The 112,756-nt window shown below is 48.7% G+C and overlaps 2 protein-coding genes across 3 annotated transcripts; one reads left to right on the top strand and one right to left on the bottom strand.

Moving 5' to 3' along the window:
* The first annotated feature begins 1,114 nt into the window (after positions 1–1,114).
* Positions 1,115–26,343, top strand: NKD2 (NKD inhibitor of WNT signaling pathway 2). Its single transcript, XM_080933544.1, has 10 exons — positions 1,115–1,206; positions 1,301–1,339; positions 1,597–1,700; positions 19,506–19,563; positions 20,854–20,981; positions 21,543–21,638; positions 22,257–22,401; positions 23,297–23,381; positions 23,824–23,951; positions 25,149–26,343. The coding sequence occupies exons 1-10, from the start codon at positions 1,182–1,184 to the stop codon at positions 25,724–25,726; spliced, it is 1,386 nt and encodes a 461-aa protein (XP_080789670.1). The 5' UTR covers positions 1,115–1,181; the 3' UTR covers positions 25,727–26,343.
* Positions 26,344–29,514: 3,171 nt separating this feature from the next.
* On the bottom strand, positions 29,515–107,630 carry SLC12A7 (solute carrier family 12 member 7; the record flags this gene model as incomplete). Of its 2 annotated transcripts, none has more annotated exons than XM_080933710.1 (24): positions 29,515–31,542; positions 31,979–32,112; positions 35,440–35,618; positions 37,510–37,617; positions 39,633–39,764; positions 39,872–40,041; positions 40,462–40,657; positions 44,456–44,624; positions 45,313–45,417; positions 46,091–46,210; positions 46,718–46,816; positions 47,634–47,752; positions 48,519–48,693; positions 49,414–49,471; positions 50,538–50,636; positions 50,936–51,103; positions 52,089–52,300; positions 53,449–53,690; positions 54,982–55,112; positions 55,785–55,839; positions 57,114–57,260; positions 60,342–60,464; positions 60,863–60,957; positions 107,426–107,630. In XM_080933710.1, 24 exons carry the CDS (start codon positions 107,628–107,630, stop codon positions 31,451–31,453), a joined length of 3,333 nt encoding a protein of 1,110 aa, XP_080789836.1. In that variant the 3' UTR covers positions 29,515–31,450. The 2 variants fall into 2 exon arrangements, with proteins under 2 accessions (XP_080789836.1, XP_080789837.1); XM_080933711.1 differs by lacking the exon at positions 107,426–107,630 and adding an exon at positions 80,875–81,018.
* Between the last annotated feature and the right edge of the window lie 5,126 nt (positions 107,631–112,756).

Raw genomic sequence — 112,756 nt, 5'->3', positions numbered from 1 at the left:
ACACTCCTAGGGCTGCAGTTCTTTGCAGAAAGTATGTGCTAAAGTTGAGTCACTCTAGGGGTTGAACGTTCCAGAGCAGACTATGCTGACACATTTATGAACCGACGACAGGCCACTGGGTATTGTGACTCTTGAGAGGGAGAGTTGTAGTGTATATGAACCACATCTCAAGAAAGCTGGGAAAGAAAATTATCCATTTGCTCTTGACCTGTGTGTTACCGAGCTCTGCGGGCAAAGTAGGGAACCGAGCAGAGAAGTATCACCAGAGCAAGCTGGAGTCCAAGGAAGAAGGGAGAATGACATTTCTCCGAAGACAAGCAAGATAAACAAGGGTGGGTGATCCCCTCTAAGGGAGAAGCTGCAGGAGGGGATACTGAGGTTTTCAGAGGTTGGCCAGCCAGCCAAGGAGGAGCTGGTCAGAGCCAGATGTACCAACCTCAGCCCAGCATGAACCCTGCCCTGGCCAAGTCGAAGGGTGCAGGGCCTATCCACCCTGACGGTCCTTCATCAATGTGGGAAGAAGAGAGGAAGATCCACTCCAGCAGGCTAGGACACAGTTTGGTCTACCTGTTCTCCCTCTCTTCCAGTTACCTTCCTGTGGCCCACTCACCTCCAGCCCCCTCACGACGAGCCTGTGACTAACCCCTCTCCCAGTTAAAGAAATCAAGATCCTAAGACCTAGGTAACTCTTTTCCAGGGTTCTCTCTTCCAAAGGAGGACTCTTAACACCGACCTCTAGAATTTGGGAGCTCAAGAAAAAGTTTGGTGAGGGGTGGAGTGCGTCCCCCACAAAACACCTCAGAGAGCCAGAAACCCTGAGTCCACTGCAGGCAGACCCTGTTTGCACTCACAGAAGCCCTGTGCTAGTCGCTGCTCAGAGCAGGTTCAAAAAGTCCTAGGGAAAAGGAGACGCTAGGGTCCAGTGTGCTACGGTCCGCGGCCGCGGGGGGCGCTGCGAGAGCCGCTGTTAAAGCCCCGTCGCGGGCGCGCGCTCTCAGAGGGAGGCCGGCCGCTGCCCGCGCCGGTGTCTCCGGTTGCGGGGCTAAACCTCGCCTGACTGCCCGGCCCCGGATCCAGGCTTCACGAGTCGCTCTCGGTGCGCTGTTCACGCGCCCCGGGCTCGAACCTCGGACGTGCGCCTGAGAGCTCGGCCGGAGGGTGGGTCCAGGTCCAGCGGCGACATGGGGAAATTTCAGTCCAAGCACGGTGAGGAGCGGACGGGGTGGGGGGGGGGGAGGGAACGGGTGGGCGCCGCCACTCACTGTCCCTTCCCTTTTCCTTGTGTCCTCCGACCATGCAGCAGCCACAGCAGCCTGCAAGAGGAGAGAGAGTCCTGAAGGTGAGCCCAGGCGCGGCGGCTAAAGCGCGAGGCCGGCCCCAGGGCCGGATGCGCAGAGCTCCAAGCTTGGGGCGCGCCTTGCCTCGTGCCCTCGGGTGGGACACGCCTTAGGTCTCCGGGAGCTCGTAGCCCGGGGACTCTTGGGACTGGGTGGGAGCCTTGAGGCAGTCTGGGCAGAAGCGCACCCTGTGAGGCTCACAGTCTCCTTCCTTCTTCGTGGGTGCCGTGTTTCCCGCGCGTCTGCGGGCGGGCCGCAGGGGACAGCTTCGTGGTGTCTGCATACTCGAGCGGTCGCAAAGGAGCGGAAGAGACCGACCGGCGCACGGGCAGCGGTGTGGAACATCGCGCACGGGACAAGCAGGTATGCAACGGGAAGGTGGGCGGGGTCGCACAACCACTGGCCTTGCTGTATGGAAGTCGCACCTTTTTATAGTCTGGGAGATGCAGAAGGCTCATGTGGCTGGCGAGGTTCGCCTATCCTTCCCCAGCATCTGGCATAGTATCCTAGAGGGGGCTGGGTGGTACTGGAACCTCCAAGCCCAAGGCTGGACTAGTGGCTCCACCCCTGAGGCAGGAGGAACTGGTGAAGGGATTCTAAGGCAGAGCTGGTACTCAACTGGGAGCCATGATCTCAGAATTCCAGGCTTGAGTTGGAGGACCTTCTCCATCTGTTCATGGATATTATAGGGCTGATTGCTTGCACAACAAAGTTGTCGAGAGGTAAGGGCTGCCCTTGCCTCCCATGTTTTAGAGAGCTTACTACTGGCCTGCAGGAAGGGTCCCTGGACAGATGAGCAGTAGAAAAACGGTGTCCCCAAACCACAAGTAGTTACCCCGTGTACTCAGATAATCCATATGCTGTGTTTAAGAGCAGAAAACTGCCCAGAACCAGAGCCCCAGGGATGAGATGTCGTGGAGCTTGCCAGCAAGAAGAAGTAGACATTGGGTTATTGGTTATAGGGAGAGCAGTGTTTGAAAGGACAACTACACTACACTTGGTCACCTACAACTGGCTCCCCACTAGTCAGGCCCCTCACTGGCTGAGAGCTCTGTGAAGTCAGCAAGTGGACTGGCATCAGTGTTCTTCCTAGAAGGGTCTTCTGATTGATGAATAGAAACTTCTGGGTGTTCATGAATTCCTTGTGTGGCTCTGACCTGAGACCTGGAGCTACATAGGCATAAAATAATATGTGCTAGAGTTTGGACGTGTGCTTCCTGGGAGGATCTACTGTAGCTGTAAAGGTGGGTAAAATGCTGAGGTGTTGTGGGTCTAGTGTGGAGATTCAAACAGTTATGTGCTGTCTGGTTTTGGGAGAAGAGGCCAGGCCAGACATCCACTTCTGCCCAGGTCCATCTTGCTACCTCTTACATTTGCTGAGGAATTCTTGGTGGCTGGTTGATGCCTCTGGGCAGCTTGGTTCTCAGATATGTGTTAGCCAGGGATATAAAATTGAGGCTGGTCTCTGGGAACTTGTTCATGACATGGGGGAACATTTAGACTGGCCCCCACCCCTTAACTGTCAAGCCTAGGGTCTTCTCCCTCCAGCAGCAAGTCTGACCTTGATCCTTGGAATCCCCACTTGAGAGCAGTAGTGTTCAGAATGGGGCACATCTTAGCTGACAAGGAAGTGGGGTGTGAGGGCCAGGGCATCTTTCTGGGGAGCACAGGTGCTCCCTGTGTAGATGCGGAATTACTAAGGTGAAGCTGTGATTTTAGGACCATGAGCACTACACTTTGGTTCATTCTTGTTTCGTTTTAGTTGTGTGGGCTCTGGCTTGCATTGTTCCTTTTAGCTTCATCCTTTTATAATAAGGCTTAGTAGGACCAACTCTGCTTAGGTAGCTATAAGCAACAGCACTCTATTTCCTGGGTTTCCCTTATCTAGCTGTGGATCCTGGCCAGGGAAGACCTTGAGCAGAGGCCCTGGCGCAGGCATTCTTGAAGCCATGTTGCTGCCCTTTGTGCCTAGCAGTTTGGACTGCACTAGGTAGCTCTTGCCCAGATCTGGGAGGGATTTTATCACCATACTCTTTCTTCTATCTGGAAAGCTCAATGGGGACAGTTAGTGTCCTTTCTGAAATCCTTTGCACAGCGTCCAGAGTTCTGCCCAACTTAGCGTCCTCCCACGAGCTGTGGCCTGAGGAAGGGCAGCCCTGACTATACTGCATAACACTCCTTACCACCAACTCCCAGTGACTCATGACAGGTCACTGGGAGACTTGTATCTCCTCTTTTGGCTTCTCCTTTGCTCTCCCCATTCCCTAAAACCAGAAGGGTGAAATTGCTTTTGACTTTGTTACTGAGCTGTACATCTGTGTACATTAAAAGTCTGTACAGGTCTGTGCATCTGTGTACATCCAGAAGTCTCCTGGGTGCCACTTCCTGCCTTGAGTGGCCACCATTACTATTCCCAGAAGCTCTGCTGTGTGTCAGCACCTGTGCCCCTTGCCTGTGGGGATATGAAGGGGGGAAGAGGCATGGGTTTGTTAGCCATAGCCAAGTGCAGATTTGGAGAGAAGCATGTGACTTCAGAACTACTGTGGTCACAGACTTTGAGTACTGATGGGGTTGTAGTTCAAACAGCAGTTGGTGGTGGCTTTCCTCAAAGTGGCTGAGAAGTCAGTCATCCACAGGACAGTCTTCTCATGTGTGTCACTTCTTCCCCTTGACTGTCTTTAATTTCTTCATCTGCCCCCGAGGCAGGCAGGAAATTGCTAAGAAGACAAGAGTCGCTGTTATTTTTGTTGTCTTTGTGAATTAAACACAGATTTCCATCGAACCTGAGAAGGGAACATTCTGCTCATTCTAGTGGTGGGGTTTTAACTTGGACTTTGGGGGATCGGCTTGTCTGTAAGTTGATGAGGCTGCTGAGAACCATGTCCATGGCTGTCTGTGGACATCCTACAGCTGTTTTTATTTGCAAGAAGGAAGGACATGGTTGCTTAGGCTGTTGAGGGATTGTGTGGCTGTCTTGAGCAAACTGGACCTTCACAACGACACTCACCAGCTCCAACCACAACTCTATGGGCATTTTGTGTGGCTGACATGTTATACCTTTCAGAAGCAGATAGATAACCTTGTAAGATATGGGAGTGATCAGCGTAAGACCTTGTGGTACCAGTGGGAACTTGTGCTTCTAACAAAACCTAACAGTCCTCATCATCATGTTGTCGATAGGTTCCTCAGAACTGGAAATCTTGCCTGTTCATCCGTTGGTCCGTCCTGACTGGCTAGAATCCTCTGAAGCTGGCTGTCAAGCCTCAGCCCCTTAACTCTATTGTTCCTGCAGTGGCAGAGCTTGGCTAGTCATTTACCTGACCTGAGCCAGGAGCCACCTCACCCAAAAATTCACAAGCTTCTGTTAGGGAAGGGGAGACTTTAGCCTTTGAGGAATTCCTCGTGTTTCTGTCACAGCCCAAATACCTCCCTATCCCTGGTCTTCACAGAAACATGGCACGTGGGTCATAAGACATCTGTAGGGGATATAGATGGAACTCTAGGGAGGTGATGGGAACATCATGGTTCCCCCTCAGCTGCTAACTTTACGGCCCCCAAGAAGAAGCAGTATTTTCCAGGGACTGCCTACAGAAAGTCTGGAATGGATGCTCTGAAGGCACCTGGGTAGAAGAGGGATGAAGGGATAGCCAGGGTGTCCGAGGCAACCATCACAGCACATCATCATTGCTCCCTGTTATCTCTGTGCCTTCTGTGTTTGGCTTTTGGGACCCAGTCTGAGTCTTGAGATGTTGGCACAGAAGTGCAAAGGGATCCATCCACAGGCTCACTTTGATGCAGGAACATCAAGGACAAGCATGGGGGATTGGCAGCATCAAGAAGCACTGAGTATCTCCATGGTCAAATGGTCAGGTAGCACTAAATGCATGCCTCTTCTATGATTCTGGCTTTGCATATGTCTCACTGAACCCCACAAATGTGTGATAAACTGAGTGGTTCTTACCCAGTGGGGATTTGAATCAGCAGAGGTCTCAGGAACCACCTGGCTGATTTGCAGAAAATACCACAAGGAGGAGTGAGGCAAAACTGGTCTGAGGATGGAACCTGAAGGAGTTTGTAACAATGTTTTTAGGTATGTAGCTGAAATTTACTTCCCAAGATACGGGTTAGGGCTAAATAGAGGAGGGAAAAGAGGCACAGGCCACTGGTCTATCCCTACATTGCAGAAGGTGTTGGAGTCATCTCAGAGACAAAGGCCTCAAGGACTAGGCAAGTGCCATGCAGTCAGTGTCTGACCCAGTCTGGTACTTGGAGGCCCTTAGTCTGCTCTGATGTACTCTGCCTTTGAAGGACAGTATATGGCTGGGCTCTGCCTTTGCTCATTGCCTGGTTCTCTGGTGTCTTATAACAGGAGCTCTGGGAGACTGACCATAAAATGTCATGCTTAGGGTTGTGGCCACAGACTGGAGGGGCAGATTACTGGTGTCTACAGTAAGGTTGGCTGGCACAGTTTTCTCTAGAAAGGTTACTCATTGGAGGAGTGTTCCCCTGGGATTCGAGTGTTTTGAGAGGTTCCTAGGAAGATCAGCAAGTGCTCTCTGGTGGAGCACAGAGGGAATAGATGTGTACAGATGTGCATATTGTGCACCTCTGCATCTGAGAAGCTCCATATAAAGTCCTAGGTCAAGGCTCTCAGAATGTGGAACAGTTTGCCTCAGGGTGCCACCTGCATTTGGGGGGTTGTTCATAAACAGCTAGGACTAAGACTTGTACTGGGTAACTTGTCTAGATTTCTAAAACAGCCTCAAGTTACAGACAATCATTCTGGAGGTAATAAAAGTGGAAAAATGGCTTCATGATGCTGTCAGCAGATTGGCCACTGTGGCCAATGGTGCTACCTCTCTAGAACTCAGGTTACTTCTTACAGCTTTGCTTGTGGCTGAATAATTTATATATAAAAAGTCATGTGCTTTATGTATGTGTGTGCATGTGTGTATGCACGTATGTATGTGCATGTACAGATATATGCAACATGTATGCACATGTATGTAGAGGCCAGAGGTCAACCTTGGCCATTGTTCCTCAGGACCTACCCACCTTGTTTTTTGAGACAATCCAAGAGTTAGTTTGTGATTACCATTCTTGACCAGAAGTCCTGTTCAACCTGGAGCCCCGATGAGGAGTGAAGGGTCTGAGGGGAGCTTGGGGGAAAGGAGAGCAGGAAGCCAGCCAATGGCATGGCTAAGAACCATGGTTTCAACCATACACAGGGGAACGGCTGGCTTCATGAGCGTTCTGTGCTGGCACTGTGGTCCAGCTTCATGTGTAAGAACAGCTGGCCAACTCCCCAATCCCTATAGCTTGTCCAGAGTTAGATAATGCAGGCGACTCGACCTGTCCAGACTCAGTTCTTTCCCAGCATTAGGGACAGGCCCACTTGCTCTGTAGTCTGGGGACAGGGATTGGTGGTTTCTGGTTTTTTTTTTTTTTTTTTTTTTTTGTAAGCAAAAAGCAATTAAGAGCAGTGGCTGCTCTTCCAGAGGTCCTGGAAGTTCAATTCCCAGCAACCACATGATGGCTCACAACCATCTGTAATGCCTTCTTCTTCTCAAAGGTTTACATGCAGATAGTGCACTCAAATACATTAAGTAAATAAATAAATCTTTAAAAAGAATGAGAGTAGGGGAAAACTGTGTCTCCAGTCTCAAGCCTTAGTAGTGAGGTCAGGGGGTAACCCACTGGTCATCTGCACAGAGGTTGTTGAAGTCCTGGTCAGAGCTAATATTGGGAGCCCCCTGCCAGGTCCAGCAAAAACATGACTCTTTTTCCCCTATGGTCAGGAGCCAGCAAACTGGTCCTAGCTAAGATATTTAGCTATGTGTCCAGGTCTTGAGGCCTGCTCTACATGTCTCTGAAACTCAGCTTGGCTTGTTTCCTGTGGCCTTGAGACCACATACTTCTCATAGTTCTACCAGGAGATGTGAGTGGACAGGTGTAAGGGTCTGGAATGGGATGCAAGAGCTTTGCAGAGGCTGTCCCATGTGCTTCACCCTGGCCAGACCTAGGAAGTCAGTGCCAACACACAGTAGGACCACCCACATGTGATTAGGAAACATAGTGGCCAGTCCTGTGCTTAGGAAAGCTAAGTCCTGTGGACCCAGACCACTTCTCCCTACAGGTAAGAGGAGTTCCCAGAATGTTGCCTGTGTTATGAGGACAGGCTTGTGTCACCCCAGGAGACTATGGAGAAGCTGACGTACAGCAGCTCATAAAGGCTGCTGTCCCCAACTGTTTGGTAGTGAAGCCCTACAGAGCTGTGCAGCTCTGAGGGTCACAGGAAAGAGGTGTTCATGAAGAAGCTCCCCTTGTATCAGCCCTGGTATAGCCTGTACTACCAAGAGTGAGGTTAGTATCACATGGTAATCTTGTCTGTTCTTGTCTGTTCACTTGTGAGTGCTCTTGTGGGCTGCCCTGCTCTTACTGTGGACAACACAGAATGGTACAGGCCCCCATGCCATCAAGTTAATCTATACAAATGCTTGACTCTGAGACCAGAGCAGAACCTGTGACGAGAGTAAGGCCTGAGACCCTGTCAAACAGGAAAGCAGCTCAGTACAGTTGTGCCTGGAGGTGCAAATGGGTAGGTTACTGCTGTGTCTGCCTCCCCTTTATAGCCTCCTGGTGGACTTTTCTTCTTACAAGAGGAAGGGTCCTTAGCCCTGGAGATTCCTATCCCTCCCACCCAAGCACTTCTGAGAAATTAGTTCTGTATTTTGTGAGTTTTGTTTTAACTTTATCCATTGGTTGAAGGATCCCTAGAAGGGTGCAGAGAGCAAGCCGGTGGGTCATGTGAGAAACTGAAATACCAGTGTGAAAGAATGGGCTATACCCTCCTGCTACACAGAGTTGTCTGGTCCCAGTGGGGCACTGTTTATGTGTTTGATCTGTCAAGTAGACATGCTGACAAGCAGAGCCAGAAGGCCATAGCTTCAGGAGGGAACTTAGGCTCCTTAGACTACAGGGTCATTAGAACATGTGGCTCAATGTCCTGAAGGTGGCATATGGAGAGGTTATTCACACAGCCCTGACTCCCTTCCCAGCCCTTTGCTTGATTGGCTTTCTGTGGTTATCCTCTGGCTGTCAAAACATTGTTCACTGGGCTCTCTGCCCACTGTGACCCAGCATGGGTCAGAGCAAGTGGCTCCTCTTGGGCCACCCAGTGGTGATTGGGGGAGGGGAGGAGTCATCCTCAGGCTCTATTCTGTTTTATTAACTGAGAGTGGTGCCAGGTAACATTGAAGCCTGGCCTAGAACATCTGTTTTTAAGGAGGACAACATTGCCCTAGGCTGTGAGAGATGAGAGTGATTATCCCATGTGCTGGCTACCTCACCAGTAACAGCTATAGCCTGCTGAATGGAATATACTCTTGGGCTGCACAGAGTCGTCTGGTCCCAGCGGGGCACTGTCTATGTGCTTGATCTCTCAGGTAGTTGGTAGACATGGTTGGCTGCTTAGGACCATCCTGGGCCAAACTCAGCACTGGTGTGGGCAAGACTGGTTTGCCGGAGCTGTTACTTACAGATAAAGCCTGTTAGTGATCAAAAAAACCCTCACTGCCCCCTAACCTGCTTCACAGCAAGCTGCACCTACTGCTGGGCTGGTGTTTGCTGTAATCAGCTTTCACGTTGATGGGAGATTTGGCAGCATCCGACTGGCAGCTCTTCATGCCAACACTGAACAAATTGGGTCTGTTCGATCCTGTTCGCCACGCACAGCTGGAATAGACTGATGACAGTGAAGCCTGGAGGCCCGAAGGGAGGATTTATTTTACTTTTGTTCCTCAGAATCTCCTCAGTTAGCCCTAGCGAGTTTTGAGCCCTGAAATCAGAGAAGCTAAAAAAGCATGTAATATTTTAATACAGAAATTCAGATGGAGATTAGTTTAACATACCACTAGGCATCGTGGTTGGTCGGTGTCTAGAGCACTGTAAAGGATGTTCTGTGTGCTAGGAAGCTCAGCCCTTCCTGCTCTTTGTCTCCAGAATCATAGGTGCAGGGGTGGGGGGCTTCTCTTATGCCTGTGATTCGGAAGTTGTGAGTTGATATATTTATTTACTGAAGGGATATGATTTACTAGTATCTCCTGGAAGAGAAAGCCTGACCTCATCCCGGCTTTGAGGAAGAACCTGCTCAGAAACCTGTGTGATACGGTCAACCTGGTAAACAGTACCTCTTTCTTCTTGCCACAAGGACCTGGCATGCAGCCCCCACTACAGGAACCCCCAGTGTCTTCACAGAGAGATTGAGAGTACAGGTGGGCTGGTTAGTCCTTTCTGCTCACCCTGCTCAGTGGGTTCCCACAGGTTTCCATAACCTCCCCCACTCTGTTTGTGCTCTTGGTAGGGAGGTCCTGGCTGCTCACCCAAAACTGTTGGCTTCATATCTTGTTCAGTGTCTCCTGCCCACTCAGCCTTCCTTTACCATAGCTGACTGGGTGCCTTAGCGAGACTGGTGTTTGGTCTCTGAAGCTCCATCCAACCCTGGCCCTTGCTCTCCTGGGGGTGCTCAGAATCCCCTATATATCTCACCCCAGTTCAGGGTGTACAGACCACAGGTCTCCTGAATGAGTGGGGTGTCTCTGAACCTGGCCTGTTCTTATTCCCTGTATAGATGTCCCTGCTGCTCTCGCCGGTCACCCACAACCCCTTTGCTGGCAAGGTTAGCCTCGGACTCCTGTAGTGACTTATTAGGTGGAAAGCCTAGACTAGAGTGGAGCTACCTTCCTGTTCCATCAGTGCTGGGAATCCTGGAGCCTACTTTTGGGAGAGCCAGCTTTAATCTGAAGAAGACATTGTGTTTCTATAAAGACGGGCAGAGGAAGGGGAACTGCACTGTACTTTGATGGATTCCTTGGAAAGCTGGGATAGGAGCTGGGGTGGGGGGAGGGGTCTACATGCTTTAGAGTAGTGTTACAGGAAGCAGTGGGTTCCAGAAGACCACAGGGATCACTGGCGAGTGGGAAAAGGAGTGGGTGAACCCGGGTGAGCCCTGACGGAGAGCAGAGTCTAAAATGACTGGATGAGGCCACAGGGGTAGACATGGCTCAGCATGAGGCCTAGGAAGAAGATACCAGAACACATCATTAACAGGGTACTAGCCACAGTAGGCAGCATCTAGCAGCCCAACCTGTGCAGGCTGGAGTGGACGTGAGGCAGATGGTTAAGGAAGTATCTGGGATAAAAGCAAAGAGTACCCCAAGCAGGGTGAGAAAAGCCACATCCGGGTGCCTCTGAAGAGAAAAGGATAAAAGAGGAAAAGTCTTAGGAATAAGGTGAGAAGGAGAGTGCTCAGCCCAATACCAGACCCCATGTGCCTGGGCTTCTCCTGCAGGGTTACTTATGGCCCTCTCAAACCCTGACCCAAGCCCTCTTTTGAAAGGAGGTGACTAAGGTACAGCAGAGTTTGGCAGTTTACTGAGTCATGCTGTGTTGAGTCCTGGAGCCTGGACTCTAATCTTTATAAGCTCCTCACCCCACTCACCCCCACCCCACTGAGCTGCTTGCTATTTCTGATTGCCTGCCTGCTACTCTCTCACCTAGGCTGAAGGAGGAGCCAGGCAAGGGTTCCTGGATGGTTCAGAGGCTCAACTAGAGGATGGTCAGGGAATCGCCCTGTCGTGGATATCAGGAAAGGCAGTATTGACAAAGGATGGTTGTCCAGATGTCACAGTGAAAGGTCCCTAGGGAGGAGTAAACAGCACACATTCCAGGAGGAGGGGAAAATGTTTACAGAGAACTAACCGTGACCTATACCAAACTCCTAGTGTCCTAGGAGCTACAGTTAACAAAGACATGTATGCCAACTTTCTGTGGCTCTAGAAGTCTACTGTCTGGGACAAGCATTACAGCTGGAAGGGTACAGGAAGCCCTTGGGGAGAGTCAGCATCTATCTTAGTTTCCCCTCCCCCAATCCCCTCCTTTCCCGTTACTGGCCTTATGGAGAGTCTGGGACCCACTCCATGGTTATGGAGCTAGGAAGTGGGATAATTTCATCTTTACTTCAGACTTGTGATGATCTGGGCTTTCTTGAAAACACAGCTGGTGTTAGCCTTGGGCAAATAGCCTCTTGGCTCTTTATCCTTGGTCCCCCTGGCTGTGTTTTTGATCAGTAGCCAGCTCTGGTGGAGTCGGTTGTGACTGGGCACGCTTGGGATGAGGAACTGACGGCATCTGATGACCTTAGGAGGTATGCCCTTTTCGAGAAGCCCACTGAAGTGGTGGCCCTAGGGACCCCATCCCTTCTAGACATGGCAAGACAGCAGGAGCTGACCACTGGCTTTGCTTTGTGTATCCATGTCCTCTCAGAGAGGGCACTGGCTCATCTGTGGGAGTGGAGAGGTTCTTTGGACTTGGACTTGGGGTTCCTTTGGTTTGTAATGCGCAGAGTATAAGGCAGAGGTTAGCGTGAACCAGAAAGAACAGGAGCCTCTGTGTGTGTGGAAGAGCTCCTCTGGAAGCAGTGAGGGGGTCACTGGGTACCATATCTGCCCATGCAGAGGACCAGAGCCTTGGTGGGTGAAGTAACGAGGTCAGAACTCTCAGGTCTCCCTGGATAGCCCTGGCAGCCAGAATATCTTTGGCCCGATGGTCAGTCCCTTGGATCTCATTCATATCCTAGGAATCCTACTATGCCCAGGCTTCCTTTTGTGTCTAGATGACCATGAGCTTTCTTCCCTTCATTTCTCCCTGGTGCAGCTCTGCAGCTTTCAGCTGCCTGGAGCTGGTTCCATTTCTGAAGCAATATTATTTGTTAAGAGCTGCAATGCAAGTTTGTCACAGGGATCCTACTAACTTTCCTTACAGTGGGTTTGGAGGATATAGGTTTAGCTTTTTTTTTTTTTTTTTTTTTTTTTTTCTCCCTTTAAGGACTTCATGCAGCTGCTAAGAGATAGGGTAGCTATGGGGCCCTCTTTGATCTTCACAGCAGAGCCAGTGAGGGTTTGTTTCCACAGAGCTCTTCGGAGAGCACTTAACAAAAAAAAAAAAAAAAAAAAAAAAAAATGAACAGCATTTATTGCTTTTTTTTTTAGTTGTGAACTCCCCAGGGGCCTGGTGCCAGGTTTTCAGCCTTCTTATCTCTAGTAAGAACACCACATCACATAGTACCTTCTAAGTAAAACAAAAACAGTAACTTAGGGTTCAGTTGTGTTCTATTCAAGCTTTGGAATTAATCTGCCTTTACTAGGAATGAAACAAACAAAGATGGCCGTGGGTTTCCTGAGTAACAGAGGAGGTGGAGGAAACTGTGTGGGGTCTGTATTAAAATCGATAGAGTCTATCTTCATCCAAGCAAGAGGTAGGTGGATCTGAGTCTGGGAGATCTGAGTTTGGGTTCCATTTTGTGATTTTACAACCGTTGTGGCCTTCAAACTGTGCATAGGAACTGTGAATCATCACCATCAGAAAAGGTTGGCCAGCCTCCATCATCATTTTCTGTGAAAGACAATTGTGGTGTCAGGCATGACTGGCAAATGAAGATCAAGGTGTAGACCAGTTGCAAAGTGACTGGAAAGCAATTTCAGTGTGCCAAGAGTGAAAACAAGGGAAAATAGTCAGCATGGCTCATGACTATTTGTCTTTGGACAAATGCATGTATGTATGTGTGTATACGTGCATGCACAAATCTGTGTTCCTGTGTGTAATGTATTTGTGTATGTGTACACATTTGCAAATGTGTATGTGCATGTGTGTATACGTGTGGGCACATGTGTTTGCATACATGTATGTGCATACATTTATAATATGTATGTGGACAAGCACACATGTATGCACATGGGTGCGTATATTTGTACATGTGTGTGCATTGTGTGCATGTTCACATGTGCATGTCCATTCATGTACATTGTGTGTTTGCATGTACAGTGAGTACAGATGTACTTATGTAGAGTCTTCCCACTCACACATAGAGATTCAATGTGTGTGCTGGAAGCAGTTTGTTTTAAGGTGGGTCCCCTGTGGATGTCCTTGTTGAAGATGGACTCTTGGAAGAATGTGGAGTCTTCTTTCTTTGCTGAGGTTTGGGGTTAGTTGTACTCTGCTTCCCATGTGTGCGGGTTAGTGTGGATGATACAAGTCACCGAGTCCATTCTCTGGGTTGGGAATGAAGAATCTTGACTGCCAGACTTTAAAGGGAGGCTGCTGGCCCTTTACAGCCTATGACCTTCCTGGCAGCATCTCTCACTGCACAAGTTTCTCCAGCAAGTGGCCAAGGCTGTAATGCACTCATTCGGGGACTCGTCCACCATCTTCCATCTGTCTGGTACTCTCTGTGAACTGGGCTTCCTTGGTGTCCATTTCCTTGTAGAGAGTAGATGGTCAACTCCCTACAGTAAATGTAGCTGATCAATTCCTACACAAATTGGGGATTAGTGTATTTTTAGATGAATGGGTGTTGGGAATGTGGTCCATGTAGTGTCTTCTATTGTTAATCAAATGACAGAAACAATGGGAAACTGTGGTATGAAGGGGAGGGAGATGATAATGGAAATATTTGTATTTCCTGACCTGGACAGAAATGGAGGAAGGCAGACACTGGTGTGAAGAAGTGTGTGTTTTAGGAAACCCAGCCTTTATAACTTTAATTCTTTTTTGGTTATACAGCCCCTGATGAAATGGTCCTAGCCTCCCCTCCCCCAGTTTAAAAAAAAAAAAGAGAGAGTGCATAGAGCAAAAACATCCTGCAGATCTTAGGGGAAAAAGCAGGATGCTAGCATGCACTTGTGTTCCCTTCCTGTAGTAGCTCTGGATTCACTATCCTTAAACACCGTGATTTAGATTTGTAGGCACTCAGGACTTCATGACTCTCAGCCCCTGCAGGGGACCCGCCAGGCACCACAGGAACTGCTGGGCCCCTACTGCACATGTGTCAGAATTATTAAGCCCATAAAACTAGATTGTCACATCTGAAACTGTTTAGCGGCTGAAACTGAGTCGTGACTTCAAAGCTGGCCAAGCGTTTCCAGACAGACGAGTGGGCCGGCACCTGGAAGTGGAATTCCAGCCCCTGGCAGCAAGCAGACTGGCCTCCTCACCTTTTCCTAAGAAAACACTGTTCCTCCGAGCCTAGAGCTAGATGCCACACCTGGAAGCCTGTGTGAGGGACAAGGTCCCTGCATCTGAGGGATTTGCTACTTCCCTGCTCCAAAGCTCTCTGCAGCCCCCTTTCCGTCCCCTCCTTGTCTCCCTGATTTTTGCTAGTCCTTACTCCACCTGGTACCTTCCCCAGCAGAAGAGGTTGTGGCTTTGCCGTCTCTACCCTGCAGCCTCTTCCTCCATTTCCCTCCTGACCTTGCCTGCTCCAGTATTGTGAAGGTTCTGGCTTCAGTCACCTCCTTCAGGGTAACATAGCTCTTTAGTCTGTCCCATGGGAGGTGTCCTAAATGTGTGAGGGATGCCACATTAATTCCACACCCAGCACATCAACAGCCTCCAAGCAGAAGTCCAAATGTTCTCCTGGCTCCCTGGGCTCTCCTGCATGGCCCTCAGGAAGCTGCAGCCCACACTTCAGAGTACTACTAGCCGCTCCTCCATATGGCTCTGCTTCTGTCTGACTCCACAAACATGCCATGAATCTCGCACAGGTCCTGTAGTTCTATCTTCCCACCAGCAGGTTATTCTTAGCTTGTGCTTGCACCCCAGCACCAGTCTTACAGAGTAGCCAGGACAGATACTGTAGAGCTGTCCCAAAGGTCATCATGGTGGCCTCTATGATATGTTTCTGGAGAGTTCTGCATCTGAGTAGAAATAACTAGGAGTTTAATGTGGGTGATTTTTTTCCCTGCTGATTAGGAGCTAATGTTGGAGTGAGTGATCAGACATACATACCCCAGTACTTGGTAACCATGAGTTCTAGACCCCAGGGGCCCTGTGGTACAAGCTGTCTTGTAGGGAACAGTTCTGAAGAGTGGCTTCAGTCTGTTTGCTCTAGCCTCACTTTCTACTGTCTTCCCTCCCCTAGTGTACCCACTGAAGGCCTAATCCCCACTTCTTTCTGTCTCCATCCCTGCCTGTTTCTGTCTCTGTATTTCTTTATGGGAAATCTGTCTCTCAGTATGTCCTTCCCACAACCTCACCCCATCTCTGAGACATTGACAGGATCTCATCCTCATTGAGGTCTCATGTTTGAGGATGTACAACCCTGACCTTAAAATTGACAGGTGGAGCCAGAGTTTCCACGCGCCTACAGGTTTCACTGAAGATCACACATGTGCCTTGTCACAGAGAATAGGATTTTATGGGATCTGTCATGGCCTGTTCTTCCATCTGAGGCCTGACTTGATTCTCTACCTGAGCCTGGATTCTCCTTACAGAAGTCCTTGGACCTGGCTTCAGGAAGGACACATGATTGTTCTCTGGACAGGAGCAAAGCCCCCTTGCATGAGGCCCAGGTAGAGATAATGGCCTTTGTTTCTGAGTCCAGGGACACCTCAGGCAGGAAACAACTGGCTTGTGGTTGTTCTGAGGTCCATCTGCCCAGTTCTTGTTCTGTTCCTCATTCTTATAGCTGCCTATGGTGGGTGGGCATTTGGAAGATGCTGAGGTGTGGTCTCCCAGGACCTACAGGTTCTAGTAGGTGATATGATTCAGGAACATGACCCTCTTTCAAAGATGGGTGGGGGTGCCACCATCTCTGACTTTAGTAGGACAAATTGTCTTTTTAGGAAACTAGGACTCTGGTTTGTCCCTGCTTCCTACTGCCACCTAGTGGCAATTATGGGGAATGTTTGAAGACTGTGACCTAGGTTGTCCTGGTTCCTTGTGGGGTGATAGAACAGGACAAGAAGTGTGAGGAACTGTGGACCCCTCATTTTGGGTGTGAATACATGGGTATTTCTGGTATTTGGACTTTCCATGTATGTAGCAGCAGGTCAAGGAGCTCTATAGGCCAGCATAAGTTAGTCCCAGACATACCTTAGATGCTTACCAGGTCATTTGTGGGTTACATTTCCCACTGTGGCATGGGTCCCCACAGTCCTAACAGTGGTCCCCAGTGACTAGGGGAACATTCATCAGAGACTGCAAAGTGATGTTGCAAAGGCAGCAAGCAACTTGGGGTAGTGTGTGCACCACAGGGAGGTGCCTATGGGTCAGGCACTGAGGACGTGTACAGAATGCTAAGCTGACCTCGACAGGACATCTGGAATGCAGAGGAGGGAAAGCTTGATCAGAGAGGCCAGAGCAAGAAGGCTCTGGTAGAGGGTGTAGTTCTAGTTCTTTAAAGAGGAGCTGGGGTGAATGAGGAGGTGGGACCCTCAGGAGAATCTGCTAGGGCCTGAGGTCACCAGACTCTGTCACAGCAGGAATGTGTAATGTCTGCCTTTTACAACCTTGCCTGTGAGCCTAAGTCACAGGAGAAGGGACTGCATGTCTGGCCAGTGGCCCTGTACAGGTTTTATATGATGTAATTAAGGCTCTTGGCTCTTCTACTTAACTAAAGCAGTACAGATTAAAGGGCATTCCTTTGTAAGCAGGACAGATTTGACTTAAATCACCAGGCAGAGGCCAGAATTACCCCCAACACACTCATTTTCTCCTTTGATCCGGGGCCTCTCCAGCCATCCCTGGGCTAATGTCTAGAATGTTTCATGTCCTGGGTTCTGGTGTGTGCTAACAGAATCTGCTACAGTGGCCCTGCCCACAGATGGTGTGGCTTTGATCAAATTATAGCAGCCAGCCCTGGCCTATTATTGTAGCCTTGGAAATGTCCCAGGAGACCAACCTAGAGTTTGTGCAGGATCTTCCTTATTTTTCTTTTTTCCTTGCAGTGCTGGGCATTGTACCCAGAGGAGGCATCCTGAGCATGCTCTCTTCCACTAAGCCCAACTCCCAGCTTCCTTTTTTCATTGAATGTCCTCGCTTCCCCTTACCTAAAAGTGCAGCCACAGCACCTGAGGCTCCTCCAGGATGAAGATGAACCCTTAGGGTTCATGTCCTTGAACCTAGCTTTCGTACCTCATAGGATCTGGAACTGAAGCTCTATGAATTACTGTTTTCAAGATGAAAAAAAAAAAAAAAAAAAAAGAGCCCCAAACCAGGTTTTTAGAAATTGCTAAAATTTTATAGCTTATGTTCAGCTGGGACAAACTGGTCCCTGTCTCTCTATGCTCAGGCCTCCAGTCTCAGAAGGACATGTTGCTATGCATTGTAGACAGAAGAGAGCTTTATAGAGTCAGGACAGACTACTTGCACTTCATTAAAATCAGATCCTTTGAGCCTTCATTCAGTCTGTGGATTATTTGATCAGTTAATGGGACCTCCTCCTTAAAAAAAAAAAAAAAAAAAAAAAAAAAAAAAATCCTGGCTCTCCTGAAACTCACTAACTAGGCCAGGCCAGCCTCAAACTCACGGAGATCTCCCAAATGCTAGGATTAAAGACACATGCTACCATATGGAGTTAGAAAGGGGACGTTTTAATAATTAGTTGGTTTCCTCATCAAACGATCTCTAGTATAATCTCTTAAATGATATCCTAAGGACAAGCCATGTATGCATCCTATTCATAATGGTTCCCGTGAATTGGGAGTTCCAGAGAGAGAAAAGCTCTGCGGTGCTTATAAGATGTAGAAATGATCAGGGGTCTCCCCTACTTCCTGTCCCTAGTCATTCAGCCTTGAGCATTTGGTCTTCTGCAGTGAGGGCTCCTCAAATGCTGTGTTTCCTACAACTGCTTTATAGCCAAAACAAAAACAAAAATGACAAAAAAAAACAAACCCTAGAGAGGAGCCCCCCTCTCTCCCTGTGTTGCATTTTGGGGTAGTCCTAAGGAACCTTCAGTCCTATCCTGGATTCTCCTTTGAGACCAACACTGTGTTTATCCTCACCAAACCTCACACAGCGAATACTACCCAGAACACTGCTGTAAACTGTCCCTGTCGCATGCACCTGGGCATTTCTGGCATTCCTCGTCAGCCTGTCCGTTCTGACGTGGGCTTTCATGGTTATTTTCCTGTTTGCTGCTAGAGACAGAATGTTTTCTCCATCCTGTCCCAAAGGCATCAGGTTTTTAAATATGCTCTGTCATTCCATGCTCTGGGTTTGAATGAGACCTATGTCCTTCGAGTTCTACAGATGGGTATGAACCCACAAGGTTGTGCTAGGTCCCCTACCAGCCATCTCATGTTATCGACAGTGAGGAATGATGGGGTAGTGGTTAGTGGCCACCCTGTAGTCACTGACAGGTGAGAATGTGCCAGATGTACCTGGGATACTTAGTTTTCTGGATGAGATATAAAACTGAGGAGCCTTATCTTCCTCCTGTCCCCAGCTACAAGCCAAAGGGATCACTTGGCTCTCGTTATCCCCAGGGACATTACCAGCTAGCCAGATGAATGGGTCTTAGCTCAACTTCCCATCTGCTTGAGGGCTCTCAAAACTTTGAAGCCACCTGGAATCAAACAGAAATGTCAGGAAACTGGTGGGAAATGCTCCCGGAGGCCCTGAGTGCTGGGCTGGGGGCTGCGAGTTCTTCTGTCCCGAAGGGCCCTTTGATTGCAGATGGCTTCCGTGGCACATTTTATATTTCCTTTCTCATAGCCTTTGCTTCTGTGGATTATTTACAAGAACCATGTGAGCTTTTGTTCTGCAAAGTTTCTTGGCTTATACATTGCCTGGATGTGTTTGAAGTCCTTCCCATTTTTCCATAACTGGTCTTAAGATCAGCCGTGAGCTAGGGATGTTTCTTGGCAGCCATCCCTGCTCCTCAGCCCAGCCCTGTAAGAGGCAGTGGCCCCTTTGCCGCTCCAGTGAATGCTACCCTGAGTTCTTCCCATGGGTACCATGGGAGCAGCTTTGATGGAAAGCTTTGCAAGCCAGGAACAGAGTGCCACAGAGGGTTCTTGGATTTGAGGCTTCTTATACTTGTGGGTTGGCAGTGTTGGCTCAGACCAGGGAGATCCCAAGTCTCACTTGAAAGTGGGTTTTGCTTGCAGATAATGAGGCCAAGTCCTGGAAAAGACTCCAGCATGGGGTATTTGTACATTCTGCTGTGTGAAGCTGGAAGGAGCTGGTGTATGTGGGCCCACGACTGAGAGGCCTCTTAGAGGTCTGATGCTGGTTCCTGATCAGGTCTCAGAATCAGGGCATCTATTTACTGTCTTCCTCTGCTCCTCTAAACCTCAGGGTTAGTAATCATATTGCCACATTCTTTTGCAGGATCCCAATGGAGACTCTAAGGAGGGGCCTTTCTGGGAAGACAAGGGTTCCCTAGAAGGTGAGTCTAGCTCCAGAAAATGCTCCCAAGACTTCATCTTGACCCTATGACTCAAACCCTCAAACCTGGCATACAACCCTGGGATCAGCTGATTCCTAGTCTCAAAATAAGTTAGTTAGTTCTTTAGTAAGCAGAGACCCCAATCACCTGTGATTCCTTACCCAGCAGGTCTGTCAATGGAAGAAGCAAACTATCAAGTCACAGAGTCAATAAATACAGTGGTTTATTTTGTGCATGTAGTTCTGGGACTTAGCCGGGAGGTCAGGCTGCCTGGACTGGTGCTCTTGAATTCTGAGTTAATGTCATGGCCACCTGGTTCACCATTGTAGAGTGGCAAAGCAGTCCTGAACATGCCACCCCACTTGAGTCACTTGATGTACATCATATGTGTACATCTTTGGTGGAGTCAGCCCCACCCAGAGACGTGATGAGTTCTTATTCTAGTTAGTAGGTGCACTAGCTTATAGATCAGACATCTGCTGAAGCCCACAAGTACTCCCAGCACTTCTTACTAGAAGTCAGGCACTCTAAGCTCATACCTGGACAGACACCTGACCAACAGCCTGGGCCCCTCTCAAGACACAGCTTAAGACCCTGAAAACACATGAGCCCCAGAAACAGGGCTACTTATCCATCTACACTGGGATTCAGGGGGAGACAAGGCTGCTTGTCCAGGCTGGAGAGAGATCTCAGTGGTTAAGAGAACTGACTGTTCTTCTAGTGGTCCTGAGTCCAAATCCCAGCAACTACACGGTGGCTCACAACCATCTGCAATGAGATCTGATGCCCTCTTTTGGTATATCTGAAGACAGCTACAATGTACTTATATATATAAATAAATAGATCTTTTAAAAATATTTTTTAAAAAGGACTGCTTGGCCAACAGATAGCCCACATGTGGCTTTGTCAGTGGGTTTTGAAGACATTAGAAAATGACCATGAAAATGAAGAACAAGGTTGGGGATACAGGGACTCACTCTCCTGGAGGACTCTGGAGTGGAGATTACTCTGTTTTGACCTTGAAGGTTCTTCTCCCACCCCATCTGTACAATGTCAGCTTAGAGGAGACAGATTGCTCACACTATGGGCTGCATAATGCAGCAAGGTTACCCAGTTGAACTAACCCAAGTGAAGCCTCTCTTCTTTCTACTTTCCTATTCTTCAGGAGCAGGCTTTAGCTCAGGGCTCATGTAAACAGAAGAGAGCAGAGATTAGTCAACCCATTTCCCCTCTGTCCTCACGTTACCCACATGGGACAGGTCCTTGCCTTACCTCCTCTTGCCCCGTCAGTTTTGCTGCCGCCTGAGAAGCCTGAGGGCCATGAGGGCCAGGGCCAGCTCTTCAGCACAGATGATGGTGAGAAGGCAGCAAGCCGAGAGGGTCCACTGAGACTCAGCAAGAAGCACTTGAACATTGACGTAAGTCCTTTCCCGAGTACACACCTACATGAGTGGCACCCTAGGCCCCAGGATAGATAGTGGTGGCCCTAAATGAGAACCATAGATATCCCAGCTCTGTGATTTCCCTCAGCCTCCCTAAAATGTGCTGGCCTGGTGGTTTGCATAGTACTGCTGTGAACCTGGTGATGCTGGGCAGATGGTACTACCATATGCATTACAAATGTAATAGGGTATCTAGCACTGCTGGTCAGGAAATAACAGGGGGATTTCCTACCCCCATAGACAGGGGAGCAGCAGACACATGGTTCTAATTCCTCTAACTCAAATAGATCCTGAGTATTTATGTGAGCAGAGACAGATGCCATGGTGTGGGGGGCGGGGGCTGATTCATGAGGCATGGAGTCAGCTCCTCACTAGGAGGGGGTTAGAGCTGGACAAGGAGCAGGGTTGAGGGATGCAGGCCAACTGCTCTTGAGCCTTCTCCTGGCTGGAAACTAGGAAGAATCACAGTTGGGGCACCCCCAGTGTCAAGCACCAGCTGATTCTTCCTCATCACCTATCCCTGCACACTGCCTACAGGCACTCCAGTGTGATGTCTCGGTGGAAGAAGACAACCGCCAAGAGTGGACGTTCACACTGTATGACTTTGACAACAGTGGGAAAGTCACCAGAGAGGTAATTTGCCGACATCTGTAAGTCCACCCATAGGATGGGGAGTCAAGGTGTGTGGCCTCTTGAGATCTAGAACCAGTCCAGTTCAGCAGATAGATGGATGGACAATGTCTGAATCCTTAGATGGAGAGACAGAGAGAAAGAAGACACTAGAACTTTCTTAAGATAGAAGGGGAGGCTGGGCCCATTTTAACATCCTCTCCTAGTTAGTACCAGTGTCTACTCACCAATTCCAGCACGGTCTCTCTACAGCTCTGACATCTCTAGGCTAAGCCTGGGTTCCTCACAAGACAGCCTGGGTCTGTAGAGTGTCATTGCTCCATTGGACTGTGTCCAAGAGAGTCAGGGAGCCTTTTCATTGGCCATGGCAGTGATGCTGAAAGAAGTGTAGCTAGGTAGAAAGCTTATCTGCTTGCTCATCTGATTTTTTAGAATATAAAAGTCAGAGGTGTGGCTGCAAAAACAGCGGGGCTACCATTAAGCTATGTGTCTAATCTGGATATAAGTCAGTCTCAGATGGGGAATAAGTGGACCCAAGGTGCCTTCTGTGGACAGCGGGTGAATACATGCTTGGTAGGGAAAGGAAAAAACGTCCCTTGAAGTCTGTTGTGTTGACCCCAGGACATGTCCAGCCTGATGCACACCATCTATGAGGTTGTTGACGCCTCCGTCAACCACTCCTCGGGCAGCAGCAAGACCCTCCGAGTGAAGCTAACTGTCAGCCCTGAACCCTCCAGCAAGAAAGAATGTCCTCTCACTGGCCAAGGTGAGGGGTCAATGCCAGGACCTTCCTGTTCAAATGGTGTCATCTCCGTGAGCACTACCCCTCAGCCAGGCCTGCAGGGTCAGGCCATGCCCTCAGCCACCTAATTTATGCTTCACACTTGGCCTTCCCAAAACACTTGTCTCCCACCATTGATCCCTGGATATCAACATTGTTCATGTTCCCCAACCACTTCCAGTGAAAAATTTCTCATTTCCGCAGTGTCCCAAGGGGACAAAACTGTTGGCTTAGTGAGTGGATGGATGAGCAAGTGACATAATTCATTAACAAAGGGCACAGTGGTGTCAGCTTCCAATCCAAGCCCTGGGGAAGCAACTGGGTTATTTAAATTTTCAAGGCCAGCTCTAACTTTTTTTTTTTTTACTGTTCTAATCAGCATGGATTGTCTCCTTTCGCACTTTACCCAGTGCACTGATAAAATTTGACCTTCACCTCTGCAAGCGAAATCACTTTTCTTTGTATCCAACCGTTAATTTATTTTAAGCCGTTAATTCCACACATACTGTGCTTCTAAGATAGTCCAAACTATCAAATCCCCATATCCCTGTCAGTGTACAAGAGGCAACGTCCTGTCATATGATGTATGACATGGAATAAACCCTATGCCTTAACACTGGGAGAAAATAGCTGGTTGTAGCATGCCTGTCTCACGAAGCCAATACAACAGCAAGGAATGAATGGATGGATGTCCAGATTTGTAAAATGAATAGAAGAAATGCATGATGATGATGATGATGATGATGATGATGATGGTGATGATGATGATGGTGATGATGATGATGATGATGCATGGATAAGCAGGTGGGTTGGGGATGAGTAAATACTGAACTGAAAAGGATGAATGAATGAATGAATGAATGGAATGTCTTTCTTTCAGACCGGGAGCCCACTCGTGGCAGAACAGAGAGTGAGCTCACAGATGAGCCCCGAGGGGTTGACAGAAGGCTCTCTGCCTACAGCAGGTAAGATGTGGGACCAGTGGTTGCTTCCTGTTGGCCACCCCAGTCTCCTGTCAGGCAGGGTGCTGAAACAGACACTGTGTGCTATGAAGTGTGAGGGTGTCTCGTGGGGCTAAGCACCATGTCTATCCAAAAGAAGGGAAGAGGGGCCATTGTGGTCCTAGTTAGGTAAACAGAGAACACCTTAAATTTAGGGTCACTCAAGCCCTGTGAGACCTGTGGTAATATCCTGGGGTGCGGATAGGCTGTCATGAGCTGTGGACCTTAATTATCTGGACAGCATCCAACATTGCTGCTGTCACTTCCGCCTTCTCTGGGGAGTGGGTACTAGTCAAAGTCCCTACTTAGCCCTCCTAGACCACCATCCACCTCTGCAGGCAGCCCTGTCATATGGCTGAAAGTCTGGCCCTGAGCAAATTGTCAGGCCTATCTCTGCTTCACACAGGAAGCCCAACGCTGATCCCCAGCCTTGCTCTGTACGAGTGCCCTACTGTGTGGACGAGAACACAGAGCGCAGAAACCACTACCTAGACCTTGCCGGCATCGAGAATTACACGTCTAAGTTTGGCCCTGGTAGGTACTGGAGGACTCCCACCCTATATCTGCCCTGTGGGTATAGATGTCTCCCTGAAGGTGCAAGTAGGCAAGGGGCTCTGAGATTCTCATGATGTTGGGTCCCAGGTGTCCCCACCCCACTTGGGCACCCCATTATCCTCTGCCTAGATGTGAACTCACAGCTTACTCTTCTGACACTGGCAAAGCAAGGAGGGTTCAACATCTAGGTGTATGTATGAGACATACTCTTAGGGAAGGTATAAGACTATTAGATGTATGTTCAGGAGCCTTCCAGCAGGGGGAGCTGGCAGTTTGGCCAGAATTAACCAGCATTGTAGACATTTGTAGTCCTACTCTACTTATAATGTTCCTTTCTGATTTTGTGCCTCCTGTAGCCTTTAGAGAGATATTCATGAACTGCAGCCCGGCAGTCTCTCTGAAAGCTGGAGGCCGAGTCTTCTGCTACTACCCCATTTCCACTAGGCATCCCTAAGGGTCCTCTCAGGCAGTCTATACATCATGACCATATCTCTGATCAGCTAGAAGCCCTTGACTGAAGTTGATCCACATTTGGGAAGGGCTGGCTCCATGTGCTTTGTACTAGAGCTTTGGCCCTCTCTCATAATGGGGGCAGCTGAAGAGGGGCTCCAAAGGGTTTAGTAACTGGCCCCATATACTAAGGCCACTGCACAGGGATGGCCTTAAGGGTTTAAGCATTTCATGAAGCTACAACCAGGGTATTCTGGAAGTCTGTTTGATCTGTCTCTTCCCTGCCTTCTCTCCCACCTCCCCCGCCCCCGTGTGTATGTGGGGGGTATTAATGAATTAATATGTTCCTTCACTGGAGTGCCCCCTAATGTGACACAACTGTTACCCCTCCTTATATCTAAGAAGGGTTCTAACTATCCCAGTAGAGAATCTCCTTAATAAGACCAACAATAGGGACAAAGGGCCAACTGAGCCAAGCAGCAAATTGCCAGGGTGGCCAAACCCCTTTAAGGAATGACATTCAAGGTCTTTAATGAGGTGTCTGACTCCCAGATGGAGTATGAAATATGCTTGGGACTGGGTTTTTACTTCTCTCCCCCACAACAGTTGGGGACATGTGGCCATCTGAGATGTGACCCAGCCAGAAAGCCAGCTCTATTGCAAACCCATAGTACAGATATGACATGTCTCAAACCTTACTCTGGGCCACCTTTGTCTTGTCCCTAGGGTCACCACCTGAGCAGGCCAGGCCAGAACATCATGGCAGGGCCACACACATTCCAAGCAGGTCCAGATCACAGGAGTCGGATGCCCATGCTATCCACCACCGCAGGTCTCAAGTCCTGGCTGAGTACGTTGTACCAGCTAATGAGCCTGCTACTCGGGCGCTGGCTGCACAACCCCGGTTCAAGGGGCAGGAGAAGCAGTTCCTCAGGTCTCCCAAGGGTCCAGGAAAACCTCTTGGGGCAACAAGCAGCAGCAAGCCAGGGAAAGCGCTTGGCTATTGCCTGCAGGCTGTGCCACTGCCGCAGGGCGCTCAGGACGGCCACCACCTTCCTCAGCCCCCACCACAGCCTCCGCCACAGCCCTATGGTCACAAGCGATACCGGCAGAAAGGCAGAGAAGGCCACTCACCACTTAAGGGGCACGGCCAGCCTACCATGGTGGAGCATGAAGTGGTAAGGGACCTTCCTCCTGTGCTGGCACCTGAGGGCTATGTGATGCCTGTGATCCAGAGGCATGAACACCACCATCACCATGAGCACCACCACCATCACCACCACCACCACTTCCACCCATCCTAGCACCCAAATGCCCTTGAGGACACAAAGCAGGTGCTGGCATGTGCCCAGTAGAGAATACAGCATCCCCCTGGCCCAACACCAGCTGCAAATGTCAAGAGGGCACCAGAGAGATGGCTCCAGGCTGGATATTCGTGGACAAAGCTGCTTTTCTCCCTGCCATTTGGATGCAGCTGATGATTTTAATGTGATACAGAAAGCCCATACATGAGGGCACAAAAGTGTCCATTCCCGCTTTTGCTGCAGTGTGGCCATGTTTGAAGGACTGTGCCTAGGCTTTTTTTTTTTTTTTTTTTTTTTTTTTTTTTTTTTGGTATCCTTTGGGCACCTGAATGGAAAGGGCAAGGCTTTTTGTGAAGTGTATACATTATAAAGTCAGTGGGTTGGAATTGGAAAGTGGTTTTCTTAAGCAGAACAAAGAGTCCAGAGTATCAGCAGATGTGGAGGAGGCATGGTTGAGCAGAGGGGCATGGTAATGTTCAGGCAGTGTGAGGCCTGGTGTCTAGAGCTTCTGGCATCCTAGGTAGATGTGGAGAAGACCCAGATAGGTTGGGGTGAGATCATCAGGTACTATGCTGGAGGTCCCCTTCCAGGCTGTGCCTAGCCAAGTGATACTTAGGTGTCCCTCCATAAAGGTTGCAAAGGTATGGAGACCTCAACAAGCCATGATCCTTGTGGTTCCACCAGCAGGACATAGCAAGGGGAACTTTTTACCTCGTGAGTTTGTGCAGCCAGGATTATGCCTTCGTGGCATAATAAAAGGTTGTGGATTCTGTAACATGGCATACCCTTGTATTAAAACCCTTTTCTGAGAACTGTGGTGAGTCTACCGACACGTCATAGCTGCAGGTGAAGGTGACGGGTGCCTGTGGAAGGTGAGTGCTGTAGAACCGTCTTGGTTCATGCCAGTTGGCACACATGACTCCATAGTAATACTTCTTACTAAGGGATTTTTAGACTCAGAAAAATCAGAACTTTAAACCCGGAGCTCAGCTCATGTTAACCTCATGGGCTCCGGGGGCTACAGCTTACGCAGACTGAGAAGCAACAGCACGCTGTGCTTATCCCCTCTCTAAAACCCTGTGCCTATTCTAAGGAATTACTGAAGAATCTAAATGTAAAGTCTCTGTGGCCTGGCCCCACACGCATAGGGAGACCTGGGGATCATCAACCAGTCATTTCACAGCTAGAAATGCTCCTGAAAACCAAAACGTGCCACCCTTTCCTTACGTGACTGACGTATCCACGGCATGGATGTAGAGATGGCACATAGGTGAGGTTCCACCACCCACACCACAGCAGAGGGATTACACAGGAAATCAGCATGGCCACACAGTCTGTTTCTCAGTATGCAGCATTCTTTTTTTTAAGATTTATTTATTTATTATATATAAGTACACTGTAGCTGTCTTCAGACACACCGGAAGAGTGCATCAGATCTCATTACAGATGGTTTTGAGCCACCATGTGGTTGCTGGGATTTGAACTCAGAACCTCTGGAAGAGTAAGCAGTGCTCTTAACCACTGAGCCATCTCTCCAGCCCAATTTACAGCATTCTTATACTGGGCTTGTGTTAAGAGACCCTTTCAGGAGACTGAAGAGATGGATCAGCAGTTAAGAGCACTGGCTGCTCTTCTAAAGGACCTGGGCTCAATTTCTAGGGCACATGGGGCAGTTTACAACTGTCTGTAACCCCAGCTCTAGGGCTTCAGACACCCTCACACAGACATACATGTAGATAAAACACCAATAAAGATAAACTAAAAAGTTTTTTTAAATATCATATAGGATATTCCCAATGACACCTAGGGCCACACTTCAGCTGAGGACCATGGGAAGTGGAGAGATTCAGCCAAGTCTGAGCCCTGGCTTCACCTTTTAAAAATTCAGGCCAGGTGGAAGCACTAACAAGCTCATGGCAGGGGCTGGACATCTGCCACTGCCACTGTGAGTGTTAAGCAGAGGAGCATGCAGCACTCCAGACAGCAGGGTCCTCTCGGTGCCATGCATGAGATCTAAAGAGATGGGGAAGCAAGAGCTTGAACTAAGTGAGAAACAAACACCCATTTAGGTGTGGTAGTGAATGCTTGTCAGGGAGCTAATCAAGAGCTACAACTCAAGATCTGGTTGGATTACCTAGTGACACGGCCTCCCCTGCCCCCAAACTGCTCGTATTCTCCAGCATTTAGCCACTCTGGACATGGTCACTAGTGTCTGCACATGTGGCTGAGAATAGTGGATCTGCTGAAGTGCAGAAACCTAGCCCAGGCTGACTCAGAGACTCCAGGAAGTAAAAGTGCAATGTTGCAAGTGGGAACAGAGGTAAGAAAGCCATGGGTGGTGGTGCTGTGGTGGGTTGGCTACTGTGTGTTCTTAGAACTGAACAACCTGATCTGCGTACATCCCCAAATAAAAACCATCGAGGGAACAAAGGTGTCGCCAAGATGCCTGCCCCTCCCTCAGCAGGTACTCCATCACGTTCAGGGTGAACCTTTTGACCACAGTTTCTACTTAACCTCTCAAGCAGGATCTGGAATCCTGCTGCCCTGAGCTGGCTATGTCACACATGGAAGTTTCCTAGCAAATTCAGGCAAGTGTAGGGTCCTTGTTCTTCAAAACCTTCAGGGCTCACAAACACACTGCTTCTGCCTGTTACCAAGGCCAGTTCTGAGGGCAGAAGACAGTCTCTGCCATCCTCAGCTGGCTTTAGAACCAATAAGGATGTTTTTGGCATCCACTGGACCATCCCATGTGCACCAACACAGCCCAGGACTATGCTGGGCAGCTCCTCAAGGCTATCTGCTGCCTGGTCCTTGTTCTACTCTAGGTCACAGAGAATGCTTTCATTCTTCCTCCCACCTGTAAGACCATTCTGCATTTCCCTTGGGCCTGTTCACAACTGCTTGTTTTTGTGACCTTGGATAAAGTGACCCATGTGCTGTTCCCCAGCCCTGAGGTTCCTCAATATGGTATCATCATGGATGTGACTGTCAGTAAACCAAGTGTCCATTCTTGGGGATTCTGGGGTGGTGCCCTTGCTGTTTCTAGTGTCCTTGCCATAGAGCCTGTGTGGGACTCTCGATATATGTCCGAGCTTGTCTCTATGTCTGCCTGTTCCCTGTGACACCCCCATTCCTGAGCTCCTAATCTTTGCCATGAATGCCAGGCCTATGTGCTCTAAGCCATGCACCCATGGCCAACACACAGCTATTCTGAGTCCTTACTGTGTCCACGGTATTCAAGGCTCACCACAGATAAGGTGACGACTCTATTCAACAGTCATCAGCATGTCAAGCGTCTACATCAGAACATCCTCCAAAAGCAGCTCTGTGCTCACCTGGTAGTCTTTCCTGAACTGTTCTTCCTTCCTTGAACTTGGATTTGCTTCTTCTGGGATGCATCATGAGTGAACTCCCACACTGTGGGAACAGTGTCGACTTCTCTAAGTCTCCCAGGTTTGTGCATGCTGCCACAGGTCAGAGCCTCGTTTCTATTATCAAACACTGCTTTACTGCAGAATGTCTGGGTATGGAAGACACCATGATGAATGCCAGGGAGAAGGTTTGTGGGGATATGTCCTGGGTCACAAGGATAACCTGACTTAACCCCATGGCCACACAGTTCTGTGTTTCAGCGATTCAATACCTCCTTCCTGTCCCACATTTTCTAGATTATAGCCTCCCTTGCACTGTTGTGATTCTGGGGCTCCCAACCTTAGAAAATTCTGAGTTGAGTAGCTACAAAGGCACTATTGAGATGGCAGTTAAGGTTTGAGTTGTCAAATCCGTCATGAGAGTTCCCCTAATATTTTTATAGAGCTCCAATGCAGCAGGGTCATCCCTGCTGTGCCCTGGGCAGTCAGTCCCTCTGGTGGTCAGTCTTGAAGTGGCCTCTGAGAAGCTCTGGGGAGGAATGAGTAAGTTCATCCTCTCCCACCACTGAATTCTATGGAAATGAGACACATGAAGTTCCTTAAACATTTATATTTTATAGAACTTTACTCTTCCACTAACAAAGTCATACAAAGACAAAAGCCTATCAAAAGGAAAACATGAAACTGATCTGAACAGCCACAGTTACCAGGAACACACAGTTTGCAAGATAAAGGAGGCTGGACACTCTTGACAGGCAGCTCATGTAAGCAGTGACCCAGAACCTGAAAGGCCAGCTGCCCAGGGCATTCCTAACAGCTGGGAGAGGCACCCCACCTGCTCTGCTCTAGACATCAAGGGCTCAGGAGTCTGAGCCAAGTTCAGAGTTGAGTCAAAAGCAGGTGTTGAAATCACTACTATGCTGTTGGGGACACACACTGGGCAGCTGTTACTCTGGCAAGCTTACTTCTGGCTGACTAACAAAGTCTGAGGAACTTGTGCAGGTGCAAACTTGGCCTCTACCATAACTGGAACATCGTGAATGTGGACAGGGTTGATTCTCTAGAGGAAGCCAGAGATGCCCAGAGCATGGCAGCATGGAGCATCCACACAGAAACTATCCCCCTCAAGCTTCCCCCGGGAGGGTTAAATAAATAAATATGCCATACAGAATATGAGTAACGGATCGCTGCTGTTGCCTACAGCCTGTGAACAAACCATGACCTACAGAACAGAATGCCCAAGAGTAAAGTGCAAATCATCTGTCAGGTTCTTTAAAAAGTGCAGAAGCGCCTATGGCCCCTACTGAGTAAGGCTCCAGGACAGGAGACAAGAGACTCAGCCAGAAAGACCCAGAGGTGTGGCTGCTGAGGGTGTTGGGCTGGGCCTGGCTTTTCTCTCCAGGAGGATGAGGGATGGTATGGCATGTCATATACAAAGCTGTATGCTGAGACACATCCTGCCGTTTGTCACACCGTATGGCTCTACAGTCACCTGCTTGAGGTTACCAGCTCAGTGCTTATGAAATACAGTGGCTGAGTTCCCACGAGAAGAGAAAGTGGGCTAGCTGCAGATAGCCCTGCAGAACAAAGGTTCTCTGCAGGAGCTCCTAGGGCATCGACTCAGATGGGAACACAGCTGGCAGGCACCACCGGCTCAAACGGTGACCCACTCCTATCCTGTAAACAGTATCTCACTTTCCAGTGGTACCCTGAGAGCCGTGTCTGAGGAGTGTGGGGAGGGAATGAGGAGGTGAGGGTGCACAGTCCTCAGTGTGCTTACTGTACAGAGTGCACAGCAAGGATACTCAAAGGAACAAAGAAGGCAGAAGCCAATGGGGAACAGCTCAGTGATATTCTAGCCCCCAAGGAACTGTGTGCTTGTTCACATGTTCTGGTTCATCTGTCAGAGTTCATAAAAAGTACGGAAGTACCTCAGTACTTTTCTCTGTACAGGGCAGAAGTAAAATGGAACTGCCACAAAATGCTAGACAGTCATCTGCAGAAAGGTAATCCTAGTGTCTGGAGGTGAGGCCCTGCCAGAAGTAGGAAGAGCTGCCCCAGATACTCTGGGTATACCTACCATTGCCCACAACAATGTACAGAGCCATTTCTGTCAGAACAACTCTAGATACTCCCCATGTAGCATCTTCTGCTCTGAGGAAGCTTAGGGAGCATTATGTCTGTGGGAAGCCATGTGTGTCAGGGTGACCAGAATCACTGCAACATCTTGGTAAGCCAGGCAACACGTGCTAGGGCAGTGGTCACCAGTCAGTGGTAGGCTGCTGAGCCCCAGCCTGGTCACAGGCAGCTTGCACAGTCCTGACCCCATCCAGGTGTGTCCAGGCTGCAGGTGTTAAGAGTAGATGGTGATGACTTCCCGGCCACCACCCCTGACCAGGAGGACCCTGTTCAGCCCTTCAGTCAAGACCTCAAGAAACTCCATGTCTGGGTTGATAGTTAAGGCCATACCAATCTCAACTTGCCATATCAGGGACCCCAGTTTATATTACAGACTCAGCCTAAGAAACCAAGGCCTGTGACAGATGGGAAGATTCCAAGAGGCTACGGAGCTCCAAACAGAGGAAATAATTGCTTGGTACCATGAAAAAACAGGAATGAAGCTGCCACCTCCAGAGGGCAGAGAGATATTCTTGGAACCTCTACTTGAAACCAATAGGTAACTGGGTAACAGAAACCCTGGTGATTCTGTGGTCTCTGACCAGGAAACAATGAAACATCTCCCTCATTTGCCATTCCATGGACCCAAGTGGCTCACATGAGTTGAGACTCTGTAAACAAGGAGTCAGGTCTGACAGTGCCATAGCGGTAATACTGTTCACCACCACCACCACCACCACAGGAAACATTGGAAAAAGGATACAGTTCTCGTCCCCCTGCCGACTTTTTGGGGGGCCTGGCATATTCAGCAGGACAAGCTGGGCATCCTGGGACTTGTTGAGAACTACACCATTGAGCTTCACAGCAGTATGCATCCTCCTGACGTTGGACTGGTCCCTGGGAGAAAGGTGGTAGAGTGAGCACAGTAGGCTTGAGGCCTGCCGCCTACCCGCCCTCCCATTTTGTTCATGGGAAGGGCGAGGCTCAGATTATCTGAGCATAGGGTGTGACTTAGCAGCAGAAAGCATTTGGCTCTAGACACTTTAGAACAGAGCATCACTAAACTGCTAAGCTTCTAGAGACCATAAAGTAATGCAGGTAAACTACAAGACACTCAGAAAGCTGCATTTGCAAAGCAACCATTGGTACAGGCAGAAACAGGATGTGAGGGCACAGCAGCTGTCTGGGCAGGCATGGGAACTGGCCTGTGTCTTAGGGCACTGGTACAACTGCTTAATCCCTGGCCTCCTCCTGACATGTCTGGTGCTGCCAAGGAGCAAATCTGTTGAACTGAGTACACAGTACTTAGATGTAGTTGGAACTAGGTGCTCAAGAGCGTCTGGCATTGCACGGTTCAGATTCATGTTTCTAGCTTCTGAACTGAGCAGAAAGAACATCACTGAGCTCTCACACCATGTGTTCTATTGTATGGGGGCCCTGTAGTCTTCATTTTCCCAGGTAGCAGGGACCACACCCACCTATGTTCGAGGAGGACATCACAGGTTTAGCACACATAAGCAGTCAGGTGCCTGTAGGACAGAGGTCAGCCTTCTTATCCACCAAACATCCCCTTCTCTAGAGAACTGGACCAATCGCATGTAGAACCAATGTTTAAAAAAACTACCTTGGAAAATTTTGCCAGAGCACTACCTGTCCTAATGAATTTGTGTTTCTATCCTAATGAATTTATATTTCTATTGGTACTGGGACATCTGGAACATCCTTGGGCTCAGGACACAGGGCAGATTTTTGGTTAGCTTGTTAATCTGCCCATACAGTCTTGATTGCAGCCCTTCTGAGCAAAGACATCTCTGTGCCTCAGAGAGAGGGACAGGCAGATGAAGCTGCCATTTCAGGGTCATAGAGAGGTCCTGAGATGCCCCATAATCACACCCACTGATCAACTCAACTCTAAGCCAAACATAACAGCTTGTAACTGCCATTCTCCGGGAAGAAAACAGTCATGGGCCCTTTATCTTCTCTCTTCGGTTTAATTTGATAAAATTATAGGTGAGCCCCTGTGGTACCAGTGAGGCCTTTCATTACAAGAACCCTGGATTCACCCCACGGAAAGGGCACGATTACTGTGTGTTTGTCCAGCAGCAGTTCTCAAACTGCATGAAATGCAAGAACCTGGGGTGGGAGAGTACAGCAGCCACATGGAACCCGAGTTCTGGGTTTGGCCTGTTATCCATGCCAGTGTGGCATGCCCTGTTGACGCTAGAGAAACACCAGAAGGCCAAGGAAATTGAGTTCTGAAAGCTAACTCAATCCTGCCTCTGTTCCTAGTAACCCAGCAGAGTTAATCAGTAAAATGTCTTGTCTTTCTAGACAGTGTCTACACCTGGGAGTGGGTCTTGGAAGCAGGAAGTGAAGTCACATGTCCTTGGCTGACTGTCAGCAGAACTGCCCCAAGACCATCTAAAGCGGAAAATACATGCACTTAAATGACTGCAAATGCTAACAAGCACATACCAACACACATGCAGGTAGGTACACTAGTGTGTACACAACACAAATGTACTTAGACCAACACACATGCATGTCATCTGACAATACATGCATGAGCTTTACCTGGTACACACATGTACTAGCTAGTTTACATGTTTTCTAACTGCTACACACATGCACTCTAACCAACACACATCCACAGCCATACATGCTCCAGGATAATTGTGAAAGGAAACACATCTCTTGCCAGACTAACCAAGAAACAGGCCTGAACCCTAGAACTTCTTCCTGACCCTGGCTACAGCCTGGGTCCTGACAGATAAGTATCCCACTGATAAGTATCCCATGTGTGTGTCTAGGAATCTGTAGGTTAGGTACAGACACATGTGTATATAGGCACATGTGCACAAGTGGTGTGGGGTCAAAACCTGTTACCATGCCTTTCTGATTATGTGTTTTAATAAACTATGGCAGGGGAGCTTTTAGATTTGCAGACAGCAGGTAGCCTGGGGTGCTCTCAGCTTCCCCAGTTGTCCAAGCTTCTCAAGGCCTCCTTGGTGTCTGAGTAATTCAGCTATGGTCACGTAACCACCTGATCAGCACCTTGCACATTACCTGCCTGTTAGGGACAATGGCACAGAATGGCTACAGGGAGACAGGACAAGCACAACACACATGAAAGGACCACCATAGCATCTCCAGGCAACCTCAGCATATGTCCTCCCAGAATGCTCCTGCTCATGGGCTTGTAGCTAGACCCCCAGACTCTGCATTCCTGGCCCTGACATCCAGCCCCAGAGCTTACACACTATATATAGTCTGACTATATAGAATTGATCCACAAACCCTTCTCATTGGAGAGGAAAAGGATGGCAGCCTCCTGGATGGAGAGCAGAGGAAGCAATTTTATATGGACTGAGTAGACCTGGAGGGGTGTGGGTGAGCCTGTTCATTGATACAGGAGGCACACACCTGCCCCATCTCAGAGTGGCTCAGAATCAGCTCTGCCACACTGCCTTTGATGTCACTTAAGAGAATGACATCTGGGTATGTGCCCTGAGCAACTCTGAGTGGAGGTGGTGAGGTCAGCAGGATGTTCTACACGCACAGGCTGGACACACGCAAGCATGCAAGGCAACTTGGTCTAAGGAAGTCTTAAAAATGAAAGAGCACTTACAGGTTTCCCCACTCTCTACATGGAAGAGAACACAAAGAGCAGGTTACTCCAGCAGAGGACTCCGCACGATTCAACCAATTCAAGAACTGGTGGTGGCCATGCTATGTGGTAAAATGGCTGGCCTTGGCCCTTCAACAGATGCCCACTCCACTCCCTAAGACCCTCTTTCTCTCCCTAAGAACTTAGAGCTTTAGAATAACCCCACCAGAAAGACCCAGTCAAAGGGGACTCTGGCCCTCTTTTGGGCTGTGTCAATAAGACGTAACTAAATCAGTCATGATGGCATCTCCACAGCTCTGTGACAGCCATAAGGACCTCACAGTCTTGGGATTCTCAAGTCAGCCAAGATGGAAGGACCCCAGGTCTAGACTATGAGGATAGGGGTGGGGTCTGGGAAGTCATTAGCATCAAGAGAGTAAGGCTCATAGCCCAGTCTCCTCACAACCTGGCTCATTGGCACTAACAGCATAGCCTTGGGCTGGTCCCAGTTCTTTATAGGCCTATGGGCCAGTGGGCTGCCCTCCAAAACTCCTTAGTGGGCTGGGTGGAAGTTTGTCCTCACTGTGCATTGGGCCAGGCCACATAGACACACTCACGGCTTTAGGCTGAAGAGGTCTTTGAAGCCTGATGTGCTGGTTTCCTTGTTCCTGTGTTTTTCTGCAATGAGTTTCTCTTTAGTCCACGTCATCTGCACTTTGTCGGGTGTTGGTGGGGCTTGGGTTCTAGCAGTTGCCGTGGTATGGGATGCAGTGTTCCTGTCGTGAATCAGCTGAGCCTGGTGAGGGAAGAGCAGGTTGGAACAGATAGTGGCTCTTGAAACCCACACTTGAGAGAACATGTCCAATGAGGCAAGCAGGCTACAGAATAAACCAAGAGGATTCATGTGCAACTGGCTAGGACTCCTCAACTAGTAGATAACAATGCCACAAAGGGCTCTGGCACTGTCCTCACCCCACGAGGATCTCCCCTCCATGGGGGCTTCCCACCATTGCCTCTTCCTATCTCACTTTCCTTCCTTGGACCGACAACTCAGTTGAGCTGTCGGACCACTGGTGCCATAGTCTCCTTACTTGGTGTAGACCTTGGTCAGTCATCAACCCTGACCAGGACACATCATGGTAGCTTCCATCTCAGGGAGGGGCTTGCTTCAACAACCCCTCTGGCTACCAGACTCACAGGGGCTTTAAAGGGTCATAAGTGGGTAGTACCTGCCTACATAGCCCCCTCCAGTGGGTTAGGCACTGGGGGAGCAAAGTGAATGTTTAAAGATCTGGGACCAACCTGCACCCTAGGTCAAGGGTCAAAGGTCTGCTGAGCAGGCCTTCCTCTTGTCTGGGCTGTAAGAGTCATTACTGATACTCTGAATCTGGGCTGTCAACAGTCAGGGACAAAGTGGAATGTGGTATCTGTCTCACAGAGCCACAGCTGAAGCTCAGAGAGAGGGAACTCTGGAGCTCCAGTAAGAACAAAAGACTCTAAGGAAACCCTGCTCCAGTAAGCACACCCACCCACAGGAAGGCTAAGAGAGACAACAATGCAGCTGAAGACACAGAAATTCCCACATGGAAGCCCCTCATAACAAGTCTCATTAATGTCCCCACATGACAAACCGGTGTCCCGAGGGAAGCTGACAGCAAGAGGTAGCCACATGCCTTCTTCACATTTGACAATGTGAGCGAGCCACTGAATGATAAGGGGACATAAGGGTCCAGACAATTGAGTCTGGCTGGCTGAGGACCTGCCAACTGCTTGACCCTCATAGCCTCAGCCTGTGTGGGTAAGGACTTACTGCCTGCTCACCTGCAGAGTTCCAGCCAGGGTGGGCTAAAACCCTTCAAGGAATGCTACTCAATAGCTGAGCCTTGACTTCCTCAGATAGTAGCATGGGTCAAACTCAGCTATATATGAACGTCATGGTCCTTTAGTGTCCTTACCACCAACATGGCCTTAACTTTCCCAGTTTCCAAAGGGAAGAATAGCCTGTTGGTTACCTACCATAGTAGACCCAGCATAGTCTAGCAGTGTAACCAAAGGTTCCCCACCCATCGTGCTGACCAACCCCAAACAAAATAGTGGCCTCTGTCCCATATGGAAGCCCATCTCTGCTGAAGTCAGACTCTTGAATGTCATCCCCCTACCCCAAACCCTTCTTTATCTGAGTTTAGTAATTCTCCAAGTTAAATATGCCACTTAATCTAATATAGGTTTTTTGTCCTGGCTAAGGCTAGGACAGACTGGCTGGCACTAGGGCTCCCTGTAGCACACAGGGACAGTGAGAGAAACAAAACCACTGAGCCTTTCCAGACATGTTGGAGCCGGCTGCCAGGCTTCCATGCTGTATGTCCACAGACATGGATCCTAGGTCTCCTGTACAACAAAAGATCTGAGGGCACAGTCTCAAAGAAAGGTAGGTGTCATGTTATCCACCATCTGTGTCTTTCCTAGGTATGAAGTGACCACAAAGATGCCAGCCCTGAGTCACACTGTACCAATGGGCACAGGTGGCCATGTTTGCTCTTCATTAACAAACAAAGTCCAATGCCATGGGAACTGTGTGAATCTAGAGGCATTTTGTTGCTAGGTTGTTCTGTGCTCCCATCAACACAGATCCCACGTATGGGCCAGATAGCACTGACCCTACCCTACGTTCTCCCCAGTGCACACACCTCTCTCTCCCGCTCATTCTTTGACAACTGCATCTGCTTCAGCATCTGTGACCTCTGCTCCATCATTAGCGTCTTCTCATAGGTGAATGCAGAAATGTCGTTTTCAACCTAAAAAGCATCAAGCCACAGACGTAACAATGTTTACAAAACATGGTGTCACTGCCAACCCACCTCCTACCCAACCCCCGTAGTCAAGTGGACTTGAGCAAGCAGTGGCCATGTACTCCTGGCCTGGAGTGTCAGAGCTCTATCCCAGGGCAGCCTGGGAAGGCATGAGAATGTGTGACAATGAATGCAAATGTGTAGTCTGCAGTAGCAGGTGGACAAACACAACAGCCCACCTACATTCCTGCTGGGGACTCTAACATAGCCACACAGTCAGTGATGCTGCTGCAGTTTACACTAAGCACAGAGCTGTTCAGGGTTCTAGACAGGGCATTCCTGGCTTGTCTGTAGGAGCCGTGATCTCACAGGACACATACTCCTAAATACCTGGTATCACTTCCTATCTCAGACCAGCTCACTCTTCACGGAGTTATTAAACACATACGGAAAAGATTCCAAACCAAGGACAGCAGCATTTAAGCACTAGTGAATCATGATCCTGACTGTTGGCATTCAGAATAACCCTGCCTGTTACACCCAAACACCTAAAATCTTACACTTTGGGTAGCCCCTTGTCAGTTGACCATGTCCCCAGGGTAGGGACAGAGGTCTGTATTCTAGTGGGAACTTACAGGGAGGTTATCTCTAGAAGCCAACCCCCTGGGGCAAGACTGAAGCTGGGAGCTAAAGCAGCTCCTACATTGTACATTAAATAGACACTAGTCCAGGCCAGTGGACTGCTGGTCTCCCTGCCTAACCTGGACTGCCTCACAAGACCTTATCTCCCTCCAGGGCTCCTGTTACTTAGTCTAAAAGGTAGTTTCTAACTACTAATAATGCAGACAGACCTGGAGAGAAACCACAGAGGAGACTACAAACAGAAGCCACAGAGAGCGAGTCTACAACTCCAGATGGCTGGGAAATGTCCAGCTCTGGATAAGCATTTCTGAACAGCACGCTCACAGCATAAAACCCAGTGATACCCAACCTGCACTGACCCAAAACTCTGAGAGGCCTCAAGGACTCACACAAAGTTTCTTCCTATAGAGGGAGAAAACATAGCCCCATACTACAAGGTTCCCTGGGAGCTGACAAGAGAATGCAAGAGGTCGTCAATAATGCAGAGATGCCAGGCCTCATCCATGATTAAAGAGATACAGGCAGAGACAAGCAGTTTGCTAGCTCCAGCTAAGAAGCACCTCTGCAGTTCTAGAGCTGGGACTCCCCCATGAGACCATGGAGGTCCCTTTACCTAATGTGGCACTCCACGTGGCCATGGAGAAGAAATGGGCCCTTCTGGGACATCCTTCAAACATAATCCCTCTGTGAGACTGAAGAAAAGCAGGCCTCTCTGGGACTATTTCTACCAAATGTGACTCCTTGCCAGTTCTATTCCAGGGATGGAGCTGTACAGCCACGCACAGACAGGACAGGCAGGGCGATCACATACTGGGTATCATCCAAGATCAGGGGATGGAGGAATAAGCAAGTCATATAGATGACACATGTGAGAACATGGCATTCTGAGAAAGCAGAAGGCAGTAAAGAACAAAGGATACACCGTTAATCCACGTGGGGCTGCTCAGTCCATAGGAACAATCTTGGGTCCTCAAGGACAGCTAGAGTGAGTATCTCAGAATCAACCTCACTCCTTAGTCATTCAGACACAGTAAACGGTATCTACTGTAACTTTGTTCTGTTAGCCCCAGCATGACTTCACTCCTATATACCCACAGATAGGCAGATAATTTCTAGCTGAGAAACTATGAAGTCACGGACAAAAACAGAGCCCCAGGCTCCAGGCCGCTGGGCAGACCTCATCCCCAAGGCCTTCACCAGAGCTGCTGTCAACTGAGACTTGCTCAGACACAGGATGGGGACAGTAAGACAATACAAGTGTTACCCTAAGAACACGTCAAAATGTACTATCTCTGTGATCTCAGAAGTGTTGCGTGACATCCAGGTCCGTCCGTCTGCTCCCCCTCCCCATCCCCTGCAGCACACAGCTGTGCACGCACCATTTCTACCACCTCCACCTCAGCACTGATCCTGAGATGGTACAGGAACATCTGCAGGTCCTTCTTCATCTGGATGCTGTTATCATCCACCTGGGCTACGGTGAAGATGCGCATCCGGCACTTTCGCCATACCTGGGGAAGAGGGGAGACATTTCTGCAGGAACTCAGGCAAGGCCACACCCTCCACATAGTGGTGTCCCTGTAGCCTAGCTGTTGGCTTATGGCCATACGGCAGACACCTTGTGCTGGCGCAGCAGGAAGGGCAGAAGCATGAGCATTCCCCCATCATGCACAATCCACCACACATCAATGTTCCCATCACTGAAGCGCTCTTGGTTCTGCGGGAACAAGTCGATGTTCTTGGCCACCAACAATGCCTGATGTGCTGCTGTAGTGTCTCGGACAGTGTCTGTGGAGAGAGGTATCCATGGGTAAGTTACCAAGGACCAGCTAGACCATGGGATCTCATGGGGGACGAACAGGGAGCTAGCTTCCCTCCAGACAGTGCGGAGACTGTCACAGGCTAAAGCAGGCAAGGTCCCATAAAGTCATCTACCCAGGAGGGCATCAAAGAACAACTTTCCATATCACCAGTTACTCCAGAGGACTGTGTGTCACATTCTAGGAAAAACCCAAATAGGGACTGGGCTTGGGCATTAGGGGAGAAAGTATTCAAGAATACAAAGCTGCCATTTGCTTTCTCATTAACTAACAACTTGGCCAGCACATTCTGAGGACCCAATTCTATATTTTCTGGCCATACACTTGGTATGACAGTTACACATGGGACTTTCATGGAACCTGGGAGGGAAATGGTTGCCACACCCACCCACAAAGTTCTTCCAGGAGAAAGGGTTATCTGCCTGCTTCCAAGCCTCTGGCCAGGCCATGAGGACAGTGTTGTGTTTCATGCCACCAAGGCCAGCTGACTGGATCAGGTGGGATGCACCATCTCGCAGGTTGGAAGACACCACCAGTTGGCAGAAGCCTTTCGTCTTCTCTGCACTCATCAGAGACCGGATATTCTGTGTGAGTTGTGGAGGTGGGTGTTAGTACATGATGCCAAGATACATGTCAGGGACATCATGCCCTTCATCCTTAGTGAGCCAGCCCAACACATATTCCATAGCCTGACGTTTAGGGATGGAGACTGAGGTGTCACTGGCATGTGTGTTTGAACATATGTGTAAGAGACAAAGTAAACCTGATGTTGTGAGGCACAGCTGTGTGCAGGTGTCAAAGGTTACCACTAGGGTACACCAGACAGTGCTTTAATGTGATCTCTGACTTTACCAACCATCCCTTATCATTTGGATTGGCGGTGGGGGTCAAATCAGACAGTAAGCATCAGATGCTCATGGGTCATGCTTCATGGGTTGACTTAACAACCTTTGAGCAAATGGAAGGCTCCAGCAAGAGCTATCTGACAAGCCACAATGTCAGACAAGCCACAATGTCAGTCTCCATGCCTGTCCACTTCCGTCATTCCATCACTGTTAGCATTTTGTCTAAGCTTCACCCCCACAGTTACCAGGCAACAGCCAGGTATGCCTGACTCACTATAATAGGGGCTACTTACACCCTTCCTCTCTCTTACCTTCTTGGCTCTGTCCCCTCACCCTTCCCCCACCCCATTTTCTCCATGTGCCCCTTCTGTACTTTCTCTGCCTCTACTACCCTCTCAACTCCCTTTCCCATGCCCTAAATAAAATATTCTATACTACATTGTCGTGTGGCTGGTCCTTTAGGGGGAAAGGATGATTTAGCATGGGCCAGCTGAAGCACCCCTTTCCCCCATACCTTACCACATATCCACAAAACATATTCCCCCTCTATCTTCTTATAAACACAACAATCACTGTGTCAGTCATCTACTAGGACAATTCCTCCCTCCCCAGGGTGGCTTAGGGACAATGGAGAGGTTAAACACTATGACTCAGGACACACCATTCATTAGTTAACAGCCCTTAGGGATGCTGTTCTTCTATGGTAGGCAGGCTACTAGGTCCCGTTGGGTGTAGAATGTCTGATGGTACCCAGAGGAGCAGCCCTACTAGACTTCACACTTATGTAGACCACATTTCATGGTTAAGCACAGAGAGGAGTCCATCCCTCTTGGTGTAGTTTGCGATGAGATTCAGGGTTATTGATGCTCAAGACTTTGAAGACTGCAAGCATGGGAGGTAGATATGCTTGGGGAATGAGGACTGTTGAGGAGTTGAATAGTGTTGGGAAAATGTGACCTTATTTGGAAATAATTATCCTTGCAGAAGAATCCTAAGTGTTCAATGGGACCCTGAACCCAGTAACAAGGAACTCTGAGAAGACAGAGAGATTTGAGAAGGAAGGCAGCCACGTGGAGACAGGCTGAGCCTAGGAATGTCTGGAGCCCCCAAAGCCAGAAGAGGCAGAGAGGCCTGCCCACACCTCAAATTTACTTTGCACAGCCTGGGTTTGCTCCACTGGTAACAAGAGACACTTTTATCCCTCCTTGGCCTCCTGTGTCAGCCCCACAATGACACCACCCAGCACTATAGTCCCACAACTAAAGCTGGACTGATAATACACACTGTTCCCAGTCATCCTTACTTCACCATCTCCCTTACTTTATGTTCATCTCCACCAGACACCCAGGGTAGACCAGGCTCCCAGGAACATGTTCCACTTATAGAATTCTGAGTAATTCAGAAACAATCTAAACACACTGTCCTAAAAGGGGAACATGCCAGTGAGTGAGAGGCAGCCCAGGCAGGAGGGACAGTTCCCATGTTGGGGGTTTCATAGGAGAAGTACTAGAGAGGCTGACTCAACACGATGGCATGTGACAGTGCTACTCTGTCCTCCTATGGGCTGAAGCTGACGAAAGGTTACAGCAGAGAACACTGTAGAGTACTGACCAGAAGGATATGTCTACTGTACAGGTCACCTACACACAACTGCCATAGCTTTGTAATGCCTGTGTCCCTAATACTAGTTGCAACACTGCTTTCCCCATGCTAGACCCAAGAAGCTGGATCTGGATCTTAGTTCTTGCCTTACTGCTAGAGAATCTCCTGCCCAGCCTAAAGCTTTAGAGGCCAGAGCCCTGACCAGGCAAGCATCTGGCCCAGACAAGAAGTTAGCACATCTGCCAAAGCCACTGTGGGCAGGGAAACTTCACAGAAGAGGAAGATAGGACCCTTAGTTAAGGAAGAATAGGGTGACTCAAACCCTCGGGCTCTCTCATGCAAATGCTGCATTGGAGGGAAACTAATATTAATCCTGATATAATAAGGAAATGCCCATAATAAGTTTCTTACACAAGCTTAGATTGTATAAAATGACTTTCCCAAACTGTCTTCAGTTATACTACTAATGACAGTCTGACTAAAGGGCAGAGCTCTAGCAGAAAAGTGACAGGTCCCAGATGCTGGCATGAGGGACAAGTGGATCCCTTGGGCAGCTCCTTCTTGCTTTTGCTGATCAATAGAAATGACTAATTCCAAAGCTTAACCTTTCCTAGGTTATCAGGAGAGGCAAATACTTGGCTTCTTCTGCTTTTCAATCTGTTCCTGATTCAGATTCCTTAGAGCTTTCTGCCTAAAACCACCCACCCAGGGCACTAGTCTAGCACATATGGGGTCCTGGGTCCCACCCCAGCACTACAGAATATAAAGGAATCAAACAGACGTACATGAGAAAGCCACAGGTACTCTTCTCATTTCTTATCAGAATGGAGATTAAAACTGGGGTCAGAAAGTTCCCAGCTGCCACTCAAATACCTTTTCCCACATTCTACCAGTGACCTCAGATAATAGGAGTCCATGCACACCCTTAGAATCTGTCCAAGGGGTGGTCTTAGCTCCAGGGAATATCCTCTAAAGTGTGGAGGAGATACTTGGAAAGGACAAGAGCATAGCATTGCTTAAAGCAGACACTGGCCTCTTTGTATCCAAGAAATATCACAGATAAAAAACAAGAGTACCTCCAAGACAGAGCCACCCACTCTCTCTCTCCCATAACAAAATGCCCCTCAGACACCACAGGTCAGACACCAAAGGACAAAACAGAAAATCGCCCACACTATAGCTATGATGCAGCAGCCAGTGTTCAGATCGGAGGCTCTGTGTGCTAATGGACAACTACTGGTCCTTTAGAAGAGGCAAGAAAATGATCCGTCGCTTCTCTTGTCCTCTTTGAACTTGCTGAATCTCACAGCGGACTGACAGGCTGTCTGGGCAAGTGATGACATCACTGGGAATGCCGCAGGATTGTCACTCCAGACCAGAGTCACCAAGTCATTACCATCGATACCCACAGTCACTGTCCAGAATCAGCTCCACAGAATCCACTCCCCAGTCCCTGGCATGGACAGGACTCAGAAACTGGGCTGCAGCTTACAGACACACAGACAGCAGGAAGGATGGATGCACAAGCAAGACCAGATAAGAATAAGGTCGTAAGAAAAAGAAGCTCTCTGACCAGCCCCCTCCAAAGAGGGTGACACCATGGCATGGCAGCCATGGTGGAGCCTTAGGTAAGGAGAGGAGTAAAAAGATTTCTGACAATCTGAGTAGCTGGACACTGAAGATGACAGACCCTGCCTGGCCTTGTGGGGATAACAAAGGCTGGAAGTGGACATGAGGGACTGATGACACTACTTGTTCCTACTTCTGCTTAGGCTAGAGGTTTCCCGTCACAACTGAACGCAGAGAAGTAAAAAAGTCTGTGTCAACAGCATGTGCACAAATTGTGCCCCTAAGCCTCTAGATGCAGGACATGGCTCAGCCCTTCTTAGGTGGTTGCAACCTGGACCTCATTCACCCAGCACTCCACCTGCCTACCTCTTCAGCCCTCTGGGCCTCCACATGCTTGTCTAAGTAGGTGCCCTCCAGCACAGATCCCACGATAGTCAGGCCCTTGCCAGCCTTCAGCTGAGAGGTGAAGGATAGCAGGCGGGGGTGCTTTACACACTGCTCAGAGTCCAGGTTCAGCATCACCAACACCTGGGGCCTATGGTAAGATAGGCAGGGACAGGAGTTACAAAGGCAATACACAGACAGGACTCCCATGCTTATCGAGCCAGACAGGATAGAGATGGGAAAACAAGTAGACAGACAGCACAAGAAGACCAGGTGAGATGGGGAGGACAGGTGGGACAGGTGGGATGAGGAGGACAGGTGGGACAGGTGGGATGAGGAGGACAGGTGGGACAGGTGGGATGGGGAGGACAGGTGGGACAGGTGGGATGGGGAGGACAGGTGGGACAGGTGGGATGGGGAGGACAGGTGGGACAGGTTAGATGGGGAGAACAGGTGGGACAGGTGGAATGGGGAGGACAGGTGGGACAGGTGAGATGGGGAGGACAGGTGGGACCGGTGGGATGGGGAGGTCAGGTGGGACAGGTGGGATGGGGAGAACAGGTGGGACTGGTGGGGCTGGTAGGGCTTCAGGCACCCCAGCTAAGATTGCTTTGCTTGGCCTTAGGACAGAGGAAACTTCCTTAGAGGAGCATGCCTCCAATCCATACTGCTGGTGGCTTGTTAGATATTCAGGACCCATCTCTGGTTATTCTCTCATTGGAATGATGCCCTGTCAGATCTCTCCCCAGAGGGCCAAAAGCAAAAGCTTCTGAGACAGCAGGATAAGGGTCTCCGTTCCATTCTGCTACCTTGGGGTTGTGGCTGTGAGGTGTACTCACCTCCAGTTCTTGGTATGTGGGGGCCCATGTTCCACACGCAGCAGGGCGTAGCGGGCAGCGTTCAGTGACAGGCCCCTGATGCCATCCCCCCATTCTTTCTCAGCCCTGTGTGGGTACAGAAGAAGGCCACCTTGTCACAGTAGCACTCTTAAGAATGTTACCTATCTGGGACATTCACAATGTCTGAAAACCCAACAGAAAGGGGCTTCCCAGAACAAGCAGGGCTACTGGGAAAAATGAAAAGGTTCAAGCATCAAGACTTCCTTTGTGGTACTGGGAACACTAGGGACAGAGAGAAGAATGAAGGTGAGACCATGACTTGAAGCCCTGAACTAGATTGGCCTCAAGGCCTAGAGTGGGGACAGAACTGTCAGGGAAGGACAAAAGTAACTTTGTGGGGATGGAACTCTGAAGTGTAATGTAGCTGGAACATGCCAGTGCTATGGTTGATAGAGTGTCAAATTCCTTAACAGATTGCTAAAAGTGGAAGCCTGTTAATAAATTAGAACACACGTGAAATTAATAAAAACAAACAAACAAAAACAGCTTCTGCGCAATAACTCCCAGGCAGGAACTCAGCACACACCTGATTAAGTCAGCCTGGCTGGGACTACGTGACGACACAAGACACCTAGTACTCTCAGGGTGTCTAACCTCCATGAGACCCCAGCAAGAGCACCCAGACTCATGGCCCAGGCAGGTCAAGCAACTGCTCTGGTTCTGTGTGAGCATGAGGAATGTGGTGAAGCCACGGCTTCCTGGGGCAGCTGCCACTCACCCGCGGTATTCGATGTACTTGTAGATGCAGCCAGCGATGAGCATGGCGAAGAGGGCGTAGTACCAGGAGCAGATGAACATCAGCGCAAGGCAGAGACTCATCCCAAGGAAGGAGAGGGTCCTGATGGACAGGAAGCAAAAGACCAGGCCCATACAGCCCCTAACTGGCACCTGAAAGCTGGCTTCGACAACAGCACTTTCCCCACTATGAAACTCTTCCTTGAAGAGTATCAGCCCATAACTCCTGGCAATCAGTTATCCCTGGAATACAAAATGGCTACCAGGGACCCTGCTGACAGCAGAGCTGCATCCTGGGGAGAGTGCAATTGTCTGTTTCCTTCCTGAGGTGCACAAGACACCCAGCTACAAGCAAAACACTGAATGGGCTCCACAAGACTGGCAGCTCTGGGATCTCAACATTTCCAGCTGGAGAGGACCAGGCTGACATGTGAATCACATATGTACTCAGGAATGCAAGTACATATGTCAAAAAGCCATGGTCTCATGGACTTCACTGGGGCTCCTTCCACCAAAACAGCTTTATGCCCAGCAGCAGGCAGCCTTCAGAACAGATTGCATGTGCTCAGGTCTGTGGGTCCCTTGAGACGTCCACAAAAGAAGACCTTACCAGTGGTAGAACTTGAACCGTGGACGCCAGTTGGGTGTGCGCAGCAGGGTTTGTACAGCGCAGGCCAGATTGACAAACATGTAACACATGAGGAAGAACCTGGAGGGGAAGCTACAGTGAGGCTGCTGGCCACCCACAATGGCACAGTAGTATCCTGCTGATGTTCTACAATACTCTGCTCACTACCTGTCTTAGTCAGGGTTTCTATTCCTGCACAAACATCATGACCAAGAAGCAAGTTGAGGAAGAAAGGGTTTATTCAGCTTACACTTCCACATTGCTGTTTATCACCAAAGGGAAGTCAGGACCAGAACTCAAGCAGGTCAGGAAGCAGGAGCTGATGCAGAGACCATGGAGGGATGTTACTTACTGGCTTGCTTCCTCTGGCTTGCTCAACATGCTTTCTTATAGAACCCAGGTCTACCAGCCCAGGGATGGCACCAACCACAATGGGCTGGGCCCTCCCCCCTTGACCACTAGTTGAGAAAATGCCTTAAAGCTGGATCTCATGGAGGCATTTTCTCAACTGAGGCTCCTTTCTCTGTGATAGCTCTAGCTTGTATCAAGTTGACACAAAACCAGCCAGTACACTAACTTTTAGGGAGACCCTTCCCCGTTTACACAATGGGGCGGCCTCTACGGGACCCCACACAGCAGCTGAGGGGCTCTATGAACAAGCCACATGCCTACTGATCCTGAGCATATACCATAGGAGCAGCCATTGCACCTACCGTAAGCAGCTGTCTGTCCAACCACACTCGCCTCAGCTGGCCCAACAGTGGTGTGCCCACAGCACAACTACCTGGCCTTCTGTGCCTACCCACTATGTATCTTTATCCCTTACCCTATGTTCAGATAGGAAGGAAGAGGAGCCAAATCCTCACACCCTCCACCCATGTCCTTGCAGGCTACTCACATAGACAGGATGGGGGCCACACTGTCCAGGGAGGCAATGAGGATGCCAGTCTCACAGATGAGGGCTGTGAGGAGCAGGGCCCATGTGGGCTCCCCATTGGCCTTTCCATGGCCAAACACCTGCAGTGTGGAGAGAGAGGAGGGCTGCGGTAGGAAAATGCCTGTGTGAACGGAACATTTGCAGGGCAGTGTCATCTGAACATCTTAACAATGTAATCTTAATTTACAAAACCTATAAGCAAAACCAAGCTTTAGTTACATGTCACCATACTGTATGTAGCCAAGTCCAAAAGAAAACCCAATAGCCAGACAGATAGATAAGCTCAGGGGACAGCCCTGTCACACCTGAACCTCCATTTTTTTGTTTGTTGTTTGTTTGTTTGTATCTTCAAATCACTTTTGTGTGGTCAGTATCCAGTCTCCAGAAATTCTGGAAAACAACTTCCTTTGGTTTAAGCCATGAGGGTATGACACTTTGGGAACATCATCCCAGGACTCTCATTACATCCTGTACCTCTAAGTTCATTCCAAGAACCTCAGTCCCAGTTATAAAGGCCAGGTTCAGGGACACCAAGTCCATAATCAACACCAGCAGGACAATCCTTGGCATGGCCTCAATAGGTCAACAGATAAACATGGTCCATTGGAAAAGGACTTTATAGTACAGGGCGACCTGTACCCTGGGCCTGCACCCTCAGCCCAGCAGCTAGTGTGAGAGCTAACCAGAGTAGAGTCCAAAAACAGGACATATATCCCCTGTCTCCATTCTATTAGTCCAGCTCTGCAGGAGAGACTCTTACAGACCTCTACACACCCGGACCTGACGTTACACAGTCTCTCCTCAGGGCAGCCAGCAACACCTGTGCACTCTGAGTGAAGGACTCACCTGTAGGAAGGGGATGATGCCATCACGTGCAATGGCCTGCAGCAGGCGGGGCGCCCCAGTCAGGCTCTGCAGGCCAGCACCACAGGTGGAGAAGAAGGAGCCAATCACAATGACCCAGGGAGATGGCCAGGCCAGCATGCCAATGACCAAGTTCCCTTGCAGGGCCTCCCCAAACCTACAGGTGAGTAGGAAAAGTGGTCAGTAGAGCTTCCAAAAAGTGATCTGAAGGCAGAAAACACACACACACACACACACACACACACACACACACACACACACACACACACTCTGTTCCCTATTTGAGTGTGAAGTCCTGGGCTTGGGGAGAAGGAAGGTAAGAGCCCATCTCAGAGGTCCAACCCAACTAGGACCCAGTCAGCCTGACAGCCCTCCTCAGAAAGGGATCAGGTAGCTTGAAACTGTTCCCCTAGAATCCTCTAAGGAACAGTAAGCCCTGGCTGATGCTGGCCTCTGCCATTTCTGCACAGGCCATATCTCTAGGTCTGGTGGTACTAGACCCTTGAAGCCCTGAGATTCTAACAAGCCGTACCCTAAGAATGAAGGGTCCATGATAGTTCACACTAAGATTCTGCCAACTGAGCAGCAGGACTTGGGTCTCTAGGACCCACGTCTCCCATTCTCACACCTGTATTCATTCCCCGTCCCCAGCTTCACCAGGCCTCCACTTTGTTCTGAGCAGTCTTCAGGCTCTAAGCCCAAGGGGTGACACATCAATGCTTTAGTCAGGCAGAAGGCAGTGTGATCCTCTGATAAGAGCACTTAACTCATATACAACTATAAGGCCCAGAGGTAATTTAATTTCAAAGCTGAGGTCTCCCTCGGGAAAGACAATACCAACTACAGTCATTTTCATGTAAGTAAAAATCCAACATACTTATCTCGAAGTACCACGCCTTCGATGCAGGCCCCAAACAGCACTATGCAGGAAAGATCTGAGTTGAAGTCAAGGAATAGACAATCCTGAGGCAAGAGAGTAACCTGCAAGCTCCAATTAGATGCATAATGGCCAGCGGATTCCATCCCATGGGCATGAAGCAACCCTGTAGCCAGGGCCACCTCGTGCTAAAATATCTCCATATCCTGTCTCCACAGATGTGCCCAACACCTCCACTGTCCTCTGGGTACTATCCTCACATCTGTCTAGCTACAGAGTGCTAGCCACAGGGTACTCAAAAGGAGCTTGGTTGGTGACCCAACCACCCTGCTGGGAGGAAAGGACTCCTGGAACATCAGTTTCCCAAATGCAACTGTGGTCTGCACTTACGCCATGTGATTGATGGTTTCTGTATGCTTGGCCCAGGGAATGCCAATTTGTAGGTGTGGTCTTGTTAGAGTAGGTGTGTCACTGTGGGCATGGACTTTAAGACCCTAGCTGCCCGGAACTCACCTTCTACTAGCAGCCTTCAAAGGAAGATGTAGAACTCTCAGCTCCTCCTGCACCATGCCTGCCTAGATGCTGTCATGCTCCCACCTTGATGCTAATGGACTGAACCTCTGAACCTGTAAGCCAGCCCCAATTAAATGTCATCCTTTATAAGACTTGCCTTGGTCATGGTGTCTATTTACAGCAGTAAAACTCTAACTAAGACATGCCATACCCACACTACACCCAACCAAGGCTGTACACCCTTAGTGTGCACCAATCCAATGATGTGTTATATTTCTTTTTCCTTTAGTATTACTAGAGATTTGAAGCCAGGACCTTGTGCATGCTAGATAAGCACTCTACTGCTGAACTGCAACCCCTGGTTCTCTCTTGGGTTTTTTTTTTTTTTTTTTTTTTTTTAAGGCACATTGTGTCAAATACAGTCATAAGAGAACAGGAATACAGGTGTCATGCTTTAATGTGGCATATCACCTAAGGCTGTACAAGGGCAGGCTGTGGTCGGGACCTGAATCTAGACTGTGCAGCACAGATGGGCAAAATGGGGAGTAAAGCAAAGGCAGCAGTGCTAGAGTTCAAACACCTCTGGCCAGGGCCCCTTAAGAAAAGGATACAAATGAAAGATGTAGTCACGATGGCTAGAATGGTTCCTGTTGGGATGGACTTCTGGGCATCTTTGAGGTCCCCAGAGCGGTTGGATCCTGCCATGATCCCTGCAGAGTAGACAGGGGTAATAGTGACAGAAAACCTAGAGGGTGCTGCTCACAGAAAGATTCATCTGTAGGTCAGAAGATGAGCCAACACCACCACTTCGTTCTGGAAAGGTGGTCTCTGTGAGGACTAAAAGAAACAGAGACATACACACAGAGACCAGAAAATAGAGACAGACCAAGAAACAGAAAGAAACAGTGACAGAGGAATAGAAAGAGGAGTCGGAGAGGGAGAGCCATGGTGGGAACACACAGAGAAATAGACACAAAGACAGAGGGGGAGGGGAGGCTGGGGGCCTTACCAGTTACAGAGGGGAAGTAGATGCCAACTAGCATGGTAAAGTAGGTCATGATGTCTGTGAGGACGTATGGCAATCCACCAGACCGGCTCTCCTCGGACACAGGCACTGAGGACACGCCCTTCTTTTCCACAAATGCCCCCTTGTCCGAATATGTGCTCCACAGGTTATCTGTAATAAGAACAGTCAAGAATTCTCAGCCTTCAGTCAGGATGGCTGTCTACACCCAGCATCACCACTCACAACTGCAGGTAGTTCTTCCATGGCTCTGATTCCAATCAGGTGCACTCAGTTTGTGAGGACCACATGCAAGAAGATACTCTCCCCAAAGCTCAACATGAGGTTTTGGCACTAGGGGATCCTTGCACACTGCACTTGCATGCTCCTAAACAGGTAGCTGCCCACAGTCTTGGTGCTCTCCCTGCTGGGCATCTACCAACAAAGCAGAAACCCAGAACCTGTAACTATTGGTTCCTCCAATGATCCAGGGAGTGTGGCCACCTTCATTCTCTACTGCATTCCAGTCTGGCACAAGTGCAGTCTTACACTAACTGTGAACATCCCCATAGGGACCTCTCCATAGGAGGTTTCCAGCCAGCAATCCATATGCCCTTGAGACCCTTTGAGGGTTGCTTTCTCCAGATATCTTGCCTCAGAAACCCCAACGGGTCCTGAGTATAAGACCCATGTGCTCCTCCCCCATCACCCAGACATAGCCTTTAATTGCCCACTGACATCACACTATACCATGTTGTAGGGGTTGGGGGGTATTTAGAACCCCAACCTCACACAGAATAGACTGTGAAGACTATGTGTTCAGGCTCCCTGGGACTGGTTCCTTCTAAGATGAAGTTGCCCCCTATTTGTTATCCCAGCATGTGAAAGGTGATGACACAGATGAGTTCTGGTCCAATCAGAGCTACCTAGCAATTTCCAGGCCACACTGGGCTGCAAACTGAGTGTTTGTCTCACACAAACAAAACACTGAATGCCTGGTCTTATCCAACTGATTTGCAGCAGATGAAGAAGGCCATTCAAGCCTAGGGTTTGGCTGGCCAGGACCCCAGAAATATGGGTAAGCAAGAGGAACCAGAGCCCTAAGAGCAGCCTCAAACAAACCAGGGAGGTGACCCTAGCTGTCCCCACTAATACTCACCCAGGAAGACACCACTGGCCACACCAGGGATGCCCTGGATCTCAGTGACATTGTTCTGTAGAAAGTACTCATCGCAGGTGGCGCCCAAGCTGGAGCCATTGCAGAAGAGGCGCCAAAGCGCAGTGGTTACTGTACCGTTGCTGACAACCTGCATTTTGGCACAGGTATCAAAGTTGCGATTTGCCAGCGTGCGGTTCCCTAGAAGGCAGACCCTGGAGCAGAGAAAGGACAGAGCTTGTTTTCACCATGCTTGCTCAGCTGACTCACTGTGGGGCTCAATGCTTCCTGAGAAGCTCTAATAAACCTGACCCATGTTACTGTAGGGTGCCATGTTAGGAACAAGCATCAAGTCAACTTGAAGACTGATCTAACATACAAGCCCTCCATTGTTCAGAGCTACCTTCTCCTGCCTGGGGCAACTCACCCTGGAAGAAGGTGACCATACCGTCCACAAAGATGGTGAAACTACAGCTCCGCTGGTTTCATCCCATCCTGGCTCCCACATTCACAACCAAAGACCATGGCTTTACTCAGTCCCAACATGCCCAGACCCCACCTTGGTCCCATGCTCACTCATTTGCTGTGACCCAGCCACCTAAGTTAACATCCTCAATCCCACAGGAGGACAAGAGGCAGCCCATTTGAGGGGTTTCTATGAGAATGAGAAAGCCACATTTCGTGGGATAAGAATGGCCTGAAAAGCTTGGCCATCGGACTGTGGTGGTTTAGATGAGAACCTCGTTTCCCATAGGCTCAGACATTTAACACTTAATACCCAGCTGATGGTGCTTGCGGGGAGGTTCAGGACATAACGGCCTTGTTTCAAGAAGTTATGTTCTGGGGACGAACTTTGTCAGTCTCACTTTCAGTTTTCTCTCTCTCTCTCTCTCTCTCTCTCTCTCTCTCTCTCTCTCTCTCTCTCTCTCTCTCCCCTCCTGCTACCGTGCCTGCTATTTCTCCCCACTACGAGATTCTCGTCCCACCCCCCAGAACCACAGGCCAAGACAAACACTTTCTTCCATAGCCTGTTTCTAATCACGGTGCTTTATCACAACCACCAAAAATAGCAACTAATCCAGACTGAAATACGGGACAACCTTTACCGACCTCCTGACCTCGCAGATGCACCCAGAACCAGCTGCATAGACACTGTGCCCACCTCATACTCCCAAAATTCCTTAAAAACCACACTGGAAACCAGGAATGATTATCAAGGTTACCTCAATGTTCTTCCTGAGAGAAGCGAGGAGGAGAGGGAACCAGGAGACCAGGTCCCAGCCCCTTGAACAACACTGCATGGTGACCCAGCATTGGATCACACCCCACCCCACCCCGAGATGGCCTGGGACTCACGACTCACGGGATGTCAGGTGGGGCGAAGGCTGTTTTGATGACACCGGCATAGATGGCCAGGATAGAAAGCACAACACAGGCTAAGAAGACCAGTGCCAACTTGTTGACATATTTGACACCAACAAAGACCACCACTGCCATGAGTGCCAGCGCGCAGCTGCCATACACGCGCATGTTGTTCAACAGTGCGGCCGCCTCACCCTCTGCTGTCTCTGCCTGGAAGATGGCCGCACTTGGAGAGATGTAGGTCTGAGGGAAGAAGGCAGGTCAGTGAAGAAGGTCCTTTCTAGGAACTCACCCAGCTTTGACCTCACATAGGCTCCCTCCCTGATACTGGCAAAGAAGGCCTGTCAGGCTTGAGGCCCGCTGGGTACACGGAGACGGAATCTTGTGCGCCATCCAAGACAGACCCAGGGCATTGGGCCTGCAGTCATTCCTGTCCAGTTCCCTCAAACTGCCAGAGCCAGACTGCAACCTTGGTCAGGTTACTAACAGGCTGGGGAGAACCCTTGTGGTGAGGGGCCAAGGACTCCTGCCAAAAGCCTCAGCAGAGCCCGGTGTAGCTCCTCCGTCTTTACTAATGCCAGCTGATTGCTGGACACAATCTCCAGAGAGCTACCAAATAGCTAGTGTGTCCATTAAGCTGCTCTATAGGAACAGGACTTTCTTAGAGACCAGCCAGACCCTAGGAATGAGAATGACAATCTAGAGCCTCTCTACTTAGTCTGAGGTCCGGGACCCACAGGGCGACGAGGAACCCTAGGTCCCAGCCCAGACCCCCCAGAATAGAATATGCATTTGCTCTCATGAAACCTTTCTTAGAAAGCATGGAAAGGCTTCCCTGCTGCCTCTGGGATACTTAGGTAGCAGAGGGAAAAAAAGAGCCAACTCCATGGAGATGGTTATAGTAACGGTTAATGTTTATTATCAATTGACAGGATCTAGAATCACTTAGAAGACCTGTGTCAGATTAGCCTCTAGGATTAGCTCACAAGATTAGCCAGAATTAGATTAGCTTGCAAGAGGGAGGGATTATTTTAAATTGACTGAAGATGGAAAGAGCCACCACTTTTTTAGGGTGGGAAGCCCCCATTCCCTAGGTTGGGATTTTGAACTGCATAAAAAGGAAAAGGCTATCTGAGCACCAAAATTCATGTCTTCTTCCTGACTGCTGGCAGGACTAGCTTCTTCAAGCTCCTGCCCCCATGATTTCCTGGCCATGATAAACAGTACCCATGGTGAACAGAAAGCCCACCAGACACTGAGCCCAAGCCCAGCATCAAGTCACAGGGAAGCCCTTCTGCAATGGGAGTTGCGTACCAGACTGTAAGAACCACTGATGAGCAGAACTGCTTTGCCTTCGAGAGCTAGAGTCCTACTTAAGGAGTTATACAAGTCCAGTTCTAGTTAGGCCTCCCGAGACCACACAGACCCTCAGCTCAGACAGCAGCTTTGAGAGCCCTGATGTCCAGAGCGGCAGGGTAGAAGACAGTCTGAGGCAAAATGTCTGGGCAAGGAAGACTTCCACAGATGAACTCACCAGGAAGATTTCGATGGTTCCCAGGATGTACATGGCGCCTGCAAACGTTGTGCCCAAGTAGAAGCAGAGGCCAACAGCCCCTCCAAACTCAGGCCCCAGCGAACGGGAGATCATGTAGTATGAGCCTCCCGCTGTAAAGATAACCCAAGGGAAAATATGGGTCAGGGAGAACCATTCACTATGAACACTGAGCACTAAAAGAAAGAAAGATGTCCTATTAAAGGACAAGCAGCTTTAGTCTGCCTTCAAAACAGAATCACTAGAAAGCCTTGTGCTACCAATTCATGTCTACCCTGCCCACAGGCACAGGCTGGCTCATGTGATGAGAACCATCTGATACAGGCGGGTACTGTACCTCATCTGTCTTCAGATAACCTGCTATGCCCTCAGATGGTTAGAGGAGAGGCACTGGTGCAAGGCTGCCAACTCTTTTATGCAGAGGACAGGCAGTAGTACTTGATGGTATGTCTCTGTTAGCACATAAGAATACATGCTTCAGAAGGACCTGTATTCTACTCAGGTTTGTGTCCAACTCAAGGATGTGGTTCCTGTCCTCATAACAATGGCCAGATAAGCAGTGAGGGTGTGTCTACACCAGAGCCTGTGGGGAGAGAGCCTCTCTCTCTCTCTCTTCTCTCCACAGGCAGCACAATATTCCAGTGCCACTCTGGTGAAAATAGATAATGTCACTGTCACCACATGAGCCTGGGGCAGGAATGGCACCCATCTGCATATAGCTCTTGTCCTGTACTGTCAAAAGAGCAATAAACCAACTCAAGGGCCACAGGCGCTGGCACCCTCACCTGGGACCACACCGTTGGTAGCGATGGCACTCATGGAGATGGCTGTCAGCATTGTCTGCAAAGAGAGGCAGCTCTTTCAGGAAACGTGTGCCCTAAGATGCTTCAACATCCTCAGCCTGAGATTGCAGGCTTTTGACCTCAAAGGAGGTCAACCCTTCTCTATACAACCCACAAATCCATTCCCAAAGGTCACAGAAAACACAGGCTTCTTCAGACCTTGCTTTGCCACAGCCCTGAAAGCCAAACCTCATCTAGGTGCCTGACTCAGTTGTTTCTACCAACCCATGAAGCACAAGAGGGACACTTCATTTAGATGTGCATCCGATAGAGGATAGGGCACTTCTTCTTGTATCCACCTTGCCTCCAGTAAGCACCCTCTGCTCAGGAAAGTTTATTTGTGGGTATCCAGAATGCCAACAGGAATGTGGTAACAAAGAATGGCATTCGGGGATAAATGAAGTGGGTGGCCTAAAGTGCCCACACAGAGTAACCAGAAGACAGCCTGGGGTAACCATATGGAATGACCACTCTGGAAATACAGGCGAATGCTCTAGGGTGGCCATGGTGGGGCAGACCCATGAAGTGACCAGTTGGGAAGCATAGGCTAGAGGCTTGGGATGACAACATAGACTGATTAGTCATGGGACAGGCAAGCAGGTAGCCACGAGGAATGACCAGTCAAAGGACAGTGGGTAGCCTGGGATAAACACACAGATATGAGCTATCAGGGAACAAGTGGTCAGGTAGCCTGGGGTAAGAGCCAAGGAGACTCCCATTCAACCATATTATCTGAATTCCCCACAGAAAGGACCCAATGACACTTGGGTAAATAAAACAAATATATACTCTTCCTCACCAGAGAAAGGAAAGGGAGAGAGTCAGCTGGTAAACAAACAGGCTTTGAGTATAAGGTAAACCAGCATGACAAAAATGTCACACGAAATAAGGAGACATGCTGGAGGCCTGGACTTGAACAAGTTACAGACCTGTGCCCTTTCTTTAGAAGAGAAACCCTGAAAATATCCATGATCCTTCCAAACTAGGGGGTGTCTCATCATAGCCCAGTAAGAGGCATCTGCCCAACTCAGTCCTCAACCCCTCATGTCCCCAGATACAGAAACACCATCCTCAACATAGATACAACTAGATAAGCTCTTCAGACTAGTGGGAAACCTGCCTTTGCCAGGCTGGATGCTGCCGGCCCATCTTTCCTGAGTCCTCTATAGGAGTTGGTTCCTAGAGAGGGACCTAAAACTCAGACCTGGATTTCCCAATAATCGTCTCTCCGGGGGCCCTGCATCAGCTCCAGGACTAGCTGCAAATACTCACGCAGGTGCAGCACATGGACACGATGAGGAAGGACTCCAGAACTCCAGCTGCCCCCACAATCCAGGTCAGGCGCAGGAAAAGGATAACACCCAAGATGTTTTGCAGGCATGGCAGGTAGACTCCAATGAAGGTGCCCATGCGTGGAGCCTGGAACAGAGTATCATATGTCCCGGGAGGCTCACAGCCTGTACCTAGTAACTCAGCCTGGAACCCTACCCCATGCTTTGGTTTGGAGGTCACGGGAAAAGAAAAACTGGGGACAAATGTGGTGGCTATGCAATGACGCTTCAAGGATACCAAAGATGCCTGACAAAAGTCTGTGTCATTGTGCTGGAGGGGAAGAAAACCATACTAGCCAGACACAGGATAAGCCACCTGACTCTGCTTTCCTCCTGGGGGAGAAGAATCAGAGTGGGAAGTTTGGAACAGTAAGATAGGGTCCCTGTGGAACCTATTATATCTCTGGAACAGCCAGGGGCCTGGACCTTGGTGCCAGGAAGCATGAGGCATGAAACAAAGGAAGCTGGAGAGGGGCTGGATACCAGTAAAGCTGCTTATAAAGTTCAAAAGTCTCAGTGTAATAATACAATAGAAAACAGATGAGAGACCTGGGGATAGAAGAGCTGAGAAGTCAGACCCCAACGAAGGAGGCTCGCATCGGTTTAGGTGAACACAGAATGAGCATGGAGGGCTTAAGCACATTCCCTGTGGATGACGACCACAAGGCTAGTACAGAGCAGTGCTCACGCAGAAGCCAGGCTGAGGATGTCATAGAACCTGAGACCAGACAGGGAGAGCCCAGCAGCTGAGGAATGGTACTGGATAGCTGGGGCTGACCAGAGGACAGAGTCCAAGGAGAACAAACTGACCACCTAAACCTGAGAGGATGGGTTGGCAGCTCAAGCCTGCACAGGACCCTGCCACTGTGAGCTACCCAGGGCAGGGCAGCTTAACTTCCTCCGACTTGAGATAAAGGTTTGACAGGTAAAAAGGAGAGGGTGTGGAAAGCTCTGGCTTTGAAAGCCTAGAGGCCTTACCCCTGAGCCCAAGGTCAGTGAGCATCAGGGTTCACACTGAACAAAGAACTATACACAGCAAGAGGAAGGCCTAAACCCTGACCTCATGCCCTCCCTATGAGGTTTGGACACCGCCTTCTGGAGTCAGAAGATAAAGTCTTTATGGGTTTGGATTCTGCAAGCTGGTAATAAAGAAAGGCCTTTGGGGCTTTTTGAGAATTATTTTCATCTTTATTATGTTATGTATACATATCAGTGAGAATGACTTTCATCTTTATTCTGTTATGTGTACATACACTCGTGTTGGTTTAATGCACATGAGTGCAAGTACCAACAGAGGTCAAAAGAGGGCATTGGATCCCTTTGAAATGGAGCCCTAGGTGGTTGTGAGCTGTCCAACAAGGGTCTTCTGGAAGAGCACCAGTCGCCCACACTTCTTGAGCCATCTCTCCAACCTGTCTGTACTGGCTGGTTTTGTGTCAACTTGACATAAGAAAGGAGCCTCAGTTGAGGAAATGCCTCCATGAGATCCAGCTGTAAGGCATTTTCTCAACTAGTGATCAAGGGGGGAGGGCCCAGCCCATTGTGGGTGGAGCCATCCCTGGGCTGGTGGTCCTGGGTTCTATAAGAAAGCAGGCTGAGCAAGCCAGGGGAAGCAAGCCAGTAAGTAACATCCCTCCATGGCCTCTGCATCAGCTCCTACTTCCTGACCTGCTTGAGTTCCAGTCCTGACTTCCTTCGGTGATAAACAGCAATGTGGACAGTGTAAACTGAATAAACCCTTTCCTCCACAACTTGCTTCTGGGTCATGATGTTTGTGCAGGAATAGAAACCCTGACTAAGACACTGTCTTTAAATTTTTCAGTTAAACTCAAAAATGTATGTGTACAAGACCACAGTTCGAGGTGGATACTAGGCAGGCCATTGATGGGCAGCCAGAGGTACACAAGAGGCTGCCAGGTCACATGGCTTAGCTTCAGATCACACTGAGACATGGGCTCAGGAGCTAGCTGTCTGCCCAATAACCTAGTGCCTGGAGTTCTCAGATCCTTCGAAGAGGAGATGGCCACCTCTGAACTCTCAGCTTCATCCAGATGATCCAGGCCTGTTTACAACCCAGAAGTGGCTCAATAGAAAGTGATTCCTGTCTCTAGCTTCTGTGCCATCAAAGGAGACACCAGGGGCAGGCTCTACTTCTCCTGTCCTGCCAACTCAATGGATCCTTAAGTGGGGCATTTTCAACCAAGATATGCAGCTCTGTTGTGGTCCTAACTATTCATCAACTAAAATCCAGTCCAGAAGCCATGTCCTCGAGAGAAACAATGGCCAGAGAATTGCCATACTTTGGGGTTAGGGTAAAATATCCCGTTGTATAATATGCCCTTGTGGGCAGCCAAGCCTGCCAGGCACCACTCTTAGGAAAAAAAAACTAAACTGTGGGATCAACCTGAGCAGGGCCTGGACTAGGCAGAGTTAAGGCTGAGGGTCAGTTCCAAGATGTATTCAGACTAGTGTCTTTTCCCTGGCACAGACCAAGGTTTCCTTGGGCACAAATTACAGCAGACAAAAGAGACAGACAGATGGACAAACAGACATGTGTACTGTGGACAGAGAAGGTCTATGGTTTCTGAGGCCCAAGAGCCTGTTGGACCATGAGGCAGTGCTGGGGCACAAGTAAACCCCACTAATGCATTTGAGTGACAAACCTACCACCACCGAAGCCCCTAAATTTTCCTTTATAGTAAGTCATTCAGCACATCTGGGCAGTTGTGTCTCTGCAGGGTCAGCTAAGGATGCCCAGAGTATCTGGGAAAGGGCAGGAAAAGGCATGGCTCAGGTAACGTTTCTGAAGAAGCCACTGCCCTGCTACCAGAAAGACAACCCATGCCTCTGTTAACCTTAGCCCTGTCCCCAGAGGCCACGTGGCCCCAGATCTAAATCTGTTTCACAGCAGGGGGAAAGATGACAGCCAACACCACTCCACAGACGACCACCCAGAGTGTGCAGGGCAGCTTGCATGGAACCTCTAGGACCTTGTCCCTTCCCAGAAATACAGAACACTGAAGGTGCCCACTGAGACACAGTACCAGAAAAATGAAGGTGGCCAAGCCTCATGAAGGGAAAGGGAACGTGTGATTTGAAAGCCTAGCAAGGGTGTTCTCTGTCTAGAAAGTTCCAAGACTGCTATCCACATAGAGGGCAGCATGTGTACCTTGATCTCCCGCCTCCGGCTGTCCTCATCTTCCTCATGCTCGACCACACCCTGGCTCAGGTTGGTATAGTTGGCCAGCTTGTTCAGCAGTGATGACACCATGGGGTTGCTGTCCATCTCTTCCTATGGGTGCAAAGCATCACACAGGTAAGAACCAGGTTTGTCAACATCCCAGGGCAGCAGGTCACTGGTCCAGCAGATCCATCTGTCCCAGGGCTGTGTAGAACCCAAGAGTCCATAGTCAAGTGACTGGAACCCCCAGGATCTGTATGCTCCAGAACATCGGTCCAGCAGGTCTGGACTCAGAAGTCAGTGGCACTGGAGGGACTGTATCTGCCCAAGTTGCAGCCCACTTATCAGAAATAGACAAGCTCAGTGGATCATAGGCAGAAGCACTCTACTCCTTCCTCATCAGCCCAGGCTGCCCTTGCCTGGGAGACAAGAGATGACTGCTCCTTTACTTCCCTCACAGGTTCTTCACTAACGTACCTTCTTCATGTAGAAATTGAAAACAGAATTACCTCAAAAAGTGCCATGTTCTTCCCCTCGAAGTAGCTCTCTCTTTCCACCTCCACATTATTGATAAATGGGCTGTTCTCCCTGGGGTTTCCATCTCCTGTGGAAGACAGTCAGGTTACTCTCAGGATCCCAGGCTACGCAGACCCCTGACCTAGGGAGTAACCAAGTCAGCAGGTATGGGACCCTGAATTCTAATTCCTTTCCAGTCAGGGTCTTGGCAGAGGTGTGCCTCTGCGGGACTCCTTAGTCCTTGTTACACAGGACATGCCTTATGCTGCCAGGTCCCTAGACCAGTCCTCTCCACCTCAATTTCCACACATGAGATGGTGCCATCCTAGATCTTTTCCCCTCTGGCTAGCCAGGCACGTTGCACACCGGGCTGGACTGGTGAGTATTCAAGTTAAGAACATCCCCCCACACCCCGCGCCTCCCCAGGTACAGCTTTGGAGAACTGGTTCTGTTAATTAGTGGGAGGAAAAAAAAGCTATTTAAAACTTTAGAGGGGTAAGTGCAGGCATCATTGGTTGAGACCAAGGTGCTGAAGATGTTTCATTTGGATGAGGAGGAACTTCAGGTGCTGCTGGACGTGACCTTATAAGGGAAAAGGAAGCTTAACCTGGCTACCGGCTATGTGACCTCCTCCAGTGGTGAGGCATGAGTGGGGAAATGCAGGCCCGAGGCAGAGGGCGTGATCCAACTCCTGCCAATCTCAGGTACAAGGGGCAGTAAGAAGAGGACCCAAAAAAAAAAAAAAAAAATCAAGAACAATCTTGGCAAATGGGGTAAGGGTGGGGGTGGTAGGGGCAAGGAACAGGAGATCTGGCAGTGTGTTCCACACTAGAACCCTCTCCATGTCCAGTCAGCAGAAGTCTTAGACACTCAAGGCCCTTGACAAGCAGATCCAGTAACCAGGGTAATGGTATGATGCCCGGGATGAGAGAAGACCACACCTTGGAGGTTTGGATTCCTGGGTACAGAGTACGCTGTGCTGGTGTCTGAAACCAAGGCCTTGATCCCTGAACATATATATCGTGGGCCAGCAGCACAGGGTAAGAGCAGGGCAATGATTCTATTTGCACTTATTCAAGGTAGATAGTTGGAAGGAGGAACCAGGTAAAAATTCTACCAGTTGAGGAACAGCAAGTTACATTATGTCCCCTTTCAAGTCCTACTAACCAGGCATGTGATACTTCTGGGGATGACTATCCTAAAAGCCAAGAACCTCACAAACAGATTGGCCCCATTAAAGACTAAAGCGCTCTTTGAGGGAGGACACACACACACACACACACACACACACACACAAACCAAGGTTTGTTTTGTTTTGACAGTAGCTTTGAATTTCAAATTCTTCAAATCCCAATAGGATTATGCTAGCCTTCAGGGTGGGGGTGGGGGGAGGCCCACACATACCTCCTACCCTATTAGCTAGTTCAGACCATGGTTTACCACCAATCCTGACTGGTACCTAAACAGAAAAGGCAGGCTGACGCAGGTCCCTGAAGCTCACTAGACCCTTTCTGTCTCAGGATACACCTGACCCAGGTCCTAGTAACAAACTCCAATAATCAAGGTCATCGGGGTCAGGGAACAAAGGAACACAAAGTGCCCTGCCCTGAATTTAAGTAGGCCCCTAGAATGGGGCATCTGATTACATAAGCTAAACCAAAGCAGAGGGAAGAAGCCCTTGTTAGGGCCCACAGCCCAGAAGTGCCTTTGTTCTAGTAAGAAATCCCCCCACCAGTATGCACTCAAATACTGTAAGTCCCCCATGGTGTCCCCCTCCTCTTAATTCATGACCCTTAGCTTTCCCCAAGAACTACAGTAAAGTAGAAACAGAACTGCAAACAGTCTTCTGCAGAGAATCCATTCATGGGGCAGCTCAGACAGCTGAGAGCACAGCCACTGCTTCTCAGCAGTGTGTCTTTGATAAGACCGGAGCTCTGAGGACAACTGAACAAACACAGGCACAGTTCCACCCTGTGTGTTCTCTATACACTATCCTCCCTAGTGGGAACCTCACACCCTTCAAATTCCACTCACATCAGAACCTTGGAGCAAGTAGGTGGGGGCAAGACTGCATGCCACATCGTGGACTGAAGCTGAAAATATGGCTGGCTGGCCCTTTACTGGATGGTCAGAAAGCTGGGGGCAGAGTAAGGTCTGCTGATTTGCCTGTACACACATGCTCGCCCACCCTTGTGAAATCCATGCAGAGCCTTTCATGCAAGTGAAGGCTTACAGGCCAAGGCACAACCTCCCTAGGTTCCCATCAAACCCATAACCACCCCCACACAGAAATACCAGGCCAGCATCCTGCAGAACAACCCCCTTCCATCTGGAGGCAATAGCCTGTATTCGCAACTGTCCCCAGCGTGAGGTCTCCTCATCTCACCAACTTCAGATCTTACATGTGTCAGATGTAAGACAGTCAAGGGACAGATTAAGTCACACCTAAAGAAACGTGAGAGGTGGATCACAGCAAAGCAGAAAATAGGTATAAGAAACCCTGGCCAAGAGACAGGAGAATCCTATGGCTCAAATCTTCCAAGGAAAGAGGTGTAACCTGAAGGGACTCTGGCCAGCTCCAGCATGGCTCTGAAGGCCCTTGCCCTCCTCCCCCATTCCCTCTGCCTTGCTAAAAATCATTAGATTACATTCCTAGAGCTAGTCCCCAAGGCCTATTCCCTTATTTGGCCAATCCTTCCTCCTGAGCCTGACTACCAAAAAGTCCAGTACTGAAGCCTAACAATTAAAGTTCCCTTTGGCTCACGTAATTACTATGCCCAATTAAAATTAAACACTTTATCCTAACACGAGCCTTCCTATTTTACCTTTATAAGCTGCCAATTGGCCATGTCTGTCTCCGCTATCCAGAGATAGTCCTTTGTCCTTGAGGACAAATACAAATATCTATTCCCCCTCCCACCTTTGTTTCCTCTATCTCCTGCCTTTGTTTCTTATTCCCTACCATTTGTCTCTGTGGGGCAAATAAATCTCCTTTGTGCTGAGAACTTGGTCTTGGGGACTCTGAGCCTATACTTTTTCTTACATAACCTTTGAACCTACACATGCTAACTACCCAAAACACTATAGCCAATCACAGAATCCTCATTGTTCAGTTCCTTCTCCAGAGTATGGGTAAAGCATTCTAGAACAGCATCCCAGGTCTTCTAATAAATGATCTAAATTTAATTAATACCCAAGTACACTGTAGACAGTGGAGGCCAGTTTCTACCCTTCCAGGAAAGGGAAAGCCAGATGAGCCCTGAGGCGTGACACATCTGAAGAATGAATGAAAACTCTGGGCTTTTCAGGGTGTTGTGTACATGTTGTGAGCTAACAGGTCAAGAAGCAGGGCACACTAGTAGCTTAATGTGTACTCAGCACCTACAACTGGCTTTGCTAAACCCATTTTCCACTTAGACCATCTCAGGAGAACCATTGACTACAGGGATAAGGCAGGGGATGGATGCTAAGACTAAATGTAGCCAGGATATGTCAGTGACATGTCAAACGCCAAGGGCACCATCTGGATAGTCCCCCATGACCACTTCTGAGGCCATCTAAGCATCAGCTGATTGAGGCACAGACACACACAGGCAGCTGAGGACCACACACGCCACGGAGACCTGCTATAATATTTTGATGTACAGACCAGTAGTCAGGCTAGAAGAAACTGCACTGGGAGCCTGTAGCTGGGAGACAGTGCGGGGGATGGGCATACACAGCCTAGTGGGGTAGGCCCAGCTGAGTTATTAAAGGGTCACAGCCTTCATATCACACATAGTAAAGGGTAGCTGAACAGCAAGCATTCTCGATCCTATGTATCTGTGGGTCCACCCACTGTGCCACTATTCAAACTATAGGGCCCACAGACACAAGCCTGCAGTTCCTGCTGCCCAGAAAGCAGAGGCACACAGGAAAATTCCAGTATAAAGCAGGATAGCAGGCTTTCTGTGGTGACATCACAACGTTATATGACTATATGAAACTCAAATAAGATCTTTGTTGTGTGAACACTAATTCTCACCTGGTAAATGCGATAGAGATTCTGAAAGATTCTGAAAAAAAATGTGGGGGTTGGTTTGTTTGGGTTTTTTTGTTTGTTTGTTTGTTTGTTTTTTGGAGAGGATATGCCCTAAAAGAACTTCACAGCCTCTGCATGTGTATGAGAGATGCATGCAGGAGAAGGGAAAGAGAACAAATATGCAGAGAGCTGAGGCCAAGCATAGGAGACTCCTTTGTATTCTTATGATTTCCTGTGGTGGCACACACCTTTGATCCCAGTCATTAGGAGGTAGAGGCAGACAAGAGTTCTGTGAGTTGCCAGTCAGCCAGGGCTACATAGTGAGAACCTATTTTGGAAACAAATAAACAACAAAAAATTAAATACAAATACAACACACTCTGGTGTCACCAGCTCTGAGGACACAAGAGGACCAGGGTGTGACTCATACCCCAACAACCCTCCAGAGGGTAGGAGACAGGGTTTCAGATTCTCCCTCAGATGCTCAGATGGAGCCAACTCAAGCTCATGACCTTGAACAAAGTCTCTGCTGCTCACCTCCAGCTAAGCTCAAATTACCAGTCTCCAGGGAAGAGGGCTACATGGAAAGACACAGAAGGGCAAAAAGCTCTTCAGAAACTGCTCCTCCCATAGCCCGAGTTGAGGAGTCACCTGCCTGGATCTTTCACAAAAAGAAGTCATAATGCTGTTCTGAGCAGTCACAGCCAGTGTTCTCAAGAAACTTTTCTGACGCTTTGCCCAGATACACATGTATAGTGATGAGTGATCATTGAGGGAGACCACACCCCCATGGCATGACCAACACTCCAGGGGGGCCCTGGCAAGACACTTGTGAAGCTGTCAACTAGATGACATTTAAACAACTGTTCAGCGGGATGACTTTGCAGGATGGCCAAGGCCGCTAGACCCAGAAAGAAATGTAAGGGGACAAACAAATGCTGGGGAGACTGGGGTAGACATGACACACAGCCTTGACCTAGCTCACAGTAAGCTGTCCACTATGGCAGCTCATACACCTCTGACTTTTCATTTTATAGTTTATCAAAGTAATGTATGGGTGCACAACACAGAAACACACACACACTCATACTCACAAATCTTAAGGACAGTGAAACACATCATCAGAATTTCTGTAAATCCCTCCAGTTGGAGACTGTGCTAAAGACAGTAAGTTTGTAATCGGCCATTCATTCTAGTCCCCCAAGTCTCAACTTACACCCCCAGAATTTCTGTAAATCCCTCCAGTTGGAGACTGTGCTAAAGACAGTAAGTTTGTAATCGGCCATTCATTCTAGTCCCCCAAGTCTCAACTTACACCCCCAGAATTTCTGTAAATCCCTCCAGTTGGAGACTGTGCTAAAGACAGTAAGTTTGTAATCGGCCATTCATTCTAGTCCCCCAAGTCTCAACTTACACCCCAACTACACCAATTCTTTAACAAATACAGCCATCATCAAAGCCCAAGCTCTGTCTGGGCAGCTACAAAGAGATTATATCACAATGAGGTCACACCTAAACCAAACAGATGGGAAATATTTATGGTACCCCATCCTCAGGACACTGAGAGGGTATCCAAAGGTCCTCTCTTCCTAATCCTACCAGAGTCATGAGATAACTAAGAATCAAATAAGGGCTGGAGAGATGGCTCAGCATTTAAGAGCACTGATTGCTTTTCCAGAGATCCTGAGTTCATTTCCCAGTAACCACATGGTGGCTCACAACCATCTGTAATGGGATCTGACGCCTTCTTCTCCTCATGTGTCTGAATAAAGAACAGTATACTCATATACATCAGATAGATAGATAGATATAGATAGATAGATAGATAGATAGATAGATAGATAGATAGATAGATAGATGATAGATGGTTAGATAGGTGATAGACAGATGATAGATGGCTTGATAGGTGATAGATGGATAATAGGTGATTGATAGGTAGGTAGATAGAAAAGTGATAGATGATAGATAGATAGATAGATAGACAGACAGACAAAATGAAATGCTTCCATGAGAGTGCACCTGAATCTACATGAAAGGAAAAACTAGGATCTATTTTGTCATTTAGATGACTATTAATTCTCAAATCTCTTATTCCTTCTATACATAAATAAACCTAAGTCCAAATCCTTGGTTTTTTTTTTTTTTTTTTTTTTTTTTTTGGAGAGGAAATTTTGACACTGAAGGCCAGAAACCTTGATTTAAACGCACCCAGAGCTCAGGAGTTCACCAGAGCTGAAAGCTTGTTAAGCTCCAGGGCAAAGCTGCTCCACCTGAGGCGGTGTCTCTCCCTATCAGACTATACACACTCACAACCAGAAGCATCTCAGGGCAAAGGACAGCTGGATATACAGCTGCCAAGGATGTGGCAGAAGGATGGGTGGCATGAAGAGGAGTGGACACTATGTCAGGTGCCCACTGCCAGCCAAGCACTTAAACACAGGCCTCTCCACCATCTGGGAGGAAATCCAGACACCAGTGCTCTGTAGGTAGGCGCCAGGCAGACAGACTCTCAGGTCGAGAGACCACAAGGCTAACCCTCCACCCTAGGAAGACAAACTCTTCCTGTGGACCAGAAGTGATCAATTTCCCTCATTACAGAAACACTAAAAACCTGTCTACTTCACAGGCAGGTAGCAATGGCCTGCCATCTGCTCCATGACAGAACAACCAGAAAGGGTTCACTCAGAAGTCATGGAGCAGGCAGAGCCCGGAACCTTCCATCGCTGAGATGCAGCAAGATTTAGAAAACTGCAAAACCTTTTCTAAATACCCTGGATCTGTAAGGGCTGGTGATGGAAAAGAAATTCATAAGCCATTCAACCCTTCCCCCTTTCCTGCCTCACAGTGTATCTTTTACTGGCTGCCTTTATCTTTAAGGAATGTGACAAGAGTCTGATGGCTGGGATGCAGCACACCTTCAATCAACCACAGCACTCAGAAGCAGTTTGATCTTTGTGAGTTTGAAGCCAGCCTGGTCTACACAGAGAGTTCCAAGACAGCTAGAACTATATAGGGAAACCCTGCCTCAAAAACACCAAAATAAAGTAACACATGACGGATACGATCTTAAGGATCTTAAGCCATGAAATCCAGAGTAGAATAAACGAGCCATGGATGCACCCTCTCCTCCCTGCAAGCCTCACTCACAGAAACATCAGAAAGACAAAGACTGCTTGGCTGAGCTGTTGTGCATCTACTACAAACCCCCAGAGCCTCTGAGCCCACAGACCCACAGGCCTTGGGACACAGACGAGAGGACAAGTACTGAGGGAATTTCCCTTTAGAGGGGACCACAAACCATGGAGGTTCCACATGAAGGCAAGCGCTTCTATCAAACCTTCCAGCCGAGCTGGCAACATCATGTACAAAACTATAAGACAGTCTGACCGAAGAAACAGCAAAGAATCTCAAAACCAAGGGAAAAAGATACAACTGGAAGTAATACACCTCTCTTGTGCCACATGCAGCTGTCTTCTGACATCTGCATCCTGTTGGCCTTTAAGATGCATGTATTAGGGATCTCAGGCATCTTCAGCAGCCAATGACTCCATAATCCTTCACTGCCCAATGTACAGCCAGAGCCTACTGCCTGTGACATACCTACATCCTGCCAGCTGATGCCTCAGCAGCAAAGGACCATTCCAAGGGCAGCTTGCCTCAACAGAAACCAGAGATGGCAGAATATCAGCTGACTACCCATGCCCAGTGTCATTTGTTGAAAGAGAAAATAAATAAATAAATAAAGGGATAAATGTCAGACGCAAAGGCTAAAGGGTCTGACTGTTGGTGATTCAGTGAAGAGATGAGGCAGCCAACTCACTAAGGGAGAGAGACCTAGGGTGGTGATAGTGTAGAGGGCCTTCACACAACTATCCCCAGTGATCAGGACAATAGGACTGAATCCTGGGACAGTGAAAGACCCAATGTGATACTAGATCAACTGAATCCTTCCTCCCCAGATACGGACCCTGGGGGGAGGTGACATGATCCCCAGGGAAGAAACTCTCCAGGACCTGACCTCACTCCCATGAGGTCAGGTTATCAGAAATGAGTACATGTAAGAAACTTCCACAGCTAAGGACAACTAGATATCCTGAGGACCTCTGGGACAGGATAGAGACACTAAGACTCTGTTCTTTCAGAGGACCAGGATTCAATTCCCAGAACCCACAAAGTGACTCATAACTGTAACACAAGTTCCAGAGTACTCTTCTGGCCTCCATGGGCACAAGACACTCATATGGTACACAGATATACATTTAAGTAAAAGATGCATGGGGAACAAGGAAACCCCCCCCCTTACCCCCAGAACCTAGGCATCAGTGGACAGAGAACCTTCAGGGAATATAGCAGCATAGCAGAGAATAGCATCATGATTCTTCAATGCTGACTAGTCCCACCACAGCTCCACAATCCTGACAATGAGATAAGGTGGACCATATTGTTCCTGTCAGCACCAAGGAGGCCCAGCTCCTGATCAGCCACCCCAACAACCTGTCAACCTTGGAACCTTCCCTTAAAAGACCCGTGTGCTATAACACCCTATTAGCGACCTGATGGTCAGGGTATCCGGGCATCCTGTCTCTAACATAGAGGGGACTGGCCGCTGTCATTTGCTTCTCTTCTCACCATACAAGGTCTGGCTGTTCTGTGGACACTGCCATAAGCCCATCTATCTTCACAGGCACAGTTCTTCACAGGGAAAAAGTCACTCTAGGGCCTCCTATGGTAACTCATACTATCTGGTCAGGGAGCCTAGCCTAGACCACAGCCCTGGGTATTGGGATTCTGTAAACCCCATCCTGCTGCCCCCTCCTATCTCTCTTGTTCTCGTTTTCTCCCCTTGACCCCCCCCCCCATCTCTCTACGTGCTCATGGCTGGCCTCTGCTTCTCTCTTCCTCTTCTCCTCTTCTCTCTCTCTGCCTCTACTACCCTCTTAACTCCCCTCATGACTCAAATAAAGTCTATTCTGTACTATACCCTTATGTGGCTGGTCCCTCAGGGGGAAGGAATTCCCAACATGGATCCTCCAGAGGCATCCCCCTTGCCTCCATGCCTCGCCGCACCTTCATGGGCCATATTCCCCTCACCCCCTTCATCTTTTTCCTAACACTGATGCCAAAACCCAGGACATCATCTTTTCTTTTTTATATACACATCACTGGGCCAACAAAGATTATGGAGTTTTCTTACAAGTGCATCAAATGCTTCATGAAGACATATTACAAACTGCAGGGAACTTGAGCCAACCCTGACCTCTACCATAAAGACTATAGGATGTGTTTCAACTTGGAGAAAAAGCCCCACCTTGGTTTTTCACTTTGTCATCTTACATGGGGACAGCCCTTAGCTAGCCTAGAGACAGTTGCTCCTAGATGCCCACTAGCTATAGACTGTCCCTGCTTCATAGTTGTCCAACTGAAGCCTGATGCATTTTAAAGTTTACAGACATGACCAGAGATAGCTGTAAGCACAACGCCCCAAGAAAGCCACCATGCTAAGGTTGTGTTTGAATGTGACTCGCCTGTGGAAATGAAAATTTGCTTTCAACAAAGACCTGCACCTACTCATCTTCTACTTAGAAACCCCTCAAACACCTTCTCATTAAGAAGACCCTTGTTCTCAGAGGCAGTCTCAGATCTGCCTTCTCAAATATGTCTTAATGGATTCCTCTAGGGTATGCAAATGCAGCATCCCTTTCCAGCAAGCAGGTAACAAAATGCAAAGTTCCCTCCTGTAGCTGCAGTCTCTCCTGTCCCACAGAAGAAAAGGCTACATACAGGCATCAAGCTTTAGGAACCCTGTCCCTTCAGATAATCTGACTATGTATATAAGAGAGGTGTGTGCATAGGTCAGAGATGGTCAGGGTCCTGGGCATGAGAGGAGACAACCTCTCCATTAGATAAGCATCAGGTATTTGTGAAATCCAGCCAAGTTTCATAGGCATAGCCAAGCAGTGCCAGAACCACTGCTGGCCCTCAGCCCAGGATCTGCTCCAGGACAGCAAATTGATTCCCCACTCCCAACCTGCTCCCTGCAGAGTAGTGTCTTAGTAAGGAGAAACCAGGCACAACCTGGCAGGCCCCCAGACCCATTCACAGGCAGCCAGGCCTTAACAGCATGACCCAGGCATGGCCTCCTCCCACCCCTGTTCTTTCTGAGGCAGGCAGGGATCCAGGGCATTACTACTAATCCCTCAATGGCTCAAGGGAGGGATAGAAAGCAACCCCTGAGACTCGGGAGCCATATCCCCTGATAGGCTGAGGAGGCTGGCCAGTAGAGCTGGCTACAAAGGCCAGCAGCCTCCTCCCTTTCCTGACATCAAGTGTAGGCGGAAAGTCTACCCAGCTTAACAACACTGGAGATGGAGCATGGGTCACAGAGGAGCTGAGTTTGTGTACAGAGGCCTGGGGGAGGAGGTAGGCAAACTGCTTAGCTCAAAGGGCTCGCTACTAAGCACCCACAACAAAATGAAGTCCCACCTGGTAACCTTAAGCTCTTTGGCTTCCTAAAGACAGCCTGTCCGGAGGCAGGACTACCACCATAAAACTACCCTACCCTGGTGGCTGCATTGTGAAATGTTTTTGTGCTAGAATGGGTTTCAGAGTTCCAGGGCCCTGAAAACTCGAAGAATGCCCACTGGCTCTTGACTGCCCTCCAGATTCTCTGAACCTTCATGCATCCTAAAAGTCCAGCAACTTGGAAAATCCAGGCCAGTGGGACAGACTGCACAGCATGGTTAATGAGAGCGCCACAGGCTGACTGACAGGCCCTGGGTTGACAGCTTTCCACTTTCAACAGCAAATTGCTGGCTGAATGAACAACGCATTCTGAAGAGAAAACAAAGGAAATATTGAGAAACAAGAACCACCCACAGCACTGGCCCAAGAGAGCCACTTACTTCTTATGGCATTTTCCATGCACATTCCTCTAACCCCAGCCTACCATATATCAGGTTCCCAGAACCATGAGGTCTAGTAGAGAGCCTCTGTCCTTCAGACAACAGGCCCAGTCCTTTCCCACCTGCTCTGGCCTCTGTCACTCTGATTCAGTGTGGGAACTTTTGAAGTAAGTGGCTTAAAGTGTTTCCCCTGCCCTCAGGGCCAGCCACACCTTCTTCCTTGGAAGCAATACACTTTACTTCAAGGTTGCACTGATGCTGGGCTGCAGAGGGCTCCAAGAACATTTGCACCAGAGTGGCAGGCAGCCCACTTCTCTCCACAAGGCTCCATGGGAACAGGTCCAGGTTTAAGCAGAAACTGGCAAACCAAGTGTGTGAGCAAGGCTAATGCCTAGTAGAGCCGGAAACCCTGCAACCTTGGTTAGTACCTACATCCACAGCTGGCTGTCCACTCTCCTGCTAACCCTAACCTAACTCAGTAGCATGTCTCATATAGTTTGAAAAACAAAGATTCTCAGAGGAACACTAAAAAGATCTGGGAGCCCAGGGAGTAGTGAAGCAAGCTTCCCAAATGATGTTGCAAGCCTGTTCTCCCTCCTACCCTGAGATTGGTAGGCACTGTCCCCAAAATATACCCATAAAGGTCACTGGTATTCCTTATGTCCACTTACAAGGCAGCCTGATTAAGGCATTTCCTTCAATAGGCTTTTAAATCTAGCATTCAAACCAACCTAAAACCCAGAGAAGCAGAGGAGCTTTGCAGCCTGCCATCCAAAAGGTTCTCTGCAAAGAAGCAGCCAATGTGGACAAGAAGTCAAAGCCTGACATACCACAATTACACCATTTCAGACACAGTACACACAACATATCTGCACATATGTACACATATACACATGCATACGCTTACACATGTGTACTCATGCATACTCATCACACATATACATGTTTTCACCCATTCATAGTATTTGCCATAATTACATGTACACTGCATTATGTGTGCATACCATGCACATGTGTGCATAGAAACAAGCCCATTGTTCATCTGCATGGCAACATGCTCCCCGAACAAGGCCAAATAAAATTAGAACTCCAGACTGTTCCACTGTAGGGGACAAACCTCAGGGCATTAGTCATCTATGGGATGACAGCCCTAGAAGCTACCTAAATGGTGTGTAGGTCTGGGACTTTTAGGAAGGCAGCCTCTGGTGACCTCAACTCTCCAACATCCCATGTCACACAGCTGGTGTTAGCCATGATCCAGTCTCTCTTCCCCAGAGACTAGAGAATCATTAAAGCTGAAAAGGAGCATGCTGTTCCCCCAAAGCCCAGATGCAAGAGGCCCAGGACAAAACAGAGGAGGACAGGGCCTATGCCTGTATCAGCACCCTCACAGGACAGCAGTCAGTCCCTCCCAGGGGCAGCTTCAGTTACATACTTGTCTGGGCTGTGGTCAAGTCCCTCCATTAAATGAAAAGGGAAACCCAAGAGCCACTTGGCACTCCCTCCTCTGGCCTCCAGAGCACTCAGTCCTCCCCAGTGACCATCAGATGTTTCCTGAGCCTCCCTGAAAGCCAGGCCCAGCCTGCTGGCGCCAGAGACCCACAGACGGATGGGCCAAAAGATGAAAGGTCATGGCTGCCTTTGTAAGACACGAGGCCCTGGTGAGGAAAACTGAGGCACAGAGAAATGCTCGAGAGTCATTTGTCATCCTCAGAAATAGGTCACCCCTAAAGTGGGCAGACATCAAACACAAGAGCTCAGGACACCATAAGACCAGAGATGGTGACTCCCTAACCCCGGCATTGAAAGATTAAAGCAGCTCAAACCAGACAGAAAGCGAAAGTGTGCCTAACTATGAAAACACAGGTCTGAACTGCCGCCTTTCTCTTCTCTAGAATTCCTTAGACCCTTCCCTCACAGGCCTGTGATCAAATGTGTGTGTGGTTCTGAAAATATCGGACTAAGAAGCAATATTGCCAGGTTATATCTCAGTCTACCATACTAGTCCACCTCTACACCCTGACACAATGGTTTTCTTAAAACAAGCCTACCCAAGAAGGAGGAAACTGCCTAAGTACCCCAGCAACTGGCTGGTGGCACCAGTCTTGCCTCCCACCTGCAGGTATCCTAGACCCTAAGATACCAGCACCAGCAGTGCAGGCCCTTACTTGGAGGGACATGAATGACTCTATAGACACCTCCAAAAAGGGGGCATCTGGCATGCTTACTAATCAACTCAGATCCAGGGACACCATAGCTACACACTCTGAAACCCCAAACCTAGACTTGCTTGTGGCCTAGCCACCATGGACATACACAGGACAGAGAGCTGAAAGCCTTATCACCAAGGTGGGCCTGCCATTGAGAGGAACTGGAAAGCTTATTATCTTCACAGCCCAGATCCTACCCTAAAGGGCAGTTTCCCTCCTTTGCATAATAGGAAGGTAGCAAACTTTTTATGACTGATCCCTAGTGGGGACTCCAAGTCAGCACCCATTAGGGACCTGGTACCTCGAGCCACCTTACTCCTGAGTATCATCCACTCCTGTCTACACAGGGCTTCCTTGCCTCTACATAGAATCTTCCCTCTGAATTCCAGCCCAGCAGGACTCACACTGCAGTGACTACCTCTGGTATAGCTGTCACTCCAAATCGCAGAAAATTACACCCAGCCACTTGGCCAGGGCCTGACAACAGGAGCATGGGAACAGTGGTTAATACTTAACACTGTACATCAAACTTTGCCCTCTAGGCTTGCTAAGGCAGGGTTTAATGTCCGAAGAGCAACAGGAACTACGGCTGTCTAGCCAGCTGCACTCCCTGCTGTACTGCTGGGTGTCTGACCCCACGCTGTACCAGACCGTACAGCAAACAAGAGGGAGCCATTGTCTCCAAGCACCAGAAGAGAGCAGCCCTGGCCCAATGTCTCTACCCCTCAACACTGGAGCGTGGGCCTGCCATGACACTCCCTAGTCAGATCTTGTCTGCTAAGGTGGTGGTCATACATCTTTCCTCCTTGACCTCTCTCCCCCGTTCACTGCCAGGCAGACAGAGTGAGACAGTTCCCAAATGATCTTAAAGGTGAATGTGGCCAAAACCCTTGCTGAGGTCTGAGATGTTTTCTGGGGTGCAGCAAAAATCCCATCAAGTTAGACACTGCTAGAGCCACAGTGCTGCCTTCTGAGTGACCAGCTCTGTCACCAGCTCTATCTCGTGGACAAAACCTCTTCCTCCTGCTGGGCACCGCCTCTTTCTGAATGTCCTTCCTGACCCCAGAATATGTACACCAAAAGCCAAAGAGCGCTAAGTAAGGGGCATTGGTATTGTCTAAAGAAAACCACCCTGAAAAAAAATCCATGAGCGCCACTCACAGAGGGGGCGTAACACGGTTCCTAGTGTTCTCCCGAAGCTGTATCCAGAACAAAAAGCAAAACAAGGGTCTCTCTCCAGGCTCAGAAGGTGACACTGTGTCTGGACATGTGGTCGCTTATTGTCTGCTGCTCCTCAAGCCAGAGTCCAACACCCAAAGCAGCTCTTAGGTTACACACACAACACTGTGGTGCACTAGGAACAGCAGGCAACGTCACAGGACCACACCCATCACAAACAGGTGAGTTAATATACACAAACCGACAGCTCACGGAAAGCTACTCATTGCTGGCTTCTTCCTAAGGGAAGCCTCTTTTTATATATATACTAGAATCCATGGTAGCCCTGCTCTGATAGAGTTGGCTCAGCCCCTGTGGCATGTGCACGCTTGCCTGTAAGACTCCACCTGCCAGGCTCAAGGCCATCTTTCCTAAGGTACCCCCCCACCTCAGTACCCTGTGGCTATCCTGAGTCACCACCATCAAAAGCTAAGATCATCCTCAGCCTAGGCCCTTGGCAAGTCTATAAGGCTGCCTTTCTGGAAGCCATCAGTTTGTCTCTGCCACCACTGGCAAGCGGTCCGTATCATCCCTGCACATCCTACTAGAATTCCTCTTTGCTCCCATGTCCTGAGGACACATGCCCATTCTCCCACTGCTCCAGCAGGCAACAGATCAGCATCCCCTTGACACTCAGTCCCACAGAACTCACTCTCTATCATGCAGTGCCAGGATGAGGCAGGAACTCCATCTGGTCACAGATGTACCAGGCCCAAGACAGACCCCACCTTACTAGGTGATCTTTCTAGACCAATGTGACTGCAATACCCAGTGACCAGACAGCCCAAGTCTGCTTGGCTTTAAGAACATGGCATTATATAGGGAAGGCTCTTAAAGAGTCCTTCATCACAGGAGCTGTCTCTTCAACCCTTTGGAGCAGTTAAAACATCTGCCCATTATAGTGGTCAGGAAGCCTGGGTAACATTCCAGAAAAGGACGAATTTCCAGGTCCAGGACCCTCAGATTAATTTAAAGGGGGAGGAGGGAGCAGGCAATGACTGGAGAAAGAGTCAGAAGATTCAGGTCCCTCATCAGTCCTGGAGGCCATATCAGTGACACCAAGCCACTTACTAAGTAGTCTAACCATGGAAAATGACAATGCCCAATACCATGTGACCTTCCATTGGAGAGGAACCAGCTTCCCTAACACTCACGTGCACACAGTGCATATATGCATGCTCACCCACATGAACATGGGCCTAGCAAGATGACTGACTGGTGCTGACACACCAGTACTACTGATTCCTAAGGGAAGGGCCTGCTACCTTTGAGAGGAGCCACCTGGGTTCCCAGCAGTCACCAGCTCTATGGGATCCTTTATTTCCTCCAGCTGTTTGGTGCAGCTTTGCCTAACAATACTAATACTGGTGATCAAAGCCACAGCCCCAAGGCAAGCACCCTACCACTGAGCAGTATAACCCAGCACTGTCTTTGGTTTGACAAGGGAAACAGGGCAAGTTTCCTTCTTATTTTGATTCCACAAACATTGGGTGCTGCTAGCTCTGTAAATGACCCTCAACCCCACCTTGAAGAACTCCCAAGGGATCCTCACTCACAGGATGAAGCTGTTAGTTCTTGTGCTAGTCTAGCAGGACAGGGCCCGAAGTCTCCTATGTCCTAATTGTGACCCCTGTCAGCAGCAGCCCTGAGGGCACAGAACACAATTGACTGCCCAGCCTCCACTCAACCTCCAGACAGGACAAAGGTGACTCGGCCTCCCTTATAGTATCAGGAGACAGGGTCACCTCTATGGAGAAAAGAAGTCCCCAATGACTAACATGACCACGTGGATCAGACCTGAAAGGGGACTTGCAACTAGACTGGAAGGAAGTCTACGCAGATGTCAGATTTAGCCTGGAGTTGAAGGGCCACCAGGTAGTGATTACCTTGCAGTAAATCCAGAAAGACTCCATTGTGGAATCTCCTTTCCCAGGCCTGGGGCACCTCAGTAGGAGCCCTGCACGTTCCCTGACAGGTTCCTCATAAGACTTGGAATCTAATGATGCCCAACTCTGCTAGGAAAGATCCTAGCCTCAAGCAGTGTCCTCTACACTGAAAAAAAAAAAAAAAAAAAAAAAAAAAAAAATTCCAAAAGAACACCAAGAATTCACACGTCCTTTCCACTTCTAGAGGAATCTCACAATAAAGTCCAGGTGTAGGTCTGTCCTGCTGAAGGGCTGAGGGACATGCTCCCTGTCCAGACGCACAACCCAGGTGCTTCTACAATGCATGCTTAAGGGAAGGGCCCTGAGTGAGGGGGAAACAGAAACTAAAAATCTGAGGAAGCAAACTGTGCATGTCACACTCACCACACCTGCCTTCTTCTTGCCCAACCAATTTTCACCCATATGGGTTGGGAGGCTAGCTCCTCACATGGGGCCAAGGACTTCATAAGTAGACACACACTATCTAGAAGACAGGAGCAGCTGCATTTCTGCCACTAAACTGCCAGCTCAGGCCCTGCCTGGGTCACACAGACTCAGACTGATGTATGGCCCAGGGAAAGTTCCACTTCCTACCCTCACACTACCTGCTTCCCTGGGACAGAAGCTACACCAGGCCCAAGAGGGCTATGGGTTCCCTATAAGCCATGTGTTCACAGCTTGAGGAGATGCCTAGGCAGACTAGACAGAATGTGGGGTCTGATGCCAGATGTACATTCTGGTTCCAAAGACACTGGCTGTGTAAATCCAGTTTAACTGCAGTCTGGATCTATGTAGACCTCATGAGGTCTCCAAACTCACTCCATCACAAGCAATATGCAGGAGACATGTCTAAAAAATACTTCCAAGAACTGTCAAGGGATATGCATAGGAGGCAGAACAAAGCTGCAGTGTACAGAGATGATTCCTGCAACCAGGCAAGTTGGCCCTGGCCTGTTGCCCACTCACATGCCCACATGCATGACCATACATGTGGTGTAGATCCACACAGTGGACCACTGGAAAGCCTCCTTCCTACCTGTTCAGGGCTTTGACCACCAAAAACTAAATGTAAGGTCCCTTCCCTACCCCTGGCTGGGGTCTGTTGCTCCTGTTAGAAATCCAAACAAGGCAGTCCAATGACCAGCCCAACTTGGGATCATTCTCATGGGAGGGCACTAAAGCCTGACGCTATTACTTATGCTATGTTCTGCTTACAGACCGGAGCCTGGCATGGCTGTCCCAAGAGGGACAGCAGCTAAATGAGACAGAAGCAAATACTTACACCCAGCCATTGAACTGAAGTTGGGGACCCCTGTGGTGAATTAGGGGAAGGACTGAAGAAGCTGAAGAGGAGAGCAACCCCATAGGAAGACCAGCAGTCTCAAATTACTCAGACCCCAGGGAGCTCCCAGAGATTACACCACCAACCAGGAACATACACAGGCCAGTTGGAGGCCCCTGGCACAAATATAGCAGAGGTCTGAATGGTTGGGCCTTAGTGGGAGAAGATGCTTAATCCTCGAGAGATGAGGCCCCAGGAAGGGAGATGGTGGGGAGGGCACCCTCTGGGAGGCAAGGAGGAAGAATAGGATGAGAAACTGTGGGAGGGGGAGGACTGAGAGGGGGAGAGGGGGACCAATGACTGGAATGAAAGTAAGTAAGATAATAATTGAAAACAAACAAAAATAATTGAGTAACAACTATAAACAAAAAAGAAACAAACCCCAGCAGAATTGTGACCACAACACATTCACCCCTGTCACAGTACAGTGGCTGAAGTTTCCAAAATCATCTGTATAGAAATATTAAATATACAGACCACCAAACTGCAAGTTCTGTATGAGCCCAGCCAAGTTGCATAAGTTCAGCTTGGACCATAAAAGAATTGTTAAAACACGTACACTCAGAATATGGCTCAGTTGGTAGAGCATTTGCCTAGCAATGTACCAAGCCCTGGTTCAATCCTGACCAGCAGTACATTTAAAAAAAAAAAAAAATCAAGTGGGTGTGACAACACACTAATGTAATACAAGCAGCTGGTAGAAGCACCAGGATCAGAAGTTCAGGGTCATCTTCAGCTACGTATTGCATTCAAGGCTACATTAGACCTTGTCTCAAAACAACTAATGAATTAAAAGTGCATGCTTGTTCTCTTGTTAGCCTAAACAAGTGCAAGCCATAAGAAGCCTGATAGTTACTTCCCTTCCTAGAAACTGAATCCTCAGCTCTGACTGACGTCAGGCACCACTTGAGGGCCCTGATAATGCAGGGAACAAAAAACGAATCAAAAGGAAAATTACCTCTGCCTGAGACACTAATCATATGGGACATCTGCAGATGTGTAGAATTGTCTGCCTCAGGCCACTGGGCACCAGGAAGGGCTATTGGCGCTCTACTCTGGGGGTCTCTGTGATGCTGCCGACCCTCCACACTTTCCTGACTGCTGCACGATTGAGTGTGGACTTGCAGATTCTGCCTCCACCTTACAACTGACTTTACGTGTTTAGCCAGGCAGCAGCCCTGAGACATAGCATGCTTTGTGTGTGCAGAGAAAGCTGAACAGTCCAGCATCCCATGGAGAGGGTCAGAGTGAGACAGCAGGCTGCAGACCTGGGCTAGGCCACTTCCAGGCCAGCACTCCTAGCCAGTGAATGCACACTCCTAAAAGTGTGACTAGATAAAGGAAGAGCAGTTTCTACCGCCTGTATTCTGGGCAGCAAAAAGCTCTGAGGCCATATGAGAGATCCGTCTCTTGAGGATTGCACCCTCTTTCCCTTCCAGAGCCTGGAGCCTGAACCTCCAATGTAAGACGTGGGTATGTGCAAGGCCAGCTGCTGCTGTGGGTCTGTGCTGGGTCCTCTCACCTCTACCGGAATAGGACCTATTAGACTCTAGGTCTAGAGGAGAGTTGGAACTGGGAGGAAGCAGCCGGTTCAAGGTGACTTGCCTTCAGCAGAGGGGGTGCTTGGAAGTGGGATGGATAGAGATTCCCAGGCCCATCCCCACCCCGTGGAAAGTGAAAGTGCCAGAGAGCTCCGGATCCAGGGAACAAAGAGCAGCAAAGAGAAGCCCGCGCTCAGAGTGCACAGCCCCCTCCCCAGGCTTACACGGGCCTCGGTCCTTCCTCTAAGATCCCAAGGGAGGTTTGGCTGGTCCAAGGTCAGTTTACTGGATGACCGCACTGGGCCATTCTGGAGCAAAGGAAGCTTGCCCAGAGGAAGCTGTACGTCAATGAGATCCCCATCCAGGGGTCTGTACCTCCAGCTCTCCCAAGTACCACCTAGACACCTGGGTCTTCCCGTTTCCATAGGTACCTCCAGTAGCTCTGCAACTCCTCCCTAGTCCCATCTGAGTTGCCAGACCAAGTAGTTTCCGGTGCTCCAGCCTCGGCGCTCCAGTCAGGCCAGAGAGGTGGGAACCGCGCCCCCAGGGCTGACTGAATCAGGCCAACAGGACCAACAGTGGGTGCCCCTTGCAGTCCGAGCGAGGAGCAGAGCACACTGAATTCAAGAGACTGAACGAACAGGGCCAACAAACCACCAAGAATCCTCTCCTGGTCTCGGGTCACTCCTCCGAGCCAGGCAAGGACCGGCTGGCCCTTCTGACCCCTTCCCATTGCCCCGCTACGCGCCGCGCGGGCCGCCTCCAACCACCGAGCCAGAGCGGCCCAGCGGCAACCGAAGGGCCCAGCCTCTGCCTTTGTCCCGTTGCAGGTGCGGCCAAGCTCACCCGGGGTAGGGCAGGCAGGATCCGCGCTCTCGGGAGACCCGGGTTCCTCCGTGCGCTCAGCAGCTTCGTCCTCGGCGCCGTCGGCGCGCGCCTCCACCGGCACCACCGTAAAGTTCGTGGGCATGGCTCCGTTAGACTCTGCAGTCCCTCGCAGCCACACGCTGCTCCGGAGCAGCCGCCGGACTCAGGCGTAGGGGCGGGGTCCGCCCGTCCCGCCCGCCACGTGACCTCACCTGCCCGCCCCCACGGCTCAGGAAAAGTTTGTCGGGGCGGGTTCGGGCGGCTTCCCAAATGGCCACGCCCACCGAAGGCTCCGCCCCTGTAGCCATAGTCCCAGGATTGCCCCGCCAGAGCCCTGTACTCTCAAGGACTCCGTACCCACAAACCTAACCCCTAGAGGCCACCGCCGAAAGAACTGCCCACAGCTGCAGACCTCCCTCAGCACTGGAGACACCAGTTCTGCCCCGCAGGACTGCGTCTTCCCCTCACCCCTACTCACCACACAGGCTCTGAGCCCTCCCGCCCTCCAATACTGGTCATTCACCACTTCCTCAGTTTCAGTTCTCCCATTCTCAGTCCAAACTCCCGTGGGGCTTTTCTCCTACCACCCCATAGATCATGGCGCCTTTCTCTCAGCCTGTCTGCAGCTCACTACTAGCGCTGGTGATCTAGGATGCTAACCTAGCCCAGAGAATAATCCGGGGCTAGTCAGAGGAAGCTGTGCACCCTGGGGTTAATTAATCGCACCCAAAAAGGTCACTGGGCTCCGGGAAAGGTCTGGCCAGCCAAGCCCCAGCCTCTTTATACCTGCTGGCATGAGTGTTCCATCATCCAACGATCCAACCTGGGGAACTCTTGCAGCCCAAACTTGGAGGATGGCACTTCCTCCCTTAGGTTTGGCTCCAAGGACAGGTAAATTCTGAGGGTAGTAGTGACAGGAAGATCCGAGCAAAGAGTTCCAGAATACCACATGGAGGAAGTCACAGATCTTCCGGAATTTCAGGACCTTCTGCATTTTCAACGAAAGACTGGTGAAAAACTGGAAACAAATACTCATCGAAAGAGAATGGAGTTAAACCGTTAGGGCAGGCTTGGAGTGTAGCTCAGTAGGAGAGGGTTCCCTACCGTTTCAGAGACCCTGGTATCATACCCCACACATCCTACAAAAAGCCATAGCCCCCAGGTGCAACGAGTCAGCCGAAACTGTTTTAGATGGTCCAAGAGAAACAAAGGTGATACAGCGAGAGCTGCTCACAATCTGTGGAATAGTGCCAGCCGGGTGGCCTGGCCCAGTTCAATCAGGGACAGAGTCTGGGAGGCAGCTGCCAGACCAGTGACAGGGCTGGGGATACGGAGGTTACGGGGATTTTCGTATTCTACCAATGAGAATAAAAAACATTCTGAAACCAATCAGAAAAGCCATTTTTCTGTGACAGCCCAACTGTGCGCAGCACTCTAACAGGAAGGAGCTTGAGAGGAACATGAGCCCCTCAGGAATGGCCTCTTATACAGTTACTCCAGCTCCTGTAAGGAATAGCTTGTTCAAGCCATACTGTCACACCCCCCCCCCTTCAGAAGCTATCCACAGGAAATAGGGAAGGGCTACCACCTGTTTCCCATGATAACTGGACCTTTGGTGGACCAGTGACCTCCTCAGAACAGCATCCAGACAGACAACCATCTGATACTTGGCCCCTTTCCCTGCCCTCCCCGTCTACTGTTTTTAAAGACAGGGTCTCATAGCCCAGGTTGGCATCAAATATTGATACTGATAGCCAAAGATGACTGAATTCCTGATCCTCCTGCCTCTACCTCCCAAGTACTAGGGTTACATACATGTACGGACATGCCCAGCTATTTTTTTTTTCAAACGTGTCTGTCTCTCAGCCCCGTTTCTTCGGGCTGACTGAGTTCCATCAAGGTCTGTTACTGCGGCATGATACCCACATGCTGGGAACTCAGACAGCACTGAACACTGCTCCCAGTAAAACTAAAGAGGAGTCTCAATACTCTCAAGTGCACTGGGAGCTTGAGAGGGGAGAGGGTGCTCACTGAGCTTAGTCACCTACAGAAGGAAGAGCCCATAGAACAGGACAGAGTAGCCTAGGGGGATGTTTTAATCCCCACAATGTAGAGCTGTAATATGTCCATCAACCAAGTAGGAAGCACCTCAGGGCCAACATAGCGCCAAGTGTTTTAACTTGAAAGAAGATAAAATGGCTCACACAGAACCAGTGGTCAGTATGTCAGCTACCACACCTTCCTAGATATGTGAGGGATGTTCTGATCTCAAGGGTTAAAAAAAAAAAAAAATAGGGCTTGAGAGATGGCTCTGCAGTTAAGAGCACTGACTGCTCTTACAGAGGTCCTGAGTTCAAATCCCAACAACCACATGATGGCTCACAACCATCTGTAATGGGATCTGATGCCCTCTTCTGGTGTGTCTGAAGACAGCAACGGTGTACTCATACACATAAAATAAATCTTTTTTTAAAATCATTTAAAAACGGAGTGAAACTGTGTTTTATAATTGCTCCAGATAGGACACCAAAGTCTGATGCATAAAGACTCAACCTATGAAAAAACATTTTTCTTTGACATGAGACCATGTATGCAGAGGTTAAAGACTGAGAAACTTAGGATGGAGAGATGGCTCAGTGGTTAAGAACACTAACTGCCCTTCCAGATGTCCTGAGTTCAAATCCCAGCAACCACATGGTGGCTCACAACCATCTGTAATGATGCCTTCTTCTGGTGTGTATCTGAAGACAGCTACAGTGTACTCACATTAAATAAATAAATAAATTTATTTATTTATTTTTTTAAAAATACTGGAAAACTCTGAGAACATGTTATTCAAGGAACACTACATTGCAAAATGTCTCAAGCTACAATGAGATCCCATCATATGAACCATTGTGTCCCCTCCCTATCCCCCCTCTGCATGTGTAATGTGAGCATGTGTGTGTGTGTGTGTGTGTGTGTATGCTTGTGCTGTAGGTAAGTAAGCACACGAATAGTGCATGTGACAACCTCCACTATGGGCCCTTAGGCACCTTCTTCCTTTCATTCAAGATAGGGTCTGCTGTTGGTTTGGCAATCTTGTCATGGAGCCTAGTCTAACTGGCCACTTCCAGGAAGTCTCCACCCACCATCTCCAGTAGTGCTGGGATTTCAAATGCAAAGGAGTTATGAGGTTCAGTGAAACACTTGCAACCAGTCATCCCCCCCCCCCCACACCACCACCTCTGAAGTGCTTTTAAAGAGCTCAAGAAATGAGATGCAAAGGCCTGGCTCACGTTTCACTTTTGTCCCCATCCTAACCTTCAGAGATGAGTCTGCCCTTGCTCACAGAAACCAGCCAGGCCACAGTGAAGCACAGATAGCCAGCAACTGCTATATAATATCACACCCCCCCCCCAAGCTGTTAGCTTCAAGAAACCATGGTACACCATCAACACCTACTCCTATCTGAGACCCCAAGTCTTATAAAGGTCCAGGACTTTGGTGTACACAGTCACAGGCAGAGAGGGCTTTGTCACCTCTAGGCTTTGTCACCCACAACCCTAGGCCCTGGCACCTGAAGGTTAGCCCAGGCTGAACCCTTCTTTGGGAGGCTGCCTTCAAGGTGGACCATAGTATGCTTCATATAGGACTTTCCCAATAAACATTATTCCAGCGATGGTCAGGAAGGGACCACCTAACACTGTTCTTTGAGGGGTAAGCTAGGGACAAGAGCCTTGGGCTCTGGTAAGGTCCATCTGCTTTCAGTAAACCAACTCCACAATGCTATTCTTTCTTCATCCAAAATCCAGTCCACTCAGACCAAGGGTGTGCACAGAGTGTCGCCCAAAGTCCACTCAATGCCACTGTCTGGTCACTATCTCAGACTGTTATCCTGCTCAGCTGAAGGGAATGGCCAGTCCAGTTTACTGCTCATATGTTCTTAAGATAGGGGAGCTGGGCTGGGCAGGGGACCCCATATGTGGCCTCCAGAGGCTGACAAAGAAACCTAGCTTGCAATGTTGTTTGCCATCAGCAGCTGCCAAGTGCAAATTGGCCATTAGCATCCCTTTGTGACCTCCAAATGTAATCATCTCCCAGCGTAAACTGGAAAAGTATTCTCCATGAAAATCTGCACATTTGGGCTAGAGAGATGATGGGCCTGAGTTCAAATCCCAGCAACCACATGGTGGCTCACAGCCATCTGTAATGAGATCTGATGCTCTCTTCTGATGTGTCTGAAGACAGCTACAGTGTACTTACATATCATAAATAAATAAATCTTTAAAAAAAAGAGAAAGAAAGAAAATCTGCACATTTCTGTTCCCCCAAACCGTGGGTGGAGAAGGGAGCCCAGCCCCAGCACACATAACAACCACTGTACACGGGTACATACTACACAGAGCAGTAGAAAAAAAGGCAAGACTAATCAGCTGCTCCATCGGGACATCATGCCTAGGCGGGCACCTGCAGGCACATGTAAGAGACTGCTATAGTTCTACCCTGTTGTAGCAAACCCAGTTCCCAAGCTATCAGAGGCATGTGTAACCTGCAGCCACGCCAGCCCAGTGTATAACAGGAACCAGAAAAGCCAATGATCCAGAAACACCAGTTCCACAGAGAACGGAAGACAGTGCTCAGACCATGGAAAAGTTAAACAGAGCTCCCCAGTGTATCCACAGCGTATCTAACCCTAACTGGAGCTCATTGCCACACATTTTACAGGTTTGAAGTGGAAACCCCAGACCTGAGGACTACAATAAAGACACCTCCAGCACAAAGCATGGTCATGTTTTGACCTGATCTGGTAGTAACAAGGGTTGTATGCACAAAATTTAGACTGTATAAGAGGGTCTCACTCTGCTTGAGCTGACCCTCAGTAAGAAAATGGACATTGATTCAGCCTTTAAAAATTATAAAACTATTCTCCTGAAGCTGTGCTTTTTGCTGTAACTGAGATTTCAAAACTACCTAACCCAGGGCCTTCCACCATGCCCAAGTGACTGCTTGCTATCTGGAAGTTCCACACTTAACTTGGCAAGGAGAGAACAGGGTTATTTCTGACACATCCTTTTGTCAACAGAACAGGGCAAGCCAAGCCAGCAAATGTTTGTTGAAAAATCACAAAGTCGACAAAGTATAAAAGAACTCATCTGGTCCCCAGTCCAAGACAAAGGTGAGTGACTCCAAGGCATAAATTTCTAGGAGCAGAATTCTCAGACAATTATCTGGCCCCTTGGTAGCCAGCCTGTATCAAGGTCAAGAAGGGTCCCAGCCTTACCTTCCCTATCAGCACCAGTGTGGCTGTAGAGCTCACAACCTTTACAACCACACTGAGTAGGCAGGAGGCTTAAATTCAAGGCCAGTGCTTTCCCTCTCTGCAGGACAGCAGCCTAACATTTAACTTACCAGTAATATATACATATATTTGTTCTGCTCCTCTAGAGAACCCTGGCTAATGCACAGCCTAAGCCCCCCCCCCTTTTTTTTGTACATAGCCTCAAATAACCCTAGAAAAGAAGCCAAACATCTATAGGTACAATAATAACATAATGTTATTCTGTGGGCTCCAGGGTTGTTCAGAAAGGAGGGCAGGGTCAGAAACAGGGAAACAAGTTCTAGAAACCTGGAATGGATGGAAAGGCCAGGAAGCCTCTGTCCATCAGTGCCCTGCCCAGGCCCCACAGAACTGAGAAGGTTCTGGTGAGGAGAAGCGGCTATGTGCACATCCTGACCTCAGAGTAGATGCTCACTTGTGGGTGGTAAAATGCCCAGAAGACAAGTCAAGTGTGGCTCCTGAATGGCAAGGTGAGTCCCATACCAACCTCTTCAGTCTAGCAGTCCATTCCTAAGTCACAGCTCCCAAATGGTATCACAGCTGTGGCTGTGCACACAGTAGGAGTTTTGTCTCAGGCTACGGAGATAGAACCAGCTCTTCCCACACAGAGCCTGCCTCCACATGTTCTAGACTAAGTGTTTCTCACATTCAAACTGCATCGACTGACCCATTCTCCTTACAGTTGGACTGAAGGTCAGGACAAGATGACGCTTTGACCAAGCCAGGTTCCACCCCTTGTGGGCTGGCCAAGGTCAAGGAGACTTTGGAGGTTAAGACTATGAACCCAATCAGTGTCAGAATCATGGCAGGCATCTACCTGAGTTGAAAATTCCTCCTTGCAGAGTAACAGTGGGCTATTGAACTGTCCCATGTCACACTCACATCAGCTGGAGACAGGTCACTGTCCACAGGTTGTTGGCACCTTGTGGGTGATTGTTAAAAACATCACTTAGGATTTACAGTTGGTAAAGGCACTTGCCACTCAAACCTGAGTTTGATCCTCCAACCCAAGCAAAGGCAGGAGAGGATAAAGTCCACAAAGTTGCCCTCTGACCTCCATGTGCAGGTCATGAACTATCCCTGCCCCAACACTGCTCACAAATACTAATGAATAAAAGAGAAAAAAATTTAATCTAGTCATTTGGCTGTTTTTCATGGTATGGGAGGTTTGTTTTTTTTTTGGGGGGGGGTGATGCTTTTTTCCTTGCTTGCTTATTTTGAGACAGGATCTCCATGAATAGCATCATTAGCTTGGCATACAATATGCGTAGATCAGACAGACCTCTGAACTTACTTAAACCTCCTGCTTCTGACTCCCAAGTACTGGGATTAGAGGCATGCACCACCATTTTTTTAAAATAATAATTTATTCTGTTTAGTTGCAAAGAAAAAATACAAATAGGATAAATATTAACTTCATTCTTTGGCCTGAAATGCTTCCCACAGCTATACAGCATCATCAATACTAGCACCTTCTCTTCTCAAACTGCTGCTCTGTCCCCAAGAAATACCATCTCCCCCCTACCTGGACTCTGCCATTCTTCCTGGTCTATGAACACTAGAGATATCATGGGACTAGAATCACACATCTGTCCTTTGATAACTGGCTCGGTTCACTGAGCACAATGACCTGGAGGCTCATCCATGGTGCAGCTTGTGTCAGTGTGTCCTTCCTTTTCAGAGCCAGTGACATCCCACCATGTGATGAACTATGTCTCGCTTCCCCGATGGGCACTTGCTCCCTCTTAGCTGGTGTGAATAATTTTTCTTGTTAAGTTTCCCCTATACGGAATGAACAGCACATTTCCTGGGGCATATGTCAATGCAGAATAAAAGTGTTTAAGGGCCACTGCTTCTGTAGAGAAGCATACATTCACATACAACCTATCTGGGAAAAGTGAGACACAACATGGTGGGGTCTGTCTGCTGGGGCTAAGGGATGATTTCCTGCCCTGCCTAAACCAAGCATATTCTTTAACATGTGCAGCACTGACCAGACAGAATACTGCACAGTCCTTGAGTAACCAGATGCCACTGCCCAGAGATAAGCAGGCTACCTCCCACCATGATCTCTGTCCTATTATTAAACTGGCATCGGCAAGGTGACATAGGCCTGTGACAAAGGTCATTCTTTGGTTGCAGGCAGGTGGAGATGGCAGTCTTACAGACCCTGGGGGATGTTGTTGTTGCACCCACTGAAAAGCACCGCAGCAAGCAGAGCAGAAACCACTGCAGGACCCTCAGTCCACTGGAGGAGCCATAGATACCGACCCAAGGCCTTTGAACCCTGAGGATAGACTGTTGTGCAGCCCTGCTGGGAAATAAGACCGGCACCTCAAAACCCAGAGAGTTCCCAGGACTTTCAGATAAATGAGTAAAACCTTCCAGTCAGGTTTTACACCCAATGAGGCACTGTGTGTAGATTGTCCCCAGTACTGAGGAACACTCAACCTCTGAGCATTTTCTGGGTGCCTGGAGACCTGCATACACATTGATAAGGGCAGTAAATTCTTACCAAACTGACTATATTTTGATCTTCTCACATTTTAAAGTTTGAATTTTGCTTTAAAGACCTTTAAAATCTACCTCCTCCCACCCCCAGTTCTCTTCTTTTATTTCATTAAAAGAAGAGAAAAGGAGAAATGTGTTTGCCTATCAGTTGGTGACTCAGATAACTCTAAGGCTTAATCACCTTGTTCAAACCTTAAATATTTGGCTTATGTCCCATGACAGAGTCAGACAAACATAATGTTAAAAATTGCTGCCATCAAGAGTGAACTTCTTTGTGTAAATAATGCAAGTCATTAATTTCTGTTTCCTCAGGGCATGAGTTAAAAATACATTTTGAGAATGAGCTTTGATTGCTATTGAAGTACAGCAACATCACATGACCCTCACAACTCTAAAATCACTATACCAGGTCAGCCTCCTCCAAGGCAAGCTCGATCCTTTCTACAAGACAAACTGCACAGTCCAAAGATGTGTAAAACCAGGATATGGCTGAGTCCAGAGACTCATATATATATATGGGGGGGGGGGGGGGGAAGGCCTGAGGTATGCAGAGCACTTGCCTATATAGATTCATGAGGCTCTGAGTTCAATACTTGGAGGGGAAGGGAAGGGAGAGGAGAAGAAGGGAAGGGAGGAAAGAAGAGGGGAGAGGGATCACCAAGTAACAGTTCAACTAACAGGTACATGTAGTTCTATTGTACCCTAAAGTGTTATGATTATGAATGTTTTACCATAGGGGTGGAGATAAATATGCTCACCCTGACTTAAAAAAATCAATCTCTCCCTCTTTCGGTCTCTGTCTCCATCTCTCTCCCTCTCTTACTCTGTGTTTTAGGTTATCAGGTAAGTGAACTTAATTTTAAAAAGAACAAAAGCAAAAATAATTTTAACCCATCTCTGAACACAGCAGAACTCTTGTTTTTGGTTATCAAAGGAAGGGTCAACCCAGGAGAGTGGGATGTCTACTACCTACATAACCATTGGACAAAAGTCTCCTTGAAGATGAAAGCAGAATCAAGACATCTCCGGACCCATAAAAGCACAAGCCTGGCCCTGAGAAAGTTCAGAAATGCAAACCATGAGATGGGGGCCCGGACACCAAGGTCAGTCTAAGCTACTGCCTAGACATGGCAGCTGTGTGAAACAGTCCAAAAAACAGAGATACCTTCAAGGTAAGAGCACAGAGTTCTCAGATGCAAATGACCTTAATTACAAGCTTTCTGAGCAAGTCATGAGCAACTGTTTCAACAAAAGCTAGGTCTATATACTAAGAATGTGATTTCTGCTTTTGAAAACTGCTCTTTGGGCTGGAGAGATGTCTCAGCAGTTAAGAGCACTGACTGCTGTTCCAGAGGTCCTGAGTTCAAATCCCAGCACTGCTCTTCCAGAGGTTCTGAGTTCAAATCCCAGCAACCACATGGTGGCTCACAGCCATCTGTAATGGGATCTGATGCCCTCCCTCTTCTTATGTGTCTGAAAACAGCTACAGTGTACTTATATATAATAAATAAATCTAAAAATAAAATAACCTTAAAAAAAAAACAAAAACAAAGCTGTTCTTCTGTGGGAAAAAAAATATGGTTTGGTTGTAGAACAATTTTCTAGCACATACCTAGGTCCAATCCCTAGTATTACAACAAAAAAACAAATACTGGTTGTTCAATCCCAAAGGAGGCAAAAGAAAACACCCCTGGCATTCACTGTAGGGGCTACAGACCCAAGAGAATAAATGATGGATAATTAGCTATGAGGAAGTTAGAAATTTCAAAATGCTGGGCTTGGTAACTGATAAAAACTACTGAGCAGGAAAGAAAATCAGAGATTAAGATTAAGACAAGACTGCACAAGCTGGCACAGGTATGCCTCTCCACCTGGCTACCCTCTTCCACTGGGCTTCTCACCTCCACTAGCATGGGAACAAAAGACAACGGACCTCTGTTCACAAAGGAGTGAGAATAGAAAGTCAGCCACAGAAAGACCACAAGAAAACTGTTAGAGCCTTGAGGATTTAAGCAACACATTCCAAGGACCTGATGTTTTGAAGGAGTCCCAACTGAAACCGAACACTATCTTTTTCCCTAGGGTGGGGGGGGGAGTTCCCTCCCTGTGGATCTAGCAGTGCTTATAAAGACAATCCAGGGGGTTTACACTGGAGAAACCCAGTCCCAGGTGCCTTGCTACACAACCACAGTAGGTTCTAGCATGGAAATCAGAGCTGACCCCCAGAGGAACAGACTGTGAAGGGAACCTGCATCTTTGCAAATGTTTAGTTGAGATGAGGTGATGCTTTGGTATATGGAGGAGATTAATTCCGTTCCTGACACCTGCATAGAAAAAGATCTGAAGACTTTGAAGGGAGACACAGAAGAACCTACCAGAGATGACAAAGATTCTATCCAGCATACAGCCTTCCGGACCATTGTCCTGTGTCCCTCCTTCCCGCTCTATAAAATCCCCAAGTACCCTCAGGCAGAGAATTGACTATGAGAGGCCCTCATCTTATTTCCCTCCCAGCTCACATTTCTTGAATATTGACTTTTGAGTGGAGATGAATCCAGGAACAACATTTACCATCCTGGCAGAAATAAAGATATTTGAGACACTTGTGCCCCTCCCTGTGGCTATCAAACTACTGAAACTACGGACCCCCAAGAAGTTGGAATTTTCTCAGGAATCTCATGTTAGGAGAACGAAAAGGCTGAATAGAGCCTAATGCTACACAGAAGGAAAGCTGATTTCCAGGAAAGAAATGTCTAGCACTTTTGACAACTCGGGAGAATAACCCTCAGACCATGACTCTTAGTCATACAGATATCTTGGCTTCTAGTTAACCCCAAACCTCTCCTCAATTCCTCAGAGAGAGAGACTGGGTCAGGAGAACCACACATCTTTTTGTTCCTCTTCCAAATGTAGCCATATTGGATATATCTCTTTCTGCTCTCGCTATTCTCTGTTAATTTAATTGGCCTGTTGAGGACAGGGGAACTGAGCCTAGAATGTTAGAACAGCCAGGGTCCAGGCTCAGGCTCTCTCTACTCCAATACCAAAATCAACACTCACTGAAGGGATAGCATAGGCTCCGGAGCTCCCAAGACCACGTTTTCAGCACAGAGGAGATTTAATTGCCCCAAAGGGAGAGAGCAGGGGATAGGAGACAAACACAGGAGATAGAGGATGAAGGGGAGGGAATAAGAGGGCAGGGAAAGGGTATTTGTCCTGGAAGGAGACAAAGGACAGCCTTCGGTAAAGGGGTAAGAGAGGTGGCCCATTGAAAAGTGGCAGTTTATAAATGTAAAATAGGAAGCCTCCTGTTAAGATGAGGTGTTTAATTTTAATTGGGCATGTTAATTAGATGAGCCAAAGGGGACTTTTTGATTGTTGGATTTCAAGCTTTGATTCCTGGACCTTGGTAGTCAGCCTCAGGAGGAGGAAGTGGCCAAGTAAGGAAAGACCTTGCTAGCTAGCCTTAGGAATGTAATCTAATGGTTTTAGCAAGGCAGAGGTAACCAGGGAGAAGGGCAAGGCCTGCCAGCGTTATATTTGTCATGCTCAAGCTGGCCAGAGGCCCTTCACTCAGTATATCCAGTTAATTATTTAAGAACATTAGTTCTTAAAACTAATTTTAAGAAATTAAGAACTGCACTGGCTATCAAGAATCTGACGGGCTGAGAACTCCAGTGAGGTATGGCACATCCATGTGACCACTGGCACATCTGTGTGACCATTGGCTAGTGTCTGTGAAGTATGCACACTGTGTATAAATGTGTCATCATGTGTGAGTGCCATGTGCTTCTCAAACACTATCAGAGATAGCTTGAGGTAAACATCTTCCATAACTAGAGTCTTTGGGAAAAAAACAGGCTAAGCTATGGCCCTGAGGAGTCCTGCTGAAACCATGTTCTGCAACTCCTACAGAACTGTTCACTTAGACTTGATCCTTATTTAAATGTCATATATGTTGGGATTCTGTAAACCCCACCCCTTAGTTACCTGGCAATAGCCAGGTATGCTCTGCCCCAATGACCTGACACTATAAAAGGGGCTGCTTGCCCCCTCCTCCCTCTTGCTCTCTCTCTTGCTCCCTTGCTCCCCCCACCCGCCACCTTATCCCACCTCTTCTCTTTCCCTTTCCCCCTCTCTCTCCATGTGCTCATGGCCAGCCTCTACTCCTCTCTCTTCTCTCTCTCTCTCTCTCTCTCTCTCTCTCTCTCTCTCTCTCTCTCTCTCTCTGCCTCTACTACCCTCTTAACTCCCCCATGACCTGAATAAACTCCATTATGTACTGTACCATCATGTGGCTGGTCCCTCAGGGGGAAGGGATTCCCAACATGGGCTCTCCAGAGGCATCTCCCTTGCCCCCAGGCCTCGCCTCACCTCCATGGCCCATATTCCCCAACTCTCTTCATCCTTTTCCCAACATTGGTGCCCAAACCCAAGACGTCATCTTTTAACAACATTGGTGCCCCGAGTGAGTGAGGAGATTAGATTTCCTCATGACCAGATATCTCTTTCAATATAAGGATGCTTCATAAAATGTCTCTGGGAAAAGAGGCACAGACACCCTCACTAAAATCCACCTGAGGCAACCTGGGTTCTTCCCCACGGTACCAGATTCAGATGCATGAAGAGCACTGCCTTGCTTCCTCCCCTCAGGCTTGTTCTAGACTGGGCACAACTGGAAATGTGCTTGCACAGACACTCAAGGGAGCCTGGGAGTCACCCTGGCTGCTTTCCCATCCTTACAGTGCTTTGTGGCTTGATCTGCCACACCTTCTCTTTCTCTATGGCATAGCTAAGTCCCATTACCTGCTTTACTCTCCTAGAAACCTGCACACCCCTGTCACTCCTGCACAGCTTTGGTAGGATCTGGAGATTGCAAATCTGATAACCACACAAGGTTCTTCTGTGACGACTGCATCCTTGCAAGTCCTGAGAACAACTGGTACCCAGGGCTGGGCTGTTCCTGGAGCACGGTTATGTCCTTCCCCAGTGTGCCTCCATAGTTATCAATGATGCATCCACAACGGTTATCAATGATTCTGGCTCCTTCATCTATCCTCGTGGGTCAGCTTGGGTCACTTCTGAGGGAAGTCTAGGATGCATTTGTTAGTGACACTTCTCCCCCTCCTTCTGGGATAAAGAGTCTCATGGATCTCTAACAAAGGCTCTCAGCACATGGGGACTACAAGGAATATGCCCTGAGACTCTAGCCTCAGGTTGACCAGAGACACTTTTAGTGCTTCCCTGAGAGAAGGTCATCTTCCTGTCCTTTCCATCCTCCTCATGGGATCCCTAGAAAATGGAAAAGCATGGGCCAGGTGCCTGGCTGGCATTAGCCAACCTCTGCCCAGAACAACTGGCAGCGCTAGGCAGGGCTTCAGTCACACAAATAAAGCCAAGAACTCTCAGGAACCACCCACTGTCTCGGGAAGGAGGCTGCAGCTCCACTCTGCTGGATATAATTTCTGGACATGATTAAACAGGAAGGAAATAAAAGACTCTGGCTGAGATTACATTCAGAAGCCTAGCTCTCCAGGCTCTGCATTACCCACTGCTAGAAACCAGTGATTAACCACTCCTGTTGTTGTCAGAGGCAGCTCGGCTCTGCCATTGTCCCCAAACCCGAAGCCATCGACCCATACCTAGCCAAGAAGCTGTGGGTTTGGGGTCAGCACCAGCAGAGAGCAGAGGGCCATTCTGAATTTCCCCCCTTAAGCAGGAGAGTGTAAACTGTCACACAGGTCTGGATGTTACTGACTTGGCTTTATTTCCAGGTGTGGGTCAGAACTCACACTGGCATTGGGTGTGGTAGTGCACTATGCTAGCACTTGGGAGATAGATAAGAGGATCAGAAGTTCAAGGTCAGCCTCACCTACCTAATGAGTTAAAGACTAGCCTAAGCTATGTGAGGCCTTGCCACAAACAAATCCTAAAACTACTTTTGTTTGGTTGACCTGAGCGATCCCCTAAGTAATTTCGGGCTATTCCACTGAGGTAGCAGCCCAGAACCCCATCTCCAGGGTATTTGCTTGTGCCTGTGACTCATGGAACCCTACCTGGAAGATCCCCCTCCAACTTCCTGCCTCAGCACCTGGGCAGCAGCTTTTGAGCTGTAAGGACACCTGCTGGGCAGAGCGGAGCCACGGACTAGTAAGAGGAAGGAACTGCAGCTTTGCTTCCTCTTCTGCTTGGTTAGTGCTGACGGAAGGGGGAGGAGGGGCTCCGGCTTTCCCAGGTGCAAGGAGATCCTGAAAGAGCTCCAGGGAAACCCAGGAGAGCCAGAGCCACAGGGAGGGATTGGTTTTTAGGATCTGCAAAGCAACAACAAATGGCAGGAGGAGGCCCCCTGGGACTTGGGCAACTTTGAGCTTCAGGCACACTTCCATAACCTACAGCTGTCCTTGCCTAAGGTCTACACTCCTCTGACACCTGTGGCCCCCACCCTGTGACCTCCTTCCCTAGCAGTTTCTCCTGTCCCAGTGGCTAGGGGAGGAGTCCTTACTAGAGGCTCTGTCTCCCAAGGACAAGAGGCTGCAGGACCATGCTGATCCTTCCTAGAGATCATTACACACAGCATACATGAACATATAGGAAACCTGCTAGCCAAGGAAACCCTTTCCAGCCAAGTGACCTCTACACCCCCAACCAGGAATTGTTCCCCAGGGGCTTCACCCAAATTAGCTTCTCCACCAAACCAGCCCCTGCCCAGTTAAGAAGGGAGAACATCCAGCTGTACCATCAGCCTGCATAGAGTAAAGCTGCACACTGAACTAGACTCAAACATCCTGTCTTTGTATTAGTCAAAGCTGTGTGTGTGCGTGTGTAGACTTATCATATATATGGATTTACCATATATGGAGTAGCTTACAGGTTGTGGTCCAGCTAGTCCAACAATGGCTGTCTACTAATAGAAAGTTCAAGAATCCAGTAGTTCAGTCCACAAGGCTGGATATCTCAGATGATCTTCAATATAGGCTGGAATTCCAAAGAAGTAGACTCTAATTCCAGTGAAGGAATGAGCTTTGAAGAGTGAGGGCAAACAGGCAAAGAGGGAGCACTTCCTTCTTTCACATCCTTTATACAGGCTGCTACCAAAAAGGTATGGCCCAGATTTAAGGTGGATCTTCCCACTTCAAAAATACTTGGATTTAAGGTGGGCTGCCATAGTCTTCAAGTAAACGTCCAAGAGAAGAACACAGTACATGACCTATGTCTTAGCCTCTTTAAGCTGCAAAACACCCTAGGCTGTATAACTCATGAAGGGCACACATTTCTTACAGTCCTGGAAGGTCAGGATCAAAGTGTCTGCAGATGGCCGGCCTCTTGGCTCGTAGAGGCCACTGTTAAAACTTGTCACTCATCCTGGGGAAGGCTCAACAACTTGACTCTCCTGGTTGAAACCCTGCAGTGGTTTGGATTTGCTTGGCCCAGGGTGTGACACTATAACAAGGTTGGAGTAGGTGTGACAACTTACTCTGATAACACCTGGAGCCTCTATAAGTACAACCGATGGTTTCACATACAAGTGACCCTCTCACAGTTTTGACCACTAGAGCTGCAGACTGGCTCAGGGTCTCACCAGCTATGAGGAGACCTTGAGCAGCCACAGGCCCCCTGTAGGAGCCTCTCTGGTCCTATAATACAGGATATCCCCACCTCTGGAGATGGCATCACTTGTCCTTTGCTGGTGCTTCAAAGGGCTTCTCCAAGAGGGATGCTGGCTAGTGACACAATGTCCCACACCATACCTGAACAGAAAGGCAGTTCCCAAGGGACATGGAGCACTCCCAGTCAATGTGGTTCAGTATGTCCTCACAAAGACATAGTTGGCAGAGACCAGGCCCATAAAGAGATAGCCTTTACCACCTGGGCCTTGGTAAGTCTATATAGTAAGACTTGTTTCCTTAGAGAATAGAACCACACTGCAGTAATGGTGCCACACAGAGTCCCCTCAACAACTGGCTGGTCAATGGTCCCGGAAACATGCATGCCTAAGGAAAGGGGTCAGAATGACCTTTAGTGCTACTTGTCAGAAGTTGACTCTGGGGGCCGGAGACATGGCCCAGAGGTTAAGAGCACTAACTGTTCTTTCAGAAGTCCTGAGTTCGGTTCCCAGCAACTACATGGTATCTCACAACTATCTGTAATGGGGATCTAATATCCTCCCTCTTCTGGTGTGTCTGAAAACAGCTATAGTGTACTCAAATAAATAAACAAACAAATAAATAAATTGGACTCTGTTGTATGTCCTAAGAGTGGCGGAAGGAATCTTGCTTGACCCAGTTGGGGGCTGTCTATACTTCACTACTATACCCTGTCTCCTTCCAAGTATCTCAGAAATGCCAGAATGTTCAGCATATGTCCTGCCTGCACCCTGCATCCAGAGCATCCTCAAACCACAGGAGACATGGAGCTGAGGCTATACCAGCTGAGCTTTGCTATTGCCCAGAATACTGAAGCACATGTTGACCAAAGAGCCACACAAGCTCTGCATCTGTTAGAGTCTCCCACAGGAGCCATCCTATTCTCTGGGGCCACTTGTGAAATGCTATGTTTAGTGGCAGGTGGCTGGGGATCAGAACCAAACAGCCTGGGCTGCATTCACAGGTCCTGGCAACTGCAGAGTTGTGCTGGGTTGGATAGGTACAAAGAACATGTCCAGGGCATGTGTGCCTGTAAGCCAATGTGACAGGGACCTGTTCATGGGAAAACATAGGCCTCTCTTGTACCTGAAGCTGGAGGAGACCCAAGCCCACAGGATCTGCAACCCCCTCCCCACCCATACCAGTACAGGTTCAACCCTTAGCTAACTTATTCTAGGTAAAGGACATCAAGTTTCCAAGGTTGGTTGGTTGTAAGTTTCTGCACACAAGGAGGTCTGTGTCCTAATTCCCCAATTACCCCCAGGCCTGATGGTCACCACCACAGCAGGTGGTGGGCAGTGTTTGAACTTCAAGCTGCTGGTACTTTCTGCTCACTTTACTCTGCTTTCCCCTGAGCCCCTTTAGAAAGCATTGTTCTGTAAACACGGAGATAAAGGCCCAGCACTACCAGGGGCATTGGTTTGCCCAGGAACACGGGCTGTCCCAGCCCTGCTGTCTAGTCCAGAGGGACAAGAAAGCTGTAGTTGCCAAGCAACGAGATGGAGGCATCAGAGGAGCTTAGGGCCCCAGGGAGGGCACAGGTGGCCAGCAGAGGGGGTGCAGCAGAGCCAGGTAGAGGTGGCTTCAGGGAACTCCCTGGTAAGCAACTGACAAACACCTGGCCTGGGAGGCACAGTCAGGGCGCTGGCCATGCAGGCTTACAGTGATCTCCCAGTGGACCATAACAGGAAGACTGATAGTGAGGAGCTAAATGAGAACATGGGTAGAAGAGCCATGGCTTAGGGCATTTCCCAAAGAAGCTAAGAAAGGGTGGTGTCCCTGAGTTTCCTGATGGCCCCAATACTGTGTCCTCACTTATTCCCCGTGAGAGCCCCAGGTCCCATCTTCTGGTAAGGTCGCGGTTCTATCACGAATGGCCTCCCTCCAACCTACTTTAGCTCCGAAGTTCTCCTTAGAGGCTCTATTCTGGACATTTACTTGGAGGCAAGGGCTTTAATCTACATATCAGTCCATAGCAGGATGTATCATTTATGTTGATTTTCTGAGGTTTACCCTAACCTTGCGTCTTGTTTCCACACCCAGGGCTCTTTGTTGCTCCAGGTGGTAGGGTAGCCCCAGACAACCCTGCATTCACCTTTGGGTGCCTGCCACTGCTTGGTCTCAGCACACCAGATTCCCTTCAGTCTACCCAGCAAACACAGGACAGCAGAGCCTCATCACTAGTAAATCCCAGCTCAGAAGGCCTTCCTCAGCTGCTCCTTTGCTCATCCCACTTCTCCACCAGGCAAGGAGGCCCTATAACCTGGCTTGTGTAGGCTCACCTAACATGTTCTCAAGCTGAAGCCCAGAGCCAGGAAAGAACTAAAATGTAGAATTTCTAGAAAGGCATCTCAAAGCACCGGCATCCACCAGGGAGTGCCAAGTACTGCAGGGCCCCTGACACAGAAGTGACTTCAGCGAAGAGAGCCTCTTTGCGGACATCACATAGACAAAATTCTGAGCACACGAGCCTTCCTCATCCACCATTCTTCATCAGCACAAGCTTTGAGTGGTCCTTATAGTGCAGGAGCTGACCCACCAGAATGAAAGTGAGATGCTAAAGCTGCCCCCATGGGCAAGTCTGAAGGAGCAGACAGATAATGGTACTGCATGGCTTACTGGGTATACCCTCATCATCTGGTTCTTGCTTTCAGAATTCACAGGCCTCCAGCCAGGGTTCCTAAGAATCTCAGAGGAGATAGTGATGTATGCAAAGCGATCAAGGAGAAACAGCCAGCACCCAAATGTCCTGTTCACAGCCTACTTTGTGCCAATTTCATCACAGCACAATGGTGGACCAACTTGTTCCATCACAACCCTGACTGCACAATACAGAGCACATGGGTATGACTGGTTAGGAACACCTGGGGAGACAAGCTTCCTCTCAACTCTTGTCTCCTCCCAGGATGAGGCCAGAGCCCAAGGTAGAAGGATCACCACTTACAGCACCAGGCCCCACCCCATGAAGCCCACACGGTTGCCTCTGTGCTGGAAAAGGCCATAAGCCACTCGACAGCCTGCTGGGGACATGGAGTTGGCCCCATCACTTCAGGGCTCACAAGGAAAGCTGGCTTCACCTGATTTTAGTACCTGAGAATTCTGAGTCATGGGAGTTTAAGAGAGAGGGAAACTGAGGCTGGGCCTTTCTATGGGCCATAAGGAAGAGTGATTACAGCGACGGTATCAGCAGTAGTGTGTTTGTTTGAGACAGTTTCACTCTCTAAACCAGGCTGAAGCTTAGGCTTCTGCCTCTACCTCCCGGGTAATGAGATTATAGGTGTGTACCACCATGACCAGCCACTTGCTTTCTTCAATTCTATTTGCTTAGGATGACAATTAGTTTTTGTTATTGCTGTTTTGTCTTTATTGCTTATAATAGACAACGTCTCATGCTGTGGCCTGTAATAGACAGTGTGTCATGCCGAAACTCACTGTGCAGCCCAGGCTGACTTCAAACTCTTAAAAAAAAATCCTCCTGCCTCAGTCTCCTAAGCGCTCAGATCACATGCATGGAGCTATATGCTAAGGTATAATGATTTACTTTAAAATTAGAAAGAAAGCACAAAGCAAATAAAATAATTTCTGAGCAAAAAAGTAACTTAATACATGAGATAGGACTTCCAATACACCAAAGATAGCCTGCCTGCCTGAGTATGTTCAGGTATATATATATATATGTATGTGTATGTGTGTGTGTGTGTGTGTGTGTGTGTGTGTATGTATGTGGTGTGCATGTATGTGTGTATGTGTGTGGTGTATGTGGTATGTGTGTAATGTGTGTGTGTGTTTTTACCCAAACATACATGACATATTCACATCCCAATCCCACCCTTGGCCCCTACAACACCATAGTTACAGGTAATAGGATATAATTTGGAACAGGAAGATTCTTAGACAAAAATCGTTTTTCAAAGAACACCTGCTGAGAGTAATTTAGATGATAAAGAGCTCCTCTGAGAACAGCTGCCTTGGTGTAAATTGATTTAATCAGATTGACACCCCTCCTACTTCCTTGAAAGGAGTCAGCATCAGGTGCTCTCACCTACAGGAGAGGACAAGGAAGATGTGGTTTTCTCAGACCTCTACTTCCTGTCTTCAGCAAGTGTGCATGTGTGTGTGTGTGTGTGTGTGTGTGTGTGTGTGTGATAAAATATGCAAGGGTGGGATGTGGATAAGTTGTGTATATTCATGTACACACATGAACACACACACCATGTTTGAAGGCAAGCTGGCAAGCTATCTTTGGTTATTGGAAGTCTATATAGTATATATATCAGAAGTTATTTTCTGTGCATTCTAGAGAGATGGCTCAGTGGTTAAATGCACATGCGGCTTTTCTAAAATAAATAAATAAATAAACTGAGTAAATAAATAAAAGTCCCAGCACCTGTATCAGGCAGTTCACAAATGTCTGTAACTCCAGCTCCAGGGAATCCAACACGCTCTTCTGGCTTCCAAAATCACCTGTATACATGTGGCATTCATACACACACACACACACACACACACACCTAAATAAAAATGAATAAATTTATTTAAAATAAGTATCAATTTTATAAACTTTACTATACCCACCATTCTAAGTGAAGTTAGTGGCATTAAGCACATGGACCCTGCTATGCACCTGTGTACTTACATCCATCCACCTGGTAAAATCCAGATCTCAAAAAGTGACAACTTTTTGTATGGCATTAAGTAACGGCCCCCCACCACCTCTGGATCACCTTCTGTCTCTGATAATGTCCAGAGCTTCATATAAGCAGAGCTATACAGACTGTGTCCTTTTCTGTCACTAGGCAGACGCCCTCCAGTCTATCTATGTCTTTTCTAAAGGCTGGGTGACATTCCATTATCAAAAGGCAAAATTCTAATGAATTTACCTATTTTGAACCATCAATCTTGGCTGGAGAGTTTTTATAAGTGGGAACAGGAAATAGAGCCACAGGAAACACCTGGATGGTTAGCTCAGGTTACCTCTTTTTAAAGGGTTAAAGTAGCAGAGACTTCTTTACCAGCCCAAGTGTCAGGCTACCTACTGCTTCCTGTAAGAGTCCATGTGATGATATGAAATTTGGTATAAGAGGTTTCCATGTTGGTCTGGTTTCAACAGCTGGGGCCCTAGACAACATCCTTCCATGACTTCATTTCACACCATCACTACTGCATTGTGGTCCCCCACTCTCCCTCTGAGAGACACTGGGCTGCTCCACCTTTACTGCTATGAACAACACTGCTGTGGATGGAGTGTGAAGAGATCTGTCTGTGTCACTGCACTCCAACACCCATAGGGATGCAACTGTTGCTAATTTAGTTATCACATATCTAAGTTGAAATTTGTATCACCTTCATCTGTGGTATGTGTGTGGAAACGTGAGAGAGCAGGCTCCGTGACACTTGCATGGTCATGGACAATGCATAGGAGTCAGCTCTCTCCTCTCACCACAGGGAGTCCCAGGGACTGAACTCATGTTGCCAGGTCTGGCAGCAGGTACCCTTCCCCCTGAGCCATCTTGACTACCTTTAAACCCTTGAGGAACTATACTGTCTTCTTCCAGGGCTACACTATTTGACATCTATCAGCAAAGCTCAGGGTTCCCATTTCTCCAAATCCTTAAAAAAAAAAAAAAAAGATATATAAGTGCACTGTAGCTGTCTTCAGACACACCAGAAGAGGACATCAGATCTTATTACAGATGGTTGTGAGCCACCATGTGGTTGCTGGGATTTGAACTCGGAACCTCTAGAAGAGCAGTCAGTGCTCTTAACCGTGGAGCCATCTCTCCAGCCCTCTGCAAATCCTTGATAATATTTGATAGTTTCAACTTCTTAAAAAATAGCCACCGTGGCTCAGATTGTTTTATTTTAGTTTGGTTTGGGGTTGTATTTTGGCACTGGGACAAGAGTCTGGGGGGCAAATGTTCTATCACTGAGCTACATCCTCAGCTTTAGCTACAGTTCCAACCTGCATTTCTCTACTGACAATGGCAGCTGAGCATCTTTGCATGAGCTTATTGGACAGTTATCAAGTCTATTTTGCTCATTTGGAGGTGCTAAGGATAGAACCCAGGGTCTTTTCTAGGCAATGCTTTGTCATACAGCTCTAGCCCCTATGTTCATTTTTTAAAATTGGTTTATTTGGGGGTTTTAGTTGCCATGTGATAGAAGTTAACCCATTACTAGGTAGACAGTTTGCCAGTGTCCAACCTGTTTATATTTAACAGGTTCTTCTGGCCCCACAGCTGTATATACTTCACCTTGTGGGTTTAGGAACTGTCATCCCCCACTTCAACCCACTTCTGAATGTGAACAGCACTATCAGCAGCACCCCAGTTGTTTCCTGTGCAACTGGGGCTGCTTTGATTCAGGCTGGGGTACCCTAGACACAGATATGCCTACGTATTTGTTACTCCATCAGGTTGGAGAAGGCCATGTGTCCACTCGAACACAAACATCCCTGTGTGTTTGTTTCTCTAGTAGGTTGAAGAGGGTGGGTGGCACCCAGAAATAGAAGTTTTCATGTACTTGTTTCTCCCATCAGGCAGGAGACACCAAAATGGTTGTCATCTTGAATGCCCTGGAGGTCAAGGTCCCCTGCTTTGCTGCAGGGTCTGCACAGGCACTGGGAGGTCAGCTCAGGGCCAATCCCATCCCCAGGCCTCCAACACAGGTTCTTCCTGACCTGGTTGTGATTCTCTTTTGGACGTTGTTGCTTTATTTAAAGAACATTCCTCCCCGTGTGTGATGTGATGTCTCAAACCCTAGCCTGTCCCAGTGGCGGGGGTGGGGGTGGAAGAAGGCAAGTTAAATATTATTTAGTGAAAAAGAGAACAGGATGTGCATGGAACATTTTCTTGTTAGGCCAAGTTAACAATCACCAAAGCAAGGCTCCTTTCACAGAAAAGTGCCAGAACTTGAGCTGGCGCTGCTCACTGAGAGCTAAAGGCATCTCACCGATTACCAGGAGGGCCACACCCTATGAAATATTTAAGCAAAAAGTAAACAGTCTGCCCAGCGGGCTGCAGGTTTTCAGGCACCAGAGCCTGGCCATCTCTTGGCATTAGCTCTGCAGCCTCAGTAGCCTGAAGGAAGGCAGCCTAGTAGCATTTCTGTCCAGGAAAACCCAGGTATGGCTTGAGATAAAATTTTACCAAGACTTGCCCTATGCAGAAACTAGAACTGTAGTGAGAGACATTGCCCAATGTGTGAAGCTGGCACTCCTCGAGGGCCTAACTCAGAAGTGTTCTTGCAGAAACTACCTTGGAGGCCACAGAAAATATGCTAAGCAACAAACCACAGAGCTGAGTCCACAGAGCCATGTGTGGTGAACGCAGAGACACATAGGTAACATGGAGACAGTCACACCAAGGCAACACCAACTCACATGCAAACACTAGAGGCAACAAAGAGAGAGCACAAAGACAAGAATCACTGATCCTCAGAGATGACAAGGAGGTCACACACAAACACGCATGCAGACAGCACAGACACAACATGAAAACACACAGATGATACAGAGATAGGCACACAGAAACACAAAGAGAAAACATGACATACATATGATAGGACTCATATAATGAAAAGATGGAGGCAGAGAGACCCAAGAAAACACAAAGATACATACAGAGCATGGAAACATTGCAGGTAGGAAGGAGACACACATGAACACACAGACTTACAGCCACACACATGTAGGTACACAGCAGGATACTACAGCTTGAACTCACTGGAGAGGCCATTGTTGTAGAAGGTGAGATGTTCTTTTGATCTCGGTCTCCAGGAGGCAGGAATAGCTTCACTAGATCTCTGTGGTCAAGCCCTGAACCTCCACCCCTCCAAATATAATTATCAAGGTTTGGCAGAAATGGAGTCCTACCAGCCAGTGACGGGAAGCAAAATGCCAACCTCCAATCAGGGACCCATATTGGTCTTTGTCCTAGGCAGGAATAAAACCACAGGAGTCTGCAGCTCAAATGCTAGGCGAGAGAATAAAGAAAGGCTGAGAGTGCTCCAGGCCATTTATGACCTTCTAGGCTGCTGTGACCTCCCAGGAGCTCTACTTGGGAAGCTTGCTCCCCATGGCTCTTCTTACTATTTGGAGACTTTCTCTTTTCCTTGCCCAATCTGTCTTGGGAGCACTCTTGGGGACTGTCCACTTCATGTGTTAGTCAATGGTTCTGAGACCACCTTTGTCATTGCCATGAGAACTCTCACCAGAATCCCATCAACTAGAGAGCAGAGAGGGCCTTCTCTCTGGACCCTTGCCATGGGGCCAGGATCTTTCCTGTGGGTCTTTTGTGCTGAGTTATCTCCCCTTGGCCCATGTACCCTTCCCTTTGCCCCTGCTCACAGGAGAGGCAATGACAACCAAGGAGCAGTTTGTCACACCTAGCAAGTGGCAGACTCTATGGGTGCCCTCTTCATCAAAGTAAACAGAACACAAAGAAACAGAAACAGAAACAGGCTCGGTGAGACGTGTCTTTTGGGACATACACTGAGAAAGGTCTGCAGACATGAGACACTCATATCTCTCCATATAACAAAGGGAGAGCATGCTACCATGTGCAATCTATTCCTACATACCCCACCCAATGAGATGAGACTAAAATACTCAAGTGAAGGGTGCTGGTCTGAGCCAAAGGATCAACTGGGCCAGCATTCATGCAACATTGTGAATCTTATAGAAGCAGAAAGCTTTGGGAACTGGTCCTGAAGGAAATTGCAAACCACAAGACCTGATGTCTCTGGAGATTTAGAAAGGTCACTGTCATCACCTGCCACATATCTATAACCAAAGGTTGATTCAGGACAACACCCCATCCAGTGCTTGGCTCCTGGCACTGTGCCCGAGTCGGACCAATAAAACCTTTGTTTGTTTTTTCAAACTTAGTTTACACTGTGTTAATGAAACACCAAATAATAGGTCCTCTGTTCCCACGTAGGAGCACAACACAGAACCACTGGATTGACCGTTGTCTGGAACTGTCACACGAAATCCCACACAGCTGGAGCCAGCTGTCCATGGACAGATGCAGTCAACCAGCCAGGACTGCAGAAGTGCAACCAGGACAGCACTGAGTTCCACATCCCTAGAACCCACATGGGGGTGACAGGGACTGGCCCAGCCCTATCTCCAGCCTCCAATGGAGTCTGACCCTGGATGGCTAACCTCTGGGCCTTCTAAACAGAAGTCAAAGACACCACTTACAAGAGAGGAGAGGAGGGTGGAGATTTCAGGGCTGAGAGGTCTCCTGGTTGGCCCACCTAATCTTGTCCCATCTGTTCCATCCAGGACTTTGGGTCATGTTCTTTCCTCTACATTACTTTAACAATCTGAAATGGGAGAGGGGGACATGGAGAAGTCCCTATCCATGCCTGTCCCCGGCATCCTGTCTCCAAGGGTCTCTGCTGGGGTTTATAGTCCAGCATAAAGGACTTGGAGGATGAGGGGCAGAAGACACTATGGTGTTAGTCTGACTCATACTCCTAGCTCAAGATGTTCTAGGTGTACAGTATTCCTGGGCACCAAACTCCTACCCAAAAGGTGAGAGACTAAGTCTTAGAGGCTTGAGTTCATCATCTTGAGCACAGTGGGAGCCAGAAAGTCCAAGTCAAAGTCAGCATAGACCCCAGCCCTGTCCTATCATCCATCAGCAGATTCTCTGCCTAAAGTGTGGGGGATACTTTCCAGGAGAACATTGGAACTCATTAATTCAGCAACAAGAGGACTCCAGTAGCTGGGGCTGTCCTGCTGTCTCCCATCCACACCCTGTGGCAAGCAGGCACACGGCCACATGTGACCTTGCTGCCGTGCCAAGATTAAAGAAAGTCAACTGCTATCCAGCAGGACAAGCATCCTGGCAACCCTGTCTGTCTCCTAAAAGCATGAGACAACTCCTGACCTAGAGCTCAGAACAAAGGCAGGTAGAGACATAGCTCAGTATGCCCATGGTCTAGGCAATCTAGGAATGGGTAACTGTAGTGAGTATGTATATACAGACACACACAGACACACACAGACAGACAGACACACACACACACACACACACACACACATCGATGCAATGCCCAGGTTCACATGGGAAAGCAATTGCTCAGATTTTGTTATAGAAATTAACTCCCCTAGAAAAGTGACAGTTCTAAGTTCTTAGTCACAGGGTCACAGCATACCCTTCATCACCGGGGTCTCTGCATGTGTGCAACATTATGAACATGGGTACATGATAGGGCCTCTACCCAGATGACCAGGGTAGGGCATCTTGGTACTAGACAGGTTACTATACTGCTAAATACCCTATCAGAAAGGCAGACAGGTGTTCAGAAGGTATCGGTCTCTCACAGAATGCCTGTCCAGTGCCATCTGTCCTCCAAGTGGGGCAAACACCTACTCATGGGCCAGATCTGGTTTCATCTTCACTCTGAAACCCAAAGTAGGGCTCTAGCAAAATCTGGAGAGTGCATTGTGAGAGTCTGCTCCTGTCTCACATTCCCCAGAAAGTCAGGCTTAGTAGATGTGTGGCCAACAATACATTGTAGTGTTCCAGGATTCCCACATGTAAGCATGGGTCACAAGTCATTCTAAAGGACATCAAGCCAAGTGGGCATCCACGGTGAAGTTTACACTTACAGTTCCCACCAAAGGTTGGCTGCCTTTGTCTTCCTTGCACTACTGAATCCCTGGCCAAGACAGAGGAGACAGCTCCCTATTCTCAGTGGTCCTAACTGTGGGGGATCAGAAGGCAACCCCTATGCTATCTTCCACCAACCACCAATATCCCACCGGTTCTTAACAACCACTCTACAGAAAGTTACAACCAACCTACAAGGTCCACAGGACACCAGGCAGTCCAAGGATTAGCAGGTCTAATTTGTGGGACAAAGGACACCAGCTGATTCCAGAGCCAGTGTGGTAACACTTGAAGACCTGAAGTCATTTCCAAAGCCAGCAGGCAATGGCCACCTCCTGACACCTGGGCAACAGGCAGGGAGTCTGTCACTCGCTGCTCCCACAGAGGCAGCAGTGAGTGACCCACTGGGAGGACGGCTTAGCTGCACCTACCATAGCGGCTGGGCTCTCGGCAGTAGCGCAGAATGGGCAGCGCATCTACTTCTTGGGTTTTCAGAGCGGCCTCCAGGCTGGGGTCGGGGTTGGGGTCAGGGTCGGGGTCGGGATCCGAACACAGGTCCTGGCTGCCGCCTTCTGCCCTGGGTCCCGCGTCCCCCGTCCCGCTCTGTGCTGGGGTCACTAAGAAGCGCTGGGACATGTTGGCGTAGGAACGCCAGGCGCCGCGATGACTGCTGGATGCGAAGTCTGCCGGTGCTGACCGTGGGTCTCGGGAGCGGGGAGGGGCAGGGGCGGGGCACGAGGTGAGGGCGGGGCAGGAGGAAGCCAAGGCTGGGGCGGGGAGGGGAGGGGCAGGACGGGAGCAGTGGGGGTGGGGATAGCTAGATAGAAGTAGGTGGGTCTGGGAGAGTAGAAGAGAGAGCTGAGTGACAACCGGGCTGTGAAAAAGTTAGGGGCAAGAGGTGGGGATGGAGCAGGAGGTGAGAGCAGAAAAGAGAGAGAATGGGAAAGGGAGCAGGGGCCTGGGTAGGAGAGGGGGGCGAAATAGAAGGAGGCAGGGATGGGGCATGAGAGGGCTGAGTGGGAGTGGGACTTGGATGAAGTTTCGGGCAGGGGTGGGGGCGAGTTGAGAAGGACCTGTCCTGGACCTAAACAGACGATGCTTGGGCAGGAAGATGCAGGGCATATGGCCTGGGAAGGGCATTCGATGGCCTACCTGGTGATGGCAGTACTTATCTTACTGGTCACCATCTGCCAAAGAGACTGAATCTTTGGTTTCCAGGATAGTCACTTCAGTGTAGCCCTCCTGCCTGGGTCCCACCCCTGCCCCTAGCCCAAGTTTCTCACAGTCCCCATGCCTCTCAGCCCTCTCTTATACTCTCCCAGACTTGCCCACTTCTATTCAGCTATCCCCACTCCCACTGCTCCCATCCTGCTCCTCCCTGCTCTGCCTTGATAAACGACTGTGATACTCCTACCCCCACACACCTCCAACCCACTCATCCCCATCTTCCCCTGCAAACAACCTAGCAGATCAGAAGGATCTGGCACAGGGCCAAACTGGGATGGGACCGTCTATGGAATGGACAGTTAGTTGTTCCAGCCAAGCACAATTCAATTCATTGCCTAGGAGAGACAGGGAATTCATTGTCTGATGAATGTCTGCTGAGGGTCAAGGTAAGGAATTCTGGGAGTGGGGGCATGTGAAGGCCTTTCTGGCCAGTGGGCCTAGAGCAGCTGTTCCCAACCTGTGGGTCATAACCCCTTTGGCAAACCTCCAAAAAGTGTTTACATTAGGATTCATAACAGTAACAAAATTATAGTTATGAAGTAGCAACAAAAATAAATTTGTGGTTGGGAGTCAACAACAACATAAGGCTTTGGTACTTTTGGCTTCCTAGATTTATGTCTGGGTTGCCAGACTCCTGGGAGAATCAAGGGTGGAAAAGAGCTGTTCAGGCAGCCTGGAAAAAGTGGACATTGTGGGGGGGGGGCACTAAGCACTCTGTGCTTATGGTCTTTACATAGTTCTTCACTGTGGTGGTTTGAATATCCTTGACTCAGGGAGTGGCACTATTAGGAGGTGTGGCCTGGTTGGAGGAAGTGTGTCACTTTGAGACCCTCCTTCTAGCTACCTGAGGACAATCTGCACCCTTTGGATGAAAATGTAGAACTCTCAGCACCATGCCTGCCTGGATGCTGTTATGCTTCTTGCCATGAACATAATGGACTGAACATCTGAACCAGTAAGCCAGCCCCTGTTAAATGTCCTTTATAAGAGTTGCTTTGGTCCTGGTATCTCTTCACAGCAAGGGGGATTCTAACTAAGATATTCACTGGGCTGGAGAGATGACTCAACGGTTAAGAGCACTAACTACTCTTCCAGTGGTCCTGAGTTCAAATCCCAGAAACCACATGGTAGCTCACAATCATCTGTAATGAGATCTGATGCCCTTTTCTGGTGTGTCTGAAGACAGCTACAGTGTACTTACAATAAATAAATTAATTAATTTAACAAAGAGATACATTCACCTTATATAACATTGGTTGTGTATTTGTTCACTCAAATACTTATTAATAGCTCCTGTGTCAAGCTCTGAAAGTGACAAGAGGCAGATATTAAGCACCCTGGGCCTCTCTGAAGCACACCTTGCAGAGCAGAAAGAAGGAATCTGATAGAGGCAAAGAAGGAAGGAAAGAAATTTAAGGGAATAGGGCTTTTATTTTTACAGTCATCATGGCCCAGTATGGTTAATCTCGGCCTGGCTATCATATCTGTCCTTCAGCAGTAAAGAGGCTGACAGGAGAAGGTCAGTTAACTGCTCCTACCTACCCTGTAGCCTGCATGTTGCCTATAGAACTGTTAGTAATGTGTGAAGCCTCTCCAAGATGTATCCAGCTCAGGAGAAAGATAGTTTCTCTTTTGAAAACCAGGGTGTCTTTCTTAGGAAGTTAGTTTCACCACCCCCTCCATTTTCCTGGCAGCCATAGAGGGGAAAACCAACCAGGGTGGGTATTTTTTCACTTGCATAGACAGCTTCTTGTTCCTGCAGGAAGAGGCTCTCCTCCAGTCAATCTTATTCAGTTTTCCAAGGTCATTCTTGGCCCTTCCTCCCAAGATGAACTTCTGGGTCATATTTTAAAGTTGCCATGTATTGGTTACTTATCACGTAACTGTTACATATTAAGCTTATTGCTTAATATCTGACAAAAGCAACTAAAGAAAGGAAAGGCTTATTTTGTTTATATTTGGTTCATGGCTTAGGAAGAGACACAGCACATTGTAATGGGAAGTCATGATGATGATGTCATGAGGCAGTTGGTCCTGTTGAGCCCTCCAGAGAAATGAGTGCTGGTGCTTGGTTAACTCTCACTATTTTATAAAGTGAGGAATTGCAGCCCGTGGGCTGGCGGTGCCACCCATATTCAAGATGAGTCTTGCCAACAGGCATATACTTTGAATCCCAGAACTTGGGAAACTGAGCCAGGAGGAGTTCCAAGGCCAAACTGGCTTTCATAGAGAGACCCTGCCTCAAAACAAAAACCAAAACAAAACAAAAGAGTAGATCTTTCCTTCTACAGTTAAACCTCTCTGGAAACACCTTGACACACACCTAGAGGTATGTTTCCATGGCAATTCTAAATCCAAATCCATTCATGTTGCAGTGTGTTCATTAGCTTGCTGGAAACTGCTGTCTTTTGCATTGTCAAGCGCCTTGCTGAGGTCCTGCATTTCCCATCAAGCCGACTCATGTCTGTCCATGTTACTCTAGAATGGATAGCAATCCTGACAGAAGAGGAGAAACCAGAAGAGGACTCTGGTTTGGTATACTTCCTTAGTAGCCTGTCACTTCATGGAATTCTAAGTTGTATCATTCAGGTGCTTTTCTACACATCTTGGGATTGTTTTTTAGGTTATAAATAATGATAACTTTTTTTTCCCCATGCATCCCCCCCCACCTTAAACTCTGCTAAATTATTTTCATCTCTTAGCTCTCATTTTGGAAATGTCTAAGGCATTTCAGGGCAATGAAGTGTCTCTACTGTGACTTAGACTCATGCTATGATCTGCTCAAGACAGTCACTGGCCAGGTCAGAGTGGCTTATACCTTAGACACACCCTTCTTGCTCAGATGTGACTCTAGATGAACATGGTAGGGGAGGAGGTCTCACAACCTCTTTTCTTTTGGAGCCTAGGAGGGCAAAGGCTTCCCAGGAAGCCCCTCAAAGACAGTTTATATTTTCACCTTTAAAAAAAAGATTTATTTATGTCTTATATATAAGTACACTGTAGCTGTCTTCAGATGCACCAGAAGTGGACATCAGATCTTATTACAGAGGGTTGTGAGCCATTGTGTGGTTGCTGGGATTTGAAATCCGGACCCCTGGAAGAACAGTCAGTGCTCTAAACCACTGAGCCATCTCTCCAGCCCTCTATTTTCACCTTTAAATAAATACATTTTTTAAAAGCCCAGAGCTATCTATTCTGGACACAGATCTATCTATTCTACTCACCTTGTTCCTCTGCTTGCAAGTGTCCCAAGAATTTGCAAGGCTCTGTAGCCAACCAGAAATGTTAGTCAAAGTGTTCACAGCTAGTGCTAAGGAGTTTTCCACAGAGAGCATCCTGCAGCCGAGTCTAGGATCCTGGAAATGCTTCTGTGAGCCTTGTGCACATCTAGACTGGGACCAGACAGGACTGACCCATGGGAAGCTCAGTTGGTCCTGCTCACTCCTGCATATCTGCACAAGAGAAAAGCCATCAAAAGTCTAGTGACTTTTTACAATGACAAACAGGGAAATAGAACCTGCTTTACATAAGACTCTAATTTTGAGCAGTAAATGGGGTGAAGTGACAGTGAATAGGGAGGAGGAACAAGCAGTAGGAGGCAGTAGAAGACACGGTGTCATGTGTGAGTAGGGCACAGGATAGAGCACAGTCCTGAGGAAACAAGAGATCTTCTCCAGTGTCTTCTCCAATTCACCAGTGGGCTTCCATAGTTATTGTTTCTCATAGCTTGTTTATTCTTCTTTTCAACTGAATTGTAAGTGTGGGCTCATACTATAGACCAGGCTGGTCTAGAATAAGCTATAACTCAGGGTAGCCTTGAACCCTTGGAAGTTCTCAAATACTGAGGGACAGAAGCATTGGGCCACCACACCCAGTTCTCACTAAGTTGTCTCTGTTATGTCTCAGTAAATAAAGAAAACACTGATGATGATACATTGTCTTCCCAACACAGACACAGCTTTGGTGCCACACATTCCTGGCCTGTAATTGTAATCCCAATTTGATGGGCAGCAGACTATTTATAGCCTCTGCAATGTTTTTGACTGTTATGTGAGGTCTGACTTAACTCTGCAAGCAGCATACTTTTCTCAGAGTCCCTTAGATCATTCCCATAATCCCTCATACCCACTCCGTGCATTCAGTCTGTCCTTGCTGAAGGGTACCTCCTACTGCACAGAGCATTTTGAGCCTTGATCTGGAAGACACTTCCCTGGCCATGTGATAGTATCTCTTTTGTCAGATCAGGACCTTAGAGACCTCTCCAAAACTAGAGGTGCCAATGCATGGATTCTTGGATGGACCTTGGATATCATCATGACAGGCACAATAAGCAGAGGGCGTGATGGTGACTCAGATGAAAGCAAGTAGCGGAGCTGGAACATTTCCTCATGGGATTTCACAAGCAGGAGGCCTTTCCATTCCCAACCAGCCACAGGCCCTAGGTACAGAAACCTAGCCTGTGTGTCCTAAGGATCCCCCAGAGCACTCTACCTACCATGCTAGGCAGTGACCTCTCTACGGCTCATACCACTTTT

The sequence above is a fragment of the Micromys minutus genome (assembly GCF_963924665.1).
Source record: "Micromys minutus genome assembly, chromosome: 20".
In the NCBI taxonomy this organism is placed as follows: Eukaryota; Metazoa; Chordata; class Mammalia; order Rodentia; family Muridae; genus Micromys; species Micromys minutus.
The sequence above is the reverse complement of the archived record's forward strand: the minus strand, read 5'-3'. Positions and strand labels throughout refer to the sequence as shown.

Coding starts and splice junctions, on each gene's coding strand:
- NKD2 (XM_080933544.1), top strand. CDS start 1,182: ATGGGGAAATTTCAGTCCAAGCACG. Junction 1,207..1,300: donor GAAATTTCAGTCCAAGCACG/GTGAGGAGCGGA, acceptor CCGACCATGCAG/CAGCCACAGCAGCCTGCAAG. Junction 1,701..19,505: donor ATCGCGCACGGGACAAGCAG/GTATGCAACGGG, acceptor ATTCTTTTGCAG/GATCCCAATGGAGACTCTAA.